Source organism: Phaseolus vulgaris, chromosome 3 (genome assembly GCF_000499845.2).
Source record: "Phaseolus vulgaris cultivar G19833 chromosome 3, P. vulgaris v2.0, whole genome shotgun sequence".
Classification (NCBI taxonomy): Eukaryota; Viridiplantae; Streptophyta; class Magnoliopsida; order Fabales; family Fabaceae; genus Phaseolus; species Phaseolus vulgaris.
The window spans coordinates 9,361,053-9,466,948 of record NC_023757.2 but is presented as its reverse complement, the minus strand read 5'-3'; the positions used below and the strand labels follow the sequence as shown (position 1 = coordinate 9,466,948).

General features: G+C 34.5%; 5 protein-coding genes and 1 non-coding gene across 6 annotated transcripts; 3 read left to right on the top strand and 3 right to left on the bottom strand.

Moving 5' to 3' along the window:
- The first annotated feature begins 13,004 nt into the window (after positions 1–13,004).
- TRNAF-GAA (transfer RNA phenylalanine (anticodon GAA)) lies at positions 13,005–13,077 on the top strand. The gene has a single exon. It is a non-coding gene; the product is annotated as a tRNA-Phe (tRNA).
- A 20,930-nt stretch (positions 13,078–34,007) lies between these two features.
- LOC137839071 (uncharacterized) lies at positions 34,008–55,250 on the top strand. The gene is made up of 16 exons (XM_068648200.1): positions 34,008–34,537; positions 34,639–34,681; positions 35,263–35,682; positions 38,671–38,978; positions 39,059–39,256; positions 39,347–39,532; positions 39,618–39,692; positions 39,792–39,858; positions 45,496–46,624; positions 46,698–46,754; positions 47,945–48,038; positions 50,362–50,678; positions 50,902–51,154; positions 51,245–52,012; positions 53,031–53,277; positions 53,552–55,250. The coding sequence occupies exons 1-16, from the start codon at positions 34,199–34,201 to the stop codon at positions 54,034–54,036; spliced, it is 4,986 nt and encodes a 1,661-aa protein (XP_068504301.1). The 5' UTR covers positions 34,008–34,198; the 3' UTR covers positions 54,037–55,250.
- On the top strand, positions 54,272–55,260 carry LOC137806586 (uncharacterized). The gene has a single exon (XM_068606786.1). It carries the CDS (start codon positions 54,272–54,274, stop codon positions 55,121–55,123), a length of 852 nt encoding a protein of 283 aa, XP_068462887.1. The 3' UTR covers positions 55,124–55,260.
- Positions 55,261–55,656: 396 nt separating this feature from the next.
- LOC137806585 (inorganic phosphate transporter 2-1, chloroplastic) lies at positions 55,657–59,592 on the bottom strand. Its single transcript, XM_068606785.1, has 3 exons — positions 58,587–59,592; positions 57,530–57,721; positions 55,657–56,869 (listed from the first exon to the last, which is right to left on the bottom strand). The coding sequence occupies exons 1-3, from the start codon at positions 59,277–59,279 to the stop codon at positions 56,048–56,050; spliced, it is 1,707 nt and encodes a 568-aa protein (XP_068462886.1). The 5' UTR covers positions 59,280–59,592; the 3' UTR covers positions 55,657–56,047.
- Positions 59,593–68,876: 9,284 nt separating this feature from the next.
- LOC137839070 (secreted RxLR effector protein 161-like) lies at positions 68,877–74,191 on the bottom strand. The gene is made up of 2 exons (XM_068648199.1): positions 73,818–74,191; positions 68,877–68,946 (listed from the first exon to the last, which is right to left on the bottom strand). The coding sequence occupies exons 1-2, from the start codon at positions 74,189–74,191 to the stop codon at positions 68,877–68,879; spliced, it is 444 nt and encodes a 147-aa protein (XP_068504300.1).
- A 15,009-nt stretch (positions 74,192–89,200) lies between these two features.
- Positions 89,201–90,724, bottom strand: LOC137805803 (ethylene-responsive transcription factor ESR2-like). Its single transcript, XM_068605724.1, has one exon. It carries the CDS (start codon positions 90,662–90,664, stop codon positions 89,570–89,572), a length of 1,095 nt encoding a protein of 364 aa, XP_068461825.1. The 5' UTR covers positions 90,665–90,724; the 3' UTR covers positions 89,201–89,569.
- Between the last annotated feature and the right edge of the window lie 15,172 nt (positions 90,725–105,896).

Below are 105,896 nucleotides of genomic sequence, written 5' to 3'. Positions count from 1 at the left end.
TCAGTCCAAATAAACTTCCTAACCCATTTGTCAACCTGATGTGATTCCACTAGCACAATTAGAATGATTCTTGACATTCTTAGGAATCATCTTGAGTTGGTTATGAGATAGACACTTTATCATAGAATTGGATCAAGGTTCTATGAACAAGAACTCACCAAAACTAGTGTCAAAACACAAACTCATATGGAAGTTCCAATTATTATCAAATTGAACCGAATAAAATGAGATGAAAAGCAATTGCACCGAATAGAATTGACATAGAATTGAAATGAACCGAACAAAATGAACTAAAAGGCAAGAATACTGAAAAGAAGTGCTGGAAATGTAAAAGCACCGAACCAAAATAAAAAATAGAAGAAGAACAGCTGCAGGAAAATGAAAGTGCTGAACCAAAACACAAGAACACAAGCTTAAGACATGAATATCAAAAGAGAAGGAAGGAAGGAGAAGAGAAAACTCATGAAGATGGATGTATGGTTGGATGATCACGCCACTAGGAGGATGGAGACTCCAAGATAAGTGTGCAAGCCGCCACTTGAGGTAACCATAGAACTATTAAGATAAGACTAGTGAGGAAGGCACAAAGCTCTCCAATGCTCTCTCAAAAATTGAGTATAGTTTCTTTAATCAAAATTCAAATCTGAAAAATACAAAGGAAGCACATTAATTTATAGGCTAAGAGGTGCTGAAAAATAGGTGGGAAATTTCAAATAAAACTCATTTGAAATTCCCACAAAAAACAAGTCACATGGGAGGTGTGACCTTTTTCTACTATGACACCTCCTAAAAACTACACCTACACCACTCTCCTAAGTCACATGGACAATGCGACTTTCTTTTACATTTTCACACTCCTTTGTTTAATAACCACACCTCCTAAAACTATACAAGTGTATTTCAAAGCTTGGCCTTGCCCCTCATGGGATGGACTTGGGCTCTTTGGGCTTTGGCCTTCTTGGGCTTGGGCTTGGGCTTGGGCTTTGGGCTTGGGTCTCATCTTTATTTTATATCTTCTTTTAATTTTGAGAAGACTAGAAGGAAGAACTTCAAATGTGAGGGTGGATGTCCTCTTCCTCCATTAATAAAAGCATCCTTTATTTGATTCTCATCACAACCCCTTTAAGAAAATAAAGGAGATTACTTGCCATTTATAAACCTGAAATTCGTATGATAGAAAACTAGCAACAACTGAATTAACCAACTGAAATCTTCCCATCATACTAAAAGTTTTCCCTTTCCAAGAAGCTAGCTTAATTCTAATCTTATCTGCAAAAGGTTGAAGAAAGTGAGTTTTAGATAGGAACCCTTAAGATAGATAAAAGGAATAGACCCTCTATTACAAATAAGAATATTTATAACCCTTATATTAAAAATAGTAGAAGCATCAAATAGAAATAATGACCCTTAAAAGTATTGATCCACTTCCTTGAAGTTGAACCATATGAATGGAGAAAATTCATAAGGCTATTTATAGTTATTTTATTAGCCATGCAAAGCACACAAATGTCATTAACATAAAGCACATGAGAAGGAAAATTAAAACTTTTTGGACCATCCATTGGAATTATTTTATGAGTATTGATAAGTTGAGAAATTCCTTTACTTAAAACCTCCTCAACAAAACAGAACAATAACAGGGATAGGGGATCACGCTGTGATACAAACCATCTCGACAAACAGATGATTAAGGACACAATAGGCACTTCACAATTAAGTTAGTCGTCTCAACATCCAAGACAAGGCCTCACCAAACTCCAGAAGGACCTCAGCAAAAGAAGAATTGGACATAGGCCAAAGCATTAGATGTTCTTTCTTATGGTCTTTTTAAAAGACAAGTTTATGTAAATAAATTGGGCTCACTTTGGGGGTCCAAATAGAAGAATAAGCTAGAGTGGGCTGTGCTTATAATTTGGGCTTGTGTCAAGCCCACCTTTCATGACATGTGCACCTAGGTTTAGGTTTTCTTTGTCCTACCTTCTAGAAGGTTTCTAAAAAATGACACCTCTACCCCTCTATCTTGTTCTCCAAGACACTCCCTCCTATAAATAGAGTGTCTTGCCTCATGTATTTCACACATTGAATTTTGAATAGAAAAGAAACTTTGTTAGAGTGTTGAGTGAGTCTTGAGTGATCTCTTTTTGTGGGTCTTATCGTGGGTGTTTGTACACTTCAAGTGACGACTCTTCACCACTCATCTTGGAGTCTGCCACCACTCTAAGTGGCGTGACCACCACCATAATCCATAAGCTTCCTCCATCTCTTATATTATTGTGTTCTTCTTTTCCTTTTTGGTTTTTCCATCTCGTTGCTTTCCATTATATGCTTTAATTCTGCACCTCTTCATCATCATCACCATATAATTTTGTTTTCTCTTTTGTCCTCTCAAAGTGAATCTTCACACTTAGTTAACCACTTGGTTAAGCTCGTGTCTAGTGAAAATCTTCTTTGGGTTTCTCACCATAATTGTTAAACTCCAAAAAGCCTAAAAAAAGTGAAACCTCTAAAATGTGCATTCCTAAAATCAAATCACATCACTCTGCCTAACCCCCTCTACTATAGGAGAAAAAACCAAAAAGATTCCCACTCACCCTTATAGAGAAGTGGGTAGAGTTCAGGGTTTGTTGAATCCATGAAGTAAAGATTTGGTAGAACCCAAACTACTGCAACACCTGTATAAGAAAACTCTAATTGAAAGTTTCCAATACTTTTTAAATATCAATTTTAAAAGTCACATTACCACCTTTAACCTTTTTGGACAACATGTTTATGGCTTGAAGTTATGCAAATACAGTCATTGATTTGTCTCCCCTTGATGAAGCCAGTTTGGTTAAGAGATATGATTCAATTGGCAATTAGAGCAAATTTATGTGCCAAAATTTTAGAATAGCTCTAAAATCTTTAATACACACAACCCCTCTCTTCCCTCAAAAACTTAGGAATGAGAGAAACCACATTAGAGTTCAATTTAGGTAAAACTCAATTTTGAGAAAAAAAAAAAACTACTTCACAACATTGCATACATCAACCTTAATTATATCCTAGCAAGCATCATAAAAGGAGCCACCAAAGACATTAGGACCAAGAGCACTATCACTACAAAGATAAAAAAGAAATAGCATGTTTTATATCATTAGAACACCTAATCAACAACTTATTCTCATCTTCACTGACTAGGTTAGGAATGTAGTTCTAAATTAAAGAATTTTTGTGGTTCAAAGATACAAGATTATGCACATATTCAACATAAAAGCTTTTCCAAAATCAAATCATCTTCCACAAGTCTATAAATTCCAATACCATTATGTCTTTTTTTTACCACATTTTATCTCCACCCTTAAACCAAATCATTTTTGCGTTTTCTTTGTAGAACATAGCTTGAAATTCCAAAGCAAAAAGTGAGTTCATCCATGACTTATTTTTCTTTAGAAAGGAGAAAATACAAAAAAGATAAGGGAGTTTCTCCAATTGCAATTGAATCGAATTTAAATTCTACTATTTTTCAATTATAGTAACATGAACATTACCAAACAAGTCCTATTCCATGTTTTGAGAACAAACTTCAGCCTTTGAAGCTTTTTTTGCAAGATCAACATAGGATAAACAAGAATCATCTCAAACCAAAGATTGCTTGATAAAACTTTTTCAATCAGGACGCTCAGGCCACATCTTGAAAAAACTAAAGAAAGAAGGCATGTTAGAGGCTTTATCTTTAGATAAGGAATCCAACAAAGAGTGATGATCAAAACTTTATATCTACAATTGGACTAAAATAAAATTACAAAAGAACGATCTAATTTCCTGTCAATTCTTTGATTTTCCAAAATGCCATTAACATATAGAAATAAAAAGTAGAAGAAGGGCAATGAGATCATTGTTATTGATCCAATCATTAAAATCAGCACAAGAGACACTATTAGGCAAGAAACCCCTTTTAGATTCACCAGCAGATAAAATGGCATTAAAATTTCCAAAGAGACAACATTGACCCCGCAAATTACTTAAACCAATCCAAAGTGACATCCTAACATGATAAGAAGTGGCACCATATATACCTAAAAATAGAAAAAGAGATATAATGTGAACATGATTGTATAACATTAGTAATGACATTTTATCTTCCAAGACACCACATTCTAGAGACATTACAATGATTATCAGTAACCAAACATAATTTAAAATTCAATTTTTCAAAGCACATGACATGAGAGGTATAAAAAGAAGTCACGGGCTTAGCAATGAAAAGGAAATGAGGTTTCTACTCCTGAATGATCTTACTCAATATATTAAAAGTCTTCACATTAAAATTCCCTCTTATGTTTTAGAACAAGCCTCTTAACTCCATTACTGTTTTTTGGATGGTCCTACATTAGAGGATATTTTTTGTTGCTTGGCACTTTTGAGACACTATCAATAACAATCTCATTTTTGCAGAACATTATGATCTTTGATTATTATTTTACGACAAGTGTACCGTGTCAGAAATTATAAAGTATCCCTAAGGACGAATATTGAACCCACTAGGAACAATTGAATTCTCAAGTATAATATGTTGAACAAGGTGCTTTGATGTCTCCAAGTCCAAGTGAAAAGCTTGAAAATCTTGTTGTTGGTTGTGTGTGTGTTGTCTAGTAGTCTTTGAAATGTTAATTCACTCCTTAAGATGATCCAAGTTCATTTGAATCTTAATCTTTTTTAAAAGATGGGTTTTCTAAAAGGGTGTGAAATTTCAACCTGTTGAAATGTCGATTCAACCTGTTGTTTGAAACTTAGTGGTTTTTAAAATGGCTTGGAAAGCTTATCTTTGCTTTAGCTTTGCTGTCAAACAGATTCAACCAGTTGTTTCGAGAAATCAATTGGTTGTTTTTATGAAATTTGAACAAAATTTTGTTAACTGATTTTAATCTGTTTTAAATGACTCAAATAGCTTTTGGTTTTTGATTTAACTGCTTCAACCATTTCATTGAAGTATAAAAAGGTTGTTATAAGCTCCTTAACATTAATCAAGAAAGAGAGATTAATCAAAAACAATTTTCAAGATTTCAAAAGCTTTGGATCATCTCAAGTGTGGAATAGGATTGGATCTTGTACTTCTAAACTTTAAGCTTTGATTTACCCAAGTGTATTCTGTTCCTTTTCTTCCTTAAACATTTTATTTTTGCGTGTTCTGGTGTGGTGCAGTTCCAAAAGGTGTTTATGGAAACTGTGGTATGCCAAAACTAGTGTGTATTCTTTAGGGGTTCAAGATCATCACTTTTTGTGTGTTTTGTAATCTAGGTTTGATTACATAGTGAATTCTTAGTGGTTAGCTGAGGATTGGATGTAGCTTTTAGTTAAGAGTGAACTAGTATAAACATCTTGTGTGAATTTCTCTTTCCCTACACTCATTAAACTATTTTAACATTATTTTAAAAATCTGCTAGTATAAACAAACAGTTGTTTCATAAAAATAACAGGTTCATTTTCTGGAATCAAACTTAAAACAGTTGTCTATTGGTTGAACAAAATTTTCAATTGATTGAATCTTCATCACTTTTCACTCTACCTTTAATCTTTGCAAAAATCTTTCAAAACATTATTCACATCCCTCTTGTTTAAGGCCTATAGTTCTAACAATTGGCATCAGGAGCCGAGTTCTTGAAAGTCACTCAAGTTTTCGATCCTAAAACCTTTCTAAAATAGCTGAAAAACTACATTTTGGGGAGGGTGCTTCTATAAACAGGCCACCTTTGTTTTATGGATTGAACTATCAATTTTGGAAGGTTAGAATGAAAATCTTTGTTAAGTCAATTGATAGAGAAATCTAGGATGCTATTGTAAATGGACCTTTTGTACTAAAGTTTGAAAAGGATGATGTTTTGATTAAAAAACCTTGGTCCAAATGGACTAAGAGTGAAAGTAAAAGAAATCAATATGATTGTATTGACAAGAACATCATCACTTACGCTTTGAATTCTGATGAGTTTTTCAGGGTCTCACAATGTGCTTGTGCAAAGTAGATGTGGGACATCCTTGAGGTTACCCATGAAGGCACCATTGATGTGAAGAGAGCAAGGAAGCATGTTTTGATTCAAGAATATGAAATGTTCAGAATGCTTAAAGGGGAAACCATCTCGGATGTGCAGAAAAGATTCACCCACATAATGAATCATCTCATCAGCCTTGGCAAGATCTTTGAAAGGGAGGAGCTCAACATCAAGATCCTCAAATGCTTGATAGGTTTGGCAACCAAAGAAAATAAGAGTTCTAAAAGAAGCTTCCTCATTTCCTCAAAAAAAGTTAAAAAGGTAATGCTTTCTCAAAGGGCTATATTTATAGCTTATCCAAAGAAAAACCTTAAAAGTGAGGCGGCGGTAGATAGTTTTAAGTGCTTGGCTCCTTTGGTAAAAGAGTTTGAAGATGTGTTCCAAGATCCCTCTAAAGGATTAGCTCCTCTAAGGGGAATTGAGCACCAAATTGACTTCATACCCGAGGCTTCTTTACCAAATAGGCTAGCATATAGAACCAATCCAACCGAGGCCAAGGAAATTCAACAACAAGTAGAGGGTTTAATAGTTAAGGCTTGGGTCCAAGATAGCATGAGTCCTTGTGTTATGCCTATGATTCTTGTCCCTAAAAAGGATGGGAGTTGGAGGATGTGTATGGATTGTCATGCCATAAACAATATCATCATTAAGTATAGGCATCCAGTCCCTAGATTAGATGACTTGTTGGAGAGTTACATGGGTCTCAAATCTTCACCAAAATTGATCTTAAGAGTGGTTATAACCAAATCTAGATTAAACCGGGAGATGAATAGAAAACCGCCTTTAAGACCAAGTTTAGGTTGTATGAGTGGTTAGTCATGCCCTTTAGCTTAACCAATGGTCCAAGCACCTTCATGCGACTTATGCACCACGTTTTAAGACCTTTCATTGGCAAGTCTGTAATGGTCTATTTTGATGACATCCTTATGTATAGCTTGTCCTTGAAAACCATAAGGAGCATGTTAGGCAAGTCTTAGAAACCCTTAGGAAGGAAAAATTGTATGCTAATCCAGGAAAATGTGTGTTTGGAATAGATCACATAGACTTCCTAGGGTTTGTTATGAGTTTAAAAGGGATGCGTGTGGATGAAGAAAAGGTGAAAACAATTAGAAATTGGCCTACACCCACCAATATTAGTGTGGTACGAAGTTTTCATGGACTTGTTAGTTTCTATAAAAGGTTTTGTGAAAGACTTTAGTACCATTGTTGCACCTCTAAATGAAATAGTAAAGAAGGATGTGGTGTTTAAATGGGGCCAAGAACAAGAAAAATATTTTGAGACTTTATAGGATAAATTAACCAAGGCACCCAGTTTAACACTTCCCGATTTACTAAGACATTTGAGATTGAATGTGATGCCTCCAACATAGGCATTGGGGCTATCCTCCTTCAAGAGGGTCACCCCATAGCTTATTTTAGTGAGAAACTCAAGGGAAGTCATCTCTATGACAATGAACTTTATGCTCTTGTTAGGGCCTTGCAAAATTGGCAACATTATTTTTTTCCAAAGGAATTAGTGATACATAGTGATCATGAATCCCTTAAATATTTAAAAGGCCAAAGCAAGATTAACAAGAGACATGCTAAATGGGTAGAGTTTATTGAGCAATTTCCTTATGTGATCAAACATAAGCAAGGTAAAGCTAATGTGGTGGCGGATGCTCTTTCAAGAAGGCGCACCTTGCTAAATATTTTGGATACTACTTGGGATTTGATCACATAAAGAAAATCTATAAAGGTGACCTTGATTTTTCTACATATTTCAAGAGTGCTCAAAGGGTGGACACAAAGACTTTTTTATACATGATGATTTTCTCTTTAAAAGGGAAAAACTTTATGTACACCAAGGGTCTTTGAGGCAATCTCTTGTTAGAGAGGCACATGAGGGTGGTCTTATAGGACATTTTGGCGTAGCTAAGACCTTAGATACATTGTATGAGCTTTTCTTTTGGTTCCACATGCGTAAATCTGTACATAGCTTTTGTGATAACCCCATGGCATATATACCCTTCTTCCCATCCCGGACATGCCTTGGATAGACCCCTCTATGGATTTCATTTTAGGTCATCCCAAGATATCTAAGGGTATGAACTCTATCTTTGTGGTGGTGGATCGCTTTTCTAAAATGGCTCATTTTATTCAATGCCACAAAGTAGATGATGCTTGTTATATTGAAAATCTCTTCTTCAATGAAGTTGTTAGATTGCATGGGCTTCCTAGAAGTATAGTATCTGACAGAGACTCTAAGTTCTTGAGTCACTTTTAGAAGACATTGTGGGGAAAACTTGGCACTAAACTCTTGTTTTCTACTACTTGCCATCCCCAAACTGATGGTCAGACATAAGTGGTCAATAGGACTCTGGCTCAAATGTTGAGATGCCTTATTTTCGGGAACCCAAGAGTGTGGGAAAACTTGCTTCCTCACATTGAGTTTGCTTATAATTGGTTAGTTAACTTTACTACTTCTCATAACCGTTTTGAGGTTGTGTATGGGTTCAATCCCCTCACACCCCTTGACCTCCGTCCTATTCCTATTCTTGATGAGGTGTTGTGCAAAGATGGTTATGAAAATGCTTCTTTTATTAAAGACTTGCACCATCACATCAAGCTTCAAATTGAAAGGACGGTAGGCAAGTATGCCACATACGCTAATAAAGGGCGTAGGGCATTGATCTTTGAACCCGGGTATTGGGTTTGGCTTCACTTGAGGAAGGATTGCATCCCTACTCAAAGGAAGTCCAAACTTTTACCACGTGGTGATGGTCATTTCCAGGTCCTTAAAAAGATTAATGACAATGCTTATGAGTTAGATCTACCTAACAATTATTTAGAAAGTCATTCTTTTAATGTTAATGATCTGACTCCTTTCTCTGCAGGTGTTGCAAAATCGTGGACGAATTCTCTCCCACCCGGAGAGCATGATGAGGACCTAGGAGAGAGCGCACCCATTGACCAAGCCCAGCCTTCCAGGAGGATGACTCAGAGCATGACCCAAGATACAGGGCTAGGTTAGGATCCACCTCTAACCAATGCTTCAGCGCTTAGCCTTCCCCAGAGGATCACAAGAAGTAGAGCCCAGGCCTTAGGAGTTGAGCATAAACTATTGTCTTTATTTTTAGTCTCAGTAGAATAGGTTTCTTTTAGCATAATAGGGGTGTGCTTATCACTTTAGCTTGTGCATATCCTTTTAGGGAAGGAAGTTGACCTAGTTTCTAGAAGAATGGCCTTAGGGTGCGACATTGACTTAGTCAATGCTAAGGTCGTCCCACTTTTACCTTCCCATCCTACCCTTGCTTCATCTTGGTCTCCAAGGCACCATCTCCTATAAATAGGGTGTCTTACTCCTTGTATTTTCATGTTGAAATTTGATATAGAAGGAAAACTCTGCATAAATTATGTGGGGTTTGTATGCTCTAGCTTAGGTCTTATCTTATGAGAGTTGAGAGCTCTTCAAGTGGCGGCCCTCCATACTCATCTGGGAGGATCCACACTCCAAGTGGTGTGTTCAATCTCTTGCCACACCATAAGCTTTCTTTCCTTCATCTCTTTCTTCCATTTTCCATATACCATTGTTATTGTGTTTCGTGTTCTTGTTTTTGTTTCCATTGTTCAATTCGATTCCATCTATCTCTTTTGTTTCCTTTGCATATCTTTTCAAACCCACAACATGCATCATTCACACCTTATAATGTGTTTTTCCTTTTACCTTTGGAAGTGAACCTTCACACTTACTTAACCACTTGGTTGAGTTCGTGTCCAGTGGGAATCTTCCCTAGGTCTCACCATATATTTTCTAAAAATCAAAATCATAAGTAAAGTGTCACCCCTAAAATGGATAAATCTAAAATCAACTCACATCAGATATTGATGCCCATATAAAAATCATTTATATTAATTCCTTGCATATAAAATTATTAAGACAGTCTCCTAAATATCGATATCTCGCATATTTATAAAAATCGTTATCGTTACGAAAAAATGTTGATAGAAATTAACATTTCAAATTTATTCCTAGCATTCAAATATGTTAAGCATTATCATTTAAGTCAGATGCTTAGAAGTTATCAATCAAAGTCATGATAAATCAAGCATTCAGAATAAAATGACAATACCAATCATCAACTAAGAACAAAATATTATGTTTAAATATCACCTCAAGACATAAGAGTTTGAACAAATTACTCTCAATCCCAAAGGGTAGAATAAGCCACTCATGTTGGCCATTAAAAGCATGGAAAGCAAGAAAAGAAGATCCATGATGTTTCTCTTTGATGGTTGCCTCCTTTAGGGTTTTCTATCTCCTTCTATTCTCCCAATGATGTTTAGGGTTATGCCTCACACCTCATATTTAACCTAGTTAGGCTTGGGCTAAGTGACATTTCGCCTAAGCGAGCTACAACTTGCTTGGGCGAGTTGGATGAGAAAAAGCCCAACTTCCCCGGAGTGAACTTGTCTGTGCGAGTTTGGGCGATTACCTCAAGAGTGATATGGTTGCAACGAGTTTAAACGATTTTTTAGCGAGTTTTCAATGTTCCAACTTTCTCTTTTCATCTTTTTTACACTCCTTTAGCCCTTTCATCTTTGATTTCCCCTAGAATCCTGACATTAACACAAATTTGGGAATAAACCATTCTTATTCATATTATAATCACAAAATATGTAAAAAGGTTTAAATTCATAAATTAGGGGTTAAATTATAGTTATTTAATCAATAAATATCCATAAGCGTCTGTCTTTTAATATGGAATATTAATGAAATATGGCACTTATCAACTCTCATTCTCATTTTCTCGGCCTTGCAAATTGTTACTCAATTGTAGTCTAAATAGAATACCCAACCTAGTAGAATTTTTTTGTGTGAAAATAAATGCGTTTTTTCTTGATTATCTTGATTCCTATTTTCCTCGACCAAACTATGGATTAGCTTAAGAGGAGGCATTCTAGCCAAATCATAAAACAACTTATCTGCCACCATAGGAAAACCCTCCACATTTTGACCATGGTTGAGATGATCATGTAAAGATGTTTCAGGTATGTCAAGGTCCAATTTGTCCTTACTTTGCTTAGAAAGATACTTTTGTGTAACTTTATTCACATTTTGATTAATATTTTCCTACACATTACTGGAGTTTATGCTTGATTGTCTATTCCTATAATTAGAAACAGAATGTCCAATCATTTTACAAATATGCCTAAAAGGGATTAATTTCTCATACTCAATGTTTGCCACATAGGCAAAACCATGTCTCTCCACAAGTAGTTGGTAAGGCAGATTTGAAAGCATATCAACACAACCATCAAAACTATGGCAAAAAAGTGACTTACCATTTGGCATGGGAAGCATGAGTGTGGCCTGAGAAGCATGAATGCCCACATGACTCTTCCTCAATGGAGAGGATCCACACCAATTAAGAGGTGGCATTTATCAACCTTTTATTTAAGATGAATCTTTCAATAAGGAAGACATTTGTCAACTTCTCATTTAAGAGGATCATGAGCATGGAAAATGTGACACAACTTGTCACCTTGTTATTGGAGATTTTAGGACAAGTATCCTTTAAATAGGAGTGCATCTCTCTTGTGATTTTTCAACTTGAAATTAATAATGAAATGTTGCCCATTTTTGGCCATTCTACTTGCTTCTTAATTATCCCTAGGTTAGTCTCCTTCAAGACTTAGCCTAGAATTTTTCCTAGTGAATGGGTCTCACCTCTCTCTCTCACAAATTCCTAACTCCACTTTAATTTATGGAAACTACTCTTGAGTTTCTTTAATGCTTCCGCTCCTCAAATCTCTTTCATTATCCATTCAAAGAAAAAATTACAAAGATCATTACTAGAAGAATATTGTTTTCCATCAAGCACACACTTTATGTCTTTTTTATCTCCCTGTTTAAAAACTTGATACAAAAGGATGCATTGATCAATATGCAGAATGGGTTGATAACCCATAAAGAAAAACAATTTTTTATTGAAGTTAGTGAGGGCCAAATAAATTGGTGATACACCTCATAATATATATGCAAGTTGGATTAGAAAACAAGTTTATATGAAGGTTTGAAACTCTTTACAAAAGTTATTATTGATTACTTTAATTAATGTATGTGTTGGTTTATTTTGGTAAATGCACCAATTTAATCGAAGTTAACAAATAGGGTGAGGGTTGTTGAACCATAGGAAATTGACAAATATCTATCTTTATCACAAGTTTAACTCTTGTGAAATATCTTTACAAAAGAAAACTACTTTGATTTCATTTTTATGAATTGAAATTCACAATGGCTCAAACATTCAAGTTAAAGGTTATTATGAAAGAATTTAAAATTCAATAGATAGAAAGTTGAGATTGGACTTCATCATTCACATTATCCATGTTGGATAATGTTCTAAAGTTAAGTTGTTTAAGAATGACCATATAAGATCAATTCCTTAAATATACAACAAACAATTCAACATTATGATCATGTTTAATATACTTAATATATTGAAATCTCTTCCTAATAATTTAACATGTTAACCATTCTCATTCCTTTCAAATTCTAAGAATCCCTTCCCATCCAAAACATAGGTTCTAAATCTCAAAACTACCTATTAGAATCGTTAAACACATAATGAAAAAAAAATATTGAATGGAGATAAACAAATATATATATATATATCACCAAAATAATTTGAAGATCAAGATACATTCAATCCTAATGACAAGATTTAGTTGCTCATCACAATTATTATAAATAGAAAAACTCAAGAAAATATAAGAAAAGAGCAATCTATGACACAAATCCAATCTCCCTTTCTTTATTTGAGTTACTTACCTTCTTTCTCCTTCATTCTTCAATCCTCCAATTATTTATATGTTTTCATATTAATGAATTTTCATAAGTGGGATACTTTTTCTTAAGTGAAATAGGTACTTAATTTGAAGAAAGGTATTTTCGCTCAAGTGAAAAGGTTTTAAGTAAAAGATTTTATGTGTCATGCGGGGATAGCTCAGTTGGGAGAGCGTCAGATTGAAGATCTGAAGGTCACGTGTTTGATCCATGTTCACCGCATTTTTTTGGACTTTTGGTCTATTTTCCCCTTTTTTATGACAAATGATTGTTGTTATTTGAGGTGTCAGCCTAGCTGAGATGTCAAGTAGTATAGTGATGCCTAGCATGAAAGTTTTTTATAAAAAAAAAGTTTTTATGTACCATTTTTTTTGTTCTACGAGAGTTCACTTATGTTAACATGTAACAATGTATTCACCTTTGTGACTGCTTGAATCATTTTCTTTGACTTCCTTCTTTCCCACTTGTTGTAATCTGCCTGAAATCCCATTTATTTGCTTACATTTTTTTCATTACATGGTTTTAAATCTTGCATGCAAAGTTACACAAAAATTGCTCTAAATAAGAAGGAATAGTAATTAATAATAATATTTAAATTAATTAATTGTTAAGTGCCCACTAAATTCTATTTTTAATAAATTTTGACATTGATCAATTGTCCTTAACCTAGAATTTTGCTTACCCTCAAGTAAATTATTATAATTTCTATCAAAAAAAGCTAAAACCATGTTGTTATATATTACTAGGAAAACTTGATAGTTGTTTGAAAAAATCAATACACACCTCTAATCAATCATATCGAACAACATACTTCAAATTAATTAAGAATTCTAGGATAAATAAGAGTGATGTTTACAACTTCAAGTAAAAATAGGATATGCACGCACTTCAATTACAACAATAAATAACATGAACAATTAAATAGATTTCTTCAAAGACATCCTCATGCCTAAACTTATGTATTTCCATTTGTTCAAGATGAGTGTTTCTCTTATCCAATCACTTCATTCGTGTAAACTAACATTGATATCTATCTTCAAATCATCAATATTGCTAAACAATACTTAGTTTTTAGGTTTTTAGGCTTGTAATGATGCTAGGCTTTTAATGAAATTTTAGTTTTCTAGATAAAAATGTTTTTAAAGATTGAATAAAAATTCAATGATTTTTAATTTTAATCATATGTCTCCAATGCCCCATAACTCCATGTGTTTCACTTTCATATTAATTTGTCTCTTGTCAATTTTTTTTCTGAAATTCTTTTCAACCATAATTCACACATTTGTGTGTGTAGTCTCCCAATCTCTTGAATTCATAATTCTTTAATCTTTCAAGTTGGGGAAAAAAATCACAAATGACTTAAAGGTTGGGAAATATAATTTATTTAAGGTTTAAAAAAATTAACAAATTTATCATAATTCAACGAGGTTGATTATTTTCCTATGAGTTTAATTTAACAACAAAATTGCATCTATCACTTTTAAGTCATATATAGCAAAGTGGGGAAACTTAATGAAAATGGTTGGGATGCACAAGTCACTTGACTTTCAACTTTGCTTCTTTGATGAAGTTATTTTCTAGATCTACTTATTAACTTCTTTTCATTCCCAATCACAAACATTCTACATTTTCTTGTTATTGCAATCAACCATATTTCCTTCTTTTTTAGATTCATATTCATAGGTTTCCTTTTGTTCTTGGTTTATATTAAAAAACATTAGCATTGATTTCTTCTTAAGAAGCCCTAATTGTTTTTAGAAGAATTTGTAATGCACACCCAAAACACAACTAAATTAAATTGGTAACCAAATTCAAAAGTACATCAAATCCAATATTTCACAAACCAAAACTAAACATTGATAAATAAAGTAAATAAAACAAAAAAAACTAATAGTAAAATATAAACTTGATAAAAGAAAAATAAAATAGTAAAATCATTTCATTAAGTTCAATCACCCTTATCTCCTTCAATGATATTATAAAATGTTTCTTCCATAACTTCATCATCCTCATCTCTATCTTCTTTAGCTATAGTTGCACTCTCCCTCGGAAATGTGCCGAGACCATTGTATGAGAGAAACAAAAAGATATGTGGTTGGCCAAAGTGTTGGACTTTGGGCATGATGTACAAAGAACTTGTAAGAGTTCTTGTTGAGGTTGACTTGTCCTCATCATTAGTTATTTATTGGTCCTCTATGTGGTACATGTGAAGCTCCAAACACTTCATGTATTTTATTAAGTTTGTGTGAGATTGTTGATGAAGAGAAACTGATGGTTGTGATCATCTTGTTCATCATGTTGCCAGTTAGTCTTATTGTTGTTGTTCATATGAGTGCAATGTGGAGTAGGTGAACTATATCAAAAGTATGTATTTTGTCATTCAATAGGGGATTCATAGAGGAGGTGCAATAACAATGAGACATAACTTAAACCAATATAAGGGGTTGATGTCACCTCTAACCCAAAACCTAAAGACAATAGGTTTATGAGTCTTATTCTTTATATGTTGCTCAACTTTCTCAATTCTACTAAATGTGGGATCTAGACTCATACAGGATTTCTATGAATATCCCCCATCAACTGTGAGTCCCTTTCACATTGGTACAATCCCTTACAGCATAAGCATTTCTAATCATGAGTACCTTAATGATGACCTTTATTTGTACATCGTTCAACCTAACGAGACACACTTGTCTGAAACTCCTACTAGAAAAACTTTCAATACAAGGACCACCATCGACTCTAGTACCACTGTTAAGTCTTTCAAGTAGGTATAAACAAAGAAGATTCAACAACAATGAGACATGAACCAAACTCGTATAAGGGATTGACACCATATCCAACCTAAACCTTAAGACAATGGATTGATGGGTCTAATTCTTTATATATTATTGAACTTTCTCATTTTTATTCAATGTGAGACTCTCACACTTGAATTCTTAATAATCTCTTCCTCAAGTATGAGTCTTTCCACGTTGGTACACTTTCCCTCCAGCGAAATAATTTCTACTCACAAGTACCTTATTGGTGACCCTTACTTCTATCGTTATTTAATATAACGGGACACACTTACCTAAAACCCCCTACCAAGAAGACTTTTGATATAGAGACAACCATAAACTTTGATCTCGTTGTTGGGTCTTTCGAGGGGAATTATTGGGAGTTTCAACAATAATGAGACATGAGTCATACCCATATAAGGGATTAACACCATCTCCAACTCAAAACCTGAAGGCAATGATTTTGTGAGTTAATGGAAAACTAACCTCGTGTAGAATCGTTTCTGACAATTATCACCAAATGATTGAGAAAATAAAAAATGCATAAGGGATAAGAGATGAAGAAACTTCAATCTTCCTTGATTGATGCCACGATCCAGAGAAATTTATTGGTAAAGGAAGATTCACCACATTGGAATGAAAATTCAAAAATGAAAACCAAAACTTCTAATGTAGAACTTAGAGAGAAATGTCACTTTAAGAAAGTATTCAAATTTTAAAATCAACCAATTCTATTCAAAACTTTCAATTAAAATCGTGGACTCCACTTCATGCCAATCACATGTTTTTCTCTAATTCACTTGTGGTGAGAAATCAATCTCAATTCGAATTGCACTATTTCGATTCAATTCACCATGTTCATATTAAATCAATCTCAATTCGAATTGCACCCCATGAATATTGTCACGAATTCAATTAATTGAACCAATAAGCACCAAATGAATAAGATTCCATATTGTGTAGTCAATCAAATTTATACCAAGTTAATGAAAACAAAAATGAGTTGCTACAATAGATTCAAATATAATTTCAATGTGCTTGATGCAATTCTCCAATAAGCTCTATTATGCTTCACTACAACGAATAACATATAAAGGCACCATTTACACAATTCCAAATCAATCATGTTTTTCATCCTCCATAATTCACATGATTAATTTGGATTTATCGAATAATGTGGGCAAGCCCTACTGCATAAAATCGTGCCAATTGATAAACAAAAATTTCAATCCTCAACTTTGAATTAAACTGCTTGCTTCAAGTCAATATGAGTTGTTTCAATCACTAGCTAAATCGTCTTAGCTTATGCTGCTTGAATCGTTGAACCAAACTTTGGAATACAAAAATGAAATGGATTCTGAGTTTTTTTTTATTCAGCTAAATAAAAATTGTAGGCTAATTAAGTTACACCAAACAACAAGGGATTTGTTTGATTCACTAAAAAAATGCATCAAACAACTGTACATACACCAATTGTTTGATAAAATGCGCGTACCAAAAGATCATCCACTTAAATAGAATCAGTGAAAACAATTTTTCGAGTATCAAGCCTCTATTTCTAAATGATCTATACAACATTTTTCATTGCATCAATTATTAACACCTCTTGCATCTTTATAATCAAGTGAGTCGCACCAAATGTGATGTGATTCCAATAGCATAGAATAGAAAGGTTCTTGACCTTATTAGGAATCAACTTGAGCTGGACATTATTGAGGCACTTTTCTTAGAGTTGGATCATTGTTCTAAGGCAAGAACTCACCAAAAACTAGTACCAAATCCCAAACTCATTTGGATGTTCCACATATTGTCAAATTGAACCAAAAGAGATGGAGGAAAGGCAAAAACACTAATTAATCAACACAAAACAGTAAGGAACCGAATCAAATTGCTGGAATTGAAGAAGAAAAGATGAAAAACAGCCAAGAACACAAATGAACCATAGCTACACAAAACAAGCTGAAATTGCCGAACCAAAACAACTAGAAAACAAGCTAAGACAAGGAAATTAACAAGAGAAGAAAGGAAGGAGAAGAGAGTGCTCATGAAGATGGATGAATGATGAATGATCTCGCCACTAGAAGTGTGGTTGCTCCTAGATGAGAGTGTTGCCGCCACTTGAGGACACCATGGATCCTTCAAGATAAGACTAGAGAAGAAGGCTCAAAAGCTCTCCAATGCTCACTCCAATTTTGAGTATAGTTTCTTTAGATAAATTCAAATCTGAAAAATACAAAGAGAGCACCTCTATTTATAGCCTAAGGTGCAGAAATATAAGCTACACAAATTCAAAAACTCCCTCCCAAAAAGCTTCTAGAATTTGCGCCTAAAACAAAGCATGAGGAAGGTGTGACCTCTTCCTTCACTTTGGCACCTCCTTTTCTACTCCTACACCTATCTACTAACACACCCCCCCTAAGACTCCTAACTAAAGACTAAAAGATGCTTTAACAATAGAGGTTTCTAATGTTTCCCTCTAAGCACCTTTCTAAACAATATTTATTTAATACTTGGCCTTGCCCTTCATGGGATGGACTTTAGGCTTTTGTGGGCTTTGGCCTTCTTGGGCTTGGGCTTGGGCTTTATCTTTTGCAAAGATTAACAAGTAAAACTTTGAATATGAAGGCGAATGATCTTGTTCTTCATTATAAAAAGCCACCTTTAGTTTATTCTCATCAAAATGGACATAAACTTAATTGCATCTTCCAATTCAATTATGCATAATTCAATTGATCCCTACATTTGTTCCAAAATTAAGTTCATGCAACCGAATTTACTCCATTACTGAAACTAATTGTATTGGTATGCGTCACCAAATGAAATGGCACTCGTTCTGATAAAAAATTATGTAATCACAAGTATTTTTTACTGTGGATTTCCCAAACACAGTGGGAAGGAATCAATACACACAATGAATCTTTTCAATTTCCCAATTGAATTGATCATTGGAATTTTTCCGATAAAAAAAATTGCATCACCGCTGAGCGATTCTAAATTCAACAATTGTTCCTGTCATCTTTTCCTATTCATCACGCAATTTCAGTTTAGTGAATTTTACCACCAGCTTCAATTGTAGAAAATCTCCAATCATCACTTTGATTATTCGATTTCAATTTCCAATCACCAAATCATTGAAATCACGTCGAATTCACTTAAATCAACATTGAATCTTAAATTTGAATACCAATAAGCTATTCACGTTGATTGCATCGTGCACCTTAAGCTTCACCAATTTGATCAAAATTGAAAATCAGAACTCATGTAGAATTAATGCAAGAACATTTGAAACACAATCAAGGAACACACAATAGAAAACATGATTCTCAAGTAGAAAAAATAATGAAAACAACAACAAAAAAACAAATTTTCTAATTACACCATCACAAAAAATTCAAAAAAGTTGTCATGGGTTATCATTTGGGGCATTTTCTTGTAATATTCTTAATTCACTCATTATTGCAAATTTTATTCTTCAAAGCTATATGTTTTCCCTTGAAGGACCATAAAGTTTGTTTATTGTATGTGTTAGAAAGCTTAAAGATGATAAGAAAAACACACTTTTGTTTTGATAAGTTATTCAAGTTTGTTGGAATGAGCTAATTATATAAGCATTCATATACTTTATTTCATTTATTCACATTTCCCTTAGATCTTTGAATTGTATCCATTAATGCACCCTTGGACCAATAAGCACGATGAATGAAACAACATGTGCTTATGCATCAGATATGATATTCAAACAAATTTCTTTGATTCAATTTTTAGTGATTATCATTTTGATTATTTGTAAATTATAACTATTCAAACGCTTTAGACCCTAATTTATGCTTTGTATGGCTGACTCCTTAACATATTTTCAGGTTTTAGCTACACGTGTTTTAGTTCAAGATTTGGATGGGAAGAAAATTGAGTCTCAACTTCTGCCTCTGTCTAATCCTACTTTGCCTATGAGTAAACATTATGTCAGAGCATATACAGGAAAAGCTCTTGGGAGCAATGTACTCAAGTATCAGCTTACATTTCTAGTGTTTGTACCTTAGAGAAAATTGTCTATTTTTTATTTATGAACGTGTGATAAAAATCTACAACTATAACTTAGTGTTGTGATGTATCAAAATTAGTAGTTTTTTAGTAGTATATGTGTAATTACCCTGACATGTAGGGATCATAATTTTATCTTGTGTCAAATGTGGAATAATTGTTATTTTGTAAAATTTAAGTTATCATTTTTATGCCCTCTTAGTTTGATATACTTTGAAATGACATATGAATCTTGATCAATGAATGAAGTTTTCTTTTATTATAAATTTTTGTATATATTGTTGAATTATTAGTAATTTATGTTAGTTATAAATTTGTATATATATTGTTGAATTATTAGTATTCAAGAGATTACTATGTGTTACGAAATTAATATGTGAAAATAAGGTTAATTATATGAAAACATGTTTAGTTATATAGTGAAAAATGTTTAGTTAAAATATAAAAACAAGTACAATAAAATATTAAAAATTGTAATATTAAAAATTAAAATATTTAATATTCAAATTACGACAGTTGTCACTAACGTACAATAATTTATAATTTAATATAATAATGACGATTACAAACGTCACACGTATAAAGTGACATTTAAAAGCGTTGTTATTTGTGCTAAAATTGTTTTACCCAATTAGAAAATTACGACATTTATAACTAACATGAATTACATGCTTAAAACCGCCACTTTATACAAGACATTATATGACACGTGTTACGACGGTTCGCAATAAACCCTAAACCCTAAATCCTAAACCACATTATACTTTGTGGTGGTACGCGAAACCACCACATGCGTATATTATGGCGTTTATAAATGCCACTTTATACAAAAATATTTGTCACCACATACACATTTTTTTTTGTAGTGAGTGCACTTTTTGTGTTGATAATGTAGTTTTTCTAGGTTTTATAGTCAACAAAAATGGGGTTCATGTTGACCCCGAGAAAAATCAAAGTCATTCAAAAGTGGCCAACACCACAAAATGTATGAGATGTTAGGAACTTTAGCAAACATCTATAAACACTTTGTTCTCAACTTCTCTAGTCTAGCTTCACCTCTTAATGAGTTGGTGAAGAAAAATACTCCATTTTGTTGGACTGAGAAACATGAACAAGTCTTTCAAAGGTTGAAAGCTCAACTCACCAATGCACCCATTCTAACACTTCCAAACTTTTCAAAAACTTTTGAGCTAGAGTGTGATGCATCGGGTGTAGTGTTATTGCAGGGTGGGCACCCAATTGCAAATCTTAGTGAAAAATTACATGGTGCAGCCCTCAATTACCTCACCTATGATAAAGAGTTTTATGTACTTATGAGGGCCCTGCAGACTTGGGAGCACTATCTAGTTTTTAAAAAATTTGTCATTCATAGTGATCACGAGTCTTTATAGTATCTTAAGGGTCAACATAAGTTGAAAAAACTCCATGCAAAGTGGATGGAATTTCTAGAGCAATTTCCTTATGTTATCAAATACAAGAAGAGCAATACAAACATTGTGGCAGATACTCTATCTCGAAGACATGCCCTATTTTTTGAACTTGGAGCCCAAATTCTTGGATTTGAAAACATACCTGAGCTTTATGAGCAAGATCAGAATTTTGCATCCACCTTTACTAATTGCAAACATAGGGCATAATGAGGTTTCTATATTTTGGAGGGATATTTGTTTAGAGAAGAAAAACTTTGTATACCTCAAGGAACATATAGAAAGTTTCTTCTCAAAAAGTCTCATGAAGGAGATCTCATAGGCCATTTTGGAGTTGATAAAGGATGTCCAAAGACATTGTCATAGATGTATCTCATGTATAAAAGCTAAGTCTAAGACAATGTCTCATGGACTTATACTCATTTAACTCTTGCTTGTGCCCCATGAGAAGACATTAGCATAGATTTCATCTTATGGCTTCCTAGGACACAAATAGATTTTGATTCCATTGGTAGTGGATAAATTTAGCAAGATGGCCCATTTATACACTGTCATAAAGTGGATGATGCTAATAACATCTCCAAACTCTTTTGTAGAGAAGTGGCTTGACTTCATGGACTACCTAAAACCATAGTTTCGGACAAAGATCCAAAATTTGTTAGTCATTTATAGAGAACTCTCTAGGAAAGGCTAATAACTAAACTGAAATTTTCAACCTCTTGTCATCCTCAAACTGATGGACAAACAAAGGTAGTCAATAGATCTCTATCAACTATGCTTAGGTCGGTCATGAAAGAAAATTACAATTTTTGGGATGAGTACCTTCCTCATTTAGAATTTGCATATAATAGAGTGGTCCATAAGACTACTAATATTTCTCCATTTGAAGTTGAATATGGTTTTAATCCTCATACTCCTTTAGATTTGTTACCTCCACCTAATCCACATGAATTTGTGCATAAGGAAGGAGTAACAAAAGCTGAATTTGTTAAAAAAATTACAAGAGAAGATTAGAAATCAAAATCAAAAGCAAACTAAGAAATACATTAGACGTAATAATAAGGGGAAGAAAGAGATAATGTTTAATGTGTAGACTGGGTTTGGTTCACCTTAGAAAAGATAGATTTCCTACTCAGAGTAAGGCTAAACTTAGTCTCCGAGGAGATGGTCTTTTTCAGATCCTCAAAAGAATCAATAATAACACATATTAGTTAGACCTGCCTAAGGAATATGGAGTACATGCTACTTTTAATGTTATAGATCTAACACCTTTTGTAGGTAGCACAAATGATGAGGCAAAGGCTTTTTATTTAAGGACAAATCATCTTCAAGAGGGAGGGGATGATGGCAGAGCCCTCAACAAAGGACCAACCACTAGGGCAATAGCTAGAAGAATCCAAGAAGAGTGATAGACTCTACTAATCCAAGCAGAGACTTTCTTTTATACATGTTTGAAAGAGCCACAACCTACTGGTACAACCTAGAGTAGGATTTAAATTTATTGCTTAAAAGTAGTTTAAAATTTTGGCTTGTATTTTGGCCTTAAGTAGATTAAGGTTAGGGTTAGGTTTTTAAAACCTACCTATGGTATAATTAGGCTTATTTACAACCCACATTAAACCATAGATCGGTCATTAGACATAATTAGATCACAGGATGCACACACCATCATGCTTGTCGTGTGACACATTATATGCACCATTTTTAATGCTTTTAATTTTGAATTTCCCACCAATTTCTTGTAACCCTTGAATGACCCTTTCACCTATAAATGGAGGTGCTTGGCTCATGAAAATGGAGATCAATACTAATAGAGTTATGCTGCTGAATTTGCAAGCTTTTAGCTCTCCTTGTCTAGCCTCTCTAGGTTAGACACCTTGTTGATATGTTCCCTCTTTTCCAAGTGATTAGACCATATCTATCACTCTTCCTACACCTCACGGTTACTCCAAGGAATCCATGGCTTCTTAGAAGTCTCCTTGCTCCATTCATCCATTAAGTTTCTGCAAACCTCACTCAATCCTCCAAGGAATCCACACCGGAAGAAGATGGTGTTATCACTTGAGATGAAGAAACTCCAATCTACCTTGACTGAATGAGAATTGATGAACATTTTTTCATTCTTCTTGTTCTTAAGGTTATAACATGAGTAATCTTCTCCTAAGTTCTTTACCAAGGAACCTAAAAGGAACAATAATGAGTTTGATGGACTAAGAAGAAAACACGAAAAAAAGAAGATGATACAAAAATTGAGACCATATAAAAGGTTGAGACCACCTCCAAACAAAATTTTAAGAAAATAAATTTGTGGATAATTTTGTTTACTTGTTATTCAACTTTTTAATTTTCATTTAATATAAATTTTAAACTCACACTTAAATTCCTAGCAATATATACATTAACTAACACGATACAAGAAATTTTACAACTTATTTAAATATATATATATATATATATATATATATTTTATTTCAATAATATTCTTTCAATTTTGTGTACTTTGTTTTTATCCACAATTAACTTTTTAAGCAAATGAAATGTCATTAACTCTTATTTAAATGAATCTTATTTATAAATGTGTTTTGTTTTTCAGGTTATGTGTTTACAATAATAAATTACAATAAAATATATTAATTATAATAATTATTAAAAATATATAAGTTTATAATTTTGAAATATTTTACTAATTTTAAATTTGTATTAATTAATTATATTAAAATTTATATTTATATATTATTGTATTAGATTTAGATTTTCTTTTGGAAATATATGTATTTGTAGCCATCGTTGTATTGAAATCGCACTGCGGAAAAAGGATTCTTGAGTGCAAAGTAAAAGGACTACCATAAATAAGTTCATTCTGACTCTATTTAAGAAAAATATTCTTGAATTGAGACTATTTTAGAAAAACAAAATCACTTACACAACTCAAATATCATTTTTATTAATTATTGTACTGGTGCGATCGGATGACTCATTGAGTCGGTCAGCACTCGACCCATGCCGCCACCTAAGTAATAAAGAGATGGTCGCGTCTCTACACGTGGCCGACCGACCCATAATGCTCAAGTCAAAGGTTGACCAGATTAGCAAGGTTAACCCATGGTTAAGGGTGGTTTAACACAACCCTAAACGTAAACCAACTCCCTTAACCCGACCCAACAGTGAAAGCCCATTAAGGTAATATAAATAGCACTCATTTCAAGGAGAAATGTACGTCATTATCTACAGTGCTCTGACAACTGTGTACCAACACCCTAACTAACTTGAGCGTTGGAGTGCCTTCTGCAGGTACCATCCCCGCCTGTGGAGCAGGACTACCGAGAGGATGGAAGTGTATCAGGAAGCGCAAATGTATATTGGAGTCTTGATAGTACTAGGCTGATCGAGCATAGGAATAGGAGCAATCGTTCTCTAGGTCCCCAAACCTGTTCGAGAACAATTGGCGCCCACCGTGGGCCGAGAGAGTAGCGTGAAGAAACAACAGTAAATGGTATCGACCCGCACTATGGCAAGCGAGAGAATGTTTGAAGTAGATCAAGCGGCAATGATGTTGGCACTCCAGAGGGAGCTGGCAGAGATGAAGAAAGCCCATGAGGAGGCTACCAAGAAGAACGAAGAGGAAATCAGGAACCTCCGAGAAGAGAACAAAGAGATGAAGAAATTAGTAGATGAAGGACCATCTCTAGTCCCAACCAACCAGGTTGGCAAGTCCTTCGCCACAACTGTCGGCCCCCAACCGGAGAGGGAGCCGAAGAATAACAACTTCACTGTAGAAATGGATGGTGAATCCCATCCCAACAAAACGGTGAACACAACAGGCACCGCTGGCCTCGACTGTCGTCATCCCTTCACCGATTTTATCATGGACACCCTCTTACCAGACAAGTGGAAGGGTTTCAACAAGGACCGATACGACGGGACAACCGATCCTGACGAGCACATGGATGCGTACACCACTCACATGAGTCTGTACACGACTGACGACGCAGTCCTATGCCTAGTCTTCCCAACCTCGCTGAAGGGATGAGCCCTAAGCTGGTTTACCAAGCTCCCCCCAACTTCAGTGGATTGCTTTGAAACACTGGTGGCCAAATTCAACATTCAGTTTGTGACAAGTTGACCCCACCATCAAACATCCATAGCGCAGGTCAGCATCCGCCAAGAAAAGGGGGAGTCTCTGAGAACGTTCATTGATCGATTTGGAAAAATCGTTATGAGCATTTGAAACCTTAGCCCTGAGGTGGCAATGCACCACATGTTGACAACTCTCCGACCGGGACCCTTTGTGGATAGTTTTTGCATGCAACCTGCGGCAAGCTTGGACGAGCTTAGGCGTCGAGCGGCCAAGTTCATGCAGTTGGAAGAGCTGTGTGAGTTCAGGAACCAGGCTCGAGCCGAAGCGAGCGGGGAAAAGAAGGACGAGAAGAAACGACAAGGAAGGTTCAGGTCCGGACGGGACCCCAAACGAGATAATCGTGGGCCTCGGTTCTCACGATACACACCCCTCAATGTTGACAAAGGAAAAATATTGCAAGAAGCCCTTAGTGCATAGTTGATTCCACCACCAAGAAGGACTCTGAGTCCCGATAACGCCGACCGCAACAAGAAGTGTTGGTATCACAAGAATACCGGCCACTCCACCGAGGAATGTCAAGCCCAGAAGGATAAAATAGAGGAGTTGATCCAAGCGGGGCATCTACACCGCTTTGTGGGAAGTAGTCGCACAACCAAACGTTCCCCTTGCAAGGAGGAAACACCAAGGAGGAGAGACCGCACTCCCCCAAGAACGACGAGGGAGGAGGGATGATCCTCCCAAACACGACCGTAGAGGGGGTCGCGAGGTCATTAATACCATCGCCGGTGGGTTTGCCGAAGGTGGAAATTCAAATAGTGCACGTAAAAAACACCTGCGCGTTGTCCATCAGGTGAACTCGGTGGCCATCCAGTCTAGGATGCCACCCATAGCATTTACAGACAAAGACCTCAAGGGGATAGACCCCTCCCAAGACGACCCGATGGTGATATCGGTCGACATCGACAACTTCACTATCAAGAAGACCCTAGTGGACCAAGTGAGCTCAGTCGACATCCTCTACTGGAAGACCTTTAAAGCTATGAGGATCCCATTAGAGGGGATGATGCCTTCCGACGACCATGTGGTCAATTTTTCCGGAGAACGAGTAGGAACGAAAGGTTACATTGAGCTGTATACAACCTTCGGTTTGGATAAGGCAAGTAAGACCTTGAAGATCAAGTATCTGGTCATTGACGCCAACACCTCGTACAATATCCTTCTAGGGCGGCCGTCCCTTAACAATCTTTGGGCGATCGTCTCCACCCCCCACCTCGAGATGAAGTTCCCTTCCCTATCAGGTGACATATTGACAATTCACGTGGACTAGAAAATAGCAAGGGAGTGCTACGCAGAAAGCCTGCGAGTGGAGCCCACTTGACAGAAGGTTGCCAACAGTCGTTCACCCAAGCGCAAGATCCTCGGACGAGGGAGATCTCCACGAAGATACGCACCACCGACCGAACACGCGGTCGCCATGGTCGATCTCGACCCAAGAGAGGTCGAACCAAGACTAGAAGCAAATGACAAACTACGTCACGCCTCCCTCATCGGTGAGGAGTAGTACACGAGCATTGGCACGGCTATGGCAGCCGCCGACGCCGAACTTTGAAGAAAAATGTGGATCTCTTTGCATGGACAGCCGCTGATGTCCCAGGCGTCAATCCTGAGGTCATCACTCACCGGCTATCGGTTTACAAAGAAGCACGTCCGGTCGCGCAAAAGAAAAGAAACCACGGTGAAGAAAAGAGACTTGCAACTAGAGCCGAGGCTGAAAAGCTCCTCAAAGCAGGGTTCATCCGCGAAGCCCGATACTCAACCTGTTTGGCCAACATAGTGATGGTCACGAAGTCAAACGGGAAATGGCGAATGTGCGTCGACTATAAAGATCTAAACAAGGTGTGCCCCAAAGACTCATACCCCCTGCCTAAGATCGACCTACTCGTTGACGGTGCGGGCGGGCATAAGATATTAAGCTTCTTGGACGCTTACTCTGGCTACAACCAGATAAGCATGCACCCCAAGAACAAGGAGAAAACGATCTTCACAATCGATGGCGCAAATTACTTCTATGAAGTAATGTCGTTCAACCTAAAAAATGCAGGAGCCACCTACTAGAGGCTAATGGACAAGATTTTCAAGAAAATGATAGGCAGAAGTGTCGAAGTCTACGTGGACGACATTGTGGTGAAATCTGACTCGTGCGGTCAGCATGTCAAAGATTTGCAAGAAGTCTTTGACGCCTTTAGGAAGGTTAACATGCGCCCCAACCCCGAAAAATGTGCATTCAGCATCAAGGGTGACAAGTTCCTCAGTTTCATGTTGACTCACAGAGGAATCGAGACCAACCCCGACAAATGCAAGGCCATAACTGAGATGAGAAGCCCAAAGAACCTGAAAGAAGTCCAACAACTGCTTGGACGTTTGATAGCTTTATCAAGATTCGTTCCTCGATTAGCCGAACGAATAAGACTGATGGCACAGATGCTTCGGAAAATGTCAAAGTTTAACTGGAACGAAATATGTGAAGGCATCTTCGACCAGCTAAAAGAGTTCCTGTCATCACCGACCGTCATTCAGAAGCCAAGACTCGATCTGCCAATTGTGGTATACTTGGTTGTCTTAGAGGAGGCAATCAGCTCCGCCCTGGTCCAGGAAATCAACAACGAAGAACACCCAGTGTACTATGTTAGTCGGACGCTCCACACGACCGAAAAAAGGTACCAAATGATCGAAAAAGTCACGTTGGCGCTGGTGCTGACCACGAGGAGGATGCAGCCATACTTCTAGAATCACGCCATTACTGTAAGAACCAACTATGCTATATATAAAATAGTCTAAACCTGACCTTGTTGGACGAATGATAGGATGGTCGGTTGAGCTATCAAAATTCGACATTCAGTATGAGCCAGAGGTGCCACCAAATCTCAATGTTTGGCGGACTTCTCAACAAAGCTAGCACCACACCCCGACACACCGACCGGGTGGGTACTCTTCGTGGATGGTTCGTCCAATAAAATTTCTTGCGGTGCAGGGGTCGTCCTAGAAGGTCCAAAGGACCTCATAATTGAACAAACGCTCCAGTTCGCTTTCAAGGCAACGAACAACTAGTTTGAGTACGAAGCCATAGTGGTCGGCCCTAACCTCACACATGACCTAGGAGCATGTGAAGTTGTATGCAAGAGAGACTCGCAACTAGTCGTCGGCCAACTAAAGGGCGAATTCGAAGTAAAAGAACCCCTCCTCCAGCGCTATTACCACACGGTCAACAACTCTATCACCAAGTTCGACAAACTTATCATCGAGCGTATACCGCGGCAAGACAACGAACGGGCAGACGCACTGTCCCATCTCTCATCATCTAAGAAGCAAAGCAACCATCGATCGATCGTCCAGATGCGCCTACAACAACCAAGCGTAGGAGATGTCGAATGCCTAGCAATCACCGAGGCCAGTACTTGGATAAGCCCAATTATCCAATACCTAGAACATGCCAACCAGGCGAGGAAAGGAGTATCCGATGGCAATGCGCCCGATACACTATGATTAACCAAGATTTGTATCTAAGGGGACACTCGATACTTCTCCTAAAATGCCTCACCAAAGAACAATCCTAGTACGTTTTGAAAGAGATTCACGACGGAGCCTGTGGCAGCCATGCTGGGGCTCGAACTATGGCGGCCAAAGTCATCCTAGCAGGATACTACTGGCCGGCCGTCCACGGGGATTGCGCAGAATACTCCAAGAAGTGCCAAAAATTTGGCCCACTCCATCACCTGAAACCAGAAGAATTACACAGCATGACATCGTCCTGGCCGTTCGCCATATGGGCGATAGACATCATTGGCCCATTCTCGCCCGGCAAAGGCCAAACAAAACACCTTCTAGTCGTTGTGGACTACTTCACGAAGTGGATAAAGGCCGAGCCCCTAGCTACCATATCCGCCCAGAACGTCCAGAATTTTGTATGGAAGAACATAGTGTGTCGGTTTGGAGTGCCGAACACAATCGTGTCCGATAATGGTTGACAGTTTATTAACCAAGGCCTCCAAACCTTCTACGACGACCTCAACATCAAATCCGTCACGATCTCGGTCAAGCATCCACAAACGAACGGCCAAGCAAAAGTGGCCAACAAGATCCTTCTCAACGAATTAAAAAAGAGACTCGGAACTGCAAAAGAAAGATGGACAAAGGAGCTACTAGAATTCCTATGGGCATATTGATGCACCCCACAAGAAACCCCATACAGCCTCACGTACGGCACAAAGGCGATGATACCGGTGGAGGTGGGCGAACCGTCCATCAGACGACAACTTTTTGACTTGTCTCTTAACAAGGAAAGCCTAGCGGTCAAAATCGACCTCCTTAACGAGCTCCACGACAAGAGCAAAATCCGCAAAGTAGCGTGCAAGCTTCGGGCGGCAAGAAGATACAACACGAAGGTTCGACCGAGAAGCTTCCACAATGGTGATCTCGTCTGGAGGATGCGAAGCAACGCCAAGAAGACGGACGACAAGTTCTCATCGAACTGGGAAGGACCGTTTCGAATTCGAGAAGTAAGAGAAGGGGGAGCGTACCACCTAGAATGGCTATCAGGCAAAATTGTACTGAGGACGTGGAATGCCACGCACCTCAAGTTTATTTCAGCTAAATATGAATAAAATTCACGCACTCTTTCCTCACCCAACAGCACCATCAATTAGAGAGGTTTTAACGAGGCGTTTTCTTCAAGCAATGCGCAGACTACAAACCATACACACGGCTCAGCCAAGATGTAGCCTTAACCAGCAGACCCTCCCGAGACCCAAATGTGGGTGTTGGCCAGGACGAAGCCTCACACGACATACCCTCCCAACACCCCACCCACGGTTCGGCCAGGACGAAGCCTTAACCGGCATACCCTCCCGATACCCAAACACAAGTGTCGGTCAAGATAAAACCTCAAGCGGTATATCTTCCCAACACTTCACCCATGGTTTGGCCAGGATGTAGCCTTAACCGGCATACCCTCCCGATACAAGTAAAGGCATATCAGCCTACCCCAAGCGAATAATTTAACTTGTGCAAAACAAAAGTTCACAATTTTGTTATACTTTAGAGGTCGACCGCCATCTCGATTCAGTTCGTTATTAACACACGCCAACCGGGCTCAATAATATTGATCGTCTTAACCCACATTTACACTGACCGAAAGGAAAGACTTGTGCAAGTAAAAATTAAGTAAAGACAACCGATTCCATTCATTCATTCAACAAAAAAGGTGGAGGCCACAACCCGACCCCAAGGGAACAAAATAAACAAGCTTAAAAATCTAAAGCCTAAGCTCTAGTCTTCAACATCCAAGATTGGGGTGGGTTGGTCGACTCCCTGAAGAACCTGGTCGTCCCCTGCAGGCACCAAGCAACCATCGACGACCTCCATCTCTTGGTAAAATTGACCAGAAGGTGGAGGCCCATTGTATAACACCTTGCTTGACGAACGGCTAGGTCAAAACTCTGATTTATTAAGACCATGGTATCCTCCATGGTCTTCAAAACTTCAGCATCGACCGCCTCCTTCCCTTGATGCTCTGAAGCAACCTCCTTCTCCAGTAACGTCCCCCTCTGCTCGGCCGCCTCCAACGCCTTTCGGAGCAGTGCGATCTTCGCTGCTTTGTCGGCGTCAGCCTTTTCCACCTCGACCAACCGGGCCCCACCGAGCTCCAACTCCGCAGCCTGCGAACACAACTTATTTCGCATCAATGGCTTGTTGGAGATTGTTGGACGCCTCTTGAAGATTATGCTCGAGGCACGACAAATATTCAATACGCCGCCTTCAAGCCTCGACAGGTCAGGATCAGCCCGCGACAGATCATCTCGACGCCATCGTCGAGAACGTCATCATCTGGGAGCGAGCCAATTAGCTACTCGAGGCCGGGGAGCAAGTCAAAATTTATCGCCCGGGTGAAGCACCTGTCACCTCCCAACAAGGCCAGAGACGACTCTCCGGCGGTCGCAACGGTAACGGCAACAGCGGTCGAGATAGGGCGGTTGAAGTCATCGGTTGGCGGCGACCCAAAGTGGGTCACCACTCGGCTCGGGGGAGGGGTTGGCATCAACCCCGGAGCCCGCACCATTTGGGTCGTGTTCCCTCCCTCTCTAACCCGTTTCTTTGAGCTCTTAGAGCGGCCCGCCCGGGCGACATCAGCGGTAGGGGCCTTGGCACCAACGACCCCCCCTTCTCGTTCAACTTGTTCCTGAATGAGCTCAACATTCCGATGGCTTGCGGGATCTCCCTCTTGGCAATCTCTGAAACAAGAAAAAATGTTAGCCAAAGATAAAGAAATAAATCACCGAAGCGTTAAGACAACATACCCTCGAAGGCCACCGTATACAAGGACATAAGGGACTGAGCGGGGAGCTTCTTGAGGAGACTATTGAATAACACAAAAACTTCCCGCTCATACTCACTCGGGTTGACCGGCCTCAGCCAATCCTTGATCTTTGTGGGTTTCCTCGTCCAGAACAAGGGAAACCTTGACTGGCCGACCTCGTCAAAAAAGTAACGTGTGCCCGCTGGCTCCCCATACACCTTGAAGAACTTTTCTTTGAAGTTCTCATAGGAGGCCGTGAAGGCTTTGAACAACACGCTGCCAGCCCGACTAACCAAAGAATGCCAACCAACCAATTCGGCAGGATGGGAGGCGTAGAAATGCAAAAAGCAGGAAGGAAGAGAACGCACCCCAAACGTCCGACACACCACGCGAAAAGCTTGCATGGACGCCCACGTGTTAGTGTGCAACTAGGTCAATCCTTGATCTTTGTGGGTTTCCTCGTCCAGAACAAGGGAAACCTTGACTGGCCGACCTCGTCAAAAAAGTAACGTGTGCCCGCTGGCTCCACGTACACCTTGAAGAACTTTTCTTTGAAGTTCTCATAGGAGGCCGTGAAGGCTTTGAACAACACGCTGCCAGCCCGACTAACCAAAGAATGCCAACCAACCAATTCGGCAGGATGGGAGGCGTAGAAATGCAAAAAGAAGGAAGGAAGAGAACGCACCCCAAACGTCCGACACACCACGCGAAAAGCTTGCATGGACGCCCACGTGTTAGTGTGCAACTAGGTCGGAGCCACATTAAGTGCCCAAAGGACACCGACCGTGAACACATCAAAAGGAAGGGACACATGGAGGTCCGAAAAAAGACAGCTATACATGAAAAAAAGGGGGTTCGCTGGATGACCGCTCCTTATACACACGATCCGCCAGGGAGCAAGGACCAAATGCCAACAAAGACTCCTCGGTGGAAGCCTTCAAAACTGGGACGTTGTTCAAAAACTCGATTACTAAGGCATCCGTATGAAACACGAACGCAACCTCGCATACCTTGGGATCAACCCAGGCAGGTCTCGCATGCGGACGTGGTCACTTATGTGAGACTGACTGGTCAGACGCATTACCAGCGTCATCATTCCTAACCTTCTCCATAAGCGGGGCAGCGGCCTTAACTGCCCCGACCGTGATGACTTTGTTGGACGAAGAAGTAGAAGAAGAAGAAGAGGATGACGACGATGACGAACAAGAAGGGGGCTCAGGAAGAGGAGACCGAGTAGGAGAAGAAGAAGAAGTGGGACGGGAGTGAGTAGACATGACTAACCTTGGAACGGACGACAATAGCAACAAAGATCGCTCGGATGCACTCGGGTGTCGGAACTCAATCAATATTAAAACGCGCAAGAGGCACTACCACCCGCCCGTATTTATAGCTCGAGAATGCCTCGGAAACCCAAACGTCACAAAATTTCAACCGTTAGATTTGCTTGATCCAACGACCCACATCATTTGGCAGCCAAAACCCCCCTCATAAATGCACGTCAAATCACCCGTTTAGGCGCCACCTTCCAGTCACTTCATCCATCATTACACCACCGCCCGAGGTCCAATTTTCAGACTCTTCGACTGTACTAGCTCTCGAGCCTGGGGGGCAACTGTACTGGTGCGACCGGACGAATCAATGAGTCAGTCAGCACTCGGCCCATGCCGCCACCCAAGTAATAAAGAGACGGTCGCGTCGCTACATGTGGTCGACCGACCCATAACGCTCAAGTCAAAGGTTGACCAGATTAGCAAGGCTAACCCATGGTTAAGGGTGGCTTAACACAACCCTAAACGTTAACCAACTCCCTTAACCCGACCCAACAGTGAAGGCTCATTAATGTAATATAAATAGCACGTATTTCAAGGAGAAAAGTACGTTATTATCTACAGTGCTCTCTAACAACCGTGTACCGACACCCTAACTGACTTTAGCGTTTGAGTATCTTCTGTAGGTACCATCCCCGCTTGTGGACCAGGACAATCGAGAGGATGGAAGTGCATCAAGAAGCACAAACGTATATTAGAGTCTCGAGAGTATTAGGCCGATCGAGCATAGGAATAAGAGCAATCGTTCTGTAGGTCCCCAAACTCATTCGAGAGCAATTGACATCCACCGTGTTATTGATTATTTTTAATAAAATAAAATAAAAATAATTTACACATTTTAAATAATAAGAAGGTAAAGAAATCTTGCAGAGAGGGAAAGTGAAGAAAGTTAAAAAAGTGAAGTCACATAAAAAGATAAAATTTGTATCCCTTTTCTACTGATCACATAAAAAGATAAAATTTGTATCCCTTTTCTACTGATTACCTTTAACTGGATAATTGATAATATAACAAATATTTTATTGAAATTTATATATAAAATTGATTACTTTAAAAAAGTAATATATTATATCTTATATTATATCAAGCTATATTATTATTATTATCATCATCTTCATTTAAATTTCTTTGTTGTTTATTGTTTTCGTTATTTTCTCCATACAATAGAGTGGGGAAGAGTGAGTGGGAACAAGAGTTTCCTTCTTAAGCGGGTGGCCACACGGTGTCTTCCTGAACCCTCATTTCTTTCATTCTAAAATTTTTCCTTCCTTTCACTTTGCCATAAAACGAAACGCATCGCATTGAAATCCAAATCCCATACCCCTCCCTCCCTATCCATGGATTCGTTCCAGCAACATCACGGCTACATGAGACCACCGCAACCGCCACCTCCTCCGCTGCATGCGGCGGATCCCCACCTTCACCAGCACCACTTTCACCAGATACCACCTCCGCCGCCCCAGGCCCCCTGGTTGTCTTCCCAATTCCAATACCACCCTTCGCAGACCCCTTCTCCTCCGCCACAGTGGCAGCAACCACCGCCGCCGCCTCCTCCTCCTCCTCCGTCGAGCGCATATTCGTACCATCCAAGCCCGTTCCCTCCTCCTCCGCCTCGCTCTCACGCGCCTCCTCATCAGTTCACACCTCACTCCCACATTCCTCAGCCTTATCCTCATGTGAAATATCCTTCTTGCCCTTCGTCTTTTTGCCTCTTTGTTTTTTGGTTCGCTAGGGTTTCTTCTGTCATTGGTTCACTAATTGCGTGAAATTTCTGTAGGAATGGGGAAATCCAAACTTGCCACCTAACCAGGCCTATCCAGGTTAGTTGTTTTTTTTCTTTTAATGTTACGTGAGAAACGTTGTTTTCGTATACGTGCCAGAACTAAGGTTTTGTTGTTTATTATTGGGGTCTGGAATAGTTTAAAGTTATATTCACTAGAGAGGGAAGCATTTGTACAGAAAAGAAGAAAATGCGGAGTGGGAAAAAAAATCTTGCATTTTTTTTGTTAGCTTATGTTTGATAGTTGGTTTATTACCAAGTTATCTGGGTCAAATACATGGCTTTTTTCTTTGTGATTCATTTGTATTTGTATGTATTCATGAGATTATTGTGAGTCGTGACTTGACACTGAATGTTGACCGAGATAGGTACTTGCTTGTTGTGTCTGAGGAATTACTCCACTTTTCAAATGTAGTTTACAACTTGTTTAAATGGTTATTAGTCTGTTAATATGCGATGCTTTCATTGGAAAAATTACAGTCTAATTGGTTGACTTTGTGTGCTTGTGTGTGATTTTTAAGTTCTATATGACATCTTGGAAACCCCAATCCCCGAGTTTCTGTATCTCCATTCTTAATGCAGTGGATATTGTATTGTTTTGACATAATGTTGTATTGGTAGCCCATAACAATGAAGAAGATTGGGCTGCGAAGGCCAGAGCTTGGGCAGCTAAGGCTGCCTTGGAAAGTCAGCATCCACAAACACATTTTTCACCTGCTGGAAGATTGCACGAGCAAAATCAGTTTCATGATCAGTATCAGCAATCGGTTGACCCACATTATACTGATGTTCAAAACCAATCCCATCCAACCTATCAACAATTTTCCTACTTAGATACATCTGTGCAGCGACATTCAGGACATTCCCAGGATGGTGTACCTGTCAGCTTGGAGACATCTTATGCTCAAGATGGACATTCATACAGTGCTAGAGATGGGACCAGCATCAGAGATTCAAATGTTTCATTTGAACAAGGGAACTTGCCAACAAATCCATCTGTTCATCAGCAGGAGGTACCTTCTAGTTATAGTTCTGTTGCAGGTAATTGTTTATTTAGTTTATTGAAGTTGCAAGTGAAGCTTCTGTGGAAATGGATCATAAATCAATATTCTGGAATTTTCTTTTAATGTATATTTGTGATACAACTCTGTCAAAATTTGGGTAAAAAACATTGTTAGGTGGAATCACATGAATAATGATTTGATTATCGTTATCTGTTGAAAGGAAATGATTGTTTACCTAAAAGTCCTCTACAAAAATATATTGGAAGCCAGAACGGGTTATTATAGAAGCTTATTATAGAAGCATCGCAGACCAAACAAATACAATATATTCATTTAGATAAATAAAAAATGCATAAATATATTTGAAATGCAAAATAGTGTAAGACAACCATACAATTAATGATGATAGTGAAATATAATAATGGTAAGTCTATAAGTTTGAATAAAATAAAATCAAAGCAAAACTCCACCATGTTCAAATAACTAAACAACTGCGGTGTTAGATTTATATATTAGAGAATAAGTATTGAGTACAAAAGAAGAAGAAAAATTGGGCAGGGTGGGTTGTTCTGCTATTGTGGAAACAAGAACAAACAGGAAAAAGAAAAAGAAATGAGGATGGACCACGGAGGGTGGATCATGGTGGCACAGTGATGGGATGAACCAAGGTAGGTTGGTGGCACAGTGATGGGATGAACCAAGGTGGGTTGGTGCCACTGCAGAAGGAGACAAACTATGATGAACCAGGTGGTGGTGGTGGTGGCTGCAACAAAATGAGGTGCAGTTGACTACAAAGTGTGTAGGGTTGTGGTGTGATGAAGTGAGGAGCACGTAGGGCAGGGTGGGTTGTTCTGCTATTGTGGAAACAAGAACAAACAGGAAAAAGAAAAAGAAATGAGGATGGACCACGGAGGGTGGATCATGGTGGCACAGTGATGGGATGAACCAAGGTAGGTTGGTGGCACAGTGATGGGATGAACCAAGGTGGGTTGGTGCCACTGCAGAAGGAGACAAACTATGATGAACCAGGTGCTGTGGTGGGACGAACCAGGTGGTGGTGGTGGTGGCTGCAACAAAATGAGGTGCAGTTGACTACAAAGTGTGTAGGGTTGTGGTGTGATGAAGTGAGGAGCACGTATGGTCTTTTATTTTGTTTGGATTTGGTCAGGTTGTTGGTTGTATGACCCAATTCTTTTTCAAAACAAAAGTTCAATTGCACATTGATCTAGTCATGCATGTACAACCCAGAAAAGAAAGAAAAGAACTAGGGTTACACATACCTTGGGTTGGGTTGTGCTGACATGAGGGCTTCTTCTGTAAGAAGACGCACATTGCAGTGGCAACATAATTTCTGTCATGGCTGAACTGCAGGACCATACTATGATGCCCAAAGTGGGTTTGACAACCCGTGACAGAAAATCTGATTTGCCACCACCTCCTTGCTGCGGTGTGCCATCTTTGATTTTTTTATAACACTGATGATGATTGCTTAGAGCTTCATTTTATAGTTTGGAGATTCATGCTGAATCGCTAGAACTGTACAAAGTTTTAGGAGTATCTCTTGTGTTGTGTTTCCAAAAGTTTTAGGTGGGGCTTTAAAAAATAACTTCCTGTGTGGGATGAAAAACCAAGTCAGTGTTGGGTGGGTGTGGCTGGAATCTTGTGGCAGAGAGGCTTGTGAAGATGGCTTCTGAAAAATATTCAAGCGCTGTCACATGCTTCTCAGATGACTAGACACTACAGTAATTCAAACATGGGATTGTGTTGATGCTCCAGTTACGATGAGTCTCTTGTGGTAGGATGGTCTGGTACAGATGGTGAGGTTGATTGGAGGTGAACCACTTCCCAGACCAGTAGATCTGAGAGGGACAATTGACTAGGAGAGATAAGGAACAGCTGAGAAAAGAGTTTCTGTTGCAATGTTCTAGAATTAAAAAAGATAAAGTTAAGAAACCCTCCAATTATTAATATACATTTGAGGCAAATAAATTTATTATGTTTAAAAAAATATATTTTTGGTAACAAATGGGGAATCCTAATACTAAAACTCAATAATTCTCATTTTGGCCTTAAGGTTTCAAATTTACAGTATCTGGATAAGAAGGGTTTCCTTTTCAGAATCAGCACTTGTCTTTTCTGGGATTATGGCAGCTAATTTTCAAGGTTGTCCTCTCTGAACAAGCATTGGGAAGAAAGACTGAGAAACCCGATGACATAATTTTTTCATGTGTTAGGTGCTGCTTGGACTCGCTGTAATTCAAAATAATAGATGTTTTATTGAAAGCTCTGTGTTCTTGTTAGAAATATAGGGAACCATTTGTGAATCTGCTTAATTTTTATCACTTCAAGCAAATTAATTCTGCTTTTCATGTAAAGCCATTGAGCTGAGAACTAGGTGGCTCAAATTGGGGATACATTTTGATTGCCACCATCCAAGTTCTTAACAATAATAAGGTGTATTTATATTTCAAATCAGAAGTCTCGATGAAGTACCCATTAGTGAGGATTGAACAATATCCTTTAATCACTTCTATGTACGTCCTTATATAGCTAATTGGTAAATCAAGTTATTTATAAGTGTTGCCCATATAGTTGTTTTTATCTCAGCCATCTGTTCATATTCTGAGTATTGTTTATTGTAATAGGATTAATTAATGAGTTATTGGAACTTATGCATTTTTTGGCACCTCGCCGCCTTACCTTTAACAGTTATTACATCTTCATAAATTTGCTCAGGACAAGGAATGATTAACCCATCTCTCATTAGTTTTGATGGTTTATTGTGGCCCATGTTATTAGTAGACATGTGATATAATACTTAATTTTGCCTATCTAAAGATGAGTTGAAGAATAACTAGTAGTTGGAACTTTGAACTATCAGACAGCGTGAAAGGGCTTTTTAAAGTTTGTAGCTTTGATGAAATGAACATATGCCTCTAGGACTACATTTTTAAATTTAATGCTTTGTATCTTGCCTTTTTATTTTTCAATGGTAATCTGAATATTGACTTGTCAGACGTGGCAGGTAAAGAGGCTGCTGATCAGATTCAACAATCATACTCAGTCTTTCCTTTGTCAAGTTCCTCATCTCAAGAACGTCATGTGCAACCATCAATGCATGCACCGCCCTTTGCACCGGGCAGCCACTCAGTTGACTCAGCTATTAGTCTTGCTGATCAACCATTAGATTTTGCACCCCGGTTTAATCGTGATAATGACTTGCAGATGCAATCAACTTACAATCATCATGATTCAAGTACTTCAATTAATAACTGGGCTGCTCAGGTGGCCCCTGGTGTTGGTTATCCACCAATTCATGCCTCTGGGCCACAGGTTTTAATTTTGAAACCCTTTGTTTTCCTAGTCAACTTATATGCTCATTTTAATGCTTTGGCTTTTGGTTAATTTACCAGCTTGACCCTTCTATCACCACTTCTGGTCATGTGGCGCCACCATTTGGAAGGTTTCCTGGACCACCCGGCCTCCCTTCAACCATTCCACCAAGTGGTGCACCACCTTTTACCCTTAGCACAGGAACTACAATTCATCCTACCGCTGCTTTCTCTGCTGATGCATATGGGGTATCTAGTGTTTCTGATCGTCCTAAGAAGGTAAGTATGTTACAAATAATTCTTGGATATATATATATATATATATATATATATATAATAACCAAACATCATTTTGCTGTTACTTTTCAGGCTTCAGTCCCCAACTGGCTTAGAGAGGAAATAAAGAAAACAGTCATTGCTGCTCCTGCAGAGAATCTGAAGGAGGAAGCAACATTTGTATATGATGGCATTGACAAGCCATATGCGAGAGGTGATGAGGCAGATAGTAAAAGCATAGATTCATCTAGATCAGCTGAGGATGAGGAAGATGAAGAGGTTTCATTTTTTTAACATTAAAGTTTGTGTCAATAAAATAAATTCATTATCATTTTTAATTTAGTATGGATTATTTCTTGTATAGGATCAACTTGAGGTAGCTAGAACCGCAGCAATCAACCAAGAAATAAAAAGAGTTCTGACTGAAGTTCTTTTGAAGGTCAGTTTTGTTAAAATGTGAATTTTTCATCTTACTAAAATCTGTGTATGGATATAGCAGAAAAAATACATTGTAGTTCTAATTACAGCTTCTTCTTAGGTTACTGATGAATTGTTTGATGAAATTGCAACCAAAGTTCTAGCTGAAGATGATCTTACTGCTGAAGGTAAATAGTCGGCTGTTGTACTCATTTTCTCTTAAATAATCCACTTGAGGTTACAAAGAGGCAAGACACTTACCTTAAACCCTAACCCTAAGCTGGGTACATACAAAAGAAATAATAAAATAACTTTACATTTCAACATTCCCCCTCAAGCTGGAGCATGTAGATCATATGCACCATGCTTGGAACATCTTAACTGAACCGTAGGTCCTTTTAGAGATTTAGTTTGAATATCTGCTAGTTTTTCATTAGAGCTGACAAACTCAGTAATAAGATCCTTGGACGACAACTTCTCTAATAAAATGGCAATCAATCTTTATATGTTTAGTTCTCTCTTGAAACACGGATTGGAGGCAATATGAATAGCTGTCTAATTGTCACAATATAACTTCATTTGCTCATTTTCTCAAGATTTCAACTCTCGACAGAGTTGTTTAGTTACACAAGTTCACATGTAGCTAGGGCTATAGATTTATATTCAACTTTTACACTAGATTGGGCAACCACACTTTGTTTCTTACTTTTCCAAGATATAAGGTTCCTCTAAGGAGTGCACTATGTCGTGTGGTAGATCTCCTGTCAATGGGACAAATAACCCAATCTGCATCACAATCCCTTGTTCTCTCACAACATTCTAGTGATCAATGTGAGGGTTCTGCATAAATTGACTCAACTCCCACTGGATAAGAAAGACCAGGTTTTGTTATAGTGAGATAAATGAGTTTTCCCACCAACCTTTTTTTTTTTTTTTTTTTAAAAAAAAAAAAGGTTGGTGAGAATGTCTCTCATGGTTTGAGGAAAGTTCAACTGGGCTCATTAACTTTTGATTTGAGTTCATAGGACTATTAATGGGCTTGCAATTATCTCCAAAATATCAAGAACATATTTTCTTTTTCAATGATGATACCTTCTTTTGATTGCTCCACTTTAATACTAAGAAAATATTTTAGATAACTCATCCTTGGTTTGAAAGTGGCTAAATAAATACTTTTTTAATTGAGTAATACTAATGATATTAGTTCATGAAATGACAATATCATCAACATAGACCATAAGATAAACGCACTTTCCAGGAGAAGTAAATAAAACACTAAATGATTTGCCTCACTTCGTTTCAATCCAAAAGTCTGCACAATATGATTAAATTTTCCAAACCAAGCTCGGGGTGATTGCTTTAAGCCATAAAGTGACCAATGTAATTCACAAGCCATACTAGACTCCCTCGAGCAACAAATCCTGAAGGTTGCTCCATGTAAATCTCCTCCTCCAGATCACCATGAAGAAAGGCATTTTTTAGTGTCAAGCTAGTAAAGAGGGGCCAATGACAAATGGCAGCCATAGCAGGGAAAAGACGAACATATTGATCTTAATCTCATGAGAAAAAGTATCAAAGTTGTTGAGGCCATAAACATGAGTGTATCCCTTAACTACTAGACGTGCTTTGAGACGATCTATTTCACCAATAGGACCAACCTTAACAATGTAGACCCATCTACAACCCACATGCTTCTTACTAGAAGGAAGAAGGACAAGCTCCCAAGTGCACTATTGTCAAGTGCAAGCATTTCATCAATCATGGCTTGTTGTCGTCCAGGGTGACCAAGTGCCTTATGAACATTGTTAGGAACAATAATGGTAGAGGAGAAAACAAAAGAGGAATATGAAAGAGACAAATGATAACTTAAAAAATTATAAACAAGATATGGATTACGAGTAGATTGAATAACTTTTCTAAGAGCAATAGGCCAAGCATGACTAGAGTCAAGAGAGGGTCAGGAGCAGTGTTATCACTTATCGGCCATGGCGTCGCCATGGCGGATTTCGGTGGCGGTTTTCCTGACCACCGCCACAACAAGGCGGTGGCGAATCGGATTTTGCATGGCGGCCCATGGCGGCCGCTATGGCCATGTCGGAGTGCTAACGGATATCGGAAATATCCAAAATATCGGAAAAATATGGTGGCAGCGGCGGCGGCGACGGCGGCTCCGCACGCTGTGACGACATGGAGAAGGGTTGCGGCTGAAGAAGGTCTGCGGAAGACCTAAACCTAGTTTTAGGAAACAAAAATTTGGGCCAAAGGCCCATTTCAGCTTTAACAGAATAAAAACCCTAAAATTTAAATACTTAGTGTGGTGTGCAGCTGGGAAACCCTAATTTAAACATGCCAGCTTAATTAACTTTAGGCTTATGGGCCTATTTTAGGCCCATGTAAAACATATATAACTATTCTCAATAGCACATCATTTTATCTATGCCACCTAAAACCCTAATTATTCAAATAAAACTTGAATGTGCTGCAGGTGCATCAACTATTAAACCTAATTAAGAGTTCAAAACCTACTTAAATCAAGTTTGGGCCTTTGGCCCATTCCAACATGAGCTGTTAAACCTAATTAAGAGTTCAAAACCTACTTAAAATTAGTTTTTTTGCCCCTATTTTTGGCCATTTAAAACATTATACTTATTGCAATCCATAATACATTTTTTTTATCTCTGCCACAACACCTTCCGCCATAACCCGTTATGCTTTCCGTTATAACTTTATAAAGGATTTATGGGGTCTCCGTTATGATCCGTTATCCGATATCGATAACACTGGTCAGGAGGTTGAAGGATTAATGGCATGGTGATCTGGAGGTGGAGGTTTGACTCATGAAGATCTTCAAGCAAGGATGAAGGAGTTATATGTGCCTAATGTTGTATCTGAGAGGAAGTGGTGGAATAATCTTTGCATTTCGACAAGAAGGACCTATTGAATACACGAACAATGTTCCATGGAGAACAAGAAAAAAGGCATGTCTCAAAGATAACATCAACAAACATATAATACCTTTTGGTTGAGGGAGAATAACATTATATCATTTTTGAAGATGAGAATATCCCAAAATTGCACACGTAATAGCCTTTGCAGAAAACTTGTCAAAGACCTGAGAGATATTATGAACAAGACAAATACACCCAAACACACAAGAGACATTATATAGAGGGTCATTGGACAAAAAATAGTGAGGAGCTTAATTTTCAAGAGAGGAAGAAGACATCATTAGGAAATAGGTAGTGAGGACTGCATCTCCCCAATGATGAACTTGAACATTAATATTCAACATTAGAGAGCGGACAATTTCAATAAGATGTCTATTCTTCCTCTATGCTATACCATTTCGTTGTGGAGTGTGAGGACATGGTAACTGATTTAAAATTCTCTAGGAAGATAAGAATAAAGAAAACACAATAGAAAATTATTCTTTTGCATTATCACTTATGATAATTTTAATTATCTTCCCAAATTGGTTCTTAATTTCATTGAAGAAACATAAATATGGATAAAATTTCAAATCTATCTTTCACTAAATAAACCCAAGTACATTGAAGGAATTCATCACTTAAGGTTAAAAAATAATTAAAGCTATAAGAAGTGACACAACTTGGTCCCCAAAATATCCGAATGAATATTAGAGAACAAAATTGCATTGTGTTTTAAACTTTTTAGGAAAAGAAGATCTAATATGTTTTCCTAACTGACACAAGATTCACAATCTAAAGCTTGAATGTGTTTGAGATTAGGAACCGTCATCTTCAACTTAGATAAACTATGGTGACCCAAATGATCATGGAAAAGTTTTGGGGCCGAAGTTGCAAAATAGTATATTGAAGGACTTGGTTGGTTTTAGATAATAAAGAACTTGTGACTCATGTCCTTCTCCAATCAGACGACCCATACCATGTTCCTGTATAGCAGAGGAATTAGCAGTAAAGGTAACAAAACAATTTAAAAAAAGAATCAATCAATTGTAAGACAATGAAGAATGAACAAGATAAAATTTAAATTTAGTGAAGCAGATAAAGAAACTTGGCCAACTCCTTGAGATGCCACTTTGGATCCATTGACCATAGTAACAAGATGAGGAATTTTTGGGAAAGAAATGGAGAAAAATGAAGAAATGTTACTAGATATATGGCCTAAGACACCTGAATCAAGAATCCGTGGATTATGACCTTCCGCAGATTGAGAAATGCATGCAGTTGACACACTTGGCATTAGAGAGGATTGACCAAGATTGATTGATTTCCTAGGTTTGTACCTAAAAAATTCTTGGTACTCTTCGTTAGAAATTTTAGATTCTGAATTTTCAGATTAGACACGAGTAGCTTTGTCTGGAAAACCATGCAAGGAATAATAGTTTTCTTGGGTATGACTTGTTCTCTTACAATATAAGCATTGAGGTCGCCCACTTCGGCCACCATGTCCTCCTTGCTTGTTATGACCTCCTCCTCTTTTCCTCTTGATGCTACCATTCCTGATGCTTCAATAACATCAGCTACATTTTCATATTTTAACAAGGTAGGCACCACCAAAAGAAGTCTAATGACTAGCTGTCCATCGAAGTAATATAATCACTAGCTAAAATTTGGTCATGTACATGTTCAAAATCTGAGTATAGGCTTCTCAGAATTAGGACCATGTATACTTATCAAGTTTTTGTTGATATCCTCCAATGAATTAGCCTCCAAAAATCTCTTCAATTCTTCTACTGTAGCCTGAGCCTTTGCTACATATGAGATCATATCATAATTGGTCTGTTTGAGAGAGGCCACTCTTTGAGTTGCATCAAAGACTCAAAGAGATGCTGAATGTCATTAGCAAAAATAACTTGCGCCTTTTTCAAAAAAGGAAGAACATGTCTTAAACAATCTGAAATTTTTTAAGACATCCTGTTCAAGTGATTGCCATAAAACAACACATAACTGGAAGTCCAGTTTCTGCCTCTAGGGTTTTTCTTCATCCAAAACAGCAGTGACATCCTTCACTAAATGGTCATGGTATCCTTGACCAAGGAACCATAACTGCACGGAAGTAGACCAAGATATATAGTTTTTCCAGTTGAGCTTTGTTGTGTTAATAGTAGGAGTAGCAAAAAAAGTAGAAGCCATTCCAAAGAAAACCTCAAACAAATTTGAGGAGGGAAGGAAAAACCCTAGCCATGAACTACTCCCAACGAACCGGAGGACAAGGGCATAAACATGCCCAGAAAGCACCAACAAGACGAGTCTGGTGTGATTTTGGCACCGGGAAGATGGAGTGTGGGAGACACATGCCTAACAAGGGGCCGGTGGTGGTGAGTGGCACATGGTGGCGTGTCGGGGAAATTTTGACAAGCGACCACTGGAGATGGGTTGTGCTCCTTGAGGCACACCTAACCTTGATTTCATTGGAAGAAAGACGCGGCGAGACTGCCAGAGATAGTGGACAGAAGCTCTTGATACCAACTTGAATAAATAAGATGGAGAAAATACAGTGTGTTCAACTTACACTGATTTACCTATTATTGATGTGTGTGTGTATGTGGTTACAAAAAGAGGGCAAGGCGCTTAAAACCCTAATCCTAAAGCTGGGTACGTACAAAAGAAATAATAATAAAATAACATTACATTTATATTGAACCCTAATCCTAAAGCTGGGTACATACAAAAGAAATAATAATAAAGCTGGGTACATACAAAAGAAATAATCCTAAATCTGGGTACATACAAAAGAAATAATAATAAAATAACATTACATTTCAATAAATCTGTATAAATTATTTTATTTTACTAATCTAGTATTAAATTATATAAGTTCTAAAAATTTGTTTTCTGCAGTAGGTCACAAGGTTGTAATCCCAAACCATAAGGCATCTGCATCTCCACCCTCAGCTACAGTTCCTAAGGCATCTGCAAAGGTTTTAGTTCCAGTCAAAGAGAAGGTAGAAAATAATGGTGCCACTGAAAAATCTAATTCTAGCTCTCCTGGAGATGTTTTAGGTCTTGGAAATTATGGTTCTGATGCTGATGATGAAGACAATGAAATTGAGAGTTCCAGTGTGCCAACTCCTGCAAAAGATGCTGCTTACCAGTCAGAGATTAAGCAACATTTGTCAGATACACATGATGTATCTGTTAATGGCATTTCACAGTTTGATGAGCATAGTAGATATGAAACTAATTTTGTGAATGCTCAGGTCAAAACCATCTCTTTACCATCCAGAAGTAGCAATGATTCTGCTTCTGATCAATTGCATGATGACAAGGTTACTAGAGCATCCGATCTTTCACATTCTTCCAAAGTGGTGTCTGTAGATCTTAGGGATAATGGGCTTGATGCCATTCAAAGAAGCCATGATAGATTTAATGGCTTTAGTTCTAAGGAGTCTTCAGGGATACCAAGATCTGAACTGCCTGGAAAGAACATTGTTGTGGAAAAATCAACAGATGATCATTCAGGTAGGGAAAGCAGAAGAAAATCTGAAAAAAATGACCTGCCTGATAGGAATACTTCAGAGAAAGACTTTGTAAAGGAGGTACACAGTAGTAAGACCAGGATAGATGAAAAAGGTTACGAGAATCATAGAAGGAAGGATGAAAGAAATCATAAAAGGGAAAAAACAGATTATGGCAGTGAGGCAAAAGAAAGGGTGAAAGAACACAATTTCAGGCATGGGGAGAAGGCAAAGGAATCAGAGTCAAGGAAAAGATCGTCTCATGTTGATGTCAAGGATGATAAAAGGGAAGCAGAAAAATCCCATAGAGGTAGTGCCACTGACGATACTAGCCGGAAAAGGGAGCATACAAAGGACAAGGGGGAACATAAATCAAGGCAGAAAGATCAAAGTAATCATGACAGGCATAGGAGAAGACGTTCATCTTCAGTTAGTAGTAGAGGTAGAACCAACAAGGATCGTACTGAGCATGCCGGTAATTCAAGTGGTGAAGGATCAGATGGCTCAAAAAGGTTTAGAGTATATTCTATTTAATTCTCATTGTCTTGTTGTTATATATAGTCTCTCATAATGTTTGTAATGCAGGAAGCTGCATTCAAGAAAGCGTGACTTATCACCGTCTCCTGTCAGATCTAAAAGAAGGTATCATTTATTAATAGATTCTTACACTGTTCAGGTTTGCAATGTTGAAGTTTGTGTTCCAGAGCATCTTGTGCTGTGTTTATAGGCTATATCAATATTTGTGTGTAATATATTTACCATCATTCTAATTCTCATACGGTTAATGTTTTATGCTATTCGATGACAGTGTCAATTGATTTGTTTTCCTTTTCTTGTTATTAAAAGAATGTTGGTGATTTACAAATAGGTTAGCTTTATGTGCTAAGTTGAATCATAGATGTTGACACTACTACCAGCTTCTCTATATTTAATTTTAATGATTTCATCTCTAGGTCAATCTTCTCATGATTTAGGTGTGAGGACTTAATTTCTTACCTCAATCTGCACTGAAGCTCTATCTTTCTGTTTAAAGGCCAGAAAGTTATAAATTTATTTCAGCATTGTTTTTGGACTTTGGCTTTTCTAACATGTTGTGTTTTATTCACTTGTTTCGGTGAAAAGAAACTTTTATTTGTGTAATTGTATTCCATTTTTTTTTTCAAATCATGACTGTTATCTAAATGTGTGTTTGTGTTGGTATTTTCGGATTCATATTTTATGTATAATTAGATTATCTATGCTGGCCATTATTTATAAGATTCGATGCATCTTAGTGCAACTTACGATATTATTATTACCAAAAGTTACAAATTTGAAAATATAACTGTTGATTTATTTTATACCGTTTCTTTGAGAAAAAAAAATATCGAGCCTATGATTTTGGCAGTTTGAGGATGCAGAAGCTGATACCATGCCACAGATTCAATCATTTGGGTCTTTATGCAGTTGAAGTTAAATTATCTTATTGCATGTTACATGGAATGTTTTTCATGTTCACGTTTTGTAGTAATAATCACATTTTCATGCACTTTTTTTGTCTACTGTGTCTATTAGAGCTATCAATTTATCTCTGCAATATAAGACATACAAGAGCAAAATACTTTTGATGAACACAAATTTTGGCACTTGTTTATCCATAATTGTAAGGATATCTATACCCTGAAGCTAGAATACAAGACTTTTTACTGTGATCGAATTCATAAGAAACAGAAAAGATTTATTGTAATAGGCCTCTTCGAATGGAGTGTTGACACTGAGTACCAGGTTGAGTTGTATTTATAAACTTTGTATACTTTAAACTCACCAAGTCAGTACGGTGGTTTCCTTTTTAGACAACTTTCGCGGTCTCCTCATAGCAAGCGTTCTCAGCGCAGGCATTCTCCCTATTCTTCTCTTGATTCTTCCAGGTTTGTTGCCATTAAGTTTTTCTGAGATTATGCTTTATGTTTTTCAGACAAACTTCCATCATATAAGATTAAGCTGAACAGGTGAATTTGTCAGGCTTCATATTTATTGATTACTTGGTGCCTTGTTTATTTACTGCTTTCTTTTTATGTAGGGGAAGGAGGTCAAGATCCAGATCACCTGTTCGGCGGCAGAGATGAACGATGGAAACAGAAACGGTTGAGTTTGCGTCGTCGAGGTTCATTCACCGAAAGATCAATTAGGAGGGGTAGGGCGAAGCTTGTGATATCTGGTCTTTGGACTGCAAAGGGAATTTTGATTCAAAAGTAATAGGTAGTCATGACTTTTTCTGTACGTTCAATATAGATACTCTTGTTTGCTTCCTAGTTTGCTACTGTTCTTTAAGGGTAGCATAAAAACTAGGTAGAGCTGGATGTACGGTGTTATGTGGTTTGATGCATAAAAAGGCACCAAAAAATCGATAGATTTACCTTTTCATCAGAAGTCCTGTCATCAATATATAAATATTTTCTGGATGCGGTATCTTAATGATTCAGATAAACTTTAAGAAATTAATCTGCTATCCAATTTTCTTTTGTTTATTCCCTTTCTACACTACCCATGTGACCCAAATATTGATTAGATTGGTTATTTACTGTGTTAAACAGTTACAAATGTGAACGTCTTGCGTTAAAGTGAATGCGCCAATACACGTTTCTACTGTTTCCTACTACTAAAAGACATGCATATTAAAAGAGCGTTGAAATACACTCACACATGGAAAATTACATTAATTAATTTTAAAGTTCATGGAAAATTACAGTAGTTAATTTTGAAGTTTTGTAATATCATGAAAATGATATAACCTTTTTTCTATATGATGCATTGTTTTTCAAATGATTAAGGGGAGCAAATGTAATATATATACAAAATGTTCGTAAAATTTTTTTTAAACAATTTAGAGATTTGATGTGAGGATAAAGAAAATAGGAAGAATTTGTATAATTTTATGAAGCCTCGTGAGTAGGGATTATTGTACTTTACAATTTATTACTAGTAAATTGTTTGTTCATGGATCTTGGTTTCTTTTGATTTTCAAATACATGACTTTTTAAGGTGAATCTAATAAACCATATACTCCTATTCGTAGCACTTGAAATCAAAATCTGTGTTTTAGTCAAAATAGCAACCCTAAATTTTCAATTTAGGTATACACGAAACCTCAATTCGAACTAGATCAAAACTTCAACTAGTGCGTAAAATATCAAATTTAATTTATGAAAATAGAATCATATTACGATTTTACAGTTGTTATCTTTAACGACTTCAAAATAGCAAACAAAGCATTGAAACAATCATATACTTCGAGACTATTAAAAAGTCTCCAAAACCAAAACATAGTGTAATATTAATTTTGCGAAAGAATGTAAAATATATAACAAAACTAGAATGTATTAAAAAAGTAAACGAAAAAGGATACATGATATGAAAAACAACACATGCAAAAATGTAAGCCACTATAAAAGAATAGATAATTTGAAAAGGTAAAATAAATTCTAAAAACAATGAGGAAATTTAAAGAATTTGAGTTTTGAGAAGAAAAAGTAACGAGAAAATTGCAAATGATAGCTTGCAAGAAATGTAAAATAATTAATGTTTTGGGAGGAAAAAGTTAGACTAACAAGTTCATTTTGAGCAAGTCTGAACAATGTTAAAGTGGTAATATGTTTTTAAGGGTGTTAGTGATTCGTTCTTCGAGGGCCAATCATGGTTCTCAGTTATCCCTTAGTTTTGGTGAAGAAAGCAGTAACCTAAGACTAAACAATTATTGATTGTTAACTGTAATTAGCTTGGTAATTAATTAGTACGTTTCTGTCTGTCTCCTTTACGTATTCATTTGGTAACATCCACATGCCATTCATGAATTGATGGTGCAGAAACACAGGAAACGACACTGAACCTCATTATCTTCCATTTTATTCATCATACGTGTTTATATATAATTTAGTGTATGTAACGCCTTTGACTCTTGACTAGCTACTTGCTTTTCATCTCTAGCTTTCTATATTCAATTCAATTCTTGCAACTCTTACGTGCTTCTGACGTCAAACTTCACATTCTAAGTAGGGATTTAGTGGGTTTGTTAGACTTTCAGGTAAAGCATCACTCACTCACCCTCTCTCTCTCTCTCTTAACAGCCCATGAAGATGATTTCACAAAACGAGGACAGAATTTTCTCATTAGTACAAGCCATGAAGGTCCTTAATTTTTCTGTTCCTTGAATTGCATTCTTTCAAAAGCATTGTCTCAAAGCATGTAAATTAATCTTGTGTTTGATTTTCAGGGATCTCAGGTGGAGCTATGGTCGGTTTGGCTATCTGGGTTTGTCTTCATTGCTCTCTCTCTCTATGCCACTCAGAGATTACCTTCATTGAAGGATCATAGCAGAGCTTCCAAAGATGTTATATTTGGTATTACCATATTCACAGCTCCGAAACCCTTTAAGGGCTCTACTGGGGCCAAACAGACTCTTGCTGTTAGGTCATGGTTGGCTCTGTCTCCATATGTTACTGTTGTTTTGTACAGTCAAGATCCTTCCGTTGCCTCTTTTGCTGATGCTTTTGATTCCAGGGTTTTAGTTGATACTAACATTGATTTTACGTAAGTAAACAAGCTGCCTCGTGTGCTAGAGGATAGTATTCATGATTTGATATTCATTACAGAATTTGTTTGTTCTTCTTCCTGAAATTAATTCTGTTACACTGAAGGTATATTAGACACTTACAAAGATTAATTTACTTTTTATGCTTATTTTTATATATATTATCAGTGTAAAAGTTCTTGTATCTTAAGTACTGCTTTATAATTATTAATTTTTGTCCAGCTTCCTAGGTACTCCTTTTTTCCACTCCATGATTGCAAAATCACGTTCACACACATCAGAGATATCTGTTATCGTTGACCCTGATACCATTATCCTTTCTGGATTCATCTCCACCCTAAACCATGTGTATCAACTTGACCATGATTGGCTTCTTGTTGTTTCGGCTCAAAATGTTTCTTCCTTCCCATTCCATTTGGATAAGTCTGGGAAACATTGGCAGACAGGTAATGGGAAACGAATGAAGATCCAGCAGGTATGAAAAAAATGAAAATCTGGGAAAAACTACTCACTGAAAACACTGTATGCTCAAGAAAACTATATTGAATTGTCCTCTCTTCTTCAGCTGCAGAAAATACTTCAACACAATTGGCAGGGGAAACGTTGCTATACAAGAATGATCATGGTGTGGAACAGCAAGGATGTGCCTCTACATGATGGAGTTCTTCCTCCTTTCTTGTACGGTAAAGGTATACATAACAACTGGGTGATTCATGAGGCCATGTCATCTGAGTTCAGATTTGTCTTTGATGCTAGTTTGACCATCACAAGTTTCTATTTGAATGAAGAGGATGATTTTAGTCCCACGCAAGGAAATTCTAGTGCTTTAGATATTGAACATAGAAATTGGGAGTACATTGGCAATTCCCATGTAGGGGCAAACTATGGCTCCTTCTTCTACAGGGAAGCTAACTCTAACCTGGTCAAACTTTTGAAGTGCAATAAACGATACATTGTGGTTGACACCAAGAAAAATGTTGTTTATTCAATTGGACACCAGGGTGCAATAAACCTGATGAAGGAAAAATATTTTCCACCTTGGTTAAAGGAAAATAGAGTGTATTGCATTGATAGTATGAAACCACAGACTATATCATTAGATTGTTCTGAGAAGGATCAGAGGGAAATTCCAGCCACTCCGGAGCTTCCATTCTCCTTAGAATCACTCCTGTCTATCAATGCAGACAAAACTAAAACAGTTATACTTACCGTTGCTGGATATAGCTACAAGGATATGCTCATGAGTTGGGTTTGCAGATTACGAGAACTGTTTGTTGAAAATTTTGTTGTGTGTGCCATTGATCAAGAAACATATCAATTCTCCATCTTGCAGGTATCTGCTATCCTTCTCTGCATAATAGTATTTGTGCAACTACTCATTTATTATTTATTATCGAAGAAAGGTTTTCTGAAGTATATTATGTATGATCAATTAATGGGCCTTGACTATTACATAAAAATGAACACCAAGAACCTTTCTCTGAGTCGTTCCCCTAAATGCAGTGTTATTCTTTTCAGGTTTAAGATAAGTTAGATGTAGCACTGACCTTCGATGTTTGGATAATTGAGAACTCATTAACATAGTTAGAAATCAAGCGATATTTAATGTAATTAGCAGACATAATTAAAATCTAGAAAGCTAAGATCACGTAATTGTGATATCTGAAAAATGAGAAGTCTCCTGTACAAACTTTCAGATAATTTCATCTTATTATACCATCTGGAGTTGCTTATGAAAGCTGTTTTATGTTAAGCAATCTTGCTTAATAAAATCATCATTTGTGCACATGACGTGGGTTTTTCATGCAAGCACAAAACAACCGTAGCTTAAAATATTTTGCGGTAAGAAGAAACATTAATGAAGAAAATATTTCAAACAATAATATCTGAGTATAGGACTGGTAAAATTAAAAATTAAATTAAACATTCACATCAATAATTTTAGCTTCGAAGTAGATTTTTAAGTAGGGTGCTTAAAAGCATTATAACACCCACAAAATTAAGATGAATGTATTCTTTTGTTTCGAACTTATACACATTAGCCATGTTTAGTCGAATATACCACGTGAAATCTATGAAGAAGTATAAAAAACGAATCTATCATTAATGTTGTTAACGCATTATATGCTATTTTTTATGGCCAGATGTGAAAACTGTTAATGCAGATTACTAACTAGTAACGGCTTATCATTCTGTTTGTGTTCAAATAATAATAATAATTATACAAAAAAAGTTCTATTTGTGTTCATGCTGCCATTACCTAGATGCTCTCAAAGCTTAATTAACTATTTCAGTTTAGTTATCATATTTTCTTGTATCTGAATGCAATTACCCGCTTTCTGTTAAGACAGGGAATTCCAGTTTTCACAGATCCGACAGCTCCAAGTAACATCAGTTTTGATGACTGCCACTTTGGCACCAAGTGCTTCCAAAGGGTGACGAAGGTGAAGTCAAGAATTGTTCTGAAGATTCTCAAGCTGGGTTACAATGTACTTCTCAGTGATGTTGATGTATACTGGTTCAAAAACCCACTTCCCTTACTTCACTCTTTTGGCCCCGCTGTTCTTGCTGCACAGTCTGATGAATACAAAACACAAGGTGCTTATTTTACACTTAAAATTCATACTTCTTCCAATCTAGAAACATAAAACATCCATTGCTATGATTTGAGTAAGAAAAAACTATAAACCTATAGCAATTTATTTTGCATTGGAAAATCATAGTTTTGGACTGACAAGTGAGTAAAAGAAAAATAGAATAGACACGTCAAATACTAACATATAAAAGAGAAAGATATACAGACACAATGTCTCAGAGGTTGGATGCAGATTTTTCCAAGGTTTCAAATATTCTTTTGTTGTCATTTGTGCAGGACCAATAAACCTACCTAGACGCTTAAACTCTGGCTTCTATTATGCTCATTCCGACACTCAGACAATTGCTGCTATAGAGAAAGTGGTAAGACATGCAGAAACTTCTGGCTTATCAGAGCAGCCAAGCTTCTACGACACGTTATGCGGCGAAGGAGGATCTAACCGCGTCGGTGACGACAAATGTGTGGAACCTGAAACAAACCTAACGGTACATTTCTTAGACAGAGACCTTTTCCCAAACGGTGCTTACCAAGAACTATGGCGGGAAAAAAACGTGAAAGCAGCATGTTTGAAGAAGGGTAGTTACATCATCCACAACAACTGGATCAGTGGGAGGCTGAAGAAACTGGAGCGCCAAGTCTTGTCTGGTTTATGGGAGTATGATCCTGGCACAAGAATGTGTCTGTGGTGCTGGCATGGCACGGTATCAGACACTGAAGTTAATTCTGAGGAAAGGGTTGATTCCTTCTTATCCAGTCTATGAACTTGTTTTGTCCTCACTCAAATAAAAGCCATTGTTTTCCCTTTGTTTGCACATGTCCCAACCTCGGATTCATCGCTCTATAGAGAAAGCCGGCCATAGGAAACTGAGAAGCATCTATGACGAGTCTCTTTAAATAACATCTCTGTGGCTCACGCTCTTCCGCTACCCAGCTCTAGTTTCTAAAAGAGATGGTGAAACATTCAGAGAGCATAATAATAAGTTTGAGGTGCAGGCTATGCTGAAGCGTGTGGTTCATTCGTTAGGTCGGGTGGAACATAGAGAGAAAGGTTCCAGAAGGAAGAACCATCAGAGTGAAAGCGTGCCGTCGCCGGAATTGTACTCACAGTCCAAGGAGTTTGTTGTGAGGATAACTCATGCGGGTGGACATCAGGAGCTGTATAGACATGCAGTTCCTGCGTCTAAGTTGATGACAAAGTATCCGGGGATGTGTGTTGCACGGCCAGAAGTGTTCAAAGTGCCTCATCAATCGGTGTTATGGAGAGAAGAGGTTCTGGTGCCTGGTCACAAGTATATCCTGATCTCGATTAGAGACGTGGAGAAGCTGAAACGAAAACTTTTAGAGGAAGAGAACAGCAAAGAGGCTAATGGGGTGGTATTGGAAACAAAGACCAGGTCTCCTAAGGAGAGAGTGAAAGTGCCGAATGTTGTAGAAGACCATGAGACACTGGATACAATGATCAATAATAGTGGAAACAGTCACAAAGAAAATGGGAAAACGAAAGAGACAAATGGAGTTGGAGGGCAAGGGGTGTTGGAAAAAAGGATAAGTGTGTCTCCCAAAGGCCAAGGGAGCAACAGTGTTGTGAAAGAGGGAACAACGGGGCTAGGTGTAGAGAAGGTGGACACAAATATGGATGGTTCTTTAGGTGAAGGAGGTGTAGAGGACTCTTTTTTCTCTGCAAAGGACTTCTATGTCCCTAAGGAGAAGTCCATAACCCCAAGACCTTCAAGACGAAAAGGAATAAAAGGGAAGAAGCCTTTTGTGGCACCTCTTCCTAAGCCACGACCATATCGGAGCTTGGGATGGCAACCTAGCCTCCCAACTGTGAAGGAACTCTCGCCATGATTTTGTGCTGGCTTTCCTTTGTAGAACTCTTATTCTGCTATGCTACTTGTGTACCATTGAATTACTGGTTTCTCCTCATTAGATAGCTGTTACACCATTTTAATAAAATCAAAACATAATTCCCACCTTTTTTTTAATAGTATTGTTTCCTTGTGCATAAAGAACCTTGGCATGTGTATTAGACCGAAGAAGAAAAAATCTGAGCCATTTGCATAAAAATATTGCTAGCATTGGCGTAACTTCTCACAAATCCAACACCACAAATGAAATAGAGTTATCTCGTTATATTGAATTCAGGTATCTCCATCACATCTCATTTGTTTATTTTATTAAATTCATACTTTCATGTTATGTTGAGATTTATTTATTTATTTTGTAAGTGATCACATTCTAATTCAGGCTCTGTTAATATTGCTCTTGTACTATTTTCACATTACATTGCTCCATGAAATTGTGCTTGAGATTAAGAAGCCTAGTTGAATCTCACAGCTCTATTCCAAAGAATGTTTTAACAAGTGGATTTTAAGCAGAGATGAGGCAAAAAGGTTAAATGAATTCACCAAATACAGACCAATATCGCCGAATCCGTAACCTTCAAACATAACAAGGAAGCTTGTAAAAAAATACTTAGCCAGATATAATGTAAAAGTCTAAAAATGCTGGAGCTGAGGAATGCTCCACTCATTTTCTTTCTTATTAAATTTGCATCCGAGATTAAATGAACACAGTAATCACAGGCTTGACATCCGAACATAAAAGATTCATCCCTTGCCAACTGAGTTAAGAACCTTCCATCCACTATGCATGTGTGCGACACCAATCCCCTCTTCTCCAATTTGTAGTGAAGAAAAAAATGCTTTGAAAGATGGTAGTAGTAACTTGAATTAATCACCTTTATAAGCTTTCATATCTTGGAATGCACCCTCATAAAATATAGGACAAAATCCTAGTCAAGATCCAAGTGTAGATGACTGAGAGAACAGCACCAACTGGAATAGTGACTACCCATGAAGCCACAATCTCCTTCACAGTTTCTGATCTGACACTGTTAAATCCCCTTGCAAACCCAACACCCATTACTGCACCTACTAGAGTATGGGTTGCAGAGATGGGTAGTCCCAGCTTTGAAGCAAACAGAACCACAGAGGCAGCAGCAAACTCAGCTGCAAATCCTCTGGTTGGTGTAAGTTCTGTAATCTTCTTTCCTATTGTAGCAATCACTCTATAACCCCACATCATTAGCCCTGCAACTATTCCAAATCCTCCCCAAGCGAGAACATCAATTGGAATAACAATCTCGGCTCCTGCGGCACCACCTTGAAGGATAGCCAGTGCACCTGCCAGTGGGCCTATGGCGTTGGAGACATCATTTCCTCCATGAGCAAAGGACATGAAACATGCTGAAAGGACTTGCATGTAACCAAAGACTCCATAAACTATTTCCAGTTGAGCACCCTTTGGGCCTGCAACATCATCCAGGAATCCTATATTGTGGTGGACAGTGTCCTCTTTTGACTCAGGCTTTGGAGTATTTGACTTGACAAGAAGATGGCCCAGCTGCTTTCTGATGATTCTGTCAACCAGAAAAGCACCAACAGTTCCAGAGACTAAAGCTTGGGCCAGAGCTAAAGGAAAGCTCTTGCTAAGGGGGAAGGCAACAAATGAAATCCCAGTAACACCCATAAATACAGCAATTGGTGCCGCAGCAGCTGCTGCTAGTCCGGGGTTAGGTGCACTGTACACAAACTGGACGGGGGAAGGATTAAGAGCAGGAATTTAGCATATTTTCTGATTGACAACGTCAAATTTTGAAGTAATAATTTTTACCAAGCCAAAAAATGTTCGAAAATGAGTCCAAAATTTGTCAATAATAAATCTTGAGCACAAAATATTCGAGTTTAATTTTGATGTACTCCTCATATATAGTCAATTTTTACATAGTTCCAATCATCATATCCTTTATGCTCTGTTTGCTGGAGAATAGAGAAATAAGTTGAGTGAGAACAAAATGGAAGACTGAAAATAGGTAAGAAATAAATGACGGTTAAAAGTGTTTGGTTGTAGAAAAGTGATGAAGAGACTGGAGATGAGAAAAAATAAGTGAGAAATAGTATAGTAGATTAAATAAATTTTCTTTTCTGTCTTTCCTACCAAATATCCACATTAGTTTCATCCTCTCCACCCAACACACCATTAATGAGTTTGAAAGTTCATTTCATTAAACTATGAGATGTCACGTACAGTTTAAACTTTTTTCCATTGAGAGTGCATATACATTAAAATCAAATAATTTTGGGCTGAAAGAAGCTTTCTTTTGAAATTTGATTACTTTTTCCTAGACTGCTTTGAAATTGAATCCGAAAATACTAGAACACAGAGCACAGCATGTTGGATTGAAGAGTTTACCCTTCGGATGCACTTGTAGACAAGAAATGATACAGCTGCTCCCATCAGTGGTGAGACAACCCACGAAGAGATCACCCTTGCTAGAGAACCCCAGAAAACAGCTCCAGCGCCTCCATATGCTAAACCAAACCCCACCATGGCTCCTACTATACAATGTGTAGTAGATACTGGCCAACCATAATATGATGCTATCTGCATAGTGCAAAATAATAAATAGACGTTGAATGTCATTGGATTGTTTGAATATATAAACAAAACATTACTCTTGATTTATCTCTTTGAACAAAGCTAAGTTGAAGTACTAGGTCCAGATTGGTAGTACTATGTTCCGGTTGGATAACTTTCTTCATAAGTAATTGTTGACAAGAAAAGTTTACCAGTACTATACAACATCTTAAATTAACTATACAACATGCTGCATACTAAGTTATTGATAAGTAGCCATGCATTAAAGGAACACATCCTTAGTTAAGAAGCACCAAGTGATAAGTATGTAAGTCTTTGGGGAAGTCATCCTCAAAAGCTAGTTATTAAGGAGAGAATCACACACTTAAATATTTCACCCAACATTTCATACTAATCAATGTGTGATCCAGACACTCATAAACTTTGTAGGAATGTAACAACGCTCATGAACCTCTATACCGTACCTGGGAACTATGTTCAGAGAATACATTAATCAATTCTCCATCTACTTTTCAATTACAGCAACGCAACCTTAATTGTTTAGGAAGTCAAATACATCTCAGACATAATTAAACAATAAATGTAGAAATTGATAAAGATTAATTCTAATTACAGCATAAACAAAGATTAAGGTGATTGGACAAAAGGTAAGTGTACATGAATCCCAAATCCACTAAAAATAGCATAAATAGTAACTATCAAAGTATAAGACGCATTTATTATTTTACTTTTTTTAGTCATGTACCTTAGATCACACTCTTTTGAACTAACATAATTAAGAAATTACGCATTAAAATATTTAATGATATGATGTAAAAAGGGTTAAACAAGAAAGTAAAAATATGATATAGTTATTTCTTGGTTAGTTTACCTGCAACCAAGTACCAGCAGCAGCCAGAGAAGAGAGCAAGCCAGCGAAGAGCAGAGTATCCTTGCCATTGAACACATTGGCCAACAGAATCCCCTTCTGCATCGTGTTCGTCACGTGCGTCCCCATCAACAGCGCCCCGGAAAACTCCAGCACCGCCGCCGTCAGCACCGCCTGCCTCAGCGTCAGCGCCCCCGATCCCACCGAGGTCCCCATTGCGTTCGCCACGTCGTTGGCGCCAATGTTCCACGCCATGTAGAACCCAAACAGCAGCGTCGCGTACGAGAGCACCTTCGTCTTTACCGCCAGCCCCTGCCCCAGCGACTTCATCATCAGCGGGAAGCTCAGCACCGCCAACGCCATGCATATCGATATGGCCGACGCTGTTCCCGATGATATGTCAAAGGCCTTCGCAAGCCCATCCACCTCATTGCCGTTCGCCGCTTGCACTTCCTCCTCCCGCCCCCCCGCCTCCCCTTCAGCAAAAGACGACAGCGTGGCGAAGCGCTTGGCGGCGCCCAGGTGCCTGAACCTTAGAATGTTGACGGAGGATGGTTTTGGTGCTATCGTGGGCGACGGCAAGGAAAGATGAGTCTTGACGCGGTGGGAGTGTCGGAGGAAGAAAGGGGAAGTGATGTGAGAGTTTTGAAGGAAGGGAGTGTGTTTAGTGGAAGCGAAGCGACAAGAGGGATTCATGTTGGTTGAAGAATGAAGAATGATGTGAAAGAGTGTGTTTGAAATTGTGGTTGATTATTCTTTGAGATTGGTGGTCGTGGAGAGGCGAAGGTGGTGGTGGTGGTGATGGTGGTGGTGGTGGTGGTGGATGAGGACAAGGTAGGGCAATGTGGCAGAGAGCATATCGAAGTGAGGGTGTGTTTGGAAGGTTGGTTTTTTTTGGAGGGGAATGAGTGGTGGTGATTGGTGATTCTCTACCTTCTCACCAAACATATATCTGTAGCTCCCAACAAAAACTTATGGTTGAAAATAGGAAGACAAATTCCTTCACTCCATTATCCTCAACCAAACACACACTTTTACATGTGTTGTCTCAACGTGTTACACGTGTAGAGATTTGGTTGGTTTTCCACCCAATGAAAGGTGACTTTAGTAAGATTCTCCAATGCTCCATTGCATTCAAGATACTAATTCAGTTACTAGATGCCTCAACACTTGCAACTTCCACTTCTGCAAAATCACCCTTCTTCTGTAATTTTCTAAATTTTTCACTTCTTTTTGCCCCCAATCATTAGCTTCTCTATTTCTTCACGTGCTTCTTTCTTTTCAAGAAGTACTTGTGAAAAATGTGATTCCCTTTAATCATTTTTTATAATAATTATTTTATTTTATTAAATTATATGCCAAATCATTATTCCTAAAATAAAACAAGATTTATTAATTTAATTTTAATTTTGAAAATATATTTCTACTTTCATATTAACTTATTTAATTTTTACCTTTTAAAATTCGTTATGTTTACTTAATATGTAAGACGGACCTTGATACCTTTTCACTGCTTGTCTATAGTGAAAACATTTCCTTACAAATAAATAAATTAATATATATTTTAATTTTAAATATTATTATAATAAAGGATTGTTGAATAAATAGTTTTATTTACTTTGTGCAGTGTCCATCAAATCTTTATTCTATGTAAGACCGGATGAGTTCAACTTGCTAATTTGATACTTTAAAGTCTAACTTTAAGTATTCCATCCTTGGGAATATTATGAGTATAATAAATTATATTCTAAAAAAATTACGTTTGAAAAAATTTATTTGTATCAAAATGTTAATATTAGTTTGTACTAGTACGACGGACGAGACATGACTAACCTTGAGACGGACGACGAAAGCAGCAAAGATCATTCGGAAGCACTTGGGTGTCGGAACTCAACCGATATTAAAAAGGCAAAAGAGACCACTATTTCCAGCACTTATTTATAGCCCGAAGATGCCTTGGAAACACAAACGTCACAAGATCTCAACTATTAGATCTGCTTGATGCGACGACTCACAACGTTTGGCGCCCAAAAAAACCTCATAAATGCATGTCACATCATTCGCTCGGGCGCTATTCACCTCATTCATCATTACACCACCGCCCGAGACCTAACCTTCAGACTCTTCGGCTGTACCAGTTCTCGAGCATGGGGGCAACTGTACTAGTATGACCGAACGAGTCAACGAGTCGACCAACACTTGGTTCAAGCCGCCACCTAGGTAATAAAGAGACGGTCACCTCACTACACATGGCCGACCGACCCATAACGTTCAAGTCAAAGGTTGACCAGGTTAGCAAGGTTAATTTATGCTTAAGGTGGCTTAACGCAACCATAAACACAAACCAACTCTTTTAATATGGCCCAACAGTGAAGGTCCATTAAGGTAATATAAATAACACACATTTCAAGGAGAAAGGTATGTCATTAATTACAGTACTCTAACATCTGAGCACCGACACCCCCACTAACTTGAGCGTTGGAGTGCCTTCTGCGGGTACCACCCCCGCCTGTGGAGCAAGACGACCGAGAGGAGCGAGGCACACTAGGGAGCTTGACCGTATCAAGGAACTTGGAGAGTGACAGGCTGACCGAAGATAGGAGCAATCGTTCTCTAAATCCCAAACTTGTTCGAGAACATAGTTATTTTAAGAAAGTTAAAATTATTTAATAAAAAAAATTGAACAAAGAGTAAAAGCTTAATGTAGAAAAAAATAATTATATTAGGAAAATATTTTTATTTTGCATAAATATAATATTTGTATACTTTTTAATGAGAAAAATAAGTGACTTCAGTAACAATTGAGATGTTTTTAAAATAGAAAAGTTATACTTTAACAAGGACGAGATATCTCCTACTATATTTTCTTAGTTATAATTTTGATACTTTTTAAAGCATAAAAAATGGGGTCATTAACATTTTGTTACCATTAGACTATAACGTGAGTGAATTGCTTTCGGAAAAAGTTGTTAATAAATTAATTAAATATAGTATGATATAGTGAAACATGCTTTAAAATCTTAAAATGATCACCATTAAACATTTTTTTTAGATAGTTTGAAAAAATTATCTATGATAAATTGTATGTGGAATTGGTTTTTGAATCCAAAGTTAAAGCATAAATGTATGAATATACATGTATTGGGTGAGGAGGAAGTATTTTTGTTGCATAAGTTACTTTATAGAGATGGAAATATTCACTATTTTCATAAGATTAGGAGTATTTTGAAGAAGGATGAATATGTATGATATGTTGAAGAATGAAGGATGGGAATGGATTTAGTAGTCTCAACAATTTGAGAAAATGATTATGAAGTATTATTAATCATGTTTTAAAATGTTATTATTGGATTCAACATGATATTGACTCAAGATATTGTTGTCATGTCCCTCTTTAGGTTAACAATTGATTTGTTTCACATTTTTAGAGACTGCACAATTATCAAAGGAGTTTAGAATTTTATGTTGGATGGTGAATTTGAAAAGGTTGGATAATGTAGAATTTAAGAAAAAAATGTGAATAGTGCGGAAAGTGAAATGTGTGGTCTTATGCTTGCTTTGGTGAAGGATGTTGGAGATCCCATATCGACTAGAGATTAGAGCCTTTCATTATATATAAGCGGGTGCAAACCTCAACCCTATGAGCCGGTTTTATAGGGTTGAGTTAGGCTTAAAGTCCACTTCGTAATATGGTATCAGAGCCATTTTGAGCCTATCCTAGCGAGTGTTTGTGTTGGGCCTATCGTGCCACCCGCTATCGGGCCGTTATCGAACCACCCAAAATATATAGTCCCACGCACGAGTTGGCAGTCTCGGCGTGAGGGGGTGTGTTGGAGATCCCACATCGACTAGAGATTAGAGCCTTTCATTGTATATAAGTGGGTGCAAACCTCAACCCTATGAGCCGGTTTTATGGGGTTGAGTTAGGCTTAAAGTCCACTTTCGTAATATGGTATCAGAGTCATTTCGAGCCTATCCTAGCGAGTGTTTGTGTTAGGCCTATCGGGCTATCGGGCCACTATCGGACCACCCATAATATATAGTCCCACGCACGAGTTGGTAGTCTCGACGTGAGGGGTGTGTGTTGGAGATCTCACATCGACTAGAGATTAGAGCATCTCACATCGACTAGAGATTAGAGCCTTTCATTGTATATAAGTGGGTGCAAACCTCAACCCTATGAGCCGGTTTTATGGAGTTGAGTTAGGCTTAAAGTCCACTTCGTAATAAAGGACGAAAGAGGTTTGAGAGGGGATGTGTAGCAACTGGTGTCTAAATACCACTACACCATTTTTTTAGACAACTAAAAATTGTGGCCTAAATTAGGAAAAATCTTGTCTTAACTTTAGGTAATTGTTTGAGAATAGTTGTTAGACATGAAATATCTAGTCGTGGACTTAGGTTTAGACAAAAAAAAATTCAGTCGTTGCCTTATATTGGTAGAATAGACAATACTTATTTACATGTTTCTATACTTTTAGACAACACTTTTTTAGTGTGACAAATTATGAAATAAATTAGACAACATTTTATATATTGTTGACATACATCTTAATTTATAAAATTACACATTAGACAACATTTTCAAACTCTTTTAAAACATAATTGCACTATTGGACAATATTTATAATTTTAAATTTTGGTTATTCATTTATTCAATTTCTATAATATATGTAAATTATGTTATACATTTATATTTCATAAGATAACTTTAAAATGTGACATTTTTAACTAAGAAGAATATATATAATATTATTTTAAATGAGTAAGTTACATACTCCAATATATACCAAAATCGTAAAAGTTGTAATCATTATAATTAATTAGAGTTAGAAATCAACAAAGAAGATCTCAAAAAAAATCTACATTTTTCCAATCAATCATGAATCCATTTTGTCTCTAATATTATCTTTAGGTCCAACTTGGAACAATTAAATAAAATGTACAATTTTTTTAAAATATTATCAAGTTTGTAAATAAAATAAGATAAATGCAAAGTACCTAGCCTATAACATTGAATGCAAATGATGTGTCTATACTTAGTCCACATAAGGAACATGAGTGGAAACAAATGAACATAGAGAACTACACTGTTTTCTTTCCCAAAAACTTGTGCCATCATATGTTCTCTATTTCTACTTTATACTTTACTTATGGAACATCTTTTTTGTGTTTTCTTTTTCTATTGCCATGCACCTGCAACAACGACATTTCTAAAAGCTCTTAATTACTGACATTATTAATATTATTTGTTTTAACTCAAGTTTATTTTTTGCTAATTTTTTTAAAAATATTATTTGTCTTGGCTTGGAGTATCACTTTTTTTGTTTATTCTCAATTGATTATCTTTGAATACCATATGATTTGAGTTGATTTTAGTATTGCACATGTTTTTAGGATTTTCACTTGAATTATGATTTTAATTAGCAATGATAGGTGAAACTCAGTGAAGATTGCCACTGGATACAAACTTAACCAAGTGGTTAAGTAAGTGTGAAGGTTCTCTTCAAAAGAGCAAAAGAAAAACACAATTAATAAGATGATAATGATGATTGCGGAAATTAAAGCAAGACAACAAATGAATAAACTGAAATGAAAAGTAAGATAAAATGGTGGAACAATTAAAGAGAAAATGAATAGTAATGGCAAAATTGAAGAGAAAAGAGTAAGGAGTAGAGGAAGCTTGGGAAGTGGAAGGAAATGAAGAGGAATCACGTCACTTAGGGGAGGAAGGTCCAAGATGAGTGAGGATGAAGTTGTAATGAAACCTTGAGAGATAGAACAACCACTAAGCTAGCCTAACCTTCCAGAAGGATGACAAGGAGCATGACACAAGACCCAGGACTAGGTCATGATCAGTCCATAGCTAGTGCATCAATGCCTATCATTCCTCAGAGGATTACCAGAAGCAGAGCCCACATGATTGGAGCTGAGCACCAGCTAGTTCCATTGTTTATAATTTTAGTAGATTAAGGTGTACTTAGTACAAATTGGGCTTGAGTCAAACCCAACTCTCCCTAGCTTCTAGTAGCACTTTGACCGCCCCCTTTACTCACTATTTTACCCTAATTTATAAAAGTTTTCCATGGCTTGGGCAGCACACTAGGTTAACCTAGTTTCTAGAAGGCTTCTTGCCTTTTTCGCCCCTCCTAATACTCTTGCCCACCAAGGCACCCTCTCCTATAAATAAGGTGTCTTGCCTCATGTATTTACATCTTGAATTTGAATATAGAAAAGAAACTCTACTTGGGTGTTTAGTGAGCTTTGTTCTTCTAAAACTTCTTGGGTTTCATCTTGTGAGAGCATGTTCCAAGTGGTGACTCTTCACCACTCATCTTGGAACCATTCATCCTTCCAAGTGGCGTGACCATCATCTTTCCTCCATAAGCTTCTCTTATCCTTCTCTTTTGCTATCTTCCATTTCACCATTTCCATTACTCTTTTGTTTTCTGTTCTTTATCTTCATTCTATATTCGGTCTCTCTATTGTGTTCTTGCTATCCTACTTTGTTTTCCAATTACGCAATCATCATCATCTTCACATTATATTGTGTTTTCTCTTTTGCTCTCTATAAGAGAACCTTCACACTTACTTAACCACTTGGTTAAGTTCGTGTCCAGTGACAATATTCTTTGAGCTTCTCACCATATTCTGCTTATTCAAAATTCATAAAAAAATCAACTCACATCAAGTCGCCACTTGCAGCTATCTCTGCCAAGATAAAACTCAGAGAAAATATAGAAACACTCTAGACTTACTCAAGCAGAGTTTCTTTACTTCAAAATTCAATGTGATTTACAAGAGGGAAGGCACCCTGTTTATAGATATGAGTGCCTTGGAGAGGAAGAGAGAAAGGGTACAAGCTTCTAGAAACTATGTCAAATGTGAGCACATGGATGATCTTTCAGAAACTAGAGTTTGTAGAAGCGTAAGCTAGCTTATTCTTCTTTTAATTGGGCCAATGTGAGACCAATTGATTACAAATTAAACTTTTCTTAAAAGGACTAGAAGGAAAACTAATTAATACTTTGGCCCATGCTCGGTTCTTCTTTTCCTAAAGATCTTCTTATGGATGGTGGTGTCATGTGTCCTCGCTTGAGATGATTGACCTAACTTTGAATAGTTCTTTGGATTTGTGGTCAACTTCTTGTAAAGTTGGGTCATATCAGTTCAACATTGCAACTCTTGTCAATGACTTGTTAATACCTAAGATTGATTTAAGTTCTTTTGTTATTAATCTTAGTAAGAATGAAATTTGAAGAATGAAAAACCAACTTCTCTTTTGTAAAAACATAGAAAGGAGGAATTTATAAAGAGAAAAAGTAAGGGTACAAGAAATATAAAATGGAAAAATGAAAACCAACTAAGAAGTCAATTGAAGATAACATCTTAATTTATTTATGGAAATGGAAAAAGAAAAGGAAGATGGACATTGTGAAAATTCATTTGATAAGTGACAGTTTTGGTGGAAAGGCGCGTGGAATGCATTTGACAGACATGATGGGAAAGTTGTTCGAGGAAGGAGCAATTGTTAAACATTCCCAATTTCATTTTAGCTCACATCTCCAAATTCCAATCAATCATCAACCCTATTAGTATTGTATGTAGTAATAACCTAATTATAACAAAAAACAACAGACAAACTAGGGACTCAATAGAATTAAAATTGAAGCATTAAAATTCAAAGTTCAACACTCCCAGACCAAGTGACTTTATTATGAACATGTTGAAGTTGAAAAGTGCAGTAGGTTAGGAATATGATGTTCTACACTCTTTGTCCTTCAATCTCGCTAAAACCTTGTTTGCCACGGATTTCAACTTCTAACAATGAGACGATGATGGTCTATAAATATCGTGAATAGAGCTAGGACAAATTGCGAATGGAGTTGGACGAAATCGTGAATGCGTTCTTGAATTTTCCAGAATGCGAGCGTTCCTAAATTTCCCAAAGTGTGAGCGTTATTGAAATTGGTGGTTTTGAGAATAAAGGTTTCTTGCGTGGTTTAGAATTAATTGATGGAATGATTATTGGAATCTGCATATATAATTTTAATGATATATTAAATAAAAGGAAACGAAAAATAAATGTGGTTCAATGTTTAGATTTTAAAATACATTGTCAGAAATGAGATTAAAAGTACCCATTTTTAAAAAAATATGGTCTAAAGTATCCACCCTTTGTTGTTCGATACCCATAATCGAATAGGCAACAATTTTGCTATAATTTTTATATGAATGTGGTGACTATTTTACGTTAAGTGTTACCATGTTAGAAGTAATAAATTTGTCCTTAAAGACAGATATCGAACCCACAATGACTTATTGGCCTAATCAAGAGGGGAGGTGAATTGCTTTCACAAGATTTTCGCAAGGTTTGAAGGTAGAGTAAAAATTTTTGAAAAATCAACCAATTGATTTTCTGTTCAACTCAATAAAAATTTTGTTTAAAAGTTATTTCCATAAAATCACTTGTTGTTTTCACGAAACAACCGGTTGTTTATACCAGCAGAATATGAAATCAAGTAAAAACAGATTAAGAGAGAAAAGATAGAGAGAATCACACAAGAGGCTTATATTGGTTCACTCTTAACCAAAAGCTACATCCAATCCTCGGCTAACTACTGAAAATTCACTATGTAATTATTTCTAGATTACAAAACACACTCCAAGAGTGTGGATCTTAAACCCCTCAAAAACACACACCGCTCATTGACAAAGCAAAAGTTTCCAGAAACACCTTTCTGAAACTTCCCTATACAAGAACACACAAAAATACAATGTTCAAAAAGAAGAGAATAGAATACACCTGGGTATACAAAGCTTATAGTTTAGAAGTACAAAAACCAATCTCATTCCACACACTTGAGATGATCCAAAGCTTTTGAATTCTTGAAAAATGATTTTAAGAAATCTCTCTTTCTTAGACTTTTTAAAAGAATGTTAAACACATTTATATAACCTCAATCAAGTGGTCAAAGCTGTTAAATCAAAAATCAAAAGTCGTTGGAAGCATTTAAAATAGTTTAAAACACATAACAAAATTTTGTTATGAAAACAACCAGTTGTTTTCCAAAACAATCGATTGAAATAAATTTCCTGTTATGGTTTTCATAAAAACAACCAGTTGTTTTATCGAAATAACCGATTGTTTCTGTTTGACAACAAAGACAAAACAAAGCAAAGTTTTTCCAAATCATTTTAAAAATCACTAAGTGTCAAATAACAGGTTGTTTCGAAATTTCAACAGGTTAAAATTTCACAACCTTTAGAAAACCCATCTTTTAAAAAATATAAAGATTCAAATGAACTTGGATCATCTTAAGGAGTGAATTAACAAGTTAAAAACTACTAGACAACACACACACACCCAGTAATGAGGTCTTCAAGCTTTCCACGTGGATTTGGAGACATCAAAACATCTTGTTCAATGCAAGGAACAGTTGAATTCTCAAGTATAAAATTCACTAAATAGAAAACATTAAGTAAAAGTTTGTTGGAAGTTGTTGTGTATGAAATTGCAAGAATGTAAATAGAGCAAAGTAAAAAGTTGTTTGATTCAATTATGAAAATTGGGATTGGGGTTCATCCTTCTCACTCTTTTGTATTTTGAAAAGCATAATAATATTATATCTTTTATTGGTATTGATGCTCATATAAAATTCATTTATATCAATTCTTTGCATATAAAATTATTAAGATAGTCTCCTAAATATCGATTTCTCACATATTTATGAAAACTTCTTATTGTTACGAGCAAATGTTGATAACAATTAACATTTCAAATATATTCCTAGCATTCAAATATGTTAGACATTATCATTTAGGTCAGATACTTATAAGTACTTTTCAGTCAAATCTAAGGATCAAAATCATGATAAAACAAGTGTTAAGAATAAAATGATAATACCAATAATCAATCAAGAACAAAATATTACGTTTAAATATAACATCAATACATAAGAGTTTGCATAGATTACTCCCAATCCCAAAGGTTAGAATTAGTCACTCACGTTGACCATTACAAGCATGGAAAGCAAGAAAAGAAGATTTAGGATGTTTCTCCTTGACGGTTGCCTCCTCTAGAATTTTCTATCACCTTTTATTCTCCCAACGATGTCTAGGGTTATGCCTTACGCCTCATATTTAACCCAGTTGGGTTTTGGATAAGTAACTTCTCGCCCAGGTGAGCTACAACTTGCTTGGGTGAGTTAGACAAGGAAAAACCCAACTTCTCTGGAGTGATCTCGCATGGGCGAGATTGGACTCGCTTGGGCAAGTTCCTCTGGAGTACTTCTAGCGTAGGTGAGTTCCAACTTTACCTCCAACTTCTTTAGCCCTTTCATCTCCATTTTCCTCCAAAATCCTGGAATTAACAAAAATTTGGGAATAAATCTTTCTTATTCATATTATAATCACAAAATATGTAAAAAAAGTTTAAATTCATAAATTAAGGGTTAATTTATAGTTATTTTATCAATAAATATTTATAAGTATTTGTCTTTTAATATGAAATATTACTGAAATATGACACTTATTAGAATGCAAATAAAGCTTACCTTTTACCCAACATCTAAAAAGTATTGCCTATTTCTATTTTAGACAATGATTTTTTACACGTTGTTATATGAGTGTGGCTTAAAGTAAAAAATGGTGTAGTGTAACGAAGATGACCATGAAATATAGTTAAATATAGTTCTCAATTAGTTTTGATTGATACTTTATAGAAAATCTCATAATTTGTTAATTCTTATGTTCATAAATTTGGAAATATTACATGTAACCTATACCTATTACTTGGTACAAATTCTTTTAAGTTGAGATTAGACAAATTCTTTTAAGTTAAATCCTATACTTTGAAGAATTATACAAATAAATATATTTTAAACTTCAAGTAGAATGTATATTTTGACTTATTAAATGATATGTCATATGTACTTAAACAATATATATTAATTTATACTTAGGCGAACTAATATTTAAATCTCAAAAAGATAAACAAAGTCTAAGTCTAGAATAGATGAAACAATATTAATACTTCGATGAAACATGAAACATAAATTTTGTTAAGTTACATGTATTTATGATTATTATTTTATATTATTTTTCATAATGTCTTATGTTATCCTCTCAACACTTACGAAGAAAAAAAAATCAAAAGTTAAGATGTTGGATAAAAGCAAATCATAGAAAAATCCATTATGAGCGTAAATTTTTCTTTTTTTTTTCTAATATATGTAAATAATATATTTTTTTCTAATACATGTCAATATATTGTGTAAACTCCTAAAGTAGTTACCAAATAAAGCAATATAACTAAATTGTGTTATCTTAACACGAAGGTTAGTTAGTGAAAAATATTAAATGTTAATTAATTATGTATGATAATCCTTATCCTTATCCTTGTCAAATCTCATATAACACTTTTAAAAAATACTTTCAATATCTTCTAACAACTATCTTTTGAAAGTTTCATATATAAAAATCCATCAATAAAAACATAACAACAATTATTTATGAATTTATTCTTTGACTAATTTGGTAGAAGTATTACGAAGTGGACTTTAAGCCTAACTCAACCCCATAAAACCGGCTCAATGAGGTGAGGTTTGCACCCACTTATATACGATGAAAGACTCTAATCTCTAGTCGATGTGGGATCTCCAACAAGAAGCAAAAGCTTAACTCCTAGATTTGTCTATTTAAGAATTTAAGACACATTGGTTTGTAATATCTTTATAAAAAAAAATTAGAACATAAAAAAGCATAAAGAGTTACTAAAAAAATACTCGGGAATTGTTTTAAAAAAAATTTACATGAGCGAGATATGCAAAAATCAGTTTTTAAAATTTAATATATTACAAATTTTCATCAAAAAAATGTTCATTCAAAGTGGTATGTATCAAATGAAAGAAGTAATTCCTGACTATAATTGAGTAGTTACTCTTTAAATCGATAGTACTTTATACATATTTAAGATTTCTAAATCAAAATCATTCTCAAACAAAGAACTAAAAATAAGGATTTCTTGAACATCAATTATATCATAATACAATTCAATTCACTCATAGTAACATTCAACACTTTTAATTCCAAACAAAACACATTCAATACTTATTCTCATAAAAAATAACATAGACTATACAAAATATACAAAATCAAGTATTTCACATTTAATTTCACTCAATACACTACTTTACTCAAAAGCAAACAATCTTGCAAGGAGATTTTGAAATTGGTGTCATATCACCCCCACATCCAGATCTCCTAACCTATGCTTTATTACAAATTTAAATTAGCTTCCCTTACTTGAGTTTGAGCAAGTGTTCACTAAGAGTTCCAACTTCTATAAGGCCCAAGGAAAACTTGGCATGCACCACAGAGTCCTCATAAAAAAATCTATCTATATCACTAGGACTCTCTAAGCTAATAATGACTAATCCTAAAGCTAAAAGCGTCACATGCAAGTATCTAAACAGTGACCAACCTAACAAGTTAAAAATTTGACTAAAAGAGAATAACAAAAATGAAATTACTTTATCAGATATTCTAATCAGACAGTTTTGTAGTCTTTGTTGCCATGACTCCAATGGCAAACTCTTATGGTCAATCTGATGAGAGATTCGTTCAAAAAGTTAGAGAGAAGGTAGAGGAATGAAAAAGTAAAAATTTAGAGAGATGCTGATGTTGGAGATCCCACATCGACTAGAGATTAGAGCCTTTCATTGTATATAAGTGGGTGCAAACCTCAACCCTATGAGTCGGTTTTATGGGGTTGAGTTAGGCTTAAAGTCCACTTCATAATAGCTGATTCTTTTAAAATGAAAGTTGAATAACTTATTTTTCTATTTATATATTCTTTTTACTTTAATAATGAAATATTCAAGTGTCATTTTGAATATATCACTACTACTCTAAAGTTATTTTATAGGTCCTTGCATGTATCAATAAACTTAATATCAAAAATACTCTTTTGCACATAATCACTAATAAAATTATATTTGTTATCTGCAATGAATTGATACTTTATTTCTATATATTTTGTCTTGAAAGGTTGCATAAGGCTTTTAAACAGAGTGATTGCACTAATCATGTCACAATATATGTAAAGAAGCATGTATTTGACCATTACTAGCACTACAAAAAATCTTGTTTAAAATGACAATTTTTATTGTTTATAATGTGACTTATGAACATCACTATATTAGAATGTGACGGTTTTGCATATCATCATATATCTTTCCATCACAAAGTATAAGATGGTGGTCTTACTCAAACTACCACAACACCTATATTCAATATATTGTATAAAAGTGATATTTTAATCTTGTAAATAACGTTAATTAAAGTTATTGTGTTTTTTTAATTAAAAACCACTTGACATTTTAATCTTGTAAATAACGTTAATTAAAGTTATTGTGTTTTTTTAATTAAAAACCACTTTCAATGTAAATAGTCATGCATTTAGATGTCATTATATCATTATTCTTGTTATCATGTGACATTTATAATTATCCTTATTTTAATAAATTATGAAATGTAATAGATGACTTCTAATTGTTGTAATTTGAAGGGTAAATGATTTTTTCTAATTATTCACTAGTCTTTATAATATCAAATTAATAAAATATATTTTTAAAACATTAACAATAATAATAAACATTTTATTTTTTTCTTTTTCTTTTAAACTTCCAATGTAGTTGTTTAGTCTATTCTTAGGAGTTTCTTTGTTTTTTTTTTCACATGGGTTTGGTCTAGTTTTTCATGCTTTTTTTTTTTAATTTTATGTTATTTTTCATGTGATGACAAATGTTGCCTGATATGAATTTTATAAACTTAGAAAAATTAGAGATCATAAATAAAGAAGAAAATAAAAAAAAATAAATCATATTAAATATGAGCTCATTAATTTTTTTGAAATTTTATAAAAATATTATTAATAGATCTATAATTACTTATAAAGTAATTAATAAAAAATAAATAGTTTTAAATTATGATATTTTTCTATACTACGTACCATCGTGTTATAATTAAATTTAAATTAAAATAAATAATCTAAAAATTAAAAAAAAAATTGTAAACATTTTGACATTCTTATTATTACTACTAGTTGAAACAGAGGCGTTGTTGTGCTTGTGCGCATTTTCCTCTTTTACTCAACTTCTATTATGATAGAAATTTAACATATACACACAAATAATTTTTGTTGAGTCAAAATTGAAGAGAAAAAATAACATGTAAAAGAAAAATAATTAATTGATTAATCAACCTCTTTTTTTCTTCTCCAATGGTTTGAGTTTCTGTTCTTCTTCAAGTTTTTTCTCTTATTCCATTGATAATTTTGATATTAGAGAGTGTGATACTGCTCAAATTAAGTTTAGGATTCACTTTATGGTAGATATAAATGTAGGGATATCATGTGCGGAAGCGTGATAATTTCAACCAAAGATTATGAGAAATTAAAGTAACAAGGAAAATGAGAATGATACCAGAAATTTTTAGGTGGAAAACCCCATTAAATAGAGGTAAAAAACCACCGGCGAGAGAGCCAAAACTTCCACTATAATGGTATTGGGAGTACATTGAATTCCTCTCAGACAAATAGATAAATAGCCCTAAAACAAATTCTCTCTATATGGGTTAAAGACTTACACCCAAGAACAGAAATAAAGAGTATATGAAAAGAGAGAGGAAGCAAGTGTGTGTTGCTTGTTTGTTGTGTGTATTACATTGCTTGAAGGAAGCCACTACATATAGTGGTTCTAGGAGACAACAATAATAAAATCAATTGATGGTAAGTAACCTCCCATTGATGACAATTAATTGTAGTAAGAAACCTCCATTTGATGACGATTAAATGTGGCAAGTAACCTCTCAATTATGTCAAGAAAACCGAAAGGTGAGTCATAACCCACAAATCTCCACCTTGACTTGCCTTTGACTGGAACACTCTCTCGCCATGAAGCATTGATTAAGTATGGATAATACCAGCTAAGTTCAGGCAGTGATTGAACTTAGCCGGTGGAAGTGGCTCGGTCAACATGTCTGCAGGATTTTCAGCCGTAAGAATTTTTCAACAATTATATCTCCTGTATCAACAATGTCTCGGATAAAATGGTGCTTAATTTCAATGTGCTTGGTCCTTGAGTGATACTTGTTGTTCCTGGTTAAGTGGACAACACTCTGACTATCACAAAATATAACAAGAACATCTTGTTGAAGACCAAGTTCACTTACCAAGCCTCGAAACCATATAGCCTTTTCATACCTTCTGTAGCAGCGATATATTCTGCTTCAGTGGTGGACAAAACCGCAATGGCTTGAAGTGAAGAATACCAACTGATAGCAGATCGACATAGGGTAAAAATGTAGGCTGAAAGTGACCTTCTCCGATCTAAATCACCACCATAGTCAGCATCAACATAGCCAACTACTCCTCCGGGATCAGCTCTATGTTGATCAAATATCAAACCAAGATCTGGAGAACCTTTCAGACAACGAAGTACCCATTTAACGGCTTCCCAGTGTGTCTTGCCTGGATTATGCATGAACCTGCTAACAATGCTAACAACATAAGCTAAATCAGGTCTAGTACATACCATAGCATACATGCGACTTTTGTCCTCGTCTGATTTTGGACATTGATCTGATGACAACTTGAAGTGGGCGGCAATTGGAGTATTAACAACTTTGCAATCTCACATTCCAAATTTGTCAAGCATCTTAAGTACATACTTCTTTTGTGATAGAAAAAGTTTTCCAACTTGACGATCTCTGTTGATCTTAATTCCTAATTTTTTTTTGGCAGGAACTAAGTCCTTCATATCAAATTCACTACTAAGCTGAGCCTTTAACTTGTTAACTAAAAATTTATCTCTTGCAGCAATCAACATGTCATCAACACATAACAACAAGTATATAAATGACCCATCAGATGTCTTTTGAAAATAGATACAATTATCATAGCTACTTCTGGAGTAGCCATGTCCAACCATGAAAGAATCAAACCTCTTATACCATTGTCTTGGTGATTGCTTCAAGCCGTAGAGATATTTCTTCAAACGAAATACATAGTCCTCCTTTCCAGGAACAATGAACCCCTTAGGCTGCTGGATGTAAATCTCTTCCTCAAGATTACCACGAAGAAAAGAAATTTTCACATCTAACTATTCCAGCTCCAAATCATACAAGGCAACTAAAGCAAGTAATATACGTATTGAAGTATGACGAACAACAGGAGAAAATACTTCATTAAATTCAATACCTTTCTCTTGATCAAAACCTCTTACAACAAATCTTGCTTTATTCCTTATACTCTCAACACAAGGGTCCCTTCTTTTCTCTTAAAGATCCACTTGCAACTAATGACTCGTTTTCCTTCTGGTAACTTCACCAATTCCCATTTCGTTTTTTAGAAGACTCTCAACATCTTCTTGCATAGCAGCAATCCACTTTGTTGAGTCATCACTTGAGATAGCTTCAGAGTAATTCTTGGGTTCACCTTCTTCACCCATCTCTTGTGCAATAGTTAAAGCATAAGCAATGTTGGCAGATTCTGCAATTAATCTTTGAGTTGGTTTTCTTGGTCTCTATTGTGGAAGTTCTTGAGCCATAGACCACGACTGTGGTAACCCTCGTCTTTTAGGTGGACATTGCTCATGTGGACTCAAATGTTCATTTGTACCATCAATAACAGTGACTTGATCATCTTGGGTACTAGAGGAATTGGGAACGTTTTCTTCATGAGCGGATGTTTTAATCTCAAACTCCACCTTCTCTCGAGCATCTTCCTGGTCATCTGTATCAATTGAGGAAATGACAGTATCTTTTACAGAAGAGAGCATAGCATTTTCATTAAAGGTCACATTCCAACTGTGAATTACTTTGTGAGATTCTTGGTCATATAAACGATAACCTTTAACCCCTGAGCCATAACCCAAGAAAATGCACTTCTTAGCACGAGGTTCTAATTTTCCCTCGTTTACATGAGAATAAGCAGGGCAACCAAATATTTTAAGATTAGAATAATTAACAGGGTTACCTGACCAAACTTCTTCTAGAATGTTGCAATCAATTGATCTGTTAGGAGAGCGATTTATCAGATAACATGTCGTTGAAGCTGCTTCAGCCCAAAAAGATTTGCTCAAACCAGAATGGGAGAACATGCAACGAACTCTCTCCAGGATAGTTCTATTCATTTTTTCTGCAACCCCATTTTGTTGGGGAGTCCCTGGGATGGTGAGGTGTCTGGAAATGCCTTCTTTCTTGCAGAAGTCATTGAATTCATTCGAACAGAACTCAAGGATATTATATGTCCTTAGCCTCTTTATCTTCTTGCCAGTCTGATTCTCAATCAATAATTTCCACTCTTTAAAAGTGGAAAATGCTTCATTCTTATGTTTGAGAAAATATACCCAAAGTTTTCGTGAGAAATCATCAATAATTGTCATCATATAACGACATTTACCTCTGGAGGGAACTTTTGACAGACCCCAAAGATCCGAATGAATATAATCCAAAGTACCTTTGGTTCTGTGTATGGCTTTAGAAAAACTAACCTTTTTCTGCTTACCAAAAATGCAATGTTCACAAAAATCAACCTTTCCACTACAGTGGTTACCAAGGTGACCCTTCTTCTTGAGGATTAGAATTCCCTTCTCACTCATGTGGCCTAATCTCATATGCCACAACTTAGTGTTATCTTTGTTGGGTGAGGCAACAGCTGCAGAACCTATAACTGTTGAACCATGCAACACATACAAACTATCACATCGAATTGCCTTTAGTAACACAAGAGCTCCTTTAGACACTTTTAAAACTCCACCTTCAGCTGAGTATCTACACCCATGAGATTCAAGGGTGCCTAAGGAAATGAGATTTTGTTTCAACTTAGGGACATATCTGACACCTGTTAAAGTTCTAACAATTCCATCATGTGTCTTGATTTTGATAGTTCCTTCACCAACAACTTTGCATTAAGCATCATTTCCCATCAAAACAAGACCATTATAAACTGGTTCATATGTGGTAAACCAATCTCTATTGTGAGACATGTAAAAAGTACAACCAGAATCAAGAATCCATTCATTTTTAGACCTTTGTTCAGTGTTGGAAGCTACAAAACAATCCCCATTAGATTCAGTTTCAACAATACTAGCTTCGGAAAATTTTTCTAGTTGTTTACCTTTTCCTTTATCTTCTCTATCTTGCTTATTTTTCAATTTATAACATTCAGAGATCTCATGTCCCTTTTTCTTGCAATAACGACAATATTTGGAATTCTTGCCTCTAGATTTTGACCTAGACTTATACTTATTGTTCCTACCTTTCTCTTGGTTTCTCCCTCTAACTACTAATCCTTCACCAGAACTTTAAAAATGAATTTGAGTATCAAATTTTTCTTTGGCTAGTAAATTAGTCTTGACATCATCACAGCTTAAGGTAAGATAATTACCGTATAACATAATTTCTTTGAATTGTCGATGCGAGGGTGGTAGAGAAACAATAAGTAGAACGACTTTATCTTCATCATCAATTTTAACATCCAAATTTTCCAAATCAATTATGATGGAATTAAATTCATCAAGGTGAGATTGGATGGGAGTACCTTCGGACATTCGGAGTGTAAATAGTCGCTCCTTTAACCGGAGTTTGTTTGCAAGACTTTTGGTCATGTATAGAGACTCCAATTTACTCCATATGCCTGCTGTAGTTTTCTCGTTGATGACCTCACGCAACACCTCACGGGACAAGCATAACTAGATTGCAGACAATGCCTTTTCATCCATCTCATCCCACTGCTCCTCCGTCATAGTGGTTGGTCTCATCATTTTACCTGTCAAAACTTTCTTTAAACCATTCTGGGTGAGAACAGCTAGCATCTGGACTCGCCAGATAGCAAAGCTGATTTTACCATCAAATTTCTCAATATCCAATTTTGACATTATGGAACAATAGATCCTGGTTGAATTATCGAAAAGCTCTGATGCCAATTTATAGGGATATCGTGTGCGGAAGCGTGATAATTTCAACCAAAGATTATGAGAAATTAAAGTAACAAGGAAAATGAGAATGATACCAGAAATTTTTAGGTGGAAAACCCTTTTAAATAGAGGTAAAAAGCCACCGGCGAGAGAGCCAAAACTTCCACTATAATGGTACTGGGAGTACAATGAATTCCTCTCAGACTAATAGATAAATAGCCCTAAAACAAATCCTCTCTATATGGGTTAAACACTTACACCCAAGAACTGCGTATTACATTGCTTGAAGGAAGCCACTACATATAGTGGTTCTAGGAGACAACAATAATAAAATCAATTAATGGTAAGTAACCTCCCATTGATGACAATTAATTGTAGTAAGAAACTTCTATTTGATGACGATTAAATGTGGCAAGTAACCTCCCAATTATGTCAAGAAAACGGAAAGGTGAGTCATAACCCACAATAAAAGAATAATGACTCTACCAAATATTAGAATGGTTCGAAATGGAGTCAAGAGAGTGATTGAAAATGAATGTTATTTTATTTGATATGTGAGATTTGGTGTGGAAACTTAGGACGAGACTATGCTCTCTCTTTCTGTTGTTGCCTTAAAATAAATAATTAAGAAAAAAGTAAGGAAGTTAATTTGCATATAAAAATTGTCCATTAATATTAATTTAAAAAATTAAGAAATAATTTTATTTTTTAAGTAATTTATATAAAATAACAAAATACTTCATTGTAATAATAAAATTGGATATATTAAATAAGAGTAGAATTAGAAAAAAAATTATTTACACCAAAAACACAGATATGTAAAGGTATAAATAATTAAGAAAATTCGATTTGATCCGTATATCCAAAAAAATTGGATAAATGTTACTCATTTTCTCTAATTGAGAATGACCTCGTTAGCAAATATGGTCCATCTTAAAAATTCAGGCATTTAAGAAATTATATATGGCATTAACTCGATTTTTTAAAACTAAGGAATTAAATTGATCTTTTCAATAATTAAAAATGTAAATAAATAAATAATGAGAAAAAACTAATTTAAATATTTATTAAAAGGAAAAAAATTATAAATTATAAAAAAAATTAATTTAAAGCAATTATCTATGTATATTGGGCTTCCTCTCCGCTTTCGATCTTAGGGTATTTCTTATTGAACTCCAATCCATTTCTCTTTCCACCCATCAATTTTGGAAAAATCTATTTTACTTCTTTTAAATATAACTTTTGAAATATTTTTTTCCGAATGTTTAAAGAAGGAAAACATCCTCCAGAACAGAATTTCGAAAATGTGTTTTTTAAAATAAATTTTTCATATTATATTTCTGAAAAAGCTTTCCATAATAATGTCAAATTTAGATAGAATATTTTAGTTATTTTACCTCATTGATGGGTGCAGAAAGAAATTTAACGGAGTGCAGAAATAAAACACCCTCAATCTTACGGTAAATGAGTTTTCAGCCTTCGGCATCCTAAACCCTACAAACTGCTTTCTGCACCTTCAAAATTTCAATTTATTCATTTTATCTTTTAATTTATAACATAAGAGATGCACTGGAAGAAAAAAAAAACTAGTTTTGCTTATGCATGTTCCAAAATAATATTATTCGGGATAAAAATTTCAGAAAATATTAAAAACAACTACAAAACATATTATTAGGAAAACAAAATGAACACATTCTGGAATTTTCAGAATACTTATTTCTCAATTCAGAATGGGTAATCTTTAAAATTAATTTTTAATTATTCCTAACTATTCAAATACCTCATTCATCATTACAAAATAAATAAATTTATAAAAAAAATTGACTAATTTATAAACATTTTATATTTTTGTTTCCAGACTACAAATATTGTTTGTAGTTTCTTATATGTAATGTTTATTTTAGATTGTTGTTTGATTCCAATTTTTTTGTTCCAGATTACTCTTTCTTCCTAGTTATCCATGTCCTCTATACCTTTAAGCACTCTTTCTTTTGTTAGATATTCACTAAGAAAAAAAAACGTGTTTCATCAATAATCATACATATTTTTAATTATTTTTTGATGAAAAAAATAATGTTTCATCATTCAATAAATTTTCATAACCAAAAATGGAACAAGATTAGTTTAAATTAGTTTTCAATTTTTATTCATTTTAAAAGTGAAATTTATTGATGGAATTTTAATTTGAAAATAAGAAAATTACATTTTTATAACCATTATTTTTTTAATTTTTATTTTAATTCAATCTATTATTTTGTAGATGAAACTATTAGCAAAGCATATCAAGCGTGATGTGTTGATTGGATAATAATTTGGTAAAGCTTGCATCTCATGATGTTTCCCTCTTTATTGTTTATTTACTTTTTAATATGATCAAAATGTAAAATATAAATTAATTTTTAAGATGATCTTGAACAAATTGAAATATAAATAATTAATTCATTAGGTTTAGTATTTCAATTATAGGAAGGTAATACCAAAGTTTTTTAAAAAAAAATCATAAAACAATTGAATATGATAAAGAATATTTGATTTACTCAGTTTTGAGTAATTTTTTATAAATACGCATATAATTGATTATGTTTAATAATAATTGATTAATTTATGTAAACATGATTTTCATATAAATTGTATATAATTGATTAAATTAAAATATAATCAATTATTTTGGATTTCATTCAAAAACTCAATCTTTAGTCAATAATTAAAGTTAGGTTATAATGGATTAAAATTGTCTTGATGTTTTCTGAATTGACGAACAAACAAATTAATAAATTATATTTCATAATAATTGATTATTCTGTTCCATTATTTCAAAATCTTTTTAAAATGAAGCTTTCAATCATTCAATAATACCATCTTCATATTTTTCTAATCAAGGAAGCTCTATTCTGATTAAGAAATATTTTTTAATAGTACGTTTCATAATTCAATTATTTTGAAAGTTGATTATGTTATAGATGGATTTTTGATACAGTCAGTCACTCACACATCAAGTGATATTTTTTTTATTTTTTTTCTTGTAATTCGAATTTGAAATTTGTACACCAATGTTTGGTGTGTACTGTAAATAATTGATAATTTCCACTACCTAATATTCTTGAATGATGTTTGAATGAGTGATTATTTATGTCTTGATCTAGTCACATATGTGTTTCTAGTAATTAGATATTTCAATATTGTAGTGAAAAATCAGCTTAGATTGTCTAGATTGACTAGATGCAGATTCAGAAAGTTGAACTAGTTTAAAAATTCATGTGCTCTTAAGTTTTTACATTTGCTTATAAACTTGAATTCTAGTGTTCTTGGTGTTCATAAATCAATGCACTTAATGTTCTTTTATTATTAATAGTTTTGAGTAAAGCTTTTGATTTGTTTAAAAAACATTTTTCAAACAATTCAATTGTTTTTTTTAGCCATTCTTTGTTTTAAAAAAACTAATGATTGATTTCCCATCAAAATATGTATTTTTAAGCATTTAAATTGTAGGAAATGTACCCTTTAGAAAATTACAATACTCTTCTAAAATTCCTTCATGCAAAATTACATCGTTAATTGAATTTTCATCTCTTGTAATTGCATAATCAACATTGTTTTCGTTCATCACTGGTAAACATTTTAATCAAAGAGTCTCTATGTTCCAAAATACACATTTATGTTAAGTAAGAGTTGACAAAGCAAGTTAAGTGTAAGGATTTAGAAAATAACCTTAGAGTATAAGTGATATATTTTAAATGATACATTAATATTTTATTATTAAAATAAAAAGAGTATATAAGTAGAAAATTCAATTTTTCAGGTTTCATTTTAAAAGAACAATCATCTCTCTAAAACTTCTTTTTTCCTTTTCTCTTCCTTCTCTCTAAGATTTTGACCTCTTCTTCGCTCATCAGATTGACGATCAAAGTCCGCCATTGGACTCCTGGCAACAAAGACTACAAGATTGTCAAATCGGAAACTCTGATAGAGTAAGTTCATTTATGTTATTCTCTTTGAGTCAAATTTTGAACTTGTTAGGTTGGTGTTCTGTTTAGATCCTTGCATGTGATGCTTTTAGCTTCAGGATTAATCCTTGTTAACTTAGAGTCATAGTGATATAGTTAGAATTTTTATCAAGACTCGGTGGTATAGTTAAGTTGTCCTTAGGCCCGGTAGGAGTTCAAGCTCTTAGTAAAATCCTGCTCAAACTCATGTAAGAGAAGCTATTTCAAGTTTTCAATTGAACCATAGGCTAGAAGATTTGGATGTGGGGGTAACGTGGTCACCAGTTCCAATTTTCTTATAGGATCGTTTGTTTAGAGTAAAGTAGATAATTTTGCGAATTTTGTATAGTATATTTTGATTTAGATATGAATCGGTTATTGAATGCATTTTGTTTAAGATTTTAAAGGTTTGAATGAGAGTATGGATGATTTTAATTGTATTGTGAATCCTTTGAGATATAAAGATTGATTGAGTTTTGTTTCATTTTTGAATGACTTGAGTTATAATGAATATATATATATATATATATATATATATATATATAGGTTGACAAGGTAGCTCATTTGGGAGTTTCTCAACCATTATGTGTAAAGAAATGTTAATTTTCATGTGATAGGTTTATGAAAATTCAAGTTTAAACGTAAATATTTTGGTTGAAAATATGAAATTATAGCATAATTATGGAGTTTTATTTCGCATATCTCGCTTAAGCGAGCTATTTTCGCTTAGGTGAAATATTCTCGCTCAAGCTAGCTTAGGACAGTGAGCTCCAGACTCATTTTTGCTCAAGTGGAATGAGGTGAAAAATAGGGTGCATTCAGGTCCATTCTCGCTTAAACGAGAGGGGATCTCGCTCAAGCGAAAATAGGTCAAAAAATGAGATGCTATCGGGTTGATTTTCGCTCAAGCAAGAGGATTTTCACTCAAGCTAGCCTAAAAAAAACTAATAATTGAAATTTTTATTTTTGCTTTTAAAAGGTTGGTTGATGACTTTCTACGGCAAGTGCACCGCATTGTCACATGTAATAATTTGTCCCTAAGGATGGATATCGATCCAACAACAAGGAACAGTTGAATTATCAAGTACAATAATCATTAAATATAAAAACAGAACAATAAAAAGTGTGTTGAAAGTGGTTGTGTTGGCGATGATCAATAAGAAAACAAACAAAAAATTAGTTGCTTCAAGTTGGAAAAATAGGGATTAGTTTTCATATTTCTCACTCTCATGTATTTTGATTAACACGTTAACATTAAGTTCTTTTATTGAAATTGATGTCCATAGAAAATTCATTAATATCAATTTCTCACTTATAACTCTTAAGAATGTTTCCTAAATATCAATTTCTCGCATATTTATAAAAACAACTTAGAATCACACTCAGACATTAATAGTGATTAACATTTCAAGTTTGTTTCTAACACTCAAATATGTTAAGTATTATTGTTTAGGTCAGAACCCTAAAAATACTTTTCATTCAGAATTAAGATTCTACATAGAGAGTTAGAAACAAAACAACAATATCAATAACAAATCAAAAAAAGAATATTATATATTAAATATTACCTCAATACATAAGAGTTCTAACATAAAACTCCTAATCCCAAAGGGTAGAATTAACCACGCATACTTCTAACACCTTCCATTCTCCCAATTGGTTACAAATCACTCAATGGTATTTTCCTCTCAATCTGGAATACTAGGATTGAGCCTCTAACCCCTATTTAACCTAATTTACTAGGGTTAAGTGACTTACTGCGTCGCGTTGATGGGTTGGTTCATAAAACATAAAATTAGTCCAATTAATCTGACACATTCTCGCTCAAGCGAGAATATCTCGCTTGAGCAAGAAAGGCGTCGATTTTTTCAAACGTTGTTAGAGCTCTCTCGCTCAAGCGAGATATAGCTCGCTTGAGCGAGAACTCCGCTGCTGCGTTTGAATTTTTTTTCCTCTTTTTGTGCGTTCCGGGCCTTTCAACTTCCTTTTTTTAACTTATATCATTCTTCTTTAGTCTAAATCTTTTCCCTATAAACCTGCAATTAACACCAAATATGGAAATAAAATGTTCTTATTCAAATAAAGATCATAAAATTGTAAAAAGGTATAAATTCATAAATTATGGTTCATTTTATATGAATTTTAGCAATTAATACTCATAAATGCCTATATTTTAATATAAAATATTACTGAAATTAGGTACTTTGGTTTATTTCTATTTTATGGTTTTTAATTATAATTTATGTAAAATTTTATTTTATATATTTAATTGAAAAATCCTTTAATTAGATATTTATGTGATTCTTTGATGATTTTTTTTTTTTGAAATTGTAAGCTTTGGTATGATTTAATGGTGTGATTTTGGATATTGTAAGATGTGGAATATGAATCTTAATCAAGACATAGTATTTTCAGAAAAGAAAATAACGTGTTGAAATTGTAACCATATTTTCATAATTTTTGTTAATGATCATAGTTATCCTATATTATCTTGCATGTACAATCAATTGAAAAATATTTACAAAAATATTGTAATGTAATCAATATTCATGATTTCAAATGTGATTTTCACTCCATTACTTACAAATTGGAACGAGGTTAAACTCTAGCATTCTAGGTAGGTCTTCAACTATTCAAATTGTCCAAACCCATATCTTAATCTTAATTGAGAGACCTTATAATCTTTTGTTATTTTTCTTGATTATGGGATAAACAAAATGACTTTATTATAAAAACATTCTAAAATGAAACAAAACTTCAATTGAGAAAAAATATATAAAAGAAATTATGAAACAAAATGAGAGATCATAACCAATAATCTGGTATGTTTTAAAAATATTGTAGAAAACTAATTAATAATAAATCTCGTTATAGGATGATACGGAATAAGTAATTCAGAATAATTAAAAAATTAATTTCAAATTATCCACCGGAAGAGAAAATGTATTTGAGAATCCTTGTTGTTAACATATTTAGTTTGTCTGTTTTAAGTTATTGGATTTTGTTTGTTTGGTTCAACTTTCCTTTTTTGTTTCAGCTAGGTCTTAGTTTTTTTCTTATATATACACTATATATTTTACTTCTAATACACAAATAAATAAGAATTTCTTTTGTATTTTTTTTTCTCTGTTTTTACTCTTTTTCATTTGCAATTAGGATTCATCATAAACTTTCTTTCTCCATTACGATTACGTGTGATTACGTGCGCTCCATTTGATGCATCATATCAGACAAGAAATATTCATTTTCATTGACTGTAATACTTTTTTTGGAGTGTACTTTTTTTTCCTAAATAAATTGAAAAATAAAATTTACTCTATCATTTTTCATTTATATATTTTTTTTATCCAGATACAGTATCTTATAGTATTATACTCCTATAAATTAGGAGTTAAATAAAGAAGTTTAAAAGTTATATTCTTATAAATTAGGAGTTAAACAAAAGAGTTTACAAAGTAAGACTAAATTAAAAAGTATAATCTTTTGTGCAACTATACAAACTTATAATTTAACTAATCAAATATCTTCACCAATTATTCAACTAATCAAATATTTTTATTTCAACAAATTACATGTTCCACAGTTGCTTTAAATACATTTATAGAATGTATATTTGGGAAAAGTTTTATTTTGGAATATGTATTCTATAATTATTACTTTATCTTCCCAATGCAGCTCCCATGCTATAAACGAAAAGAGGATAATGAGTAATTTGAAATGTTAGGGGTGCAAGAGATAATTTGCGATTGCAAGAAGTAATGGTCATCAATTTTTTCCATTTGAATACTTGAAGTATCCAATACTTCTTATTGAACTTATGCTTTCACGTAACAGATTTTGCTATTCACACGTTCGAATTTATTAAGCACACTGCTTTATATTTTTATTATTATTAGAAGTATCTTTTATGTATAAAAATAGTAAAATTTTCTTTTCATGTTTATTTTTATTATTCTTTAAATTTTATTATCATAAATTTCATTTTGTATACATAACTGATCCAAAAAAACTTTTTCTCTCACATTAACTAACTAGACATCCACACGTATAACTAATTTTAAAAAGTTGAAAAGAACCTTTTTATATACTGGAAATCTTCTAGAATCATCACCACCAAATAAAATCACCCAAATAAATATAGATATGAAGAAATTACTTTAATCAGAAGTTGGTCCCATTAGAGTGAACCTTAAATCTGTTTGTCATGGAATGCACCTTATAAAGAGTTCTATACTCTAAAATTTCACCCCTACGGTATAGTGTATGCACATAAAATGGCTTTGATGGAGGACAATTTTTTCAAATTCTCATGAATAATAATGTACTTGAGTGGGTTTTTAGTAGAAATTGTGCCAGCAACATTAATCACATAATTCACCTAATTAAAATTGTGTACTTAATGGGACCTTTACTATGAATAAGAGCTAAAGATATCTAGTGCACTCAAGAACATTACTAATAATTGATTTTTCATTTTCATTTATGAGTTGTTTGGTGGTTAGGCTACTAATTTCAGCATGAGGGAACAAGCTTTTCAATAAAAAAAACTCATAACATCCTAATCCTAATCCTAAATATGTAAACACCTCATTTATAATAAACAAAATATAAAATTTCATTTATAAAGTACATTATATATAAATTTAAAATTATTTTCTTTTAAATATAATACAAGAGAATATTAAGAAGTAAGTCAACTTTATATTCATAAGATGATGAGATTTACATCCAGTTATATATCATAAAATGTTATTATCTCTAGTCAATGTGGTGTCTTCAACACACATTCACATTGAGATTGTCAAATCGTACGTGAGACTATATATTGTTGGGTGGTTTGATAGTGATCCGATAATGATTGACTTGGTAAGCCCAACAAACTCTCAATAGAATAGACTCTAAATGACTCTCATGTAAGAAGTGAACTTTAACCCTAATTCAATCTTACAAAACTAGCTATCATAATTTAGCTATATATAATATGAGATGTCATTAATCTTCAATAGAAAAATTTTCACATCACTAATATTAGTTTATTAAAAAATTATTTTATTTAATTTTAATTGGATAAAGTTTAGCCAATTATGTTAAATAACACATTTTTTCTAAATATGGATACTCATAATTCATAAATAATATTTGTTTGCTGATAAAAGAAACACTTCAGCATCTTCACCTATAAATAGACCAGTAATTGAAGTGCAATTAAATCAAAGGAGTTAACACGTGCAATTCTCCCACTTGGATGGGGAAGAAGTCAAGTAATTTTTTAAAAACCTTTCTTGGTAGAGAGGGTTTCTTTTCTCTTTATTTTTTTTTATCTCAGTTAACACTCATTATTTTTATTTATTGAAATGGTTTCATGATAAGATTTTGAAATAAAAAATTAGAATCTCATTTCGAGATCATTATTTTTATTGGTTGAGGATATAAAGTTGCAATATTTTCCTGATTTTTATTCTCTAAATTTACATCAGTTATGCTCTATTTAGGACTGTGTGGGCTATGATCCAACCATATACAATTATACTCTTCATAGTTATGAATTTTTATTATTATTATTATTATTATAAATTTGTTTTACATTATTGATGTATCAAAATTAAGTTTATTAACTTTGTAATCAATGTCAAAGAACCCCCCTACGTAAGTTGTTCATAAAAGCAAATAATAGTATCAACTGTTACCTATTAATTTTCTTTTAATGAATTAAGACCACAACATTAACTTCACAACTGTATTTTTTGGTCCTAAGCCCGCAAACTCGTTTATTCCACTTATTTTATCCTTTCTGGCTCATATTAATGCAAACCAACTTCATAATACCTTTTTTCCTCCCTAAACTCATCATCTGAATTTAATTTTTAACTCATTACTCTTTATAGTCTTATACTCCATTTTTTTATGTTTTAAATTTTATAAAAAATAATGCGTATTTTTTAACTATTATTTATCTTTCATCATACATAATTCTTTCATTATCTATTTTTAACTTTTCTCATTCCGTAACCATTGAATAAGAATATAATAGAAAAAAATATTCAAGTTTTCGTAATATATGATGACAATTCAAATGGAACAAAAATGTCACAGAAAATATATTGGAAGACGAAACATGTTTTCTTTTTTATATAAAAATAAAGTTTGAAAAAATCCTATTACTCATAATTTCTGAACACATTGTCTCTATCACCCGTCAAGTCCCAATGCATGACATGCAATTCAAAATGAACAGCTGGAATCCAGATTTAGAGGTTTAAGTAAAAACCCGTCAGAAATTAATCCTCAGAGAGTTTCCATGTTTTGAGTATTATATTAGTATAAAATACTTCCCAGACACTAACTCTAAATTGTTCCTCATCCAAAAATCACTAAACACACGAAACAATAAATTAATTATTTAAATTTCAATAATTTTACAATTTATTAGTACTCCATCTGTTACTTTACAAAACTTATTTAAGATTTTTCAACGAAATTTCAAAAATATTTAACTTTCTATATATTTAATGCAATTTTAAATAAGTTACTTATTATGTTTTTTTTTGTTCTTTTGTTTCAATATATGTACTTATATGTCAAGTTTTTATCTTTATTATTATAAGTGAGATAAAATTTATTCTTTTATATAATTTATTTTCAAAAATTCAAATAATATAATTTTTTAATATCTTTATTATAGATTGAAAATTATTTAGAGAGGAAAAAACTAAAATAGATATAACAGATAATTTATTTAAAATTACATAATGAATAAAAAAATATTTTATTGGATTTGATGAAGGAATAAATACTACTGGAACGAGAAAAGTATATTATTTTACAATAAAAATAAAAAATATTTTTTTATCAAAATACTTCGTTCATAGTAACTGCTATTTTAACGCAGATAACCACAAATTTATTTTGTGTTTTATTATAAATGCCAATATGACTTTGAAGAAGCATAATTGTAGCATAATATAGTAGTTTGTTGGCAGCTGAAGGTGGTGGTAGAGGGTTTTGTAATGGGTTTAAATAACTGCTTTGAAATATTAGCATGAAGAAACTTCATCTTCTTAATCATAGCAGAAATTTGCTTCGGGACTTTCACATGATAGAAATTTCATGAACATGCAATGAAAGTGGGTATGGCATATTTATGGGGTCTTCTACGATCTCCAATCCTCCATTATGTTCCTGCGGAGTTACTGAAAATCCTCACCCTGGAACCTTACCTTTTCGTTTTCGATCAAAGAGCAGCTTTACTGTTACACTTTTCCCCATAACACTCCACTCTCCAACACAGCTAGGGTTTTACTTTCCTTCCCTTCTCTTCATTGCCACTACCACAGCAAATAAATTCCACTCCCAACAAAAGCCAAGACCACTACGACACCTCAACCCGCCATTGTAATCCAGACCGGGATGTTCTCCGAACAAAGCGAAGAATAAACAGACACAAACACACAAGGCAGAAAGAAAGAAATGCCAAAAATAAAAAGTGTGCCTCAACAGACGCCAATTTTCCTAGTTCCAAGGTCAACGCAGAAGCTATCATTATCGTGCAATTGAAAACAAGATATTCACTTTACTCTGAGTATGTCGTTCTCACGAAACCCTTTAATTCCCAGTACACAAAATTAATGCAAACATAAAAAATCGAAACAAGCACTGAAATGCGCTACCGCATGCTTCAACACAGCACTGTCAACGATTTCAGGATTATCGATAATTTCAAGTACTTACCAACCCATAGTAGGGGCCAGAATACATATATAGAGTTTCAACACATAAACCTAGTTAAACCTCCTACCAATCATAAAAAACCAAACCCTAGAAAAACCACATTCCTCGTGAATGCGAGAGAATTAACGTCAGCCGAAAATGTAATCAACAACGCACACGTCTAATTAATCTAGACACAGATTGAAACAAAAGAACAAGAAAACAGACTAGATATGTTTTTACTGTTTTTCTCCATCACTAAAGCTAGCTAACTTAGAAACCCTTTTAAGACATAATTTTCCACAAGTCAAGCATTTTACATCCTGGTCGCAAAGGAATTAAAAAGCTCAGGATACTGAAGATAATCTTCAATGCCGGAGAATCCTGCAATATGATTCATCATAAACTGGTTATCTCTCTGGATAGAGCTCATACCCTGCATGGCATTAAAACCACTAAGAGCTTCAAATTGCTGCATGGGAGAATCATAACAGACACCAAAACCGTCAACCTTGGGAACCCTCATTCTGGAATCAGCATAACCCTTGCTAGCAGAAACAACCACATGATCAAATATCGGTTGAGGAACCGACTCGGGAAAAGACTGAGCCACAGTCGAAGTCTCCACTTTAGGCTTCGATTTTGGCAAGAACTTATGAACTATCTCTTCCAACAGCCCAGAATCCGAAGACTCACGCAGGAAAAAGTCGGAGTCCTCATCGATAACTTCAGCTACTTCAGCTCCATGATTGGCACTAACAGCGTTGTTGTAGCTATTAGCGTTGCCGACACAACAACCTTGGAGACAGTTAGTAGCAGTAGAAGAAGATAGAGACGGAGATGAAGAGTTTACATAACAACTAGCAGATTTGTTATTATGAAACTGCTGAGAAGGAGCAGAAGAAAGCAGACACGGGTTAGAAGAAGAATTAAGGAAGTCACGAAAGAGAAGCATGTTGAGAGACGAAGAAGAAGAAGAAGCGCTGTGGTGGGAACTTGCAGGAAAATCACTCCCCAAGTTCGTGTTATGGGGAAACCTGCTGACGTGGCAGTGTTTGGGGAGATTGAAGGGATGGAAGAGGTGGGGATCGGCAGCGTCAGGGTACACGAAGTTGGTGCGGGCCTTGACACCGCGCATGGCTCGGGCGGCGCAGTCGTAGGCACAGGCAGCCTCCTCGGCGGTGTCAAAGGTGCCGAGCCAGCGGCGCTCCTTGGATTGCGGGTCGCGGATCTCGGCAGCATAGCGGCCCCAGGGACGGCGGCGAACTCCACGGTAGCGCATGGCGGTGCCGGAGTTGGCGGTGTCACGCAAGGTGCGCTTAGCGGCACACTTCTTCGGGTGAGGGTCTGAAACGAGGTCAGGTTCTTGAGAGGGTGTGACTCCGTTGAGACGACGCAGTGCTTCTTCCATGATTCTATTGGATATGTGTGTATGAGAAGAGGAAGCGTGTGATAGCTTTCTTTTTCCCCACTTTCAAGTTGGAGAGAACTTCTTCTGTGACTGCTCGTGTGCCTAGCTTTATTTATACTATTTTGACAAACAGTTGACCATTGGTTACTACAACATTACATCAACTCTCTCTTACTTATTAAATCAATACCAACTACTATATAATCAACTTAAGAATTTCATTCTAATTTTTTACTTTTTAACTAATTTTAGTTATTAAAAGTACATTTTTTTTCTGCAACTTTCAGTGTCATTACTTAACATTATTATGTTCTTTTTTTGACATGGTAATAATATTAATTTTAAGACATAAAAAAAAATAAGTTTGAAACACTACTATGTTACCGTTTTAAATTTTTTCTTTCCATATTATAAATTCAAAAAATTAATAATAGAGCTAATTATTGATTTCGTAAAGAATTATCAGATAAATGTATTATTTCCACTAATCTCGTTAATAGTAAAATTGATTGAAAGTTTAATCTTATTTATTAATTTATTTGTAATGAAACCATATGTAAATTATGCATCATTAAAAAATCAAAGATATATAGTTTTTAAATTCTAGTTTTATAAAACATTCAAATTAACTTTTTTCCCATTTAATTGAAATGTTAACTTTTTAAAACTATTTTCAAATTAGTTACCCACTTTATTTAAATCGATATATTTAAAGTAAAATTGTTTGAGAAAACCTAAATCTATATTATTTACAGCGGAGAAGTAAAGTATTCAATGAGATTTTCAAAGTTGTAATGTCTAGCGAAAAGGTGTTGGATTGTAATATGAAAACTTGTATAGATGTATACAATTTTTTGATATTATCAATTTAAAAATAAATATATAATAAAGATTTAATTTATAATTAAAATAATAGTATTAGGAATTGTATTATGGATATAAAATGTTAGAATTATCAAAACTATCTTTATCCATTGTAATATACATTCTGCAAAGGTCAAGAACAAAAAGGTGTTGTGTTGTAACATACAACCTTTCAAAGTGTAGGAACTATTTGCGTTTTCAATGAGGTGTGTAGAAACTATATTGGGTGTTTTAACCCCTTAGACAAAGTACAACAAGTGATGTAGAACCCTAGTTTCAGATTAAAGAGGTTCCACCAATCAAAATATTCACTTAAATTTTCCATATTGCAATATATCAAAAGGTTAAATAACATTAAAAAAATTATTTAATAAAAATTAGTTTTAAAAATAAAAATAATTAATTATTAAATTAGATGTTATTTATAGACTTAAAAAATTATTATTATTTAAATTAATTTATATTGTTAATAAATATAGTTAAAAATATTATAAAATTAATTTTATAATTTAAATAATTAGTACATACTAATTTATAAATTATTTATAATAATACAAATTAATTTATATATCAATAATTTTATTAATTTATAAAATAATATTTAATTTAATTAATATAATAATTTTTTACTTTTAAAATTAATTTTTATTTTAAAATTAATTTACTGTCTATTACAACAATTTCGCATTAAAGATCTTGAAGACTTAAAATATTTTCTAGGGATTGAATTTTTCCGTTCCAAAGATGGAATTTACATGTCACAAAGAAAATATGCACTTGATATTTTGTAGGATACGGGACTCACAGGTGCTCGTCCAGACAAATTTCCAATAGAGCAAAACTTAAAACTCACACCAGACGGTGAAGAGTTGTTAAAGGATCCAGTCAAATACAGGCGACTTGTGGGACGACTGATATACCTCACGGTTACTCGGCGTGACATAGTATTTTCGGTTTGGACCCTAAGTCAATATATACAGGCTCCACGGAAACCTCATTGGGATGTTGCAATTCGAGTCCTAAAGTACATCAAAGAATCACCGGGATAAGGATTGTTATTGCCATCTGAGAACAATTTGACATTGACAGCTTATTGCGACTCAGACTGGGGAGGTTGTCAGACAACTCGGAGATCAGTATCTGGGTATTGTATTTTTCTTGGGCCCTCTATTATTTCATGGAAATCAAAAAAACAAACAAATGTATCAAGATCCTCTGCGGAAGCAGAATATCGCACGATGGCCAATACTTGTTTGGAGATAGTTTGGTTGTGATATCTGTTGCAGGATTTAAAGGTGTCATGTAGCTTGCCAGCTCAACTTTTCTGTGACAATCAAGCAACATTACATATAGCAACAAACCCAGTATTTCATGAATGCACAAAACACATTGAGATAGACTGTCATATTGTGCGAGAAAAATTACAAGTTGGGATAATCAGTCCTTCATATGTATCGACACAGTATCAACTCGCAGATATTTTTACGAAGGCACTCGGCAATGAACAATTTTTGACGTTGTGACACAAGTTGGGGGTTCATGATCTTCACCTACTAACTTGAGGAGGAGTATTAAGAAAATAATAATTATCAAATTATACACAATTATTGTATGCAATTATTGTATGATATTGTGCGATATTGTACACAATTATATGTAATTAATTTAATAGTTATAAAATCCATGATTAGTGGATCCCTACCTAATTAGGTTGTAATTTGGAGAGAGAAAGTCTCTATACACTTGTATATATTTGTTATACATTGAGTGATGTAAATACACACAAGAGGATAAGAAATATATCTTTTTCTTACATATCATTTTCTTATAGCACTACCCACCTACACCTAGTCCAAGATAAGCTTTAAGTGTTCCACTCTCTGTATCCACAACAAGCATCTTCTCTCTCAGACTTGCAAGACAACAAAAATTCATCTACACTTTGGAAGGTGTTAGCATTGGAGAGATAATATGCACAAATAGAAACAAATAACTGTGATATAGCACTATCTCCCCCTAATTACAAAGTTCTCAGGCATTCATTTGGGCACATAACCCAATCCGAGTAGGAAAAATTAGGATTACGAATTTAATTTGATATCCAAATCCATGCATTCAATTGTGCCATACCAAACACTTTTAGACCATCTAATTTTCCTTGCTTGAAGATAATCTTATTTATATGGTTATAGATCATGTGCACAATTCCTACACAGACATTCTTCCAAATATTATTTTTCTTCACATTCAGATTCATTAGGTTAAAGTTTAGGGAATGTTGTTGTTGGTAATGGTGAATAAATTGGATTTCAACCCATCTATCACACATACACCATATGCAATGAGATACCTTGCATGTTAGGAGTAGGTGTAAATTGTTTCCTCTGCACGATTACAAAATTCACATAGTGTATCGGGTAACTGAATCCCCCTGCTTACCAAATTAACATTTGTTGGCACTCTATCCTTAAGAAACATCAATGTCATATGTGTCGGTGTTGGGGATAGATCTATGTTCCACAGACTAGGGTAACAACTACAACTATCTACTGTAGCTTAGTTGAAATACTCATATGCTGACTGTACAGTGTAACCTTCTTGCTCTCCTCCTTTCCACACCCATGTATCCTCTTCTATGTTCTTAAAGATTATTCCTCTTATGACTTCCATTAGCTGTATTTCTTGTTCTTTTTCCCATTCAAAATTATATTTTCTCCACTGTAATTTTCATTTACAACTTTGTTTTTGCTAGCTACCTAACTCAGCAATTGTGTTGTCCTCACCCCGCATTACATCATATAGCCTATTGAATTTCTCCTTAAGAGGTATCTTTGTAATCCAATTATCTTCTCATAATTTAATTGTACCCACTTTGCTAATCTGCCATCCTACCTTGTAATTAAACCAGTTACCATTATTATTTTTTTTCACATATTTTTCTTAAATCTCTCCACCATATGGACCCCTCTTCTTTATTTCAATTCATTTCTAGACTTCTCCAAGAACCATGCTTAGATTTTGTAACTTCTTTCCACATACCATACCTTTCCATCCCTAGTCTTCATTTCTATTTTGTTACGGGAGTTAAATTAAAATTCTCAATATCCTTAATTCCTAGCCCACCTTTGACTTTATTCGTATAGATATTCTCCCACTTAATCCAAGCTTGTTTCTTTTCCTCTACTCTCCAGTTCCATAAGATTATCTTTTCCAGTTTTACAATTTCTCCACTGAGCAACAACCTAGAACTTTAAATATGGACATACAGATCAAGGAGAAAGCTGAGACAACAACTTAATCTTATAACTTAGATACTGATTTAGAAACTACTTATAAATTTTTATTCATAATAAAAATGATTTTAAATCAATAATTTTTTATTTTACAAAATAATATTTAATTTAGTCAATATAATAACTAGTTATTTTTTTTATCTAAATTTGTTTCTATTTAATAATTTATTTTGAAGGAAAAAATATCAAAAGAAATATAAATAACATATCTATTATTATTTTTATTTTTTTAGATTATTTATTCTATAACAATTAATAATGAAGTTTAATTTTGTAATAACCTTGTAATGTGCAATTTCCTTTACATCTTTTACCTTTTGTATCTTTAGATTTATTAATCAATATTTTAGAAAAAAAAGTAGGCATAAAAACTGAAAGTGTTTTTGGTTGTATAATTATAATAATATTTTTTAAAAATAAAAGTAAAACATTTCATAACTATTTTTATATTTCTTTTATTATAATTTTCTTTTATTTTGATATAAATTTAGAATAACAAATTATATAATTATAATATTATAAAAATGAATAAAAATTATATTTATAATTTTTTTATATAAATTTTAATAATATTTTAAAATAATTTTATTATGATAATTAATTTTTTAATTATATTTTTATTATTATTATAAAATGTAGAGATACATGGCATAGACAATTTCATAGTTATAATATTATATATATTAATAAAAAATTTAAAAATTTAAAAATATAATAATTAAATAATGTAAATATTAATAAAATATTTATAACAGATAATAAGTAACATAGTCTATCATATAACATAAATATATAATAAAAAATTAACATTATTGTGAGTTTTTTACACAATTATTTGACGTTTTATGTTTTTCGTTTTCTTAACTTTGTTTTTATTTTGTCTGTAAGAACGGAGAAAAATAGTCTTTAAAGTAGAAGTGATACAATTAAAATGACACTTGAATATTATATTATTAAACTTAAAAGAGTATATAAATAAAAATTTAGTTATTTAGGTTTCATTTTAAAAGAACCATCATCTCTCTAAAAACTTCTTTTTCCTTTCTTCCCCCTTCTCTCTAAGATTCTGACCACCTCGCTCATCAGTTTGACGATCGGAGTCCGTCATCAGACTTCTGGCAGTGAATACTAAAAGACTGCCCGATCAGAATCTTTAATAGAGTAAGTTCATTTTTACTCTTGTCTTCGAGTCATATTTTGAACTTGTTAGGTTTGTCTCTGTATAGACTTTGCATGTGACGCTTTTAACTTCAAGGATAATCTTTGTTAGCTTAGGGTCCTAGTGGTATAGTTAGACTTTTGATCAAGACTCTGTGGTGCAGGTTAGGCTATCCTTGAGCTTTCGGTAGTTTAGAGCTCTTAAGGAGCATCTGCTCAAGTTCAGGTAAGGGAAGCTAGTTTAAATTTTCAATAGAACCCTAGGCTATAAGATATGGATGTGGGGTGACATGATCACGAGTTCAATTTTTGGTTTGCAGGATTTATTGTTCATGAGTAATGTGGTATTATTTGAAATAAAATGTGAAAAATGTTGATTTTGATAGAGATGATTTATGGTAGAATATTTTGTTTGAGTTTGAAAATTTAGTTTATTTGTATAATTGATTAGTGCAAGTTCCTTTTGAAATGAATGAGTTGTTGAAATTGTTTTTGTTTGACTTTGAGTGGTAAAATTAGGCATAATTATGCATATTTTTATGCATATCTCGCTCAAGCAAGAATAGAATGAAAAAAAAGGTGCTCTCGTGTTCTTTCTCATTGAAACGAGTAAATTCTTGCTCAAGCGAGACCTGAGATGAAATTCTGGGTGCTCTCAGCTTGATTCTCGCTCAAGCGAGAGATTTTTTGGTTGAGCGAGAACCATTCTCGCTCAAACTAGAATCTCTGTAAAAAAAAACTTGAAATTATATTTTTGTTTTTGAAAGCCTAATTTATTATTGCGTATTGTTTTTAAGTGAAAATTTTATATCTTATTGAAAATATGACTAAGGGAACTTAATTATATGTTTAAGTAAATTTTGAGATATTTGGATTGTTTAGAAAAGTTTAAAATATGATGTGATTGAATGGTCCATTGATGTGTTACATGAGATGTGGAATGGTGTGAAAGTGTGATCAATACATAGTATTTTTAGGAAATGAAATACCATGTTGGGATTGCTATTAGGGTGTATCGATCTGTGACTATCCTGTGAATGAGACGATCCTGACTCTACTGATATAATGGAATCACATAGATGAAGTTATTCAGTTGGTGAGAGTCGAAGGAGGTCAATTTGGCTGGGTTTGAGGTTTAAAAGAACTTATCAGAGCATATCAAATGGATTCACCCTGTCATATGAGATGATGACACTAGTGCAGATAAGTTAAACAAATGCGGCTATTTTAAATTTACAAATGCGGTCATAGAACCGCATTTGATCAACACGCATTTGTAAATTTGGAATTTACAAATGCGGTCCTATGACCGCATTCATAAATCACATTTACAAATGCGGTCATTTTAGGTAACCGCATTTGTATATTATTCTGAATTAGGGAGTGGGTTTGGGGTTTAGGATTTATTAATGCGGTCTTGGTAAAAACCGCATTCATAAATCACTATTTACAAATGCGGTCATTTACTAAGACCGCATTTGTAAATGCGAATTCACTATTTACAAATGCGGTCTTGGTAAATGACCGCATTTGTAAATAGTGCTTTTTTTTTTTTGGTACATCCTGTTTTGTGCAGAAACCATATATTTAAATAACCTGCATAATGATTAAACCCAGCCAGACAAATACAAAAATGTAGTAACCAATTGAAATCATCAAAATGTACATTTACGAGTGATCAAATTACATATAATAAAACCACTAATATTGTTTACTTATGCTAGAGTTATAAAAATTAATGAAGTATGTGGACCAAGAATCTCTAACATATGAAATGCCTTCCTCACTCATTGGTGTTTCTTCTGTGAATAACTGCATTGCAAAGTTGACATAAATTAGTTTCTAGATATATATATGTTCAAGAATTATAAAAATGATTTAACATATACCTCCTTCCAACCAGTTTTAACACCTAGTCTTATAATGGTAATCATCCATTGCATAATGTAATAGCCACACTCATAGCTTCCTGGTTGTTTATTACACTATATAATTCAATAAAAAGTAATATGTTAGTATATTGATAAACAATGATAATAGAGAAAGAAAAAAATTACAAACCTTTACTCTTATGTAGTTCAAATTATTTGAACAGGATCGACCTTTTAGGATGTTATATCCACGCCATGAACTGGTTAATACAAAAAACCTCGTTAGTAGATGGTTAATTAGTAACATATACAAAGTTAAGTTTATACTATACTTACGTATCAATGATATCCTTAAATTTTGTGGGCATCTTCTTGTGTAGGGAACAGAACCACACAGCAGTCTTATCAACCATTGATAAGACAAGTAACTGCCAATGATGCCTATATGATCATTGAAAAGAGTTAGTAAATATTTAAAACATGAAATAATAATAATTGATGACATATAATTAAACTTACTCATTAATGTAAGGGCATAAATAAATTTGTTTTCCCTCTTTTTCCAGGATGTTAGTGATGTATGCTTGAGTCTCAGTTGAGTTTGGTCCAACGGGATTAGTATATGCACGATCTACGAATCCATACATATTTTCCTTCCCCTCAGTGATACAGACTCTATGCAAAAACCTACAAGTTTCATATCCATGCGCTTTTGCAAAACACTCAGCTCCCACATCACGAATCATGTCCTCCAATCGATCATCATCTCCATCATCGTGTACTGCTTCATCCATGGTAGAACCCACATATTCTTCAGTTACGGAAACACGTGGTAAATTTAATAATTCACCATGCCATGTCCAAGTTGTATAAGATCGAAGAAACCCATCACATAGCAGGTGTTCCCTCATGATATTCACATCCAGTATCCTTCCATTCAAACAGTTAACGCACGGACACCTGATCTTTGCTCCATCATGACCACTAATAATCGCGTTACGCTGCGCAAATTGTATAAATTCCTCTACTCCCCTTTCGTACTCATCACTTATACGAACAACATTAATCCAACTTCGATCCATTATATATTCTGGAATATAGTTAGGATTTTCTAATAATTAGTATTCTCTTCAATCTCACACATTTGCCGAGGGTCGAACACCCCCAGACTCAATCCAAACACGATATTTCTATTCTAAAAGTAACAATAACTAACATAACATAAAACTTTTATTAAAATGTAATTAACAACTAACTAAATATGTCACTTCTAAAATTAAAATTCTAGAACAAAGTTTAATACACTATAGAATTATAATTCCATAAAGATTAATATCATATTCATTTTTATTTAAGTAAAAGTAGTTTAAAGTGACAATTATAAAAAATAAATGATGTCAGGGAAAAAAAGAAAGATATGCAATTGTAATTCAAAAAATAGAAATAATTACAAAAATAGAATTTATATATAATATAAATTTAAGAAAATAGAAATTATATAATACAAAAATTCAAAATACACACAAATATATAAATTATTAGTTATTAGTTATACATTCCAAGTTGTATTAGTTATTAATTAAATATATATTATAATTATGCAAAAAATAAAAATAATTACAAAAATAGAATTTATATATAATATAAATTTAAGAAAATAGAAATTATATAATACAAAAATTCAAAATACACACAAATATATAAATTATTAGTTATTACTTATACATTCCAAGTTGTATTAGTTATTAATTAAATATATAATATAATACAGAAAAATAAAAATTCAAAATATTAAATATGAATTCAAAATTTTAAATATAAATTCAAAATAATACAACACCAACCTTTAGGTTGATGGTGATCGGAGACGAAGACGAAGGCGTACGCGAAGGCGGTGGCGGAAGCAGTGGCGGTGGCGGAGCAGAAAAAACCAGCGAACCAATAGAACAGTAACCACCTATATGCAGAAAACGAGTAAGGAAACGAAATGACAATGCCAAGGAAGTGAATAATGACAATGACAAAAACGAAAACGAAAACAAACGTTGAAGCAGAGAGAGCTGAAACTTACAATGCAAAGCGGAGAGAGCTGAGAACGTTGAAACGAAGAGCGGAGAAGACGAAAGTGAAAGTGAAAACCAGTGGCGCGCTTCTATTTTTAGGGTAAAATTGATTTACAAATGCGGTCTTACCCTAGAACCGCATTTGTAAATCAATTTAATTACAAAAATGCCACCGCGTTTTTTACAAATGCGTTTAAACGCAAAGCCGCACTAAATAAATGGTCGTTTTTTTCAAATTTTTTACTAGTGTGAGACATTGAGATGAGCATGCACATGACTGTGTGGATTTCACAACGAGTAGTATGAGAGGTGCAGGTCTTGGATGCTAAGTTCAATACACGAGTCTTTCAGAAGTAGAGTCAAATATCTATGTGTTGTGAGTCAGTAGAAGTCTGACATGAGAAAAATGATTTTTTTTGAATTTTTTATAGACACTTGATGGTTATGTGAAATGCATGAAAATTGATGGTTTCATGCAGATGTTTAAAGTTATATTTATATTACAAGTTTTAAAAATAGCTAGCTTACCCTTTGTTTTGTTTTGTGGTTGTTTTGTTTAATCTGTGATGATCGTGTATTTACATGGGAGCAAATGATGTTACAGGTGATAGAGCTCCCCAGTGAGAAGCTGGATGATGAAAATATTGTATTTTCTTTTAAAAATTTGTTTTAATTTTATGTAAATACTTAAACTCTTATGAAGAGAGAGATATTTTGAAACATTATAGGAAATAATTGTAAATATTTGTATTATGTTTATATATTAAATTTGACATTTCATACAGATTATGACTATTAAATGTGAAAAATTACAAGGATGTTACATTGTCGCACTCTCTTTGCCAAGTAATAGAAATGGAATGAACTTTCGGTTACTAGATTTTTTTTCCTAAACTATAGTATTTTTAATTTTCTGTAAATAGTAAATTATTATTATTATAAAAATATATTTAGTTTTTATATAATAAAAAATGTTTAATTACCTTTTTCGTCCCTATATTTATAGTCAATAGTCAATTTGGTACAGTGGTTTTTAAAAAATTCAATTTGGTCCCTAAGTTTTTTAAAATGTATTCAAAATGGTCCTTTCTGTTAAATATCACCAAACGGCGTTAAGTGGTGCTTATGTGGCAGACACGTGTAAGTTACGTGGATGGTGCTTACATACATTACTTTAGTGAATACTGAATTAGGGTTTAGGTTATTCAAATTGGAGATTTCGAATTTCTGATTTAGGGTTTCTAATACGAGGATTGCTGCGCTAGTTGGATTTTGTGGTGCGCTTCCCTGCTTCGATTCCATTCGGAGGTGTGCACCACAGAATCGAATGAGGGGAGCACACCTCCGAATGGAATCGAAGCAGGGAAGCGCACCACAGAATCCAACCAGGGGAGCAATCCTCGTATCAGAAACCCTAAATGAGAAATTCAAAATCCCCAATTTTGAATAACCTAAACCCTAATTCAGTATTCACCAAAGTAATGTAAACACAATCCACGTAACTTACACGTGTCTGCCACATAAGCACCACTTAACGCCGTTTTGTGATATTTAACAGAAAGGACCATTTTGAATACATTTTAAAAAACTTAGGGACCAAATTGAATTTTTTAAAAACCACTGTACCAAATTGACTATTAACTATAAATATAGAGATGAAAAAGGTAATTAAACCAATAAAAAATTAACATAATTGTGAGATTTTACATAATTATTTGACCTTTTATGTTTTTCGTTTTCTCAACGTTTTTATTTTGTCACATTCTCTTCGTCAAGTAATAAAAATGGAAAGAGCTTTCACTTACTAATTTTTTTTTTGTCTAAACAATAGTATTTTTAAATTTTTGTAAAAAGTAAATTATTATTATTATAAAAATATATATTTAGTTTTTATATTACATGTCAGCACTTAATAAATACATGATTTTGAACTGTATGCTCTTCATAGCAAAAGGCAAATACATAACTTTACACAAACTTACTGAAAAAAGCCAGTATAAAAATCATAAAGTGAAATAAACAAAAAAAAAATAGTTAATAAAATAATAATAAAAATATAAAAAAGCAGATACCTTCCTAATTATCCATTTTCCTGAGTAGATGAAGTTATGAATGAGGAGTGAAGCTGTTTATTATTACTCTAAAATTTAGAGATAATTACCTCATAGGTAGAACAAATGGGCAATGCTAAACTTACACTACAAGTTCAAAGAACTACCCTGAACACTGTGCATGCATGTCATGATGATAACTTCTTCTCTGTCTGTCCTTCATCCAGTTTTCCAGAAGCAGGCATGAACATGCATACATACATATCTTAGCTTTCTTTGATATGACTTTTCAAAACTTTACACCCCATGAACTTTTCTTCCTAGTGCTTCTAGACAAAACCATGCAGCTATATATATGCTCCTACCACCACAAAGACTTCTCTATGACCCTTTTAATTAATCTAACATTTTCTTATAATCCCCATAAAATGTTAATGATTATGTCAAATTATAGGAGCAATGCTTACAATACAGTACACAGAATTAATCTAATATCAATCATAATATTTTGTTAAAGAATTTATAAAGAACTTGAATCTTTATCCGTCCATGTCAATCTTGTTGATATAGTAATGAAAGTATTATTGTTGTGACTTGTGACAGCTTGCTAGAGCGCATGACAGTAGAAATAATTGTCTTTGGCTATTTCCGAGAGTACGTGCACAAGAAATTATATATACAATAGCGGGAGAAGAAAGGTAATTAAGCATTGCCATTTTTGGGTTGTGAAAAGTTAGTTTTTTAATGGTTGAAAGGTGTGTAAAGTTATGAGTTTGGATTGAAGTCACGATGGGTATTTTAGTATCATTGCATGTTTCCTTTTTACTCTGTGTATCCATGGTGCATGAGCATTTTTAAGAATTAGGAAAATACTATAAACCTGATAAAGAAGAAATGCATATTAAATTTCTTTCTTGCAAAGTTATGATTGAATTTGGATGGAAGTCAAAAAGGGCTTTAGGATCTTTGCACATTTTCCTATTTGCTCTATTTTGTGCACTATTCGGTGAGCATTTTAAGAATTGGGAAAATACTAAAAAACTGATAAGTTGAAATGCACATTAAATTTATTTTCAGGTTTGGATCCATAGTTCTCCACCCAACATGTAATAAATAGGGAAGATTTCCCGGCATGAGGGTTGATAAAGCTGCTTTTAGGTTGCAGCATGTTTTAGTTTTTAAAATGTAGAAATTTATGGGAAGTTGGAGAGATTCTGGTCCCTTGTGATTATCATTTTGAATGATTACACTGGCGGCGCTCAGAAATTGTTCCTCCCACTTTGGTTTCGTAGGCACTACTTTTCACTGATGGTTTTCCTTTTCAGCTAATTTTGATTATGCATGTGTTCATACATTTTGTTTATGTTGCTTTTAACTGATGTGGAGGGTGGAAACCAAGGATTTAAAGATCACATGGACTTGTCTCATTATATAGGGGTGAGTTTAAGAGGGTGAAAGATTAGGTTCTGTTCGAAGCTAGAAAGTGGGTAATATAGCTTGTTAGTAGTTGTACTATTTTACTCAGAGAAAAGTGTTCCCCAAGCTCAAATACAAGACTTTAGGGTATACACACCCTTCCCTCAAACTTCAAACTTCACATTGCTAATTTCTACCACAACTTAACTAATATTTCTCTTACAACTAATCCATTTACTACTATGTTTTAAAAACAGATTTCCCACATTTCCAAACGAAAATGATAAAATGATAGTTTGATATAACTCTTATTATTGTATATAAGTAATATGTGATGAGTTTAGATATAAATATGGAGTAAATTTATAATTAAATAGTATAAAAAAATATTAAATTAAAAGTTGTACCGTGTAATTATATTAAAAATGGGAGTTGTCAATATATCCTTATCTATTATAACACTTTTTTTTACCATAACCACATGTGTGATTGTCAATACATTTTATTATTGGTTCTCAGTATATCTATTTTGACAAGTATTTTTATTGTGTTAAATATTACATTCATTTAAGTGTTCAATTTGTGTAGTCTTGGAAGAAAAAAAGTTAACATCAAGAATTATAAAAATTTTATGTAAAAAAGTTTTGAGGTATATAAGAGAAAATTCTACTACTTTGACCTTCAAACCAATCATGGACAAATTTAGAAGATCATTTGTGGCAACATTCCATGGTCATATATTCACCTGCTATTTGTCTTCAAGTACAAGTGTGGAAAAGATAAAGAACATATCTTGTGAAATCCTACTGTAGGTGAAAACATTAGTTATTGCATGCTCGATGTTTTTTTTCTTTTATAATAGAAAATATTATTAAATAGATACTAGAAGTAACTCACACATAATATAATAAAAAATTTAAAATAGAGAAGTATTAGATCGAGTTCCTCAAATCTTTTAACCGCAATTTTTAGGCTTTGATCAGAACTCAAAGGACTAAGTAAAGACTATTGAGACTCTTAACAAACAATTGCATGAATAATAATACAATATTTCTATGGTAAAGTATACAACTTAATATTATCACCTTGATTGCATGTACCCAAAGAACCATGGGAAATACAATCCTATTATATATGCAATTATCTATTGTGCATATTTCTTTTACATGATTTTTTATATTGAAGCTAGCACAAGTGTTTGTTGCCACATTAATTTTCTAGGCAACTAATATAAAATGCAAATCCCAATTTACAAAATTTTATCCTAAAACTGAGTTTTTTTAACTAATCAATGTGATATGAATGTAATTCAATAACTAAAGGCTTAAATTTACCTTCGGTTGTTTAACTGTTGCCGATAGCAATTTTTATCCCAATTCTCCAAAAATTGAGCACATATTTTTTCAATGTCATCCAATATCTAAAATATACTAATGCTTTTTCAATGATGATAGTGTTAAAACTTATTATTAAACATTATTGTTAAAACTTATTGCTAAACATTATTCTCAATATCCTACATGAATAGTTAATTAACATTATTATCACTGATTAATATGTAAACATTTTTCATTACAAATTGGATAGTATGTTTTGATATACTAAATGCAATTAAATTTCTATAAATATCAAATTAAGCATTCACAAAATAATAAAGATAAAAAAATAAATAAATTCAAAATCAATTAACAATGTGTTAAAGAGAATAAATACTATCTTAATGATCTTGGGTAAACAAGGATTTATTTTTAATTGAAAATTAACAACATAGTAAGATTCATAAATGACCAATCTTTTCAATAAATAATTTTTTATATAAACATATGAAATATCTAATTTGAACCACAAGTGAAAGACACACAATATCTATCAAAGTTATGTGTATCCTAACTTTAAGCCTATCTTGAATTAGACTAAGAAAAGTGAGAGAATTGAAAAATAAAATAAAGAATGAGATTGTTTAAATAGATTGAGAAGTAAACAAGTGAGAAATATTTAATTTTATTTGTTACTGAATAAACGTTAATTGATTATTGGTGCATGTAATATATATATTGTTTTCTCTTTTATTCTGATAAGTAAAACGATTTTCTTTCTTTTTTCAATTATTTATCACACCCACAAAATAGTTTCTATGTGTGTCAGTCCTTATAAAAAAAAAATGTTTAACACTACCCTTCCATACTTTTCACCTATTAAATCAAAGTCAAATTATATGAACATAAACAAATTACAAAAATAAATCATTAAATAAAAATTAATTTTAAAAATAAAAAATAATTAGTTACTATAATAACTAAATTAGAAAATATTTTTAAAACTAAAAAATTATTAAATTCTAAATTTATTTTTATTATTAATAAATAAATTTTAAATTAATATTTAATTAACTAACAATGTTTTTTTTATCCAATTTAAAATATTTAATTTAAAATTTAAATAATTGATAGTTAAAACTTTGGTTAATTAAATATTTATTTAAAAATTTATTTATTAATAATAGAAACTAATTTATA

Bases quoted from the DNA above. Each gene is read 5' to 3' on its own strand.
- LOC137806586 (XM_068606786.1), top strand. From the start codon at position 54,272: ATGCTGAAGCGTGTGGTTCATTCGTTAGGTCGGGTGGAACATAGAGAG.
- LOC137806585 (XM_068606785.1), bottom strand. From the start codon at position 59,279: ATGAATCCCTCTTGTCGCTTCGCTTCCACTAAACACACTCCCTTCCTT. The intron at 57,722-58,586 runs GTAAACTAACCA...TGCACTATGCAG, and splicing joins CTGCTGGTACTTGGTTGCAG to ATAGCATCATATTATGGTTG. The intron at 56,870-57,529 runs GTAAACTCTTCA...TCCCCCGTCCAG, and splicing joins TCTACAAGTGCATCCGAAGG to TTTGTGTACAGTGCACCTAA.
- LOC137839071 (XM_068648200.1), top strand. From the start codon at position 34,199: ATGGATTCGTTCCAGCAACATCACGGCTACATGAGACCACCGCAACCG. The intron at 48,039-50,361 runs TTCTGAGATTAT...TTTGATTTTCAG, and splicing joins GGTTTGTTGCCATTAAGTTT to GGATCTCAGGTGGAGCTATG. The intron at 52,013-53,030 runs GTATCTGCTATC...CTGTTAAGACAG, and splicing joins ATCAATTCTCCATCTTGCAG to GGAATTCCAGTTTTCACAGA.
- LOC137839070 (XM_068648199.1), bottom strand. From the start codon at position 74,191: ATGTATGCTATGGTATGTACTAGACCTGATTTAGCTTATGTTGTTAGC. The intron at 68,947-73,817 runs GTAAGTGAACTT...TGTTAATTCCAG, and splicing joins CTATATGGTTTCGAGGCTTG to GATTTTGGAGGAAAATGGAG.
- LOC137805803 (XM_068605724.1), bottom strand. From the start codon at position 90,664: ATGGAAGAAGCACTGCGTCGTCTCAACGGAGTCACACCCTCTCAAGAA.